At 43.7% G+C, this 144,179-nt stretch overlaps 7 protein-coding genes, 4 long non-coding RNA genes and 1 pseudogene across 11 annotated transcripts; 5 read left to right on the top strand and 7 right to left on the bottom strand.

Annotated features, from left to right (window-relative positions):
- Nucleotides 1-34,431: 34,431 nt before the first annotated feature.
- Nucleotides 34,432-36,675, bottom strand: LOC123410280 (aspartic proteinase Asp1-like). The gene is made up of 8 exons (XM_045103187.1): nucleotides 36,501-36,675; nucleotides 36,263-36,380; nucleotides 35,928-36,178; nucleotides 35,621-35,839; nucleotides 35,318-35,453; nucleotides 35,061-35,234; nucleotides 34,905-34,974; nucleotides 34,432-34,811 (listed from the first exon to the last, which is right to left on the bottom strand). The coding sequence occupies exons 1-8, from the start codon at nucleotides 36,611-36,613 to the stop codon at nucleotides 34,699-34,701; spliced, it is 1,194 nt and encodes a 397-aa protein (XP_044959122.1). The 5' UTR covers nucleotides 36,614-36,675; the 3' UTR covers nucleotides 34,432-34,698.
- Nucleotides 36,676-44,758: 8,083 nt separating this feature from the next.
- LOC123412050 lies at nucleotides 44,759-45,494 on the top strand. Its single transcript, XR_006613390.1, has 2 exons — nucleotides 44,759-45,009; nucleotides 45,209-45,494. It is a non-coding gene; the product is annotated as an uncharacterized LOC123412050 (long non-coding RNA).
- Nucleotides 45,495-53,725: 8,231 nt separating this feature from the next.
- LOC123411598 lies at nucleotides 53,726-54,225 on the top strand. Its single transcript, XR_006613289.1, has 2 exons — nucleotides 53,726-53,869; nucleotides 53,943-54,225. It is a non-coding gene; the product is annotated as an uncharacterized LOC123411598 (long non-coding RNA).
- A 3,529-nt stretch (nucleotides 54,226-57,754) lies between these two features.
- Nucleotides 57,755-58,359, top strand: LOC123411957. Its single transcript, XR_006613371.1, has 2 exons — nucleotides 57,755-57,882; nucleotides 57,996-58,359. It is a non-coding gene; the product is annotated as an uncharacterized LOC123411957 (long non-coding RNA).
- A 9,769-nt stretch (nucleotides 58,360-68,128) lies between these two features.
- Nucleotides 68,129-70,687, bottom strand: LOC123410712. The gene is made up of 2 exons (XM_045103649.1): nucleotides 70,492-70,687; nucleotides 68,129-69,508 (listed from the first exon to the last, which is right to left on the bottom strand). Exon 2 carries the CDS (start codon nucleotides 69,493-69,495, stop codon nucleotides 68,329-68,331), a length of 1,167 nt encoding a protein of 388 aa, XP_044959584.1. The 5' UTR covers nucleotides 69,496-69,508; nucleotides 70,492-70,687; the 3' UTR covers nucleotides 68,129-68,328.
- Nucleotides 70,688-71,875: 1,188 nt separating this feature from the next.
- On the top strand, nucleotides 71,876-74,767 carry LOC123407994 (annotated as a pseudogene).
- A 169-nt stretch (nucleotides 74,768-74,936) lies between these two features.
- On the top strand, nucleotides 74,937-77,065 carry LOC123413549. Its single transcript, XR_006613763.1, has 3 exons — nucleotides 74,937-75,340; nucleotides 75,411-75,515; nucleotides 76,341-77,065. It is a non-coding gene; the product is annotated as an uncharacterized LOC123413549 (long non-coding RNA).
- Nucleotides 77,066-77,099: 34 nt separating this feature from the next.
- LOC123407993 (receptor like protein 22-like) lies at nucleotides 77,100-89,988 on the bottom strand. The gene is made up of 3 exons (XM_045101233.1): nucleotides 88,172-89,988; nucleotides 87,805-87,982; nucleotides 77,100-78,420 (listed from the first exon to the last, which is right to left on the bottom strand). The coding sequence occupies exons 1-3, from the start codon at nucleotides 89,547-89,549 to the stop codon at nucleotides 77,100-77,102; spliced, it is 2,877 nt and encodes a 958-aa protein (XP_044957168.1). The 5' UTR covers nucleotides 89,550-89,988.
- Nucleotides 89,989-97,181: 7,193 nt separating this feature from the next.
- Nucleotides 97,182-101,457, bottom strand: LOC123413548 (receptor-like protein 7). Its single transcript, XM_045106481.1, has one exon. It carries the CDS (start codon nucleotides 100,460-100,462, stop codon nucleotides 97,391-97,393), a length of 3,072 nt encoding a protein of 1,023 aa, XP_044962416.1. The 5' UTR covers nucleotides 100,463-101,457; the 3' UTR covers nucleotides 97,182-97,390.
- Nucleotides 101,458-108,092: 6,635 nt separating this feature from the next.
- LOC123411851 (receptor-like protein 7) lies at nucleotides 108,093-111,812 on the bottom strand. Its single transcript, XM_045104810.1, has one exon. It carries the CDS (start codon nucleotides 111,371-111,373, stop codon nucleotides 108,302-108,304), a length of 3,072 nt encoding a protein of 1,023 aa, XP_044960745.1. The 5' UTR covers nucleotides 111,374-111,812; the 3' UTR covers nucleotides 108,093-108,301.
- A 7,192-nt stretch (nucleotides 111,813-119,004) lies between these two features.
- On the bottom strand, nucleotides 119,005-123,280 carry LOC123413569 (receptor-like protein 7). Its single transcript, XM_045106502.1, has one exon. The coding sequence runs from the start codon at nucleotides 122,283-122,285 to the stop codon at nucleotides 119,214-119,216; it is 3,072 nt and encodes a 1,023-aa protein (XP_044962437.1). The 5' UTR covers nucleotides 122,286-123,280; the 3' UTR covers nucleotides 119,005-119,213.
- A 6,635-nt stretch (nucleotides 123,281-129,915) lies between these two features.
- Nucleotides 129,916-134,191, bottom strand: LOC123413568 (receptor-like protein 7). The gene has a single exon (XM_045106501.1). It carries the CDS (start codon nucleotides 133,194-133,196, stop codon nucleotides 130,125-130,127), a length of 3,072 nt encoding a protein of 1,023 aa, XP_044962436.1. The 5' UTR covers nucleotides 133,197-134,191; the 3' UTR covers nucleotides 129,916-130,124.
- Between the last annotated feature and the right edge of the window lie 9,988 nt (nucleotides 134,192-144,179).

The following is a 144,179-nucleotide window of genomic DNA, read 5'->3' as shown; positions in this document are numbered from 1 at the left end:
CCCGACCCGCTCGACGCGTCCAACGAGGAAGGGGAGGACAGGGTGGGATTGGAAATCATAGAAAAGTTTCCTATGCGCTAGCTTGCCTGCAAGTCCACGGGAAACTTTCAACCTCTTGCAGATTTTGCTTTGTCTTAATCAAGAAAATCCATGTGCTTTGTGTGGTGCGACGAAACAAACTATAATATTACATCATTACCTTCTTCGGTGTTTGCAATCTACGACTCCTCATGCCATAGCATCCAACACTTAACATCTATTAACTGTATTACTTACAGGCAAAGCAATGAGGAGGTACAGCCCCCAGTACCGGAGTACGGCGGGAGTTCGCTGCAGCGGAGTGAGCGAGGCAAGGGACGGCGGCGCCGGTACCAGGGGAGGACGGGGGACGTCGGCGCGTCACGACGGTCGTTCATTACGGAGGCGCACATGGAGCGGAGGTTTGCGCAACCAGCCAACTCGGAGGTTGCGGACGCGTCGCCTCTTCTTCCTCCTCCTCCTCCCCCAGCACGCGGCGTCGAGACCCCGGCTCCTCCGCCCAAGCGTCGACCTGCAAGGGTTGCGCGACCATCTTCGCCCCCTTCGCCCCATCGGGATTCGAAGGATGTGAAGGCCATGGCTCCTCCGCCCAAGCCCGAGTACTCCGTTCCCCCTAATTGGCATCGCACCGCGTACAAACTCCGCAACCGCATCGTTAGGGATACCAGCAACCGCAATCCCGCCCCCAGTCGCTACGGCAACGGGTAATCTACATCTTCTCCCTACTGTGTTGCATGCTTTGGATTGATTTCACTGATCGATGTATGTATTGTATATACTGAACTGAATCTCCCTAATGTGTTGCATGCATGCTGTGATTAATTTGGTCGATGGATAGTACTGAACCAAGCCCATTGTCCGTGATGCTACACTGTTTCTGTGAAGTTTGGTCACATTGATTTTGCTATTATGCTGACCACATGAGCCAAGCATCACAGATCGGACCCCCTTCCCTTGCCGTTAGCTTTGTTGAACAGACCAGCAGTAGCATTTAGTGATAATAATTGGTGTAAACGGGAGTTGACATAGGAGTAATTTCAACTATGCAATCAAGTACTGCAAATGTTACCTGTATATATGCTGCCTAGTGATAGGTTCCGTCTTTTATCTATATGTAATTCTGTATTCTTGAACACTTGGTTCATTTGTTTCTGCATACCCTGCTTCCCCTGGTGCAATGTACTGGCACGTGCTTCTCCGTCAAGATCCCCTACTACGAGGTGTACATGGAACAGTGCTATGACTTGCTCGAGCCCAAAGCAAAGGAGATCATGGCGTTGGACGACAACCTTGGCAACCTGCAGCTCAAGGGCTTGGCTTGGGTAATGCGTTGGCGCTTGGTCATCCTCGAATGTCCGTGTTTGCTGATATGTAGCTTCTGCAGCACACTTACTGTTGTCTTTTCTTGGTGAAAGGATCGATATGGTTGGCTAGAGGGGGGGTGAATAGACAACGACCACTTTTTAATAAAACTTAACAAGTTAAGGTAAACACTATACGGGTTCACAAATAATATGACAATGAGGTGAACCCTATAGAAGCTAACAACAAGAGCTATTAAGACAAGTAAGATATAGTCACAAGCATAAGCAAATACAAAGTAAAGGGTAGAGATAACCACAAGTGGAACCGATGGAGACGAGGATGTGTTACCGAAGTTCCTTCCCTTTGACAGGAAGTACGTCTCCGTTGGAGCGGTGTGGAGGCACAATGCTCCCCAAAAAGCCACTAAGGCCACCGTATTCTCCTCACGCCCTCGCACGATACAAGGTACCGTGATTCCACTATAGGTGCCCTTGAAGGCGGCGACCGAACCTTTACAAACAAGGTTGGGGCAACTCCACACAAAGCTTGGAGGCTCCCAACTAAACCACGAAGCTTCAACACAATGGAATATGGCTTCGAGGTGACCTCAACCGTCTAGGATGCTCAAACACCCAAGAGTAACAAGATCCGCAAGGGATTGGTGGGGGAATCAACTTTTCTCTTGGTGGAAGTGTGGATCTAGGCCTTCTCAACCAATCCCTAAAGAATCAACAAGTTTGATTGGCTAGGGAGAGAGATCGGGCACTTTAGAGCTTGTGGAGCAACAATGGAGCTTAGAGAGGTAAGAGATAGGGTTCCTCAGCTAGAAGAACCCTTTATATAGTGGGGGGGGGGGGAAATCAGACCGTTTTCCCACTCTCTGCCCGAGTACCCGCGGTACTACCGCTGTGCCGGAGCGGTACTACCGCTGGCTGCAGCAGTACTACCACTGACACCAGCGGTACTACCGCTGGCCCCTTGGTAGTGCACAAGCACTACTACCACCGGGTAAGTCTTCGCAAAAGGGTCCGTCCACGAACTACCGCTAGGTAGGTGGAACAAAACACCTGGAGCGGTACTACCGCTGACCAGGGGCGGTACTACCGCTGGATGCAGCGGTACTACCGCTGGGGACCATTTTGCAGAGATAATCGAGACGAATAGGCGAGGGCCGCTCCAAAAGATAAGGAAAGGGAGAATGTGAAGTGTGCGTGTGTAAAGATAGATTCCACCCAAACCTTTCCACTATGGATCCCCTCTTAATAGTACGGCTTTCTTATGACTCAAATTAAGAGAATCGTAGAGAGCGCCGTGCTTCCGTTCCAGAAGAGAGGAGACGTGTCGTCTTGTGCCGTTGACGAGTGTTACCTGAAACCTTGACACACACGATTAGTCCTGTACGGTACTGTCATCAATCACCAAAATTACTTAGGCATAAACTATGCCTCAACAATCTCCCCCTTTTTGGTGGATTGATGACAATACCGGATTTGCACAGAGAATAATATGAGAACAAAAAGATAGAGATATATGACAATACGGGACATATGACTCACAACATATGATGGAAATAAATCTCACATAAGATCATGTCTCACAAATGATAGCAAACGAGAATCAAACCAAGTTCGAAGCAAACCATACGAGATAAAGCAAAGCAATGCAAAGTTCGAAATGAAAGCAAATCCTAAACGCTCTCCCCCTTTGGCACAAGACACCAAAAAGGGGCACACCTAATGCCACAGGTAACTACTCCTCGTCTTCAGGATCACCAGACTCGTCTGTCCCCTCCTGGTCGGTCTGCTCCTCCTCTTCTGCCTCATCGCCAGACCATTGGTACCCCTGAGCCTGCATCCAAGTGGCCTCAGGAGTGATGTCGTCCTCTGAACCGCTGCAGATGTCCACATCCAAGGTCCTGAGAACACGCTTATGCCTCTGGCGGCTCTGCTTCTGAGCCACATGTGTCTGGTACTGACCCTTGGCCTGCATACAGAAAAGTGTCTTCATCTTGCCCTGCAGTTTGATAGCCCAAGATGGCATGGCAGACGAGCGGGACTGAGAGGCAGTTCCTCTGTCAGCAGCGGTCTCTGTATCAGTATCCATGTGCTGAGAGGATGTAGATGGGTTGGCCCACTTGTCCTTGTGAGCGACCTTCTTGAAAGACTTCTTCTTGGGAGGCAGACCAGACGTGGCAGACCCCTCGGGCGCCTCTGTGTTGCGAAACTGTTTGGACGCCGTGTCCCGTGGGGGGTTCGAACGGCGAGCAGAGCCACCTGTGACACAGACCACAAAGCGAAAAAGAGGCGACAAGAAAAGCCAAGGCAATGAATCTTGAAAACGCAGAAAAAGTAAACACGCATTGCTAAGCACAAAACACAAAAAATACACCGTGAATGCTCCTGGCGGTAGTACCGCCACCCCTGGCGGTAGTACCGCTGGGGCCTAGCGGTAGTACCGCCAGTCCTGGCGGTAGTACCGCTGGGGGTCATAGCGGTAGTACCGCTACCCCTGGCGGTAGTACCGCTACCCCCTCGCGGTAGTACCGCTGGGGGTTTGACTTTCAGATCTGACATATAAAACTCGTTTTCGAGGGCATTGACTGAATATGAACACTAAGACGTACACCCTAGCCCTACTGTCATGAGGAACACTTAGTAACAAGAGGTACAAACATGCCTAGGCAAGAGAGAGCACGTTTTAGATCTAATCCAAAAGTTCAAGTATTCGATCTAAGACGATGAAATCCTAGAGCATGGCAGCAAACACAACAACAAACCATCGGACCTATACTCCCCTCAAATATTTCCTTCATGCCATCCAATAACTAGCCATAGGATCAACAAGATGAATCCAATTCCCAATGCTCCTAACCCTAGAACACGAAGAACAACCAAATAGAAGAAGGGAGGAGCTTTACCGGGATTCATGACTCTTGGAGTAGGAAGAAGAGATGAAGCAACCCTTTCCACACCAATGGGGAGAAGGAGCTCCACGAAGTGAGATCCAAACAGGGGGTTTTCGGGCTAGGGGAGGGAGGAGCCGCGAGGAAGAAGAAACAGATGTAAAAATCGGGCTCCCCCTCCCTTTATATAGCTCAAGGGGTACTGGCCAGCGGTAGTACCGTTGTGGCCCCGGCGGTAGTATCGCTAGCTGGCGGTAGTACCGCCAGGTGCAGCGGTAGTACCGCTGGGGTCCTGGCGGTAGTACCGCTCCCCCTTGAAACCCTAGAAATTTTCTAGCCGGTCGTGTTAGATTTTGAATCCTGGCGGTAGTACCGCCATACCTGGCGGTAGTACCGCTGGGGTCCTGGCGGTAGTACCGCTACCCCTGGCGGTAGTACCGCTACCCCTGGCGGCTACCCTGACGGTAGTACCGTTGTACATGTTTCAACACGGCTAAGGAAAAAGGGAAACTTGGGCACATGACAAGTGAGTAAAAAGGGATGACATCCAAGAAAATGTACTGACTTGTCATTGTATATCCTCTCCTTTATACGCAAGAGAGGATGGAGGGGCGGTGGCCGAGGCCACCTATGTTTGAGACAATGGTATGACACCGCGAAGAATTATCCTTGGGTTCATGACCAATGCTCGTCTTTGAAGCACAAGTGCCATTTGACAATGGCTAAAGTGAAAGACTAGATTGATTTACGCATAATGGGGGGAGGGAGAGTTCATTGAGAGAACAGCACTCCCCCTATGTCCATGCCTACATCTAGACCAAGATAAAATGTAAAGTGAGGTGCAACATGCCTAGTTTCAATCCACATTACTTGAATCAATGATATTTAGCTCATGCCTTAACTCCCGAAACCTTGCTTCATCTAGTGGCTTGGTGAAAATATCTGCAAGTTGCTCTTCAGTGTGGATGAAGTGAACCTCAATATCACCTAGCTTGATATGTTCACGGATGAAGTGATGACGAATATCAATATGTTTGGTTTTGCTATGTTGCACTGGGTTGAGGGAAATCTTGATGGCGCTTTGATTGTCACATAGAAGAGGCACTTTGTCACAAGTGACACCATAATCCTTTAAAGTTTGCCTCATCCATAGCAATTGTGCACAACAACTTGCAGCTGCCACATACTCAGCTTCGGTGGATGATAAGGAGACACAATTCTTCTTCTTTGTAGACCAACTTACCAAAGAGCGACCAAGGAATTGGCACCCTCCAGATGTTGACTTCCTCTCCACACAATCTCCAGCCCAATCTGAGTCAGAATAGCCAACTAGATTGAAGTTTGCTCCTTTGGGATACCAGAGGCCAAAGTTTGGGGTATGAGCCAAATATCGAAAGATTCGTTTGACAGCCATGTAATGACTTTCCTTTGATGCGGATTGAAACCGTGCACATATCCCTACAGTCAACATAATATCCGGTCTAGATGCACAGAGGTAAAGGAGGGATCCAATCATGGAGCGGTATACCTTTTGATCCACTGCTTTACCATTGGGATCACTGTCAAGCTTGCATCTGGTTGGCATGGGGAACTTGACCGGTTTGACATCTTCGAGCTCGAACCGTTTGAGCATGTCTTGAGTGTACTTGGCTTGTTTGATGAATGTCCCTTCTAGACCTTGTTTAATCTCGAACCCGAGGAAAAACTTCAACTCTCCCATCATGGACATCTCAAACTTCTCAGTCATTAGCGCAGCAAATTCTTCATTGAATGAAATATTAGGAGAGCCAAAGATAATATCATCAACATATAGTTGGCATATGAACAAATCCCCTTTAACCCTCTTAGTAAAAAGAGTGGGATCAATCTTCCCAATTTCAAACCCACGATCTTGTAACAACTCAGTAAGGTACTCATACCACGCGCGTGGGGCTTGTTTAAGGCCATAGAGTGCCTTATTGAGTTTGTACACATGATTGGGGAGCTTGGGATGTTCGAATCCCGGGGGTTGTTTGACATATACCAACTCATTCAAAGGACCATTAAGAAATGCACTTTTCACATCCATTTGCTGTAATTTGAAGTTATGATGAGAAGCAAATGCATGTAACATGCGAATAGATTCTAGACGAGCAACAGGGGCAAAGGTTTCACCGTAGTCGATACCCTCGACTTGGGAGTAGCCTTGAGCCACCAATCTTGCCTTGTTTCGAATCACAATTCCATTTGCATCTTGCTTGTTCTTAAATATCCATTTGGTCCCAATGACATTATGTTCCTTCATTGGTCGAGGCACTAAATCCCAGACTTGGTTGCGCTCGAAGTTGTTAAGTTCTTCGTGCATGGCCATAAGCCAATCCTCATCATCGAGCGCTTCCTGTACCTGTTGAGGTTCACAATACGAGACAAACGTGTGATGCTCACAATAATTCCAAAGCTGTTGACGGGTAGATACTCCCCTTTTTAAACTACCAAGAACATTCTTCATAAGATGTGACTTGGCTCTCAGCTTGTTCGCATTCTTGGCTGCTCGACGCTCCAAGAGTTCTTCATTAGATAACGGAGGAGCATCGACTTGTATCTTTTGTTTGCCCTTGCGTCTTGAGCCGGTTGTTGGAGCTCCAGACGGGAATTGTGAGACAGTCTCCTGATCATCTTGTCCTTCGACTTGAGCAGGTTCACTAGTTTGATCTTGTATTAGTGGTTGCTCTTGATCTTGATCTTGTGCTGGTTCAGGGTCTTGTAGTAGTGCTTGAATATCATGGGGCATATCACCATTGTTAGGCAATTGATCTTGACCGTGAGCTTGATCAACTTGTTGAGAGTCTTCTCTTTGTTCATCGGAAGCGTGTGGGGCTTGTGGGGGTGATGGCTCCACTTGAGTAGAGCATTGTCCTTCTCCTTCGGCCACAAGGGGTTCCTCAATGGGGAGTATTTGACCAATCCCCATTCTTCTTATGGCTTCGGGAGGAATTTCATCACCTATATCACAAAGACCACTTTGCTCCACTTGGGAGCCATTATTTTCGTCAAACTCTACGTTACACGTCTCCTCAATTAGTCCGGTGGACTTGTTGAGGACACGGTAAGCATGAGAGTTTGTAGCATAACCAACAAAGATACCCTCATGTGCTCTAGAATCAAATTTAGCTAACCGAGCTCCCTTTTTAAGAATGAAACACTTACAACCGAATACCCGGAAGTACTTGAGATTGGGTTTGTTTCCAGTTAGAATCTCATACGGAGTCTTGTTCAAGCCTTTGCGGATGTAGAGCCGATTGGACGCATGACATGCTGTGTTGATGGCCTCTGCCCAGAAGTTGTATGGAGATTTGAATTCTGCCATCATTGTTCTTGCAGCGTCTATCAAGGTCCGGTTCTTCCTTTCTGCCACGCCGTTTTGCTGAGGGGTATATGGTGCAGAATATTGGTGCTTTATTCCCTCATCACCTAGAAACTCATCTAGGGTGTAGTTCTTGAACTCAGTGCCGTTGTCACTCCTAATCATCAAGATCTTTGCTTCATGTTGATGTTGCGCTTCATTAGCAAAGTTGATGACCGTTTGTTGAGTTTCACTCTTCCTTTTGAAGAAATATACCCAGGTATATCTTGAGTAGTCGTCAACAATCACTAAGCAATATTTTCTGCCTCCAAGACTATCAAATGTTGGAGGACCAAACAGATCCATATGGAGAAGTTCCAATGGCCTCTTACTGTAGATAAGAGTCATTGGACGATGAGCAGTTTCATGAATCTTTCCTTCAATGCAAGAACTGCAAACACGATCTTTAGCAAAGCTCACATTTGTTAGTCCACGAACATGGTCCCCTGTCAGAAGACTTTGCAAAGATCTCATATTGACATGAGCTAAACGGCGATGCCAAAGCCAGCCCACGTCAACTTTAGTCATTAAACATGTCGCAGTCTTAGTGGGTCGCTTCGAGAAGTTCACCACATAGAGACCATTTTCGACATGTCCAACATAGGCTACTTTAAGAGTCTTGCTCCTTAGGAGGACCACGGTGTCGATATTAAAGAATGTGGAAAAACCCATGATTGCAGGTTGACGAACCGAAAGTAAATTGTAGGCAAGTGACTCAACAAGCATGACCTTCTCAATAGATAAATCTTGAGAGACGACCACCTTACCAAATCCCAATACCTTTGACGAGGATGCATCGACGAATTGGACATGGGTGGGCATAGATGAAGAAGGATGCACATCCACCACTAAGTCCTTGCTTCCGGTCATATGATTTGTTGCTCCACTATCGAGCAACCATGACACCCCACTGGAAGCAAACTCCTGCAATAGATCAAGGCTTGGTTTTAGGTACCCATTTTTTAATGGGTCCTTTCATGTTAGAGACAAGGGTCTTAGGAACCCAGATAGCCCATTCAATATCTTCATCGTAGGAACCAACAAATCTGGCATAAACATGCCCATCACTAGCACAACATAACACATAAGAGGAATTGAGTTTGCCGGCTGTGTTAGTAGGAGCGGTTTTGCCCTTCTTGGGGTTCCCATAGTCCACCTTGTTCCTGTTCACCTTCTGAGTCCCCTCACCCTCTTTGACAAAGATGTCCATGAGGGTGAGAGATCGTTTGTCCTTGTTCTTCCTTTTACCTTTTGACTTGGAGGTAAGTCCAAGTCCTTCCTTCCCTACAACACCCTTTTGAGTGCTCAAAAGATCGTTCAGACTCTTGTCACCTTGTCTGCATGCCACAAGGCCCTTCTCAAGTTTCTCCTTTAACTTGGCATTTTCCTCCACAAGATGAACATGCTCACAACAAGGGTTAGTTGCACAAGTATTATCAATTAACACAAAGGGAGGACAAGTAGAGATCTCCTTGGTAAGCTTTGCTTGGAGTTGATCATGAGACTCTTTCAGAGAAAATGAACACCTTTCAAGGCTTTGTGGGCCTTGTCAAGTATGTCAAACTCTTCCTTGAGTCTGTCACGGCCAACTTCAAGAGCATACTTTTCAGATTTAAGCATGCGAGTAAGAACAACATCATGATCTATTTTCTTTTGCATTTTAGCGCAGTCATCGTTATATGACTCCTCAAGAGCCAAACGAAGAGTGCGCTCTTCTTCTAGAGCACTAGATAATTCGGCAATTTCGTCGGCATAGTCACGGCTATGTCCCTGAAGCTCGGAGATGGTCTCCTCATGAGACTCAATGAGGTCAGTGGCCTCACCCAGTTGTTCCAAGAGAGCAACAAAGTGCTTCTTGGGTTCTCCCTTAATAGTGCATAGAAACTTATCAAGATCATGCTCATTAAGTTCTCCAACATCACTACCTTCTACACAATTTAACAATGAAGGAGCAGAAGTAATGTTGGTCTTAATGATGGGAGTTACCTGATTGGTACCTTTTGCCATGAGGCACTTGGTGATGTGGTTCTCGTTGGGGGCGTTGAAGAGAGACACCTTCTGGGAAGAGGTAGTGGCGATAGCAACAGTTGTCGTTGCCACTGTATCATCATCATCGCCATCATCATCAGAAGGATACTCCTCCAGGGCCACCATCCCTTTTGGGTGAGGTTTCTTCACAAAGTTGTTCTTGATTGGAAATGATTTGGTTTTGTCTTTGTGAATGAGCTTGCCTCCGTTGTCTTCCCTCTTCTCATAGGGACATTCTGCCACGAAGTGACTCACGTTGCCACAGTTATAACATGTCCTCACTCGTTGTTTGGGTTTGAATCCACTCGAGTTGTTCTTGTTGAAGGTGGGTCTTGAGTTCCTTTTATTTCCCCAGAATTGCCTTGATGCAAGAGCCATGTGCTCATGATAAGCATACTTTGTGTCTTCAGGGCAGCTCTCCTCTTCCTCATCTTCTTCTTCTTCTTCAAGCATTGCTCTTGCTTTCAACGCAAGGTTGGGTGAAGTGGTTTTTGATCGGACACGAGCAAGTGCATTGTCGGCTATTTCGTTCATGATTGTCATTGCAATGAACCCATCCAACACTTCACTGGAAGACAAGGAGTGGAAGTCTGGCCGCTGACGAATGACAGATGACATGGCTTTATTGAAAGGCATGATGGCTTTGAGAAACTTGCGCTTGACCCATGTATCATCCACATCCTTACTCCCATGATCTTTTAGTGCCACCGCAATAGCAGTCACCCTCCGATAGAGATCACGAGGGTCCTCGTCTTCCTTCATCACAAAGTCATCGGCCTTATCAAGTATCACTTCATAGTTGGATCGTTGAATACTTGAGCTTCCCTTGTACAGTACCATAATATGCTCCCAACAATCCTTGGACAATGTGAAGGGACGCAAGTGGGGAAGATCTTCAGGTGGCACAACAGACTGGAGAATAAACAACGCAGAGTGATTATATTGATTGTCTACATCTTCTCTTGGAGTGAGGTTGCTTGGGTCATGGGGATAATATCCTTGCTCGATAATTCTCCACAAGTTTGTTGAGCTGTGATTCAAATGAGACTTAATAGAAAATACCCAGTTAGCAAAGTCACCTTTCACAAGTTTAGGAGGAGGACCAACAGGATTAAGACGAGGTGCGAGAACGGGTCCTCCATATGTCATGGGAGGTGGAACCGAAGCATATGTTCCAGTCCCATCCTTTTCGTGAGGTGAAGCAGGTTGCATACCTTTAGCCGCTTCCTTAGAGGAGTTGGCCTCCGAATCGGAAATGGTGGGTTTAACCACTAAAGCCGGTTCGGGTGAACTTTTAAGACCATCAATTAATTCTTTAAGCATGGTTTTGACTTCGCTCGTCAAGGACGTCTTGAGGGCTGCCATAGCCGTATTCAAGTTGTCCCTTGTGACCGAAGTCAAGTCCATGTCCTCGGGTTGCCCACGGTTAGCTTCCTCTCCGCCTTCCATACTCTTCGGGTGGTTAAACCCTTAATAAAGAGACGTGGCTCTGATACCAATTGAAAGGATCGATATGGTTGGCTAGAGGGGGGGTGAATAGACAACGACCACTTTTTAATAAAACTTAACAAGTTAAGGTAAACACTATACGGGTTCACAAATAATATGACAATGAGGTGAACCCTATAGAAGCTAACAACAAGAGCTATTAAGACAAGTAAGATATAGTCACAAGCATAAGAGTAACAAGATCCACAAGGGATTGGTGGGGGAATCAACTTTTCTCTTGGTGGAAGTGTGGATCTAGGCCTTCTCAACCAATACCTAAAGAATCAACAAGTTTGATTGGCTAGGGAGAGAGATCGGGCACTTTAGAGCTTGTGGAGCAACAATGGAGCTTAGAGAGGTAAGAGATAGGGTTCCTCAGCTAGAAGAACACTTTATATAGTGGGGGGGGGGAATCAGACCGTTTTCCCACTCTCTGCCCGAGTACCAGCGGTACTACCGCTGTGCCGGAGCGGTACTACCGCTGCCTGCAGCAGTACTACCGCTGACACCAGCGGTACTACCGCTGGCCCCTTGGTAGTGCACAAGCACTACTACCGCCGGGAAAGTCTTCGCAAAAGGGTCCGTCCACGAACTACCGCTAGGTAGGTGGAACAAAACACCTGGAGCGGTACTACCGCTGACCAGGGGCGGTACTACCGCTGGCTAGCGGTACTACCGCTGGATGCAGCGGTACTACCGCTAGCAGTCCAGCGGTACTACCGCTCGCACCAGCGGTACTACCACTGGGGACCATTTTGCAGAGATAATCGAGACGAATAGGCGAGGGCCGCTCCAAAAGATAAGGAAAGGGAGAATGTGAAGTGTGCGTGTGTAAAGATAGATTCCACCCAAACCTTTCCACTACGGATCCCCTCTTAATAGTACGGGTTTCCTATGACTCAAATAAAGAGAATCGTAGAGAGCGTCGTGCTTCCGTTCCAGAAGAGAGGAGACGTGTCGTCTTGTGCCGTTGACGAGTGTTACCTGAAACCTTGACACACACGATTAGTCCTGTACGGTACTGTCATCAATCACCAAAATTACTTAGGCATAAACTATGCCTCAACACTTGGTTTCAGGCCCCTGTGCGATCAGCGGAGGAAATTCAGGAGGTCTACTCGACAGGTGTGCAGAGTAGAAAAGCCGTCCACACAGGCCTGAATGATGTCTCATGTAGGAGCCATGTTCTGCTCTCTCTCTCTCTCTCTCTCTCTCTCTCTCTCTCTCTCTCTCTCTCTCTCTCTCTCTCTCTCTCTCAAGGTCACTAACGATAATGTCAAAGGGAAGCTTAACTTCATCGACTTGGCTGGTATGACTCCCTATAATAAGGTGCATAGAACGTATGAAAGCTTTACATTTCCAGTTTAAGATCATGCCATGTTCAATATAAAAACATTTGTGGAATGTGCATGCAGAGTCGTCATTGTTGCTGTAAAAAGTGCAATGTCTTTTGAAGATTAATAACATATAATGTATTATATATTAACTAGAGTCTTTATATTTTGTAGAAGCATGTTATATTCAGCAAGTTATTTATAAAACCGAAGTGAGAGAGAAGTGATATGGTAGTTAGGAGAAATTAGCAATAAGAAATCAAGTATTGCAACTTCTTTCAATTATATTATGCTTTGATAACTTGCAAAAAAAATATTATGCTTTGATAAATAAATTTCTAGCAATTTGGTTTCTACTAGAGCAAGTATGGTTTCGGCAAGGAAATTATGGAGCATCCAAGCAAGTTCTGATTTATACTAGATCTGATTAATTAAATGTCGTTAGTTGTTTACACTCTATTCATGGAATGAGAATTTGTTAATACTGATGTGCAAGGATATTGGCCCTCAAGTATCGATGATTTTTCAGTTTTTGTTTATTCCTGTGGCCTTGCAATATTCTTGTGATAAATGCGTGGAGTTGTTGTATGTACATGTCATTTCTTCATCTGATAGTGTAGAGATCATGCTGCCCTAGAACAACTCCTGATGGAAAGTTCTTATTCTTCCTTACCTATATTGACCTAGAACAACTCCTGATAGGCAGGTGAATTTCTTGCCCTGAAAGTTTTGTTCTATTTAGTAGCATCCGGTGTTCAAAACAAATGTGAACTGGACAAGATACAATTTTAATTTCTTCTTTTTGGATGAGTTGCACACAAGTATGTGTATACCTTCTGCATGTTGCATGAAATGTTCCCACTCCATTGTAACCCTCAGTATTATAAGATTATTGATGATCTAAATTAGTTTGCTTAAATCTGCTTGTACGTTTAGGGTCTTTTGATTGCCTAATAATGCACCTGGAACACAACTTAAAAAATAGAATGCATGTGGAATTTCTCTCTATCAGCTAGCCATTTGGTTCTTTAATCCATCCATAGTTATATTTTTAATCCGTTTTTGTGCTTTAGCTATATTATTGATTTTTCTTATTTCCTGAATACAAGTCTTGTAACTTTTAGGACCACTACACATGAGTTTGAGCCATCGAATTGTACTGCTACCAATTTTGTGTCACTATATCATTTTTTATACTCTTGGTGTTCAACATGGCAAAGTTGATTTTTTTTTTAATTTCCCTTCTGGAGGTTTTTGCACTCTGTTCTATATTTTTTCATATAAGAATCACTTTAGCAGTACCATATCTAATACAATATGTAGCAGACGTAGAGTTATGCATTTCATAGAGACTACAATAATAAATTGGTGAAATTAGTTTGTTCTCTCATGTATGCTAGCTTAACTTCATCTGCTTTTTAAATTATATCACATTTTACCCCACTACTTGCGGCGTCAATTAACACACACATGTTTCTCTCAGAGCCAATATCCTCGCATTGTTACTGAGGATTTCTTGCCGCTTCCAAGCAAATGACAGACAGGGAAGGATGGGTGGTTAGTTTCTCTTAACTATTCTTGTCTTATTCTTGGAATACCAATGGATGGTCATTTCATTTTATGCAATTTTAAATACTAGCTTCACCTTTATGCTTTATTGATCCAACTTTGTCGGACTTGACTATTTCATATAACTTTTTCAAATCTAATATTGTTATTTTTGAATGTGAAGGTACCCCCAAGCCACGGTGATGTGTTCCCCTCTTTGAACAACAGTGGAAAACTTGATACCTTACTGTCACAGGTGAGCACAAATGACTTAACCTTCTAAGTAGGTGAACAAATTAATTTGACAGATTGATTGGTCGCATACAACCTTAGTATCCAAATTTTGTTTTTGGACACAGATTAGTTTGCTCTTGTGATCGCATCTTCATAACATGTTTTATTTTTTAAGTTCACAAAAAATCTATGTACTGTATGCTTCTTATGACTTAAATTATAAGGTCGCAAACCAGTTACAACCTGTACTGATGTACATCATCTGTAGGGACTTGTTTAACAACAAAAGATAAATGAAGAGTTCACTTAAATTCTTAAAAAACTTCGATTACAGAATCCAAATGCTTTCGTATTATTGTGCTTACTATTTTGCCAATCTTCTCTCAGGGAAAGGAGTATGTCTTCGTGGTGAACTCAGACAACTGGGGTGCTATAGTTGACATCAGTACCCAAATATGATCAGATTTATTGATTTTCAATCTGGTTCTTTTACCTTTTTAGTGTTACTTTGTGTCATAAATAGGATCCTTAACAACCATCACAGAGATATTAAACCACCTGATCCATAACCAGAATGAGTACTGCATGGAGGTTACTCCAAAAACATTGGCTGATGTTAAAGGTGGTACCCTCATCTCGTGCAAAGGAAGGGTGGAAGTACACTAATAATTTCCTCCTAGTTTGGCTATTAGCTTTTAATTACCTTTGCTGATAAGCAAACATAGAAAGTAATGACTATAGTGTAATTTGCAAGTTGTAATGTTAATTTTGAACCTTCGTGACATGAATCACTCAATGATTTATCTCTATTAATTACATGCAGCTCTTGGAGATTGCCCAAGTCCCTGATGAACAAGGCCAATGGTTGAACATATAAATCTTTTTGAATACATTCTTTTGTAACTCTCAATCAGTACTACATTGTCGATTTATACTTAAGAGGACCAGAGGGCAAAATCCAATGCAAGGCCCTACGCATACCTGCCCATCTAGCGCATGGATGTGATTTGAGCAATTTTAGGCCATTAAGCATCATCTTCGTGCAGTCCCTACCCAAAAGAAGCAACTATATTTTGTTTTCTCGAATGTGATATAGTGATATGTATTCACATATTTACAGGTGCATTGATGTATTTGTATAATTTTAATTCAAAAACCACAAAATTAATCTAGAATAAGTTAATTTTTGTGTTTATAATCGTGCATCCACCTTGGAAAATACTTTTCTGTTCACGATGAATGAGTCTTCCATTGGAAAAGGCAGAGTCTCATTCTCAAGCCTCACGGGAGGGTGTAGGCACATTTTTTTCTCCCGTTGCAACGCACGGGCCTTTTTGCCCATGTGACCATCTTTATAGAAGCTACAAAAAAAATTCTTGAAATTTGATACTATACAATCAAATTAGATATCATCGTAAATTTTAATCTCTCGCGAGACACAGGGATTGGAGGTTTCCTCTCGAGAAGATGGATGAGAGAGGATGACGATGAGATGTATTTATCTACCACTTTAGGACCATGAGATATCATATGTGCATAGTCTATTCCTCATGTCACATTACATTTTTCTTGATACGCACATTTTGTTATCCCGTGGCAACGCATGAGAGGGATCGCATACTTTTAGGGAACCAAGTAAAGAAAGAGCGGAGAGAAAACTGAAGTTATATTTGGTGTCGCCAAATAATAATAGTTGAGATTACCTTCAAGAAGAAATTCCAAAGTATATAAAAAAGCAAGGAGTATCAAGCTTGTAAAGTTATATATTTGGTACTATCCTTTGCAGAATATAAGTCATATTGGTTTTGTCTCAACCCAAACTTGTTTAAGTTTGAGTAAGTTATTAGAAAAATAATATCATCCAGAAATTCAACTCGTCCCTTGAGAGCAGATGCTCCTGCCCATCAAATATGTTTCATTCAAATGTCAACCATTTTTTAAAAATCTGGATGTCCTCGTTGTCACACCCAAATGCTATCTGCAAATTTTTAGGAGAAAAGATTAAGCATGTTGACGTTTGAGGAAAATAAAATCAAACGTATAATGTTACCTCCAAATGGTATGCTTAATTTTGTTTTTTACCGACAAAGCTACGCTATCCTTTTTTGCATGAGAACTGTCAAGCACGCTTGTTAGACTAACATAGACATCCAAAAATAAATATTTATTTTAAATTTAATCAGGTTCCTTCAATAAACATAACCCCACTGCATACGTCTCAGTTAACTAACAATACACTACAGAACAAAGAATACTCATGTATTCTCCAACTAACCTAAAAACCATTCGATCTTCACTAAAACTAATTTCTTAACACAATTAATGCCATAACAAGGCGCATGACGGCGAACGAATCATGTTGTGCTCACAATGGCAAAGAAGATGTCACGATAAGGCAAGCAAAAACTGAGTTAGAAAGAACAGAACCCATCACGTACTGAAAATTCTTTTGAGTGCGAGAGCACACCTGCTACACCCACGGCTCCCTAAAGCCAGAACGACCCTCCTCGTCCCTGTATGCTTCCTAAAGCCAGAACAACCCTCCTCGTCGATGCCAAATAAAACTATACTGTAAGAACTTATTTCTTAATGCATGTGATGATATTGATCTGATATCATTGATGTTGATTTGTGTGAACTTAATTAACAAGTTGGAATTAGGACAAACCTAATATAACATATGATGCGAGAAAATATATTCGAGTGACATGAGGTGGTTGCGCCTATAGGGAAAGTAGATGCAATGCTACACACACGCAGAGTCGCCACGCCCTCTAGAAAAGCTAGGGTTCCTTTGTCTCCTGCCGACACCGTCGGAGGTTTGCCTATTCTCCGATGGCCCTAGGGCCATGGGACGACGGTAGATCCTGGCACTTTCTTGCGGGAGGGCTCCGCTTTAGATGTTTCTTTTTATTTTGTTTGTGAATGTGTCCTGCTTAGGAAGACGAGATGATGGCGGTTCGTTGAAGATAGAATAAGATGCTTCCCGCATAACCCTTGTTCTGATGGCGTGTCTCTTTAGAGAGCATTTGGAGGGGTGTCTCGGTGTTTGCCTTTGGTGGATCTACTCGGATCTGTTCTTTGTTCGTCTATGTTTATGTGTCTTCAGGTTGGATCCTTTCAATCTACGCATCGCTTCATCGGTGGTGGTTGTTGTTCTGGTGCGCTTGTCCTATGAAGCCTTAGAACGATGAGAAATTTAAAAAATGCACCTTATATTATGGATTTTTATAAAAAAACAAAAACACCTTATATAAAGGAACGAAGGAAGTATTAATGAATATACATCATGTTGGATATACACTTTCAAATAAAAACAATTATTTGACTCATTTTTTTTTGTCCCATAACAACGTACGGGCATTCAACTAGTTTATATAGAGTGTGCCGAGGCTTGTCATAACGGGCTAGCTAGTACTCCCTTCGTTCCTAAATATAAGTCTTTCTAGAGGTTCAACTAATGGACTACATACAGATGTATATAGATATATTTTAGAATATAGATTCATTCATTTTGATTTGTATGTAGACATCTAGTAAAATATCTTAAAAGACTTATACTGTATTTAGGTACGGAGGGAGTACCATCGAGTAACCTATGTAATTAAGACAGCATGGGGTCGCAACCGACTGTAGAAGATCCGACTTCAAGATGACAAACTGACGTGTCTTGTCCATTCGGGGTGCAGGGATCAAATGTTAGGACTCGGCCTGAGCACGAGAACTGCTCTATCCTTTGGTGTCTTGGGCTGCAAGTCCAATGGGCCGGAAGTGCTGCCAATTGTCTTCGCGACCGTATCGCAAATGGGCTACGGTCCTTGGCTGGGCCATTTGTATACTTGGGCTTACTGCATTGGTATAAGCCCCCACAATACCCTTTGGAGGTGTTTGGCAACAAAAATGGTAATGTAAATGGTAACGTAATCAGATCGCAGCGTTTTAGAGGGTGGAACGAATTATTTCTCAATTTGTTTGGTTTGCCCAGGTAATGTAATTGGATAACATCGCTCCTTCTCTTCTTCACCAGCGCGTCAGTCTCCCCGACCGAAGACTGCCGCCCTCGCTCGCCTGCTATCCTCCTCCCTTTCAGCCGCTTGATCCTCCCGCGCCACCAGCTGCTGCGGCCTTGCTGCCTGCTCAGTTTAACATGTGCTCCGGCGCGCTGCAGGCAGCCGGATCTCGCGCTCTGCCGGCCGCCGTCTGACCCAAAGCATGCGTGCCGCTAGCTGCTGACGGCTGACGAACGACCGACGCCGGCGACATACTCCTTGGATCTTGCGCAGCGGTGGACGCCGGCGAAGCATGCCGACGGCTGACGAGTTGTGGTTGTCAATGCTCTTTTTCTCTCGCACCCTTTGTGCGGCTGCGGGAAGCAGGGAACAGACCGATACAGACGATTCGGAGCGTAATCAATTTTGTATAGTGATGGGACCTGATTACACTGTATCTGATTACAGCCGTGGTGAAACAAACACGATTTGACGGCAACTGGTCCCGCTGTAATCAGATTACGTTTACAATCTCGGTAACCAAACACCTCCTTTGTTTCATTTCATCTGTTAACCAAAGACTTACCATGGGACTAGTAATGACCTTTTATACCTTATCCATAACCACCGAGACCAAATGCATAGTAGTTTTCCTCCAACAAACCTTTGCACTCTCTAGGCAAATAACTTGGCTACCAACAATAGGAGTAGAACCAAGCATTACTTCACACAGATTGATAACATTAGATCACCTTGTCAACGGAAAGTTCTTTCCTACTTCAAACCCTCACACTTGTGCACCCAACACCTTGCTCTCCAATACAAGAAGTAGCAATCATTCATCAACTTGATCGACTATCCAAATGACGTAAAAATAACAAATCTATGAAAAGCATGTCTACATCACACCAAGGCGAAATAGACATATTAATACGAGAAGATATAAGAAAGGAATCCTCGTATATGCGAGCATTGATTGGACACTAATGATTTAGATATCCATAATCATGGTGTGTGGCATTAAAGAATATATCTAAGTTTTACAAGTATTAATACAAGAAGATTGAAAATGAGTACCAATGTATTTGTGAATATAAAGGGCATTAATACCATGCGATCCAGTACGAGCATGAATGTACTTGTGAATACAAAAGGCATTAGTACCAAGATATCTGAATGTGCAGCAATGTATTTGTGGATATAAATGGCATTAATACCAAGAGATCCAAAATGAGCACAATACATTTGTGAAACCCCACTACACGCATTATAAATAAATCTCAACATCACCTCTATCAATTCATCCATGCAACTCTGCCCCAAATATTCTCCTATATCCATTTATAACCACCTCCCTTGGTTCTTCTACTGTTCAAGACTTGTAGCTAGCCTTGAACAATGGCAATATCGAAGACCTCCATCATTTTCCCCATCATTGTTTCCATGCTTCTTTCTACGACCATCCATACTAAAGCTAGCGGTTCTGGTAGTGGCAGGTCAAATCCAACCGACCTCATGGTGAAAGCATGTAAGAACGCCTCAATTTACGGCGATATAGAGACCGTCCCGGAAGAATTTTGTTTGTCGGCCCTCCGATCGGACAATCGGAGCATCAAGGCTAAGGATCTCCATGATCTAGTGCTGATTGCCATGGACATCACTAAGAAACGTCTCACTGATGCCACCGGCATGGTCAAGAAAATGCTGCAAAATTCCAAGGAGGGTACGATAAGGATGCGTGTCCTACTTTTCTGTGAGGTGGACTATGAAGAAATGGTAAGTATTCTCAACATATGCGAGGGCATGATCAGGAACTACCAAGGATACAAGGGAAGCATGCGGTTCGATGAGCTGGCTAGCTGTGTGACTAGAGCGTACAACCCCGTCAGCGCCTGCGGACACGAGCTTCTCGATATGCCAGAGGAGGTGGCGCTTTCCAAGAAAAACGTTGAGCTGCAAATGCTAGTACAATTGGGCGCTAACTTCCTTGTCCCAATGGCAGTACCAAATGAGATGTTTTTTTGACAAATTTACTCTTATTGGGAATAATAATAATAATAATAATAATAATAATAATAATAATAACAATAATATCAGAAATGCTTGTGCCGTTAATATTCTCTCATTATTACTTTCGGAATGTGCAGAAAGGTACTCCAACTCCTTTTAGATGACATCTTCAACGTCCAACGAAGTACCATTGATTTAAAGATGTCATTATTTTTAGTATGTCAAAACATAATTGTCAATAATATATATTTCCTATAACTGTAATATATATATGTCTCATGCTGTAAATTATCGAATAAAGGTAACCAAATACTGACCCCAATGAAATCTAGTACTTTGCTAAGAGGTACTATGTAATATCATCATCAACTTATTTTCAGTTCTCATGCCACCTACAAAAAACACTATGCAATAGGCGAATTTCCTTGCTACAAAACTACCAAGTTATTCTAAATCATAATTAAGGTTATTTATTTATTTGCTCACCATCTGAAGAAATATATATCAAATATAAGCATAGAAAAGAAGTAGACATTAATCACTGCTAACAGAACTAAAAAACAGCTATGATACACATCATATCTAGTTGTTTATATACAACCCAATGATTGCACTATTCAAGCAATGTTGAAATAAGAACAATTTGATCGATGATCATATATCAACTAAAAGATCCACATAAGGATGTGTAGGGGAACATCGCATGGGAAACAAAAAAAATTCTACGCGCACGAAGACCAATCATGGTGATGTCCATCTACGAGAGGGGATGTTCGATCTATGTACCCTTGTAGACCGCATAGCAGAAGCGTTAGTGAACGCTGTTGATGTAGTGGAACATCCTCACGTCCCTCGATTTACGTACCCTTGTAGACCGCATAGCAGAAGCGTTAGGGGCTGGTTTATCTCTTCTCATAACCCATGAGACCCCTTGGGGCGTGACACCCCTCCTGATGGTCCCCGACACCCCTCCCGGCACTCCCAGTACACTACCGATGAGCCCGAAACTTTCCGGTGATGCACGAAAACCTTCCGGTAACCAAATGAGGTCATCCTATATATCAATCTTCGTTTCCGGACCATTCTGGAAACCCTCGTGACGTCCGTGATCTCATTCGGGACTCCGAACAACATTCGGTAACCAACCATATAACTCAAATACGCATAAAACAACGTCGAACCTTAAGTGTGCAGACCCTGCGGGTTCGAGAACTATGTAGACATGACCCGAGAGACTCCTCGGTCAATACCCAATAGCGGGACCTGGAAGCCCATATTGGATCCTACATATTCTACGAAGATCTTATCGTTTGAACCTCAGTGCCAAGGATTCATATAATCTCGTATGTCATTCCCTTTGTCCTTCGGTATGTTACTTGCCCGAGATTCGATCGTCAGTATCCGCATACCTATTTCAATCTCGTTTACCGGCAAGTCTCTTTACTCGTTCCGTAATACAAGATCCCGCAACTTACACTAAGTCACAATGCTTGCAAGGCTTGTGTGTGATGTTGTATTACCGAGTGGGCCCCGAGATACCTCTCCGTCACACGGAGTGACAAATCCCAGTCTCGATCCATACTAACTCAACGAACACCTTCGGAGATACCTGTAGAGCATCTTTATAGTCACCCAGTTACGTTGCGATGTTTGATACACACAAAGCATTCCTCCGGTGTCAGTGAGTTATATGATCTCATGATCATAGGAACAAATACTTGACACGCAGAAAACAGTAGCAACAAAATGACACGATCAACATGCTACGTCTATTAGTTTGGGTCTAGTCCATCACATGATTCTCCTAATGATGTGATCCCGTTATCAAGTAACAACACTTGCCTATGGCCAGGAAACCTTGACCATCTTTGATCAACGAGCTGGTCAACTAGAGGCTTACTAGGGACAGTGTTTTGTCTATGTATCCACACAAGTATCGTGTTTCCAATCAGTAAAATTATAGCATGGATAATAAACGATTATCATGAACAAAGAAATATAATAATAACTAATTTATTATTGCCTCTAGGGCATATTTCCAACAGTCTCCCACTTGCACTAGAGTCAATAATCTAGTTCACATCACCATGTGATTCCAACGAATCCAACACCCATATAGTTATGGGGTCTGATCACGTCTTGCTCATGAGAGAGGTTTTAGTCAACGGTTCTGAAATTTTCAGATCCGTGTGTTCTTTACAAATCTTTATGTCATCTTATAGATGCTGCTACTATGTGCTATTCGGAAATACTCCAAATATCTACTCTACTATACGAATCCGTTTTACTACTAATAGTTATTCGGATTAGTGTCAAAGCTTACATCGACGTAACCCTTTACGACGAACTCTTTAACCACCTCCATAATCGAGAAAAATTTCTTAGTCCATCACTTACTAAGGATAAATTTTGACCGCTGCTAGTGATTCAATCATGGATCACTCTCTCTACCTCTCAACAGACTTGCTGCAAGGCACACATCAGGTGCGGTACTCAGCATGGCATACTTTAGAGTCTACGGCTAAGGCATAGAAGACGACCTTCGTCTATTCTCTTTATTCTGTCGTGGTAGGGTTTTGAGTCTTACTCAAATTCACACCTTACAACACAGTCAAGAACTCCTTCTTTGCTGATCTATTTCGAATTCCTTCAAAAACTTGTCAAGGCATGCATCTAGTTGAAACTTCAATTAAGCGTTTTGATCCATCTCCATAGATCTTGATGCTCAACGTTCAAGTAGCTCAATCCAGGTATTCCTTTGAAAAACTCCTTTCAAACAACCTTTTATGGTTCACAGAAATTCTACATTACTTCTGATCAACAATATGTCAACCACATATACTTATCAGAAATTCTATAGTGCTCTCACTCACTTCTTTGGAAATACAAGTTTCTCATAAACCTTGTACAAAACCAAAATCCGAGATGCTTGCACCAGTCCATTTAAGGATCGTTGGAGCTTGCATACTTGCTAGTATCTTTAGGATCGACAAAACCTCATGGTTGTATCTCATACAATGTTTGCTCAAGGAAACCGTCGAGGAAACAATGTTTTGACATCCTACATGCAATATTTCATAAATAATGCAGCAACTACTAACATAATTCTAACAGACTTTTAGCATCGCTACGAGTGAGAAAGTCTCATCATAGTCAACTGTTTGATCTTGTCGGAAACATCTTTGCGACAAGTCGAGATTTTCTTAATAGTGACTTATCACTATCATCGTCTGTCTTCCTTTTAAAGATCCATCTTTACTCAATAGTCATATGACCATGAAGTAGTTCTTCCAAAGTCTACACTTTGTTTTCATACATGGATCCTCTCTCGGATTTCATGGCTTCCAGCCATTTGTCGGAATCTGGGCCCACCACTGCTTTCTCCATAACTCGTAGGTTCACTGTTGCTCAACAACATGACCTCCAAGACAGGGTTACCGTACCACTCTGTAGTAGTACGCGACCTTGTCAACCTACGAGGCTTGTAGTAACTTGATCCGATGCTCGATGATCATCATCATCAGCTTTCACTTCAATTGGTGTAGGCGCCACAGGAACAACTTCCTGCGCCCTGCTACACACTGGTCGAAGTGATGGTTCAATAACCTCATCAAGTTCTACCACCCTCCCACTCAATTCTTTCGAGAGAAACCTTTCCTCGAGAAAGGATCCGTTTCTAGAAACAAACACTTTGCTTTCAGATCTGAGATAGGAGATGTACCCAACTGTTCTGGATATCCTATGAAGATGCATTTATCCGCTTTGGGTTCGAGCTTATCAGACTGAAACTTTTTCACATAAGTGTCGAAATCCCAAACTTTCAAGAAACGACAGTTTAGATTTCTCTAAACCTCAGTCTATACTGTGTCATCTCAACGAAAATACGTTGTGCCCTATTTAAAGTGAATGCGGTTGTCTCTAATGATTAACCCATAAACGATAGTGGTAATTCGATAAGAGACATCATAGCATGCACCATACCAAATAGTGTGTGGCTATGACGTTCAGACACATCATCACACTATGATGTTCTAGGTGGCATGAACCGCGAAACAATTTCCACATTGTCTTAACTGCGTACCAAAACTCGTAACTCAGATATTCATTTCTATGATCATATCGTAGACAGTTTATCCTCTTGTTACGACGAACTTCACTCCGAAACAGAATTGAACTTTTCAATATTTCAGAGTTGTGATTCATTAAGCAAATACTCTAGTATCTACTCAAATCGTCATTGAAGTAAGAACATAATGATATCCACTGCGTGCCTCAGCACCCATGGACTGCATACATCAAAATGTATCACTTCCAACAAGTTACTATCTTATTTCATCTAAATAAAAATAAGGCCTTGCTCATGTGGTATGATTTGCATGTCACTACTGATTCAAAATCAAGTGAGTATAAAGATCCATCAGCATGGAGCCTCTTCATGCAATTTATACCAACATGACTCAAGCGGCAGTGCCACAAGTAAGTGGTACTATCATCATTACCTCGTATCTTTTGGCACCAATATCATGAACATGTGTAACACTATGATTGAGATTCAATAAACCATTGAAGGTGATTATTCAAGAAAATAGAGTAACCATTATTCTATTTAAATGAATAATCGTATTGCAATAAACACGATCCAATCATGTTCATGCCTAACGCAAGCACCAAATAACAATTATTTAGGTTTAACACCAACCCCGATGGTAGAGGGAGCGTGCAACGTTTGATCATATCAACCTTGGAAACACTTCCAACACGTATCGCCACCTCGCCTTTAGCTAGTCTCCATTTATGCCGTAGCTTTCATTTCGTGTTACTAATCACTTAGCAACCGAACCGGTATGCAATACCCTCATGCTACTAGGAGTACTAGTAAAGTACACATCAACATCATGTATATCAAATATACTTCTTTCGACTTTTGCCAGCCTTCTTATCTACCAAGTATCTAGAGTTGCTCCGCCTCAGTGACTGTTCCCCTCATTACAGAAGCACTTAGTCTCGGGTTTGGGTTTAATCTTGGGTCTCTTCATTAGTGCAGCGACTGTTTTGCCGTTTCACGAAGTATCCCTTCTAGCCCTTGCCTTTCTTGAAACTTAGTGGTTTTACAAACCATCAACTATTGATGCTCCTTCTTGATTTCTACTTTCGCAGTGTCAAACATCGCGAATCGCTCAAGGATCATTGTATCTATACTTGATATGTTATAGTTCATCACGAAGCTCTCACAGCTTGGTGGCAGTGACTTTGGAGAACCATCACTATCTCATCTGGAAGATTAACTCCCACTTGATTCAAGTGATTGTCATACTCAGACAATCTGAGCACACGCTCAACGATTGAGCTTTTCTCCTTTACTTTGTGGACAAAGAATCTTGTCGGAGGTCTCGTATCTCTCAACAAGGGCACGAGCATGAAATCACAATTTCATCTCTTTAGAACATCACTTATGTTCCGTGACGTTTCAAAACGTCTTCGGTGCCTTGCTTCTAAGCCATTAAGTATTTTGCACTGAACTATCGTGTAGTCATCAGAAACGTGTATGTCGGATGTTCACAACATCCACAGACGACGCTCGAGGTGCAGCACACCGAGTGGTGCATTAAGGACATAAGCCTTCTGCGCAGCAACGAGGACAATCCTCTTCAAAGTTTGCTACTATCAACTTTCAACTAAATTTTCTCTAGGATCATATAAAAACAGTAGAGCTATAGCTCAAGCTACATCGTAATTCGCAAAGACCATTAGACTATGTTCATGACAATTAGTTCAATTAATCATATTACTTAAGAACTCCCACTCAAAAAGTACATCTGTCTAGTCATTTGAGTGGTACATGATCCAAATCCACTATCTCAAGTCCGATCATCACGTGAGTTGAGAATAGTTTTAGTGGTAAGCATCTCTATGCTAATCATATCAACTATACGATTCATGCTCGACCTTTCGGTCTCATGTGTTCCGAGGCCATGTCTGCACATGCTAGGCTCGTCAAGCTTAACCCGAGTGTTCTGCGTGTGCAACTGTTTTGCACCCGTTGTATGTGAACGTTGAGTCTATCACACCCGATCATCACGTGGTGTCTCGAAACGAAGAACTGTTGCAACGGTGCACAGTCGGGGAGAACACAATTTCGTCTTGAAATTTTAGTGAGATATCACCTCATAACGCTACCGTCGTTCTAAGCAAGATAAGGTGCAAAAAGGATTAACATCACATGCAATTCATAAGTGACATGATATGGCCATCATCATGCGCTTCTTGATCTCCATCACCAAAGCACCGGCACGATCTTCTTGTCACCGGCGTCACACCATGATCTCCATCAACGTGTCGCCATCGGGGTTGTCGTGCTACTCATGCTATTACTACTAAAGCTACGTCCTAGCAATATAGTAAACGCATCTGCAAGCACAAACGTTAGTTTAAAGACAACCCTATGGCTCCTGCCGGTTGCCGTACCATCGACGTGCAAGTCGATATTAACTATTACAACATGATCATCTCATACATCCAATATATCACATCACATCGTTGGCCATATCACATCACAAGCATACCCTGCAAAAACAAGTTAGACGTCCTCTAATTTTGTTGTTGCATGTTTTACGTGGTGACCATGGGTATCTAGTAGGATCGCATCTTACTTACGTAAACACCACAACGGAGACATATGAATTGCTATTTAACCTCATACAAGGACCTCCTTGGTCAATTCCGATTCAACTAAAGTTGGAGAAACTGACACCCGCCAGTCATCTTTGAGCAACGGAGTTACTCGTAGCGATGAAACCAGTCTCTCGTAAGCGTACGAGTAATGTCGGTCCGAGCCGCTTCGATCCAACAATACCGCGGAATCAAGAAAAGACTAAGGAGGGGGAGCAAAACGCACATCACCGCCCACAAAAACTTTTGTGTTCTACTCGAGAAGACATCTACGCATGAATCTAGCTCATGATGCCACTATAGGGGAACGTCGCATGGGAAACAAAAATTTCCCTACGCGCACGAAGACCTATCATGGTGATGTCCATCTACGAGAGGGGATGTTCGATCTACGTACCCTTGTAGACTGCACAGCAGAAGCGTTAGTGAATGCGGTTGATGTAGTGGAACGTCCTCATGTCCCTCGATCCGCCCCGCGAACCGTCCCACGAACCGTCCCGCGATCCGTCCCACGATCCGCTCCGATCTAGTGCCGAACGAACGGCACCTCCGCGTTCAGCACACGTACAACTCGACGATGATCTCGGCCTTCTTGATCCAGCAAGAGAGATGGAGAGGTAGATGAGTTCTCCGGCAGTGTGACGACGCTCCGGAGGTTGGTGGTGATCTAATCTCAGCAGGGCTCCGCCCGAGCTCCGCAGAAACGCGATCTAGAGGAAAAACCGTGGAGGTATGTGGTCGGGCTGCCGTGGCAAAAGTTGTCTCAAATCAGCCCTAAAACCCCACTATATATAGGAGGGAGGGAGGGGAGGAGGCAGCCTCAAAACCTAAAGGTTTGGCTGAAATTGGAGGTGGAGGAGTCCTACTCCAATCCTACTTGGAGTAGGATTCCACCTTCCCACTTGGAAACTCTTTCCACCTTGTGTTTTTTCCTTCTCAAACATTATGGGCCTTAGTGGGAACTTATTCCAGCCCACTAGGGCCTGGTTTATCTCTTCTCATAGCCCATGAGACCCCTTGGGGCGTGACACCCCTCCTGATGGTCCCCGGCACCCCTCCCGGCACTCCCAGTACACTACCGATGAGCCCGAAACTTTTCCGGTAATGCACGAAAACCTTCCGGTAACCAAATGAGGTCATCCTATATATCAATCTTCGTTTCCGGACCATTCTGGAAACCCTCATGACGTCCGTGATCTCATTCGGGACTCCGAACAACATTCGGTAACCAACCATATAACTCAAATACGCATAAAACAACGTCGAACCTTAAGTGTGCAGACCCTGCGGGTTCGAGAACTATGTAGACATGACCCGAGAGACTCCTCGGTCAATATCCAATAGCGGGACCTGGAAGCCCATATTGGATCCTACATATTCTACGAAGATCTTATCGTTTGAACCTCAGTGCCAAGGATTCATATAATCTCGTATGTCATTCCCTTTGTCCTTCGGTATGTTACTTGCCCGAGATTCGATCGTCAGTATCCGCATACCTATTTCAATCTCGTTTACCGGCAAGTCTCTTTACTCGTTCCGTAATACAAGATCCCGCAACTTACACTAAGTCACAATGCTTGCAAGGCTTGTGTGTGATGTTGTATTACTGAGTGGGCCCCGAGATACCTCTCCGTCACACGGAGTGACAAATCCCAGTCTCGATCCATACTAACTCAACGAACACCTTCGGAGATACCTGTAGAGCATCTTTATAGTCACCCAGTTACGTTGCGATGTTTGATACACACAAAGCATTCCTCCGGTGTCAGTGAGTTATATGATCTCATGATCATAGGAACAAATACTTGACACGCAGAAAACAGTAGCAACAAAATGACACGATCAACATGCTACGTCTATTAGTTTGGGTCTAGTCCATCACATGATTCTCCTAATGATGTGATCCCGTTATCAAGTAACAACACTTGCCTATGGCCAGGAAACCTTGACCATCTTTGATCAACGAGCTGGTCAACTAGAGGCTTACTAGGGACAGTGTTTTGTCTATGTATCCACACAAGTATCGTGTTTCCAATCAGTAAAATTATAGCATGGATAATAAACGATTATCATGAACAAAGAAATATAATAATAACTAATTTATTATTGCCTCTAGGGCATATTTCCAACAAGATGTTCACAGAAAGACATTGCCTTTGAGAAAAGAACTGAAAGGAAAAATCACTGAAAAGAAAATACTTTAAATAGTACTTCATTCGTCCCTTGATATAAGAGCGTTTTTGACACTGGTATAAAAAAGCTCTAATATCATGAGACGAACGAAGTATCGCATAAACACGATTATGAAGGCGTTGCATTCCAGTAGCCAACCATTTTATTTAGGAACACACACGCGATGTCCCTCGTCAGCGAAAAAAAGGAAATTTTGATTCCCCACAAATGCCACCGCATCCTGCAGGATAAAACCGGATATATCTATTTCCATGATAAGGCACCCACATGACCACACAGATCTGCGTGCTCAGATCAACATGTTTCCTCCTCTCCCCCACCTATTTCTCCGAGATGCCACCACCACTACTGGAATTAGGGAATTTGCCATCAGCCAGTTCTTTGCCGTTTGCTGGCTGATGGCAAAGGCCTCTTTTTCGTCAGCTTTCACAGAACTGACGATAAAGGCATGGTTGTTGGCAAATTCCCTATTTGCCATCAGCCAACACTTTGTCATGTGCCAGCGGAAGGGACAGAAAGGTGCAGGCAGAGGACAAAGGAACAAGGCCCCTACACCCTAACGACCGGCGCCAAACCCACTGCACCCCTCTCTTTGCCATCTACCTCCAACCCTTTGTCGTCCGCTTGTAGACAACAAAGGTGACGGCCCATAACGATCAGCACGCCCACCCCACCCGCCACACTCTCTCTCCCTCTCTCTCTCTCTCTCTCGCCCCATCCCACCCCGAGTACCGCCGCCGCACCACCGTAGTTGTCCCGGCCCCCACCCCGTCCCGGCCACCTACTCGTCCCTGCGCCAGCCCCCACCCCGCAACCGGCCACCCCTCACCGAGCCTTCTCCCCGCGCCACTCCCTCACCCCGCAACCGGCCACCCCTCCTCCCCCGCGTCGGCGCCGCTGCCACGCCCGGCGCCCCTGCCGCCGCCCATCGCCCCCACCCCGCCCGGGCCCCCCACTGCCCCAGGCCGCCCACTGCACTGCGCAAGGTTATTGTTTTCCTTTTTTGTTGTAGTTTAGTTGATTAGTTTAGTTTAGTTTGTTGTAGTTTAGTTGATTAGTTTAATTTAGTTGGTACTTTAGTGTAGTGGTAGTTTACTTTAGTTGGTCCTTTTTGTTCTTTTTTTGCAGTTTTTGTTTTTTAGTTTAGTTTAGTTTAATGGTACGTAGTTTAGTTTAGTGGTACTTAGTTTTGTTAAGTGGTACGTAGTTTAGTTTAGTTGGTAGTTTAGTTTTTTTTGTTGTTTTCCTTCTTTAGTTTAGTTTAGATTAGCTGCACACAGTACACAGAAGAAGAAGAAGAAGAAGAGAAGAGGAAGAGGAGAAGAACGAGAAAAATAAAAAGAAGGTAGACGATGAACAAGAAGAAGAAGAGAAGAAGAAAAGAAGAAGAGGAGAAGAAGAAGGAGAAGGAGAAGAAGGAGCAGGAGGAGGAGGAGGAGGAGGAGGAGGAGCAGGAGGAGGAGGAGAAGAAGAAGAAGAAGAAGAAGAAGAAGAAGAAGAAGAAGAAGAAGAAGAAGACGCCACTGACCCCCAACCCCCGACCCTCGACACCTCTTCGGCCTCCTGTTGACCGAAAAGGTGCTCTCCGGCCTTCCAAAGGCCGCCGGCCACGGACCACACTAGGATAATGCTCGGAGAGGAGAGGAGAGGCAGAGAAGAGAGGTCTTCGGAACCGGAAGAGATGGCATGCTCACCCTTCGACAGTGCGTCTCCGTACCTTTGGGCGCTGGGGACGAGCGAGTTAGGGGGTTCCTCGGCGTTGATGGAACCCTAAATGATATCTATACAGTTTAGGGGTGCCTCAATGTCGATGAACCATGAATGACATATATTTCGGGTAGGGGTGCCTCTGCGTGGACGAAACGAGCAGTGCGAGTTGTTTTTTTACAACTTGGCGGTGGCGTCCTGTTGTAGATATTTAGTTAGGTTGACGGAAAAAACAATAATGCTATCTTACTCATCATTGGATTTAAATGTGCAGTTGTTTTCGTCGCTGCGAGGGTCTGGTGTTCGACGGGCTCCACCCCTGCGTTCGACTAGGCAAGAAGAGTGAACGTTTGTTGATGTACACCGGTCACCCTAGTCATAATGAGATGGCCAAAGAATGATTTCTAAAAACAAAGGAGTTTGTGAAAGCCGCATTTGCAAATAGCCAGAAAACAAACTGGTGCCCCTGTCTTGGGTGTGACAACTATAAAAAGAGGACAGAGGCTGAAATGATTAAACACCTGCAGAGGAGGACTTTTAAGCCTAATTATACTGTATGGACATTTCATGGTGAGTTTATAGAACACACCAGAGCTGAGGTGGCTGCCCACGTTGACGGCCAGCATACGGCAAAGTCACACCAAAAGTAGACGGCAAAGGAGCATCAAAGAAGGCAGACGACAAACACTCTGTTAGCCACCTAATGGAGTAGTTACCTGTCTGCTGTCGTCCGCTTCCGACATGCACATGGCAAAGAAGGGTCTTTATCGACGAAAGTAGTCGTAGAAGTTTTGCCGACAATAGGCTGACGACAAAGGCCTTTACCGTCCATGAACTGCCCCTTTGCCGTCCGTTATGGCAGATAGCAAAGAAGCTCATTGTTGTAGTGCACGTGTCATGGGTTACCATCACACTGACAGCAACCGGGACGTCAGAGCCCAAAACCTCGTCGGGAGGTCACGATGACGGTGGACCCGGGCGTCCCTCCGCACCCGGGTGCTCACATGGTTATGCCATGGTCATCGATGACCCTCCCTTTACCGACTTCGATTGGTATTTCTTCAGTTCACTTAGTTTTTCAGGAAGCAACATGGTTGCCGACCGCTCTCTATCTGATTTTCTAGATCCGGCTCGATTGAAACAAATGTTCCATATTTCCCTTGTAGGACTTGGTATTTTTAGGTCGATGTTGTTCGGCGGCTGGATTTTTAATGATAACTAATATATGGATGTGTGCATCACTTGATGCAAGGTTGGGGGCGAGGGGATCTTGCTTTAAACAATACAAGGCGACTTGGTTTTTCATGGCAAATTTTGACTTCTAATTTGAGACAACAAAATATAGGCTAGCAAAAGGGCCCGTGCGTGAAGAAAAAAACCACCATCTCCAATGGCGATGACCATATTATGTTCATATCTTATCGCATCGCATGATTTCAAAAATTTGTCCACAAATGCACGAAAATATTTCTTCTTTTAATTTTATTCACAATTCACAAGTTGAAACAATGTTCATATTTAAAAAATAATATCATTGTTGTCAAAAAACTTGGTAACTCAAAGAATTATTCTGAATTTCAAGATTTTTTTAAATATACTATAATATTCCGATCCACCCTGACAATTATTTCTTCAAAATTCACTCAGGTATATAATCTGAAAGACTCAGAAGCATTACTGTTGAACTGCATACATTCGATCATTCGTGAACATTTTTACAAATTTGGGATCATTTTCAAAATCAAAAACATTTTTTACTATTTATATAAAAAAATCCAAACAATATTTTATATTATGAACGATTTTCAAGTATTTTTCTTGTGAATTGGTGAATATTTCATTTTTTGAATTATTAAACATTTTTTTAATTGCATTAAAGAAATTGCTCAAAATGATAGACTTTTTTGATTCACGAATGTTTTCTCCAAAATGGTGATTTCTTTAATATGCAAACATGTTTACAAAAATCCCGAACAATTTTTGAATTCGCAAACATTTTATGTTTTATCAAACGTTTATGTAAATATAATTTTTTGAATTTATAAAGTTTTTATTGATTTATTTGAAATAGAAAAAATAAAAAGGAACAGATAAATAATAATTAGAAAACTAAAAAATAGGCCCCCGCCCATGGGCTGGCCCAAATGAGCGTGCTGTTTATTTTCCACCGAGCAGAGCGTAGTATAGCTGGTCCCTATGCTTGGGCCGGCCCATGCGAGGATTTCCTGCGAAACCTTTTTTATACGTTTTTCTTACTTAGGTGTATGCTACAGGTCAACTGGCTGCCTTGATTAGAATTTGATCATACGAAAGGGGGTTTTATATAAAACTGAAAAAAACGGTTCATAGTCACTTAAAAGAGGGACTACGGGTCAGTTCGGATAAAATATAGGGGGTTTTATGCAAAACGTAAAATAACGGTTCAACTTGACTTACAAAAGGACTACGGGTTGAATCCTCAAAAATGAAGGGGTTTTTTCACAAAATTGCAACGACGGACGACAGAAGCACTATATGCTTTATTATTAGGGAGAGATGTCAAAAAATATTTCATTGGAAAGTTATTTGGAATGTATATCCAATGACATACTTTTTAGGCATATAACTCACATTTATTGGTTAAATTAATGATCAAAGTTAGACATAATAAATATGAAGTGGTCGTTTATACAAAAATAGAGGGGGTACTAATTTAATTACTCCAACGTTTTGGTGTCATCGTCGTTCCTTTTTATTTATTTCCCAGTCATGTTGCTTACAAATATTTCTCTCGTTTTGAGAAAAGGAATAGGAGGACAAGAGGAGATCAAATTGACTACCATTAATCGTGACACAACTATCGATGTTTTATATAAAAAATGCACCAAGATATCGTTTCCCATGATTATTGATAGCTTGGAGTTTAGTTAGCATAACATTTATTTTCCATGTGCTCTGTAAATTCTATATCTGATCTAGAACATAAAAAACACATTGGTATCTAATATTATTTAGTAGAGATAATTTGTGTTGTTTGTTATGGCTTTATAAGATATAATTTTGATAAATATATGGAATCCAAGAAAAATTCTAGTACCATTGCCCGACCGACGTCCCACAGCAGGCCTGGCAGCCAGCAATGAACGTGCAAACTGGACTTGCCCATGGCGGAATCGTCTTGCAAGGTTAACCCTAGGTGGTACGATGGATGTGGAATCCGCCAGCATGAAGAACCTGTGGTATGGCCAACGGATCTTCAAAGTCCTCAATTTAGAAGATGCATGGAAGCAGAAGATGAGGGCCGCAGCTGGATTGAAGGGACTGTTCCATGAAGAGGAGAAGCGCGGAAGCGCGGCACCTAGATCGCAGAATATGTATGCGTGTAGACTAAGACACCACGCGAGGACTGGATGGACAGATGCAACAAAATACCAGAGCTCGGTCCTAGTTGTTAACCAACTACTCCCTCCGTTCCTAAATATAAGTCTTTTAAGCGATTTCACTAGGGGACTACATACGGAACAAAATGAGTGAATCTACACTTTAAAATATGTCTATATACATCCGTATGTAGTCATTTAGTGAAATCTCTAAAAAGACATATATTATGAAACGGAGGGAGTAGAATCTAAGTGGAGGCCTCAATGGTGCTTCCAAATTTGTATATATAATAAAACAGATTCTGGTTACAGATTGTTCATATTATGTATTGAAAGTACACACACATGCAAGAATACAACCACGGTGTATTACTCAACATGAAGCTGTTTCAGTATGAGCAGGAGGATCATCTGATATTTTATCAACGTCTATTTATTCTTGTTAACATATAACTCCTCTGCTTCCGAGAACACCATCTTTTACGAAGCCTGATGCTCACATACACTTCGTTCAGAGAGCGCGGATTGATGGTATTTCCAGATTATGTTTACACTGTTTACTGACCCATCCGACGCGCTTGTCCACATTGTCATATATCACAAGCAAATCCTGCATTGTAACATCTGCAAGCCAAAAGATCAAACTGGAAATCATTACTAAAAACGTGCATGGTGTACTAGTTGAAGAAACCGGACAATATTTGTGACTTGACAAACCTCCAATTATCATCATTTGGCCACCAGCCTTTGGTGTCTGAAGGATGCCCAAGCATACATTCTTTTTTTGCTGCCACAAACATGCAAAGAATATTACCTTCTATATCATTTGACGTTCCACACAGTATGTATTAAATTGACTGGTTTAAGGTTTACCGTGAGTGTGAGGTAGTTTTCAGGCGGGATATGCATGACTTGGTTGGTAAATTCAAGCGCCAGTGGCTTGAATTTCCCTTTGACCAGTTGGATTGATGCGAATGGGCCCTTCCAACATACAGGAAGCGCCTGATCAGTCACCCTTTCAAGTGAGCGGCTGACACTCTGCTTCACCTGAATGATCCGAATTGCATTAATTAGTTCCCTGCATGTCCCGTTTATATGTTCAAATGTACAAATTGAGGTTTGAGATTTACTTCTGCAAGAAGCTGGGAGTACACCCCGTCAGGTATGTAGGTGTATGTGGTACCACTGTCAAAGACCATCATTGTTTTACTGCCTATCTTCTTTCGGCCAAATAACAGCTGTGCTGGGCCAGGTGAGTAGTAATGGCTGCCAAAAAAAAAAAGGAGTCGTATGTAAAATGTTTGGAACCAATTGAAAAGAAAACAACTATAAACATTAAAGTTATATATGAGGAGATGCAGGAACAAGCAAATACTAAAATTGACACCCAACACTTCATGAACACGTGATCACAAATAAGCACATGAATTTACCTGTATTTTCTCATGGGGGCCCAGGATACGCCGGCGGGGAAGTTATAGTCTCCGATGAAGAGGTAGCCCCCTCCATCGATGCTGAGGCAGTGCCCAATGATGTCCTTGGTGATCACGTTATGCGCCTTCAATTGCGCGACAAAACCTACCTTTCCCATCCCAAGTCCAAGGATGCCATCTACGGGTGAATATTTCTGTGGTTGCTGGTTGCATCCACATCTGCGTAAAATAAATTAAATGTGACCGTCATAAACATCCAAATAGGCAGTGAGAACACGTGAGACCATATCAGTTAGGAGTGGCATACCCGAACCCGAAGAAAATTTGTACTCTCTTGGAGGGAGCAAACACATCGACAAACACCGTGTCGTTGACGATGAAACCGTCCGATGAAGTTCCTTCGACGTACCGAACATGATAGTGGCATTCGTGTTGCTGTCTAGCGTGACACGGAGGATCCTGGTAAGGAGGTAGATCTTTGTGGAGATCAGTACAAAACTGACCTCCACAGTTGACCATCTTGTGAGATCTATTTGGCCTATATGGTGGGTGCGGTCCCTAGTGATTGTAATATGCAACACCAAGTTAAGAGATGCAAGTGTAAGACAATAAATCTGTGATACCATGACAAACTGCTGTTACCTTGCAGATTTTGCACTGGTGGTTCGGGTGCAGGCACTCCAGCCACGTGAGATTGCTGCCAGTGTCGATGTCCAGTGAGTAAGGCTTCCCACCAATGTACATCGTGACAAAAAAGTAACTGCGTAGGTACAGGAAAGAAAATCGTGTCAAATATATTGAAGAGAAAGAAAACTTTAAGTCTGAGAAGGACGATCAAAGCCTCTCAATTGCATGCCATGTAGGGGATGGAGAAACATACCCAACAGGATAGACGTTGCCTTGGAGCGGCAACTGGATGTAGGAGGAAGAGGACGGCGCTAGTTGGAGCAGGAGCAGGAGGAGTCCGATGATCGGAGACCACATGGCCGCCATGGTGGGCGAACAAGGCACAGCGCGCTGGGGTTTCACTTGCTTGCTGAAACTCTATGGTTTGTTCCTTTGGATGGTGCGAACACTCACAGGGTGGTGAGGTATTTATAGCCGCTGGCGCCCCAACTTAGGGCCAGTTTTTTTCGTAGCTTCTCGAATAAGCTGAAATAAACTGTTTCCTACCCAGCTTATTCTACAAGCCCAATCAAATATATTCTTTTAGAAACCTACTAATTAAGTCTTGATTACTAGACTTCTAGAAAAACATTTTTAGTTGAGCTTCTGGAATAAACTGGATAGGGGCAGCTTATTCTACAAACCCAAAAAAGCTATCAAAAGAACAGGCCCTTAATGTTCTTCGCTGCTTTTTTTATTATATGCATGTTTTATGGTGAGCGGGGGCATAATATACTTGATAAGAGCAATTCCAACTGGCCGATCCAAACGGACAGCAATTTCGCCCGCTTTTTGTTCGTTTGGGTCGGCCGCCCGCCCGGCGTCCACTTTGTTTTAGATATGGGTCGGCAGCGTCCAACGCGCCGATCCATATGTGTCGGCGTGGCCAGATGACCGTCTATTTTATATGATTTTCATAGTTTGAATAAAAGTAGCATAGTATAACAACCCGAATAAAAATGTCTCACATAATTCGTACATAGTTTTGCTAACGAATAAAAAAAAATCTATTGGTTTCCAACATGAGCCCACATATGCTCAACCAAACCATTTTGCAGTTGCACGTGAGTTTACCAATCACGCATGTCTTGATGAAATTGGATGAACTGTTCAAACATTGCCGCTCCTCCATGCTCAAGCACAGCATTCTCACTCTGAAACTGAAACCCTTGATCGTACAGACATTCCGGACGCTCGTCTTCTACGATCATATTATGCATGATCACACAAGCAGTCATCACCTCCCACAGTTTCTGCGTGCTCCAGGTATTAGCAGGATACCGAACGATGCTCCATCGAGATTGCAAAACACCAAAGGCACGCTCGACATCCTTCCTAGCACTCTCTTGCTCTTGGGCAAATCTTTTCCTCTTCTCACCTACAGGGTCGGGTATTGTCTTGACAATAGTGGTCCACTGAGGATAGATACCGTCACCCAGGTAGTATCCTTTGTCGTAGTTGTGGCCGTTGACAGTAAAGTTCACCAGTGGGCTGTTGCCTTCGGCAAGCTTAGCAAACACCGGCGAGCGCTGAAGCACGTTGATATCATTGTGTGATCCGGCCATGCCAAAGAAAGAGTGCCAGATCTAGAGATCTTCAGATGCCATGGCCTCTAGTATGACAGTGCAAGCCCTGACATGGCCCTTATACTACCCTTCGCAAGCAAAAGGGCAGTTCTTCCACTCCCAGTGCATGCAGTCTATGCTACCAAGCATCCCTGGGAAGCCCCTGCTGGCATTCATCGCCAACAAACGGGCTGTATCTTCAGCAGTCGGCTCTCTCAAGTACTCAGGGCCAATCACAACAATAACAGTCTTGCAGAACTTATACAGGGACTCTAGGCAAGTAGACTCACTCATACGAACATACTCGTCAATGAGATCACCAGGCACTCCGTATGCAAGCATTTGGATGGCGGCAGTGCATTTCTGATAAGAGGAAAAACCTATCTTACCAACGGCATTCGCTTTGCACTCGGAATAGTCATCATAGCCGACCACTCCCTCTCTAATACGGTTGAAAACATGCCTACTCATACGAAAATGGCGGTGGAATTGTTGATGTTTGAACAATGGGTTTGCTGTATCAAAATAGTCCTTCCAAAGAAGGAAATGCCCGCTCTCTCGGTTGTGATTTAACGCAGGAAGGTGGCCCAGAATGGAGCCACAGAACAACGGCCGCTGATTGTTGAGGTGGTGGTGAACCAACACGGTAGCCAACATCTCCTCCTCGTCATCGGACGACGAGTCGTCGGAGTCGAAAAGGAAATTGTGAAAAAAGAACTCATCGGCGGCGTCCATTTTTTTGTACCTTGACAAACTGTCGAACAACTTGCGGGCGTCGACGAAGAAGACGACCGGCGAAGGGGAGTCGCGGCCCGCACGGACCAGCTAGCTGCCCTGCCGACGTCCGACGAGTGGACCGCGTCGGTGAGGATCTGGCCGGGCGGCGAGGCGGCTTCTTGGTCAGGGGCGCGTGGTGGTGGGAAGCAGTCGGCTCCCCGACGACAAGACGGCGAGACGGCGGCGGATGTGGGGCGGCGAGACGGTGGCGGGTGTGGGGCTGCGTTGCTGAGAGTGGGCAGCACGCAGAGTCGCCGGCAAAAATGGCGGCGGCGTCGGCGACGAAAGAGGCGGGCGAGGATTGTTGTTGGATGGGGAAAGGCCAATGTGCCACTGACCAGCGGGCCCAGGGGGAGGAGAGGGCGAGCGTGCGCGCGTCCGTCGCGTGTCCGTGCCGACGCAAGTCCGGCTAAAAAATGGACCGAGAATGGGTCGGTCGCGGACGAAAAATGAACGCGCGTCCGTTTGGGTCGGCGCGTTGGGCCGCCTTTTGTGTCCGCGCCAACCAAAACGGACGGCGGCGGACGAAATGGATCGTCCCATTAAAGTTGCTCTAATCATGGTTTCTAAACTATTATACCCCTGCTTTTAATAAGGGAAATGTTTCGTTCGAGCCGGCGGACCGCGTCCTTTCATCCGCCACCCAACTTGTCGTTCAATCGGTTTTATCGGACGGCCACGTAAAGAGCAGATTGCATGGAGACGGAAGCCTCTTGAGACCCTTGTCTTCTTTTATCTCGTTTTCACATGTCCACTCATCTATATCCATTAGCTATCTCTTTCCATGTCTCGCGTCCGCCGCTCCTGACACAGCCCCGCTGGCACCATGAACGGTGGAGGCCGCAAGCACCCGTGGCCATATGGCGGGAGGCCGCACGCATCTGATGGGTGAAGCTGGACGACGATGATGGAGGCCAGAAGGTGATGGCGCAATGTCGAGTTTTTGCAACATGGTCTTTGTTTTCAAAAATTGGAACAAATATATTGTTGTAAAAGTTTTCTGCAACATAACATATGTTGTAAAAGTTTTCCGCAACATGACTTTTGTTGTAAAATTTTCTTCCCGCAACAGTACCTATGTTGCACAAAGACGAAGAAAATAATTCTGCAACAAAGCGATTGTTTTCGCAACTCGACCGTTGTTTCAGGAATTAATGGATCCAAAGTTATTTTACAACAAAGCGATTGTTTCTGCAACTCGACCGTTGTTTCAGGTTGTATTTGGCCGGAGGAGGCGACCCAGACGTTAGATCGGACGGCTGCACGCGTATATCGGACGACTATTCGGGTGATAGACATTTGCTATCGATCCATCGGTGGACGCCTAGCAGCCCCCTTTTAATAATTAATAAATGATACTCCCTCCATCACAGTATATTGGGCGTATCTTACAGGGCTCTGGAACCTAGATGTTTTTTTATTAGTAGGAAAAACCAAGCCGACGAGCTGTAGAAGCGCCTAATTAATCGCAAAACTGACGCATTAGTAACCCCCGTCCACTAAAGAAGCGACTTCCTCGCATGCATTGGTGGAGACGGTTTTCAAAACACCTCAATTAATAGGCTAACTAATGCCATGCGCTTTGTTTCCTTCTAATTGTGAAAAATTATTGTTTTGGAGATACGTCTAATATACTGTCACGGAGGGAGTAGTACAAAAGACAAGAGTTGCCTTATCTAGAGTCCTTGTTTTGCGGAGGAAGCCTTTCCGAAATCATTTACTAGTGCTAATGCTAATGACACATTGTGGCCAGTGCTATTCATGTATTCAGTTGTACACATGTATTCCACTTCATATAACATTACTATTTTCTCAGAATTGGGAACCAAGAAGTAACCCATATAAGTAACTTGAAATCTAATACCACCCAATAATTTGGGGGCCACCAATGGTATATATAGTACACATGATAACATTGCTAACTGTTGCACAACGCCGTTCAGAGTTTGTCTTCCTCGCGCAAGAGGGAGGACATATTTCGTGAGGCTGTTCCTTTTTAGCAGCATACCTCTTGATCCGGCAGGCCAGTGCCACCGCGGCCGCGGGCAAAGCTGAAGAGTATAGCTCCACCATCATGATGTATGACGCTACATTTTAGGGCAGGATCTCTTCTAGCTGGTTAACACGTTACGACGGCCTCAGGGCCGCCATAGACGACTGTTAGCAGCGGATCCGTTGGACGCGTGGTTAATTGGTTTTCGAGGCGGCGACCGACAAATCGGGCATGAATTGTTGGACTAGGCCAGTGTGATCCTTTGGCTCTCCCTTGGACTCGATGCAGAACCAGATTCGTGGTTTCTCGGCGTGTGGGGTGTGTCACAGCTGAACCGCTTCAACCCACAGTTTTGGGGCCCGTGGTTTCTCCCTTGGACTCGAAGTGGGCGTATCTTGTTGTTTCACCGATCGGGGGCCCCACAGTTTTGGGGCCCACTTCGCACGCCGTCCTAGACGGGCCTGGACGATGTTGTACATTAGAAGGCCATTATTAATGCCAACAAAAAAGGACCAAATGTGACGTCGTGTCATTTTTATAAAAAAAGCTTTCGACGTTTCACAAAATCAACCCGTAGTTTAGATTTAAGTCAGAAAACGAATCTTTTTTATATTTTGTAAAAAAAACCCTGATATTTCAGGTAATCAACCCGCAGTCCGAATTTAAGTAAGTAAAATAATGTTTTTTGCATTGTTCGGAAACCCCTGATGTTTCAGGTAATCAACCCACCCTCCGTATTTGAACAAAAAAAACTAACTTTTCAGTTAATCAATCCAATTTATCTAAAACAAAATTATCCATATCTTTTAAACCGTAACTTTAATTTTAACATATTATGTATGAAATTTGATTAAAAATATGTAGAATCTAAATAGGATGTTATTTTTAGCTGTTGAATACTTCTTAAATATTATTTTTGGTGCAAACTTAATCTATAGTGTACGGTCTTTTTTTCTCTCTTTCCAGCGACTATGCGAATTGCAATAAACATCCATTAAATTAAAACCAAATTGAGAGGAAATGAAACATCGTTAACCACACATGCACACATTTAAAAAACCTCGTGGGGAGAAACAACATATTTCTCATCTTATTCCGAGTGACTGTACATTCAAACGCGTTTTCGTTGTGTGAGCACTAAAGCTATCGTCGGCAACACAAATGTGATGCCATGTGAAAATATATTACGTTCCAAGCGTGTGTTATTTTCTTTTCCGTTGCAATGCATGGGCTCTTTTGCTAGTAGAACCTATGAGCAATTCTAACCAATCGCCAATACAGGAAGAAAACCTGGTTTTCCTCCTCTAACCGGCACCTAGCCGACCCCCCTAAAAACTTTAGTGGATTAAAAATTACTCTGAGCGACACATAACTCTTTAATATGATCGACCACTTGGGCGTGGAGTAAAAATCCACTTCACCTCTCCATCTCTCCTCCCCACTAATATCAACCAGCGAGCCCCCAATCTCACCGGCACAGACTTCGGCATCGGCCTGCCAACAATAATAGCTGGATTCCAGCATTGCCACTCCCCGCCACCCATTTGTAACGTGGATCTGCGTCTCCATGAGTTGTCCCGAGCCCGTGAATGTGGTGGTGCTTTTTCCTGTCGCGCCACCATTGCGGCTTCCTTGTCCGCACCCTGCTACCAGCAACGCCAACAGGCCAAGTTAATTTCACATTTAATTTACATTTGTAATGCATGATGGACTCATCCAACTTGACCATCACCGAAAGTCAAAACTCCCGTGAGAGAGAGAGAGTCCACCATATTTATAACCACCAGAGAATGAGAGATCTAAGAAATATTCCTAAAGAAAAATCAACTTCTCACAATGACGGTCGTTCTGGGCGAGTTCATCCTACGATGCATTCAGTATGCATGATGAGCTCGCCCAGCTCAGCAATCACTAAAAGTTAAAATACCCGTGAGAGTGTCCACCATATATACAACCACCTCGATAAATTTGCCTAAAAATAATCTTTGATATTTGATTCTTATATTATTTTTAAATTGTGTGATGAAAGGCGTTTGCACCGATTGGTTTTTGGGTTATGGCTTCGTCCTAGTTCACAGCTTATGTTACGGTCGACTCCCGATGCTATTGAATCCAGCAACCACTATGGGGGATGCCCCCATGTGCTCGGACTCCACGATCACTTGTTTTACCGTCTACACCTCGGAATAGTCCACCTAGATAGTTTGACATTCGTTTAGTAATATAGTTATGTAGATGCTACAGTAGACTCGGATTACCACTTGTGATGCTTTTGGGTATACGAGTGATCAATGCTTACGTGGATTATGGTGATGTGTTAACTTGCATTCCTTGTTGGAATAGTTTTCTCTTTCTTTGTAGATAAAGCCGTATGTGGTGTATAGAGGTAGGTGTTCAAGAGTTTACTATTCATGGACCGCATGCAATGAACAAGTGCTTTGATACAAAGGTAGCTCCAGTAATTTGTTCAATGGTAGATAGAAGGCAAAGAATTATTACAAGCAGTGTGTGCTTGGCTAGAAGAGACGCTGAACTAGTCAATGGTGGAGCCCACCTTATCGATCTCAGTGGATTGAAGAACTTAATAATCCTCTTTCAGTTCGTCCTAATCGTGTCGTTGCTTTTATCATGTGCAATATCAAGCTCGTGTGGATCATATATAATACTCCATCCGTCCCGGTGTATAAGTTGTCTTACAAAAAGCAAATAATCTCAAAATACTTAGGCGCGGTGCATTAACTTTAACCTCGTTTTTTATTTTTTGACATGAATAAAGAAATTAAACAATAAGAGATGTCATGCGTGTATATTTTAAATTACCTGAGACTAATTAGCATGACATGAAGTGGTCAATTCATTACATGCAAATGATATTAATTAGCAAATTAGCATTGATTTCTCTTGTTTTCCTCTTCGTTTTGGTCACGGCACACAATCTAAGATGACTTATACATCGGGACGGAGAGAGTACCTCCTTAGTTTGTTGTTAAGCTTCCGTGGATAATATATAAGTATTTTGTGAGTTTGCTGTTAAGTATGTGACTTCATATGAATTCTATTTATTGTATATCTGTTTTTGCTACATGGTTAGATGAAAAAGAGGCAGTAGGAATGCTAAAAATGAACATTTTCTGAGAGTACCTCTAGGAAGAGCAACCTTTTCCGACTACAAAACTCGGTAGCCAGGACATATGGCACGCGTTGACTCTTGGGTCGTGGCGTTGATCAGTGGATGAGAACAACACTCGGTAAAGAAGAGCGGCTGGAGCTGCCCATTTCAGTTAAGCTGAGTACAGCCTCTCGGCGAAGACCAGGCGGAACCAGCGGCTGTGAAGACACTTTATTTTGCGGAGACACACTGTTTGGTTCTCGACGAAATCTTTTCCGGGAGCCCGATAGTTGGCACTCGGCAAAGTTCTGTTTGTCTGAGAGGTGTACGCAGCTTGGCAATTGCCGAGACGTATTCTCAGCAAAGTCTTTGCCGAGATTATTTGGTCATTTTCCGAGTTTTTCTCGCACTCCGTAAACAAGTGAATTCCACTAGTGGCCGGAATCTGTACCTCTCGAAGCCCAATAGTTGGCACTCGGCAAAGTTCTGTTTGTCTGAGAGGTGTACGCAGGTTGGCAATTGCCGAGACGTATTCTCAGCAAAGTCTTTGTGAAGATTATTTGGTCCTTTTTCGAGTGTTTCTCGCACTCCCTAAACAAGTGAATTCCAGTAGTGGCCGGAATATGTACATGTGAGATGGTAAAATTTGATATTAAATACTTTGATTAATAATGCATCTGGATCGATCTGATCGAAAATCATTGATAATTTGAATTCATATATACCCTTCCGTCTGAAATTAGTTGAGGCTCAAACGGGTGCATCTAGATATATTAGTTGAGATGATTTCATAATAAATGACCAAATGATGTCCAGACTTCTGCTTTGGGAGCAAACCTTGGTAAAATTAATCTTCATATTTAATTTATGATTTTTTTAACTTTCGAAAGTATGTACTAATTTTTTTTCTTTGAAATGGAAAGTACAAACTAAATGGTGCATGCATTAATTGAATGTTGGCTGGAGTATATCTCAGTCTTATTTTTGGAGTAGTAATTAATGTTTGGTAAAAATTGGAGGACATTAAGTACATATTAATGAGATGTGTGTTTATTTTTTTTCTTTAATTTTTTGCGGGGGCATGAGATATGTGTTTTTGTCCAACTATAAAAGCATCATCAAGGAGAATATTGGCACCATAGGACGCATAAACAAGAGTGGAAAAAGCAAGAGAAGACTTGCTAACTCGAGATGGTGCTTACCAAGAGGAACGCATGGGTCGTTTGCTTGGTAGTTCTTGTGGTCATGGCCACAACCCTGCCCTTGTCGGCTTCAAAAGGTTACTGTCTATTTGTTTTTTGGCTTGACAATCCATAGATACTAATCTCTTTGTACCTTAATATAATACATTGTTTGACACTATAACAGTGTCAAAATACGTCTTATATGCAGTAATAAAGAGAGAGTATGTTCTGTTTCTACTGTCCATGTACATAGAACCGTATACAGGAATTTGAATGTTTAACCACTTTTTGCAGAGAAGAGGTGCTATGATATGCCAGATTGCTATGATCAGCGTTGCCGTGAAGAATGTGTTGCAGCCGGTATCGGCGACACAGGACACTGCAGATTTTTTGTAGAATGTTGTTGCAATGTTTAGAAGATAGCTCAAAACGCTTATTTTGCCAGAATATGTACTGGTGAGATGGTAAAATTTGATATTAAATAACTTTGATAAATAATTTATCTGGATGGATGTGATAAAAAAGGTCGGTAATTCCTTCTAATAAATACTCCGGCCGGCCCGGAATTAGTTTATGCTCAGACGGATGTTTCTAGTCATATTCCAATGCTACATATATCTGTTTGAGCGTAAACTAATTTTTGGTAGGGCAACAGTTTACTCGTTTACTCAGTGACTCCAGCGTTGCAGAAGAAAAGAAAATAGCACCAACCGTGTGTGTTATTAGATGAACTAGAAAGCTTCCGTTATGTTTATCTGGTTGATAGGTGACCACGGAAGAAAAGTATTGTGAAATTATACTCATCTGCAGTTAATAGATGAATGCTAGAAAACACTGCTTGGACGGCTGACTTTATGTCTGAATATGTCTTAGAGAGCAATATAATTGGTGAGGTATACCATCTAGCTAGACATACAATATGACTTTGATTGGTCGAAAACCAATACGGCTTGGGTGAGCCTGAAAGAACTCAATGAAAAATGACATGGAAGCACGACCGACAAGCTTCACCTGCAGGCGTAGTTTCAGCTGGCCAAGTATTGACCAGGCACCAAGGGAAAATTACGCCGCTTATGACCGACAACTCAATACTAAGGAAACGTTTCAATGTGGTGCGCCGGCCCAAACTTCCACCGGTCTCGTGCACGCCACAGGATTGATGTTCATCGTACGCCTTGCGCGACCCCCCTGCCTCCACCTTATCTTTTTTTCCCACATCCCTTCTTCCTCGCCAGTCCCCACCCTTTTTTACTTCAGCAGCCTCCATACACATGAGTGTCTTTTTGGAAGATCATGGTGTCAGTTAGAATTAAAATTTCCATGCGGTTTATACACTAGGGGGTTGTGTTAACCAAAGATAATTTAATTAGACGAAGATGTATAGGCAATCCTAAGTGTTGCTATTATGACCAAAATGAAACAATTAAATGCCTCTTTCTTGATTGCCCTGTGGCCAAATTATTATGACGCATTGTACATATAGCTTTTAACATTACTCAACCAACCAGCATTAATACGTTATTTGGGATGTGGCTCAACGGAGTAGACGGAACTATAGCAAATCATATCCAGATTGCAATAAGTGTGCTCTTTTGGGATGTATGAAACACTGGAAATGATTTGATTTTTAGTGGGAATGGTATCTACAATTTTTTGCAAGTGATCTAAAGAGCTACAGCTTGGATCCGTATGTGGTCGTTACTTAGCCATGAGGATTCCAGTGAGCTTATGGCTATTGGGTGGAACCGGTCGAAGACGGTCACACAGGCTATCTTTAGTCGGTTTGGATGGCGTGCTACTAATATACTAGGTGTATAGGCATCGTAGTCTATCTGTTTGTTATCGCCGGATGTGGCAGTTCATATCTGCTTTCGAGCGGTTGTTTTTCCAAGTTTGTTCGATAGTTGCGAACTTAAGACCTTGTTTGGTTACTTATTTAATAAAATGGTTACATGCATCAATTGATGTAAAGACGGGGGGCTTGATTCTCCTTTTCCAAAAAAATGCACATGAGTGGCCATGCTCCTTGTCTTCCTCCTACAGATTCCGCGGCCGGCTAGCCCCGACGAGCCGGAGTTGGAAGCCGTCATGAATATGCCATTTGTGAGCTGCTAGGACCGTCCACTAGAGATGCTACAACCACGGTCTAGGGAGGATGCGACCACGAACGGTAGGCGTGATGACCGTTGAATAACGAGGACTAGGCGGCGCTGCTCACTTCAACCGGCATCCCATTTTGCTACAACCGGGGGTCACGTTTTTTACAACATATATAGTCGGGGTTGCGGTTTTTGCTACAACTATCATCGCATTTTTCTACAACCGGCATTTTCTTTTGCTACATCCATCACGACTAGAGTTGCAACCGTGATGGCGGCGACGACTTTTTGCTCCATGCGTTGTAGGTTTTTGCTACTTTCGGGAAACAACTTGTGCTACATCCATTCATTCTAGACGCAAATGCTGCTACCTGCAATGGCGAGGTAGAACCGACGACGACGGTGATGACTTTTTTGATGCAACCTTTGTCTCCGTTTGCTACGACCGAGGAATAAAAAGCTGCAACCAATGAATAACTGTTGTTGCTGCAGCTGCGTTTGCTAGCAGCGACGACTGACGTTTTCAGGCTCCGTTTGCTAGCAGCGACGATTGACGTCGAGCTGCAACCGGCAGCAATAAAAGCTGCAACAAGTGGAGGTGTAACCGATAACTGTTGTTGCTGCAGCTGCGACCACCGCCGACGAGGGAGTTGCAACCTACATCAAAATTTTGCTGCATGCGTGGATCTGACGAGAATCATGAGAGCCGATGAGTGCGGCGTCTGGCGGTGAGTGCAACATCAAGCAGTGCGGGACAGTGGAGGGAGGAGGTCGAGCTGAGGGGGTGGTGGCTGGCGGACGGGAAGATATCCACGCGACAGGGGGGCAGCGCCCATGTTGTGTGTGGAGAGGAAGAAGAACATATGGGAAGTGAGCAAATGGATCAAATGGATGGAGCTCGTTGCATAGGACGGCTACGGCGCGACCGACCTAACTGTCGGGCCCATGCGCCGACGCCAACACTTGCCTCCATTGTTTAGTTCTGGGCTTTGGTAAGGTAGAACCTGAAATGCAAGGTATAGTTGTGGCGCGTCTATATCTCGCTCACAACGAGATAGATGGTCCCTCATCTGTAGCGAGCATGAGACAGAATCGGCCCTGCGCCCCAGGCCTCAAATTGTTCTCGTTTTCCACTGTTAATTTCACATTTTATGTTTTTATTTGTTGGTTCCTTTGTTCTCCTTTTTTATACTTCCTGATATTCAAATATTAAATATATTAAAAATTCATATTTTTTGAATTGATAAATGTGTATAGAGAAATTGTGTTTAACATATATACAACAATGTGCGATATGTATGAAAAAGTAGATATAAAACAAATATTTAGAAAATCATATTGATAAGTATATTTATTATATACCAAAAATGTACAGGGTGTATAAAACAAGTAGACATTAAAATATGTATTTTAAAAACAAAATTAATTCTGCATTTAAATTGTAAAAATTTGTATGTTAAACTATTCCTGATATACGCGAAAACTGAACAATGTGTGTAAAAAAAGTAGACCTCAAAAATATATTTTCTGAAAATAACTAATCATGTATTTCAAAAATATTAACCATGTATAAAAATGTTGTTTCAACTGTTTGCAAAAAATGTATACTGTGTATGAAAAACAGGCATTAAAATATTAATCATGTATTTTATAAACATAAAAATGTGTAAATATATACTTAGTATGTACACAAAAAATGTACAATGTATATAAAAAAGTAGACATGAAAACATAGGTAGAAAAAATAGTTAATCAAGTATTTAAAAATTTAATGTGTATAAAAATGTTCCAGACGTATCAAAAAAATGGTTTACGCTTTTCAATAATATCTTAATGTGTATAAAAAATATTTCTAAAGTATACGAAAAATGTAAGTTGCATGTGAGAAAATTGTCTATTGCCATTAAAAAATGTTTATCTTGTATTTTAAAAAATGTTGCTTATGTATTTATAAAAGTGTTCAAAACATGTATTTAATAAAAAAATGCACATCTTGTATTTAAAAAATTCCAACAAGTATCAAGAAAATGATTCCTATGCACACCTACACCGTGTACTGAAGGAAGGAAGACAAGTGTTGAACTAAAAAGTCATAATGAAACCAACAAAGAAACAAAAAGAAACGAAAAAGCCCAAAAAAGTGGGGCTGCAGGCTATTTCCAGATAACCTATTTCAAGAAAACCAAAAAAGGAACAAAAAAACGAAAACAAATAAAACAATGAAAACCATTGAAAAAGAATGGAAAAGTGAAAACCAAGAAAGAAACAAAGAAAAAAACGCACTATACAAAATAACGCAATATACAAAAAAGCCCCGCCCCACTTTATACTAGTGCGATCGAACAGTTTGGTGAAAAATAAAAGTCAAATGTTACTTGTAAATGTTACATTTCAATTTGTTGTTCACTGTCTATTCCGTTTCGCATGAAAATTGTCATGCATGCTTGTTAGACTAAGATGAACATCAACACAAAAATCAAACACGTGTTTATTTTGAATTTAATATTCATCAGGGAGCAGCCTTAACCGCCCCTTGAACTAACGTCATTATACGGTTGCTCAAGCTGGAAGATTTTTTTCTTGTTTTCCGTTAGCAACCATATGTAAAAACTAGGTGTTGTCATCCCCCTTTACTACTTGTCACACTTTAACTCTAAGTGCCCATTTCAATTCCTTTTTTCTAAGGAATTATTTGAGATTTTGCTCGGCGTCTGTTTTAGATGGCCTATCATTGGCATCTAGCAAGGAGGATTCAACTTTTATGTCTAGCTCGTTTATAAGATTGAGAAGCCTTTCTTTTTTCACCTTATAAATTCCGCTCTCATTCTTAGCCCAGCCCCTTAGAAACTGTAACAAGTGCCTAATCTTATTTTGCCATCTATCCACATTTGGTCTCCCCCCTGTGGCCCCAGCCCATTCACTAGCTATGAGGTCCATGAAGCCCTCTCTCTCAAACCATGCTAATTCGAAAGAGAAAATGTTCTTGTTACTCACGTGTGTTGCTTCCCCGGAATCAACAAGTAATGGGATACGATCGGAAATTGCTCCCTATAATGCTCGAATAGCCACCAGAGGAAATTCCTGCTTCCATTCCACACTAGTGAGAATCCGATCCTACTTCTCAAAAGTTGGATTGGGCAGTGTGTTTGCCCAAGTAATTTCTTTGCTGGAGAGTTCTATCTCCCGCGAGTCTAATCTTTCAGTGATTGTGTAAAACATGAATGACCATCTACCATCTAAGTTATCATTATTTTTTCATCTCTCCTCCTTATAATATTAAAATCACACCCAACTAAAATAGGTAGCCGCTCGTCCCCACATATCCTGACAAGAGGTCAGTCAAGAAGTCCATCTTGAGCTCAGGCTGGGCAGCTCCGTACACTGCCACAAGCGCCCATTGAAACCCATCCTCCTTCGAGCGCACCCTAAATTTGATGACTTCTTCAATCTCAAGATGATGTACGTGTTGGAAATATGTCCTAGAGGCAATAATAAATTGGTTATTATTATATTTCCTTGTTCATGATAATCGTTTATTATCTATGCTAGAATTGTATTGATTCGAAACTCAAATACATGTGTGGATACATAGACAACACACTGTCCCTAGTGAGCATCTAGTTGACTAGCTCGTTGATCAAAGATGGTCAAGGTTTCCTGGCCATAGGAAAGTGTTGTCGTTTGATAACAGGATCACATCATTAGGAGAATGATGTGATCGACAAGACCCAAACTATAAACGTAGCATATGACCATGTCAGTTTATTGCTACTGTTTTTCTGCATGTCAATGTATCTGTTCCTATGACCATGAGATCATGCAACTCCCGGACACCAGAGGAATACCTTGTGTGTATCAAACGTCGCAATGTTACTGGGTGACTATAAAGGTGCTCTACAGGTATCTCCAAAGGTGTCTGTTGGGTTGGCATGGATCAAGACTGGGATTTATCACTTCGTGTGACGGAGAGGTATCTTGGGGCCCATTCGGTAATACAACATCACAACAAGCCTTGCAAGCAATGTGACTAAGGAGTTAGTTACGGGATCTTGTATTACGGAACGAGTAAAGAGACTTGCCGGTAATGAGATTGAACTAGGTATGGTGATACCGACGGCCGAATCTCGGGCAAGTAACATACCGAAGGACAAAGGGAACATCATACGAGATTAACAGAATCCTTGACATAGAGGTTCAACCGATAGAGATCTTCGTAGAATATGTAGGAACCAATATGGACATCCAGGTCCCGCTATTGGTTATTGACCGGAGAATGTATCAGGTCATGTCTACATAGTTCTCGAACCCACAGGGTCTGCACACTTAAGGTTCGGTGATGTTTCGGTATAGTTGAGTTATAGGTGTTGGTAACCGAAAGTTGGTCAGAGTCCCGGATGAGATCCCGGAAGTCACGAGGAGCTCCGGAATGGTCCGGAGGTAAAGATTGATATATAGGAAGTCCTGTTTTGGTCACCGGAAAAGTTTCGGGTTCATCGGTAGTGTACCGGGAGTGTCGGGAGGGTATCGGGGACCATCGGAAGGGGTGTCATGCCCCGAGGGGCCTTATGGGCTGTGGGAGGATACAAACCAGCCCCTAGTGGGCTGATATAAGCTCCCACTAAGGCCCATGAGGTTTGAGAGGTAAAAGCCCAAAGGTGGAGAAGGTGAAAAGGTTTTCCAAGTGGAAAGGAGGAAACCTACACCTAGAAGGATTGGCGTAGGACTCCTCCACCTCCAATTTCGGCCAAACCTTGAGGGTTTGAGGCTGCCTCCTCCCCTCCCTACCTCCTATATATACTAGAGGTATTTAGGGTTTTTCAAACATACAATTTCAGCCACGTGCTACCCTCTCCTCTAGTTTGTAGTTCTTCCTCTAGATCGGATTTCTGCGGTGCTTAGGCGAAGCCCTGCAGGTATATATCACCACCATCACCGATGTGCCGTCACCCTGCAAGAGAACTCATCTACTTCCCCGTCTCTCTTGCTGGATCGAGAAGGCGGAGGTCGTCATCGAGCTGTACGTGTGCTGAACACGAAGGTGTCGTTCGTTCGTCACTAGATCGGGATGGATCGGGATGGGATTGCGGGACAGATCGTGATGAGATCGCGGGACGGGCTGCGATTTGAATCGCGAAGATGTTCCACTACATCAACTGCGTTATATACGCTTCCGCTTAACGATCTACAAGGATATGTAGATTCACTCTCCCCTCTCGTAGATGATCATCATCATGGATAGGTATTGCGTGTGCGTAGGAAAATTTTGTTTCCCATGCTACGTTCCCCAACAGTACGGGCTCAGTTTTTCAAAAGTACTCATAGGGTAGGGTGTGCATGCGTGTGTTTATATGGTTGAGCGTATGTGCATATGTATGATCATATACGTACGTCTATACTATGTTAATAAAAAAGGGTCCTGATATTGCCCGCACGCGTGTGGGTTAAGGGTCTTGCCACACAATTCATGTGGTATCTAAGAGAACCAGCCCACACGTCCACGTGTGGGCAAAAGATGTAATGCCCACATGTCCGGCCTCCTGCCTCTCGGTCCTGCCCACACGCCTACGTGTGGGCAAAACAGGTAACGCCCACACGTCCACACGTCCGGCCTCCTACCTCACGGTCCCGCACGCCGTGTGACAATCACCACACACTCTCATCCCCAAACCTGTGCGGACCCTCTTCCATGTTTGTTTAACTGCAGTTGACATGGTTGCTGAACTACAGTTGCCATGTCTAGACAACTACAGTCGCCATGGTTGCTCAACTAAAGTAGCCATGTCTGAAAAACTACAATTGCCATCTCCGATCAAGTGCGGATGTCATTTATGAACAACTACATATGTTGCCATGTATGGCCTGGTCTATACCACAGTTGCCATGATTTGAAAACTTTAGGAGTTGCCACCTACTAGCACTAGGTAGTTGCTATGTAACACTAGAAAGACATGGCAAAATAATATCTTGGAGTTGGCATATGCTTCTAAGCACACTAGGCAGTTGTCACAGAAATACTAAAAAAAAGACATGGCAAAATAACATATTCGGGTAAGAGAGAGAGTTGACATCTGCTTACAAGCATACTAGGCAGTTGCCATGTACATGTGAAAAAAATATGACAACTGATAGTTTGGGGTGTGGGAGAGGAGACAGGTGGTGATCGTGCGGGCGTGTGGGCGAACTGATAAACGCACACATACCAGTCCCTCTGAATGCGTGAAACAGGCGTGTGGACGAACTGATAAACGCCCACACACCAGCCCCTCTGCGTGCGTGAAACAGACGTGTGGGCGAACTGATAAAAACGCACACACCAGCCCCTTCCTACTCGCATAGAAAACTGGCGATAACTTGTTAAGATTCGTGCAAACATGATAGGATGCCGATCATTGCGTGTGGGTGAGTTACAAAACGCCCACACCTGCTGGCACTATCTTTACCGATAAAAAAACAGTTCCAAGATATTTTGTTTAGAAAAAATGGTACTACAAGATATGATCATGGAAAAGGAGGATGGTAAATCAATGTCAATTAATTCTTGATATGTACACTAGTATATCTCGCTCTTATTTTGGAATGTCAATTAACCGTCGCCGTAGAGAAATTATATGGTATGTATTAACGAGACATTATTGTGATAGATACCAACCTGTGCACCAGTCACACGTATATACTATATAAACACTAACAAAGAGAATATGGGCATCAAGCCACAAAACACAAGAGTCTAAAAGGAAGAAAAAGGCTTGCTAACCGGCCATGGAAATCTTCAAGAGGAACACGAGGGCTGCATCGTTGGCGGTTCTGGTGGTCATGGCCGCAACCTTATTATTGTCCTCTTCAACTGCACATGCAGGTTGGTGTCCTATTTCTCATTCCTCAGTGCAGTGCATATGTATCTATACAGAAAAACTGACACTTTTTTGCAGATGAGTGCATGGTGGCGCCGGAATGCTCGGGTCCCTACCCGGAGGTGATATGCCCTGAGCTATGCGCTCGTTATGGTTACAACAAAGATGGATACTGCAAGGAATCACGCTACTGCTGTTGTCGCGGTGCCAAATTAGCCGACCCGGCGGTCCTCGTGAATCCTAGTGTCCTAAATCCATAGGATAGTAGGGAAACCCTAGATGCTGCTGCATGCGCCACAATATGTACCTTTCTGGCTGGAAGATGAAATTTGATATGAAATAAGTTTTTTATCGGTTATTTCATCTAGATTGATATGGTCGAAATTAATGGTCATTAATTTAGTAGGTCCCCAATGGATGGAATGAAATTGACATGCAGTAGATCGATTTGGGAAAGCATAATTTTATTCGACCAAACTAAATTATAAATATGGCGCTCTGTTGCAGATGAACTACTAGAAATTATCCGGTATTCTTGGCCCTGTTTGGATACTCTAACTTGGTTAGAGGTTAGAGTTAGATTTTTTTTTTGTGAATGGTTAGAGTTATATTCTAACCCTGAACTAACTCTAACCAAGGAGGTGTTTGGATGACAAGGTTAGATTGTCAATAAATGCACTTTTTCCAATTATTTGGCTGTGAAGGTAGAGGGAAAAGCTGCCCCCACCTAACTCTAACCCAAATAAGCACCTCTTGGGTGGGTTAGTTTTTTGAATTGGTTAGATGCATCTAACCAATTCTAACCCTTTTGTTTGGATGTTTTGAGGTTAGTTCAGTCCAATCTAACCTACTCTAACTCTAACCCATGGATTCAAGCATGACCCTTGAAGAACTTGCTCCCTTAATCCCGTTTGAACCTGCTGGCTCCTTTCAAGCGACCGAACTAAAACGATTCAAAATAAAAACAACCTACCTCGGCTGCCTCCCGATTATCTCGCTAGATATGTTTGATGCCCTTTCGGTGTCTTTTCTCAGAAAATGAAAAGTCTGCCTTGCAAATGTGTTGCTCCTAAACAAATTGTATTTCGTCTTCTGGCTGATCGATTTTGCGCGAATCTGTTCTCCGTCGTTCGCGCCCTTGAGTGAAGTGTTGGAAATAAAGCAATGCATGAATACAATTACCTAAATCTTAATGTACACAATGATGCCAAGAAACTCGGCTGAATAGTGTGGATTTACATGCGTACCTATCCCTTATTCCCTACATACATATCGATTAGTACTGTTTTTTTTTTTGGCAAAATGGCCACAAGACTATATACTTACAAACACACCAATGCAGAAAGATAAAGTTAATTTCAAATTTTGGGGGTGGGCCTATTTCTCACCTCGACCAGCCACCAAACATTGTTGCCGCTCCGTAGTCCACAGGAATCGAGCAAAATGCATAAAGCTAGGAAGGGATGTCGCCACTCTGCACTTGCCCCTCGATTGGGCTCCATGGAGGTGCCAGTAAGGAGGTCGCGTGGAAGCAAGGTGGGTGAAGAAGGGTACTGCGATGGAAGCAACAGATATAAGAGAGGGGGGAGGGGGCGAGAGAGCTCATAGAGGCGGGGAAAAGAAAGATAGGGTTATCCAGACACTTCCTCACTCCACACCAATCAAAGAGGTACACCGATTTCACGCCACAGACCTCATTTAGAAGTAAACTAAAAATGTACCGTTTGCAGTTACTTTTCTCGTTTTAAGAAATCTCATAAACATAATTTTCAATGGTGAATCATTTTAAACTGGTATAAATAATATTTTAATGGTATGAAAAAAAAAATTAAATTGCGAAAAGAAAATATTATATTTTTCATGAATATATTTTTCATCTGGGGTAGAAATATATTAGAAATAATTATGTTAAGTAATATGTTAGTAATATATATTTTAGAAATAATTATGTTAAGTAATATGTTAGAACTATATTCGATATATTTTAGTAATAAATATGTTAAGTAATATAATAGTAATAATTATGTTAAGCAATATTTTAGAAATACATTAGTAATAATTATGTTAAGTATTATTTAGAAATAATTATGTTAAGTAATATATTAGTAATTATGATGTTACGTAATATTTTAGAAATATTTCTAGCAATATATTAGTAATAATTATGTTTACAAAACTGAACATGTGGTTGCACGGTCATGAGGATAGTGGTCTCCCCGGCTCACTAAAGTTTAAGCCCTAGACTTTACATTTATACTCGCATTTTTCTGAATTTATTTCAGGCCTTTTAGCGATGTGCATTCAATGAAATGAGATGTTCTCGTCTGGTATAAAGACGTCTGTGGTGACTTTAGCAATCTCAGGATGATGTGCCGACTCAGTCTTTAGAGATTACCAATAAAGATGAATGTGCGTGCGTGTGTTTATAGTGGTGAATGTGTGTAAACGACTTTCATTGTACTGTGTAAGAAAAAGTTGCTTGGCCTTTGGTTTGGCAAGGCGTACACGGGCCTTGCAACAAATGCATGTATCTTTGTTGTTGGGCCCATTGTACTCCCCCCCCACCCCCCCCCCCCCACTTCCTAAATATATTTTTTTCTATAGATTTCACTATGGACTACATAGGAAGTAAAATGAATGAATCTATATTTTAAAGTATGTTAATATACATTCGTATGTAGTTCCTAATGTAATCTTAAAAAAAACTTATATTTAGGAACGGAAGAAGTATTATTATTTTTGCATCAAACAACCGGTTGACCTTACATTAAATTTCGATATAGTCCCTTCAAACTAGAAGAGAGGGAGTATACATTAAACCGGTAGTATATCTCACTCTTACTCCCTTGTTTTTTATTTATTTTGCATATTACTTTTGAATGAAGTCAATTTTTATAAAGTTTGATCCAATTTATAAAAAATATGGATATTTACAGTACCAAATTTCTATGATGAGATAATATATGCAATATGTTAATATATTTCTCTACGGATACGCATCTCATCTGTCTTTGCTGGCGCAGCCGCCGCCTTACCTAAGAAAATTAGGGCTTCTTAACCTCCCGCTGGCGCCGACACGAGTCCGCCTTATGTTCGGTGGCCTTAGGGTCATGGAGGCGTGGTGGATCCTGGCCCTTTCGGTGGGAGGGCTCCGTTTTTAGATGTATTTTCTAGTTTTGTTAAGATTTCTTACCAGTTCAAGAAGGGAAGACGGTGGCGGCTCCTTGAAGTTGGAATAGGGTTCTCCCCGCCCAGCCCCCGTTTCGGTGGTGCATATTGCATCGTCTGTGGGCGTCTGGAGGTGTGTCTCCGACGGATCTTTCTTTGGTGGATTTGCTCGGATCTGTTCGTCGTTCGTCTACCTTCGTGTTTTTTCACATTGGATCCTTTCGATCCACGTTACTCTTCATCGGCGGTGGTAGTTGTTGTGGTGCACTAGTTCTATGGGGCCTTAGCACGATGACTTTTCGACTGTCTACTACAACAAGTTTTGCCCGACTCTGGTGAGGGAGGGGCGATGACAACGGCGGGCCTTCGGCTCGCTTCAGTGCTTGTAGTAGTCGCTAGGTGGTCTATGAATCTGGATGTACTTTTTGTTATTTCTAGTGTTTGTTGTACTATCATGTTTGAAGATGAATAGATCGGATGTTTTTCTGCAAAAAAAATATATATTTCTCTATAAGCTTCTTGAAAAAATATATAAAGTTTCACTTTAGACAAGCCAAATATGTGGAGTTAATAAAAACAGAAGAAGCATTTTGAAATGCCAATTAATTGTGGGTGGAAATTGGCATGTATTAATTAGGCATTTATTGTAGGTGATGCTTATCTACGTTCCTGACACACTATATAACACTCGCGAATTACATAAGCCACAAAACACACAAGAAGATTGGAAAAGAAGAAGAAAAGACTTGCTAACCCGCCATGGCAATTGTCAAGAGAAACACAAGTGTTGTATGCTTGGCCTTGATTTTGGTCATAGCCACAACCTTGTTGTCCTTTTCAACTACACAAGGTTGCCGTCCTTTTATTTCATTGTCTGTCATATATATTGTCCATTTCGTTTCTCAAGTCCATATATATCTAGAATCATGACAGAAAACTGACACTTTTAAGCATTTTTTGCAGGGGCGTGCTTAGTGGCTCCGGAATGCTCAGGTCCCTACCGAAATGTAATTTGCGGTGAGTTATGCGCTCGTTACGGTTACAGTAAAAATGGATACTGCAAAGATTCAAGAAACTGCTGCTGTAGTGGCAAAAAATTAGCAAAGTCAGTCCTCGTGGATCCTACTGCAAATCCCTAGGAGAGATACTCTAGAAGCTGGTGTGCCACAATATGTAATGGCGAGATGATTAAATTTGCTGTGAAATAAGTTTTTTATCAGTGCATCAGGAATTCGGCATGAATGTGAACGGAATGGTCAACAATTCAATATGTTTGGCGGATGGATGTAACATACAGTTAGTTCGATTTGGTAAACATTTTAATCAATGATCTTCCACTGCGAATAAATCGAGCAATGGTGTGTGTGTTTGTATAGTACATGAACTACTTTATTTTAGCTCATCAAAAGTTATCACGAGACAATGCAGATGTGGATTAAGCATTATCAAAAATTTCTTTTCCCTCACAAGTAGGCGGCTAGAGCGAAGTTCTTCCCTCCATGATCCATCGGCCTGGCCCTTTGCCTGACGCTCTGGTGGCTGATGGCGGCAAGGAACATCCGGGTGCCTTGGTTACGGCTAATAGTTTAAGTTAGGATTATTTAGTCCTCGCATGGGCTGCACTCGGATGGATCAAATACTTCATATTGTTTCGAGGGTTCAATAAGGACAATTGTGTCTTCATGGCGCTGGTCCTTAGGAGCATGCATGTGTATATTTTCCAACGGTCATCGGCAGCCGTAAGGTCAAGTTTGATACCAGAATGACTATATTGAGGTGTCGGTTAAACGGTAGTGGCCATTTAATGGTCTAGGGGTCCTCGCTGTAATTTTTATTATGTTTGGATGCTTTGTACTTTCAATGAACTTTTAACTAACCACATTTGGACTACTATTTAAATGGGAATATATTTGCCCCACTTTACATGGAGTTTGATGATTTGTTCCAGGGTTGTTTCAATGGCAAGAGGCCCCGGCCCTACCCGTCAAAGTAACACATGTTTGACAAGATGCCATTAAGGACTTAATTTCAAACACTAATGAAGATTATAGATTGATCTATCCTTGTCCCTAGGTCGAAACATCTTCAGTACCTCCATTCTTTTTCTATGAAAAGGGTGATTATCCTGGGCTTTTGCATCAAATTGATGCATGCAACTATCTTTACTAAGTTATTTAATAAATTCTGACAAAATAAATAGAATGATTAATCCAAAGCCACCGTCAAGACAAACAAAGCCGTTACACCTACAAATATAAGACGTGACATGGCCGCATTAAGGGTTACACCTACAAATCTTTATTTAATAATCACTAGCAAAAGGACCCGTGCGTTGCAACGGGAGAAAAAAATACCACACGCTTTTAATATTTTTATAATCATTTTGATTTATTAAAATAAGAAGCTAACTAACTAATGTAGTCAGTTCTATCCTATTTTGTTGAGATATCAACTCATCCATTGTTAATTCCATCATGATGAGAAATTAAATGGGACAAACAAAGCAAAACAAAGAGGCTAAGTGAATTGATCAATGGACTGTTATCTTATTTCACTCATGGGGTAGAGAATATGAGATCAGATGACAAACTGAAGGTGGTGTTCCATTCTCTGTCTCTACAACAATACAATCTTACATTCAATACATTCATTCATCAGCAAACAAATCCCCACAAAACAAAATTTCTTGTCGGTGCTTGGCACACGGTCGGAGGCATGGGGAGGGGATCTCACCAGATGATGAGTTCCTGCCGGAGGAGGGGATACGATGAAGGGAGCAAGGGTTAGGCGCCTCTATCTGGCCATAAGGAGTCGCCGTTGCCGCGCCATAACCTCGGAGTTCCCCGTGTGAGCCATGGAGGCCCGCCTCCACCTGCAAGTACTTCGCTCCGCGCGCCTTATTCGCGCGCCGCCGTCGTTCTGCATCGAGCAGACGCATCATCCCCAGTCACCGTAGCTGTCGCGTTGATTTGATCCAGAAGCTGTGCTCGAGCGCCGAAACGGGGACAGCAAGCGAGCAGAGGTACGACCGCGGAGGCGGGTGGGTTGAGATCGACAACAGTGGTGGTTTATAGTTACGACACAAATAAAGATGGTCTTATCCTACAAAAATGCAGTTCAAAATTTCACAGGTCTTCTATTTTAACACGGCTTGCATGTAGATTTAATACGTACAAATAATCAGTCAAGTGACCTTCAGTTTCATCTCTAATCCTGATTTTGTTGATGTGTTCATCCCCAACCCGGATGAGTACCGGTATGAAAGAAAGACGAATAACGACTTATTTATTAAGATTGCATCCTAGATAGTATTTTTATTAAACGTTTAACAGATAAAATAATATCATATTTAAATTCTACATATTTCTCTAATCAAATTCCATATATAATATGTTAAATTTGGAGTTACGGTTTAAAAGATATGAGTATTTTAAAAAACATTTAATATATACTACGAGTTTAATGTCATAAACAGTAAGGATTTTTTTGTAAAATCACGTCGGTGGGTTTTCCGATGGAAGCGATAGCCTCTTTATTATTATTAGGTAAAGATAGTATTGCTAGCAAACCTAGCCCGGATCCGATTCCTACAGTGGTCGTTTGGTTTGAACGGAAACAGATCTCAATACTGATTCGGTACGTGAACATCTTCTATAAGCTCCTAGTCGTACGCGTCTGTCTGCGGCAGCGTCTGTGTAGGACATACTCGGAGCAATGGCGGGCACGTATGTCGTGGTCTTCGGCCACTTGCAGCGCGTCCGGCCGCTGAGCAAGACGAAAGCAATCGTGGTGCTGCGCAACCAGTCTAGAACGGTGCGATGTATCATCAAGGCCAGCCCCGAGGAGCGGATCACCACGCGGATGGTGCGCTTCGCCGTCACCATGCGCCGAGGCACCGTCGTCGCTCCCTCCCATAGTTATGCCTATCCAAGCAGCCAACAGGTGGAGATTCAGGTGACGAGGCTCCATATATAGTTATATACCATGGGACGGTTGGGAGTCGTCACGGAGATCATCCCCGGAACAAAGAGGGGGAAACAAGCTGAAAGATGTTAGATGTCACTCGCCGTTCTGGATTATTAGTTATTGTGATCACTCCATTCGGCCCCGGCATCTGGAGTGCTAAGGCCTGGCTGGACTTTCCATCCGAACCACGTCCACACTTGCAGACTTTCACGTTCATACTCATGGCAGACCCTAAAAAGTGGTGTTGGTCGAACCTCTCCTCGTTCGTTCAGGCATGTCCCACACTATCCGGTTTTTTTTGTGTGTGTGTTGTTGACCTGGTAGAAAAAACCAGACACTTTTTTAATGCTTATGAAGAAAATGTGGAATAAAAAACGATTACAAATCTCATTGAAAAAAAACATCAATTTTTACAAAATTTCAATCGATTATGGAAAAAGGTTCATCGATTTTTAAATAAATTCACAAATACCAAACACAATAATAAATTTTGAAAATGTACAATTTTTTTAAAAAAGTTCCACAATTATAAGAAAGTTTATCATTTTTGAAAATGTTCATAGATTCTAAAAACAATTAATTAATTCTGAAAAAAATTAAAAAATAGGAAAACAGGTTAAACAAAGTGACAAAAGTTAATAGATTTACAAAAAATCACAAATACGAAAAAAGTTGATAATGTTTGAAATAATAAGTTCATCGATTTCGAAAAAACAGTGCAGCAAACTTGAAAAACAGTTCACATATTAGGAAAACGTTCATAAAATGGAAAACATGATCAACAATTATAAATTAGTTTGCGAATTTTGAAAAAGTTCATAATTATTTTTTAAACGTAAAAGTTTAGGAGAAGCTTCTTGAATTTAATAAAGAGAACAGGTAAAAATACGAAAAAAACCTTTCAAAGATGAAAACAGAGGAAAAGCTCTATGTAAACACATGGGGTCAGGTGTTTAGTTCAGCGCGTATTAAGTTGCTTCAGGCGCCGTTTTGCAAAAACACTATACACCGCCGGCTGAAGCGCGAAATAGTATTCCCCTGATAATCCCCACACGATGCGCGGTTTTGACAGTGAGGTCGCCGGCTCGAACCACGCTATCATGATCTTTTTATGATTTTAAAATAACAAAGAGAAAATGAAGATGGGTCGAGCTCAAATGGCCGCCCGTGGGTAGCTGCTTCAGGCGCCGGTTTATAAAAGTACTATAAACCGGCGCCTGAACCGTACGTCAAATAGGATTTCCCTGATTGCCCCCCAGACGTTACCCATATTGAGCCCAAGTCCCCGGTTTGAGTTTGCTTTCGTTCGAATTTTTGTATTTCACATTTATTTAGGAAATGATTATTAGTTGAATATTTTGCAAATGATAATTCGTTTGCTCCCAGCCCCCTCAGCTCCTCAACATCGACTGCAATCAATCGCCAACCTTGTTAGCTAGAACATCGATTAGCAGATGTCGACCGAGCAGCAGCTGCGGCGGCAGCCACGAAGAAGCACACCAAAAGCAGGGGGGAGCCAGATCCAAGAGAGAAGAAGATGAGGACCCGTACGCGTCTGTGTACGGCAGCATCCCCTGGTTGATGTTCCGCTCGCGGTCGTGGACATATGCTGGAACGCTCGATCGAGCAATGGCGGGCACATACGTCCTGTTCTTCGGCCACCTGCAACGCGTCCGACCGCTGAGCAAGACGAAAGCAGTTGTGGTGCTGCGCAGCCAAGCTAGAACGATGCGCTGTGTCGTCGAGGCGAGCCCCGAGGAGGGGATCACCACACGGATGATGTTGGGGATATACCCCACGGTGTGATCCGGCTTGAAGTATGACCCGCCAAGACTTGGCAACTCACCGGCGACTCAGCAGTAACCTGGCGGGCGGGTCATACATGACCCGGCAGGCGACTCACACAAACGACAAAGACCTAAGGCCCAGCGTGCACCCCGGCATAAGGCGACTCATAAAGAGGTCAGGAGGGCCGACTCACACAGAAGGCCCAAGAAGAGGAAATACTCCCATAAGAAGGAAACAAGACCTGGATTAGGATTCAAGAGAGACTAGTCATATTCCTACTTCTAGTAGGACTCTACATGCAAACCTACCCCTTCCACCTATATAAGGAGGGGTAAGGCGCCCAAGAGGGACAAGATTCACAACGTAGGTCTAGACAAGACAAATCATGAGATAGACAGATTAGACACCCACGAGATTAGAGGTGGCGAGTCTGCACCCTTGTAATCAAGATCATCATCTTCATCAATGAAACACAAGCAGGACGTAGGCTTTTACCTCCATCGGAGGGGCCGAACCTGGGTAAACTCGCGTCTCTCAATTCCTACCAGCCCCTCTCAAGCCGCCACATGGTTTCGATGGCCTCACACCACAAGGACATCTGCCGTGACAAAACCACGACAGATGGTGTGCTTCGCCGTCACCATGCGCCGAGGCACCGTCATCGATGTCGAGGGCGTCGTCTCCCTCCCTGGGATTCATAGTTACGTCTATCCAACCAGCCAACAGGTGGAGATTCAGGTGAGGAGGGTCCATACCATGGGAAGGTTGAAGGGTGGCAGTGAGCCTGGTTGGGAGTCATGGAGATTCTTCATGGAACAAGAGGGGGAAACGAGCTGAAAGATGTTAGATGTCACTCACTGTTCTCGATTATTAGTTATTGTGATCACTCCGTTCGGCCCCGGCATTTGAAATACTAAGGCGTGGCTGGACTTTCCACACGAACCACGCCCACACTTGCGCACTTTATACCCAAATCACGTTCATACTCATGCCACATCCTAAAAAGTAACCCAGATTTAGGCAGAAATGCTTCATACTCCCTCCGTTCCTAAATATAAATCTTTTTAGAGTTTTCACTAATGGACTACGTACAAAGTAAAATGAATGAATCTCCACTCTAAAGTATGTCCATATACATTCGTATATAGTTTTCTAATGCAATCTCTAAAGAGACTTATATTTAAGAACGGATGAAGTACTTGTCATTCGTGCGAATTTTCCATTTTCGTTTGTTTTTCTCATGCCTGGCCTCACGCCCGGCGCGAGTTAGGCTGCTATAACAGCCGGTTTGCTTCATTTTGTGTCAGTTCCGGACAGTTTTCCTTTCCTTCCCCTAATTGCTTTTGGGGCCGTCTCGCTTTCCCGGCATCTCCGTCCACAACAGTATGCACACCGGCTTCAGTTGCGGTCATACGTCCGTATGTGTCTTCTTGGGCAATTCATAGGTGGTGTTCCGACCACGGACGGCTGTTGGAATAGATTAATTAATTTTCATGTTTCCTGTTGTATATATAATCTTCATTGTAAAACACCAATATCGTATCACCCCATCAGGCCGCAGCGCCACACTGTCCCGTGGTTTTCCCACGCTTGCACCAACGACCCGTGTGTTGTCCGTGCGTCGCCCCTTTCGGACCGTACCACACCGGCCCGCGGTCACCGCTGCCCCGAGATTGTTCGTTTTAGGCCATTTCCGTGGCTGCGTCGACTCGCGTGCCGCCGTTGTGTTGCGCCATCAGGCCGCAGCAAGCATGTCATGTGACCCCTGCTGCCGCCGTGAGGTCTTCTCGGCCATTGCTCCGACCAACACCCTGCCGCTACATCTTGCCTTCGGGTTGTAGCCTCGTCAATTTCTGTGTGGTTTGCATCGCCCCGCCTTCCTACTTTGAGACGGTCTTTGTCACGTTGTCGGATTCTTTCTCACCTAATTCGAGCACCGCCGCCACGCTTCTAACCTAGCGGCCGCCGCTCGTCTTATCGGTCCACCACGACTACCTTGACACCGGCCACCCAACTCAACGTCGAGCACGATGTCCCTCGCACAACGACCGTGAACACATCTACGCCACTCTACGCTCTCGGTTACATAGACATCGGTACAAAGGGCCGTCACCTTATTCGAGCAACTCGTCGGCTTCCTCTACAATAAACACATCCGCAATGCGACACAGTCCACGACGCTCCTGCTACTACTTCGTGGGGATGTTAGCATGTCGGTTGCTATTCTTTTCAGTCCGACCGTCCACGATACTCTTATTGTTCACAATGCTACCACTACGACTGTGGAGGATGTTAGAAATATATTTGGTAGTTAGAGATTGTTCAGAATTAGATAAGAATTATTTTCATCTTATCTTTAGGATGCATCTTGTCCTTAAAGTCTTGTACACAATACATAACTCGCCTTCGAGGCTCAATAATAAATCCAACGCATTACGCCAATCCTCTCCCTCATCATTTGGATGTCTGATGGATTTCCGCACCATACTACGCACTGCATGCTTCTTCTCTGGCCAGGTTACTACATTATGTTAGAGCATCTATAGCCGTAACTTGCAAATTCAGCCTCTCAAACACGCACGAACGAGTCCGTGGAAACTAACCAGTCAAGCCTCAGATCTGCTCATCCATATCCAACACTCTCATATTTTATCCCCTAGATCCATACAATTGTTTTTTAAATTTCAACAATTAATTAAAAGCTTATCGTTTTTGGAAAAACTTAAGAGATTTCGAGAAACAATTCATCAATTATGGAGAAAGTTCAAAAAAAAAGGAAAAAAGGTTAAACAAAGTGCCAAAAGTTAATAGATTAAAAGAATAACAAATATGGAAAACATTCATAAATTTTCAAATAACAAGTTCATCGATTTTGAAAAAGGTTCATCAAATTTGAAAAACAGTTCACATATTAGGAAAACATTCATAAAATGTTAAACACGATCAGCAATTAAAAAATAGTTCACGAATTTAGAAAACGTTCATGGATTTTTTTTAAAATGTTCAAAATTTTGGAGAAGCTTCACGCATTCAACAAGAAGAAAAGTTACAAAAGAAAGAAAAGGAATAGAAAAAACGAAGAAAACCTTTCCAAGAAAAAATAAAACAAATTCCTCAAAAAGTGTTCCGAGAAAAAGTAAAGAAAAATAAAGAAGAAAAAGGAGGATAAGCCTATTTAAACACAACAGTTTAGGGGGTTAGTTCAGCACGTATATAGCTTCTTCAGACACCGGTTTCCAAAACCACTATAAACCGGCTCCTGAAGCGTCAAATAGGATTCCCCTGATTACCCCCACACGTTACCCATATTGAGCCCAAGTCCCCGGTTTGAGTTTGGTTTTTTTCGAATTTTTGTATTTCACATTTTTTACGAAATGATAATTCAGATAAATATTTTGCAAAACGTTATTAAAAATAAAAAATGGTCACTGCATATTTGAAGAAAATTCTTCCACGAAATTAAAAATAATGACCTATTTGTAAAATGTTCATCATGTATTTTTAAAATGTTTATTTATGCAAAAATAAAAAAGCATAGAACAAAGTTAGTATGGAAAATAAATAAAATTGATTAAAAAATAAAAGAGAAAAAAATGCTGAAAAACATTCTTGAGGTCTAACAAAAAGCTTTATGTTCCAACAAAAAGCTTCGCTGGTCTTATAGGGCCTTAGCACGACGACTTGCCGACTGTCTACTACAACAAGTTGTGGCCGACTCCGGCGATGACAGCGGTGCGCCTTCGGCTCGCTTCAGTGTTTGTAGTCGCTGCTAGGTAGTCTACGGATCTAGATGTAATTTTTGTTATTTATAATGTTCGTTGTTCTACCATGATCGAACATGAATAGATCGGAAGTTTTGTCGCAAAAAAAAGCCTTGTTCTCAATAAATCACAGATCACTACTAAGTTCTTCCTCCGCGTTATTAGATGAAATTAGACCATCTTATTTTCAAACACGTAGCAAACTCAAATCAACTCAAACATACACTAGGAGCTCATGCAAACATGAAACGTGACAGTTTGAATTCGAGCCCTCCGTTCTGTGAGGATTTGTTATCTCGAGATTGTAACCCGGCTTGTTTGGAATAAAACTCTCTTTAACCTCGCAAAAAAAAAAAAATCAAGCCGTGGACTGTGCATGGACACACCAGAAACAACACGAGCAATACTCAACAACATCAAGCTTGAAGCTAAACTTTGGGTATCCGCGGGCGCAAGAAAGTTAGTGTCCATCATTCCGGGCGAGTAACAATTTGTATAGTTCCGGGCTTGTAACCAAACACTCTTTTTCGCCTTAGTTAATATAAGCGGCAAATCTTTTGCCTGTTACAACAGGAATTTTTTTTTGGGACACATGCTCCTGTGAGTGAATAACTGAACATTTCAACAACGCCAAGCAGGCGGGTAGCATTGCCAGATCGATCTAGTAACCATGCACTCTAGAAGTACTTGGAGATGATTAAAAAAAAATGGTACAGTTTCGTCAGTATTGTTGCAGTAAATAGTGTGCAAATAGAGGGCCTAAATAGATATGATCTTTAAAAAAAATACTCTCTCCGTCCAAAAACAAGTGTCTTAACTTTAGTACAAGGAGTGTACTGTAACATTCTGAATTTAGACTGATGGTCAAATGGGATATTCTGATCTGACAAGAAAACCTCTAGCCATGGTCTTCTCGCAGCATGTCCAAAACCATACACACATAACTGCACATTGTAGTATTTCAAACACACAGCTCAGACCATGTTGCTGTTGAGCAGTTGCTTTCCTTTCATTTGCCTAAACCAAAGCAGGACTCGTATACTTTGCTTGCATCTGGAGGTAAAAGTTGGGAATGCTTGTCATCTTTACCGATTTCTAGGGCAATGGTTGATTTGATTGTTGAAGAAAAAGTGGAGAATGGAAGGACACAAGTCAAGACTAGAAGATGTATCTTCTGGGAATATATATAACAAATCTACCTCCCTGGCGTACTCTTACCAGCATGCTTTATCACACCCGGAAGAAGCTCAATCTTGAATTCTTGACTTACTGTACAGAATAAGCTTCATCTTCGGATCTTCGAACATGCAACAAAAGTTCAGAGGTAAAAAGCTGTAGTTCTGATATCTCAGCGCGAATTTCTTCAGTAAAAAAAATTGTAACATGATTTCGCCATCCCAGGACCAATCCATTCCTAAAGCAATTTTATCTATGACCTCTGCCTATGCTTCATACACAGAAGAGTTATGGACCCAACCGTGATCCAGCAACACTGCAATATGTCAAAGAAGAATTACCACAGCAGCAGACATATCCAGGTGAATTGAATCTGATGCTCTCTGGCAACAAAGTAAAATGGTGTGCAATCAAAGCTGATTATTATTAAGTACATCTTTTTGTGCCTTACATTTCTCTTACAACAAGGAAAATTTGGCAAGTGCTACAGCTACATGGCACCTCCTGTGTCTTATCCAAGTTGCAAAAATCCATGCTCTGTGTTGCAAGAGGAAATTTTCATCAGAGCTTGTAGTCTTGTAGAGCAGCATATTTGCACGCGATGATCACTGGGAATCTGAGTAGAACATGCTCGGATATACCCAGAGGGGCAGAAGATTGGGACACCAGCTTCTATTGTATTCAATCATAGGACCAGCAGATGGATCTTGCTCATCACCTACCCCATGCACAATAAAAGAGTCAAGGCCCGCATAGTACAGCGACTTGTCCCTTCCTCCCCAGCGTTCTGGGTTCAAGCAAGAAAATGGTCGGCTCCTCACATCACCCCCAACAAAGAGTGCGCAATTGTCCAGCTGCTTTACCGCCACCCATTTTTTAGGGTTGGTTGCCATGTCAAGGTGGTGTGCTACAAATACTGACCAGCCTGAAATATATGTGCTAAAACGGGAAACCATCAGAAGCATGTCGCCACAGACCACCAGCCATGGTTTCTCATACGAGCTTGGGGTGAGGTCGCTGACAAACTCAGTTGTTATCTTCTGCAGACCAAGCTGGGGCGACAGCTGCAAAGTGTATATCTCACAGCAATCATCCATCGCGATGAACTGCCCATTGAATTCCACGATCTGTTCTATCCATGCATGAGAAAGCTCGAGTTCAGACCAAGAGTCACTTCCAACTGGCCAATCAAACAGGGAGGTTGTAGTGCTCACAAGGAGGTGTGAGTCCGATGATGGAAGGGGAGCTGTCAAGGTACCACTGAAGTAGATCTCCCTCGCAAAATCGCCGTTGAATGGGAGACGTGGAGGTGAAACCTTCGCACCGCTGAACACATCAACAATAAGACAATGTCCACCACGGCAAAAAATTAGTTGACCATAGGAAGTGCCAGCGAAATGCATCTCCTGATAAATTTCTCTAGGAATCTGGCAGCGAAGGGGGACGTTCTTGTTGGTCGGATCAATGACCTTGCATGTGCGTAGGTCGTGATGACCACTGTTAGAAGACAGGTCGGCAGCTTGAACACTAGCATTCAATTGAACGAGGAGAGGCGGGAATTTGGAGCAGAAGGTATATTTGGATGGGTATGAGGAGAATGCAGCACGCCAAGAGCGGCATGTTGCAGCAAAGGCAAGAATGTCACGGAAGGATCCTGACAAAGCAAGAATGGTGTGAAGCGGGTCATCTGGGAGGTCTGCCCAACAATGGAGCCCGGACGGAGGAGGTTGTGTGGACACAGAGGTGGCACGCAGTTTGCTAGGGCTTTGCATTATGACAAACTCTCTGCAAAACATAACAAGTTAAAGGGCAAAAAGTTAGAAAGACAAGAGTACAAGACAATGAAGAAATGATAACTGAAAACATAGATAGCCTTTTAGAAGTTAGAACCATGGATAAGCATATGCTGTTCTATGGGTCTATTGTGCGCCCTGTACCAAGACTTGTTATGCACTTGTACAAATTGAGGTAATTTAGGTAATTCACAATTACAGGATTCATTAGGAAAGCCCCAATTTTCATCAAGGGAAACTGTTGAAACTACAAATGCGATGCAAAAATAAAAAATCCAAACAAACAGTGTAAAATAATACCAAGGGACCATGACTGGCGACGGGGCAACAGTCCTTGCTCGGAGAGAAAACATGTCAGTATATCCAACTCATCGATGGATTTTCATGCTCAAGAATTAATACGATAAAAAGAAGAAAGCATAAAGTTATTCCAACCATCATCTGAAAGGCAAAAGCTTTGTTGCAAGGCACCAATGCATCTTCAGACCATGAGATCTTAAACAGCAATGCAACTGCCCTAATCAAAGTCTAGCCTTGTATATTTTGTTCTGAAGATTGTTTCATGGTACAAATTTCTTCTCAAAACCGCCGGCCCTAATCAAAGTCTAGCCTTGTATATTAATCAGAGCTTTGATAGTGCATACACCTTGTGACCCTGGCAACGCTAATTGATCGCCAAACTTAAGCCGTAGCCCTGAATTTAGGGGCAAGGTGGTAAAAGGGACAAGGGGAGGCCAGGATGAACCCAGAATTCAGGCTGCTCAGTAATTAATCAGAGTCTTGGCAGTGCGTACACTTGCTGTATATTTTGCAACAAAATCGTTTGCTAATCAATCGCAGGGCTTACACGAGTAGGCCTGAATTTAGAGGCAAAAGTGGACAGGCGCATAGAACAAGATGAGCCCAGAATTCAGGAGAAATGGAACTAGGGCTTACACGAGAGAGGGGGGAGGGGGGTAGGGAGGGAGCGCAGACCTTGCACAGAGGGGAGGGAAGGCGGTAGTGGTGAGCGGAGACGGTGCGGTGGCTGGCTCACGGACGCCGGTCTCTTCTCCGGCGGCGGGTAGGTGGTGGCTCCACTTTCCCTTCCGCTTCCGGCGTCTCTGCTGCTGCTGCTTCGGTTTTTTCTTTTTTCTTATTGATGACAAGATTCTGTCGTTTCACTTGCAAGGAGGCTGTTGGCCTAGCAACCGTGCTTGGGTTAGGCCCATGCTGCCAACGAGTTGGATGAAGGCCGACGACACGTTGGCCCACACTCAAGGTAAACTTAAGGTCCTCCAAAGGCCCTTGTTGTAGTGGAGAGTCTAAGAGTTGCCGTCCTAAGAGTATCTCGAACAGGCGCTCAACGCGCGGCGCATAATATTTTTGTTTACATCAGGCACATTATAAAATTTAACGTGTCGTTGAGCATTGGTTCCATCGAAAGTTTAAAAATTAGGCGCACGCGACACTTCAGCAGACGTGCAAAATTTAATGCATGCAACATGATTTTTTAGCACATGTTAGGATAAAAACGATACTCCCTCCGTTCCTAAGTATATATCTTTTAAGAGATTTCATTAAAGGTCTATATACATAACAAAATGAATAAATCTACATTCTAAAGTATGTCTATATACATCCGTATGTAGTCCACTAGTGAAACATCTAGAAAGACTTATATTTAAGAATGGAGGGAGTACATAACATAGTTGCATATATAGTCTAGATAGTTAAAAAAAAACTACATAGCATAGCATAGATAAAAAACTACTCCTCATCGTCGTCATTGGCCTCCGACGCGCCGGTGTCCGGTTCCTCCATCGTGATGAAGGCGTCAACCCAGCGTTCATCGTCGGAGGGCCAAGTCGGCGCTTCCTTCAGCTCCATCTGGAAGAGTGCAACTTGCTTCCGTGTGCGCCTATCTTCACGATAGGCAGCTTGCTCCGTCCTCCTCTCCGCCCTCCTTTGCGTGAAGAATTGACGCTCGTCGAGGACGTCCTGCGGGAACTGTCGGCGTCACTCTGCCATGGCATGCTCGTCCATCTTAGTAATGCTGAGGCGATGTTGCTGCCTCCGGTTCCGGTGACGGTCCTCGTCCATGACTACCCGTGGACGAGGCAAAGGAACACAACCGCATGGTCTTCATTCAACACAGGGCACTCGCAAGTCAAGGAGAGCCACCGCGTTTGCTGTTTACGTCATGTCATCATGAGATTAGACAGTAGGCACATAATTTCTCTCTCTCTGACAGTTCCATTTTGAATTTTTGACTAGTGGCCAGCCTAAAGGTTCTACCAGCTTTCTTCGAATAAGTATTGACTAGCTGGCTTGGAAAGCCACAAAGTAGCAATGCATTTTGCAACCACAGTATCCCTCCATGAGTGCTGCTGCAGCCTGTTGTTGCCTCCTGCTAATTCTAGCCACCACGACTGCCTCCTCTCTCCATGGGCAACAAACTGATGGTGGGTGTTTCACAACTGAGAGGGATGCACTGCTCTCGTTCAAAGCTGGTATCGCAGAAGATCCGCAGAGCATCCTTGCCTCGTGGAATGGCCAGGACTGCTGCCTTTGGAGTGGTGTCAGGTGCAGCAATAGAACGGGTCAAGTCATCGGGCTTGACCTACGCAACGATTTCCCCTTTGCTGATTTCTTCGACTTTTCCTGGAACTATGGAAAGCGCCACGGAATACATGGGAAGATAAGTCCTTCTATGCTTGCTCTGCATCATCTGGAGTATCTAGATCTCAATGGAAACTATCTCGGGGGAATTGGTGTATCCATACCAAGATTCTTGGGCTCCCTCGAGAGCTTGGTATATCTGAACCTCTCTTGGATGAATTTTGTTGGTAAAGTGCCTCCTCAACTCGGTAACCTCTCCAGGTTGCTATATCTGGACCTCTACAACAAATGGAATCCTGGTGGTGAATTATTTGCTGGGGACATATCGTGGTTAGCCCGTCTCCCATCGCTGAAGTTTCTTGACATGAGCGGTGTGAATCTCAGAACTACTGGCAATTGGGTTCAAGTGCTTAACATGCTTTCTAACCTAAGGGCCCTTCGCCTTGAGGACTGCAGACTTGTTTTTCCACAAATATCTGTAGTGCATTCTAACCTCACATCCCTTCAGATGCTTGATCTATCAAACAATTGGCTTCACACTTTAAATCCAACCTACTGGTTCTGGGATGTTGGCACCATCAGGCATCTTGACCTTAGTGGTAATGAAATTGATGAACCATTCCCAGATGCAATGGGAAACATGACTTGCCTTGAGGCACTTCATCTTGGATACAATCACCTCACAATTGTCAAATCCAAAGCGTTGAAGAACCTTTGCAATTTGAGAATGCTAACATTGGAGGAGAACTGGATCAATCAATACCTGTCAGAATTTTTGGAGGGGTTGCCTCACTGTGTCTGGAGTAAGATGGAGTTGTTAGATCTGTCTATGACCAATCTCAGTGGGGAAATTCCAAAGTGGATAAACAAGTGGACTGATTTGAGAATTGTTAAACTCTCTTCTAATAGGCTTGTAGGATCAGTACCTCTTGAAATTGGTCCGCTCAGCAAACTTAAAATATTGTATCTAGATAGCAACCAGTTTAATGGTTCCATATTGGAGGACCATTAATTAGCCAGTTTAGTGACTCTAGAGGAATTGGATTTTTCTTACAACTCTCTGCAGATGATAATCAGCTCAAATTGGATTCCTCCCTTTAAATTGAAGTTGGCCTATTTCCCTTCTAGCAAACTTGGACCTCAGTTTCCTTTGTGGCTTAAAGGGCAGGGAAATATCAGTTATCTTGACATTTCTAATGCAGACATAGTTGACCAACTCCCAGATTGGTTTTGGGATGTGTTTTCAAATATTCAGTATCTGAACATCTCTTGTAATCAAATCAGTGGCTGGTTACCGAGTACGTTGGAATTCATGTCTTCAGATGCGGGTATCATATTTGACCTCAGCTTCAACAACGTCACTGGTGTTTTACCTCAGTTACCAAGGCATTTGGTCGAACTTGACATTTCCAGAAACTCATTATCAGGGCCACTACCACAAAATTTTGGAGCTCCATTCCTTGGTGATTTGTTGCTTTCAGAGAACAGTATCAATGGCACTATTCCCATACATATCTGTGAGCTGCAGTTTTTGAACACCTTGGATCTAGCAAAGAACGCCCTGGTAGGACAATTCCCACTTTGTTCAGAAGTATCAGAAGGAACTCAAAACCTGAATGCAACCATTTCGGCTCTAATCTTGTACGAAAATAACCTGTCCGGCGACCTTTCATTTTTGCAGTGCTGCCCAGAGTTGACTCTACTTGACCTTGCCCATAACAAGTTTAGCGGAGAGTTACCAACATGGATAGCCAAAAGATCAGTGCCAAGTCTGTCTTATCTCCGGCTGCGGCACAATATGTTCTCCGGCTCTGTTCCAGTTCAACTCACACAGCTCACGTACCTGCAATACTTGGACCTTGCATACAACAAAATATCAGGATCCATACCTCATACATTGGCCAACATGAAAGCAATGACTCAGGATCGTGGGCATGCGTTGGAAAACCCCTTCCATTGGAGTTATGTTAGGCCAGGAAACTCTGATGCATACTATCCATCAAAATATGCTGATAGCTTACAAGTGGTGGCAAAAGGTCAATACCTTGATTACACTAGTAACATAATTTATATGGTTGGTCTTGACTTGTCCTGCAACAATTTAGTTGGAGAGATCCCAGTTGAAATAGCATCTCTTGTTAATCTGAATAACATAAACATATCTCACAACCGATTGTCTGGCAAGATTCCAGATAAAATCGGCTTGCTTGGATCTTTGGAGTCTCTCGACCTTTCATACAATCAACTCTGCGGAGGAATTCCTTCCAGTTTGGCAAACATGACAATGTTAAGCAAGCTGAACCTGTCATACAACAATCTATCAGGAAGAGTTCCTACCGGGAATCAGCTCCAGTCGCTCATTGATCCAGCATCGTCATACATGGGCAACGACTACCTCTGTGGGCCTCCTCTTTCTAGGAATTGCTCGGGGCCTGAGGTTCTGACTGGAGGGGATCTTGATAAGCATCAAGATGAGACGAGGTATTTTTATCTTGGGTTGGCTGCAGGATTTGTCCTGGGTCTTTGGCTGGTCTTCATTGTTTTCTTATTTGGTAAGGCATGGAGAATTGCATTTTCCAACTTTTTGACAAGCTACTGCACGCCATACAAGCATTCATGGGCTGATTCTTCGAGCTGCCATGAAAAATAGTTGATGGGAAGAGACATAACCCTTATCAGTGTTGTAGCAGGATATATTTTTCCTTATAACTTTGCTCTCTATAGTCGGGTTTAATTAATGTGGCCAATGTTTTACCAGTATTGTATCATGCCATATTTTCTGTTTTTCTTTTGCAGCCTTGTTCTTTAGTGTCGTACTATCCAAAATTTTAAATAGCGCGCTATAGCGTCGTTATACACGTCCAAGCACACGCCGCGCTACGCGAAGCCTGATTTTAGCTACAACGGATTAGCGTGCTAATAGCGCGCTAGAGGCCATTTAGCGCTGAGATTGGGCCTCTAGCGTAGCGTCCCGCGTCTTTGGCCTGAAAATTTTGGCCCAAAATTGAATTCCTACGCGGGCCAAAGCCCATGCCTACCAACTAGAATACCCCAAATCCTCCTCTCCAGCCAAACCCTATCCTCACTCCCGTCATATTCTCTCACCCAGGAACAGCGGCGGCGGCCGACCAACGGCAACCATGGCGACGGCCTCGAGCTGTGACTCCGGCGACTGACCTTCCTCGCCACTCCCTCCTACCGACGAGCTATTCCACCAGCCAAGGTAGCTCCTAGCCACTTCCTCTTGGCTGCTCCCTCCTCGCCACTCCCTGTGCTGACGACCGCATCCACAGGCCACCGGAGCTCCCTGCGCTGACGACCGCATCCACAGGCCACCGGAGCTCCCCGCGCGACGGTGCTCCCCGCGGCGACCGTGAGCGAGCAAATCCCGTTAGCAGGTAACAAGTACTACTATTGTTGATTCTGCTCCGTCAGTCTCTGAATGCCCACATTCAGCTTCAGGTCTTTTGATGTTGATTCTGCTACTTCAGCTTCATGTGTGTGTGTGTAACAAGTACTACCTCCTGGTTGGACGATGCTCCAATTCTAGTTATAGTTGATGCACTCAGATGCATGTGTTAGCTCAATAAAAAGAGAATATGTTGCCCACGGCCAACATAAATTCGTTTCTGCAGTTATTTATACAATTAGTGTGTACAGCAAGAACAAGGAAAATGGGCATTGCCATTAGTGTAGTGTATCAAGCCGCACAAGAAAGAAATATGAAAAATGAATAAATGTGCAGCGCCTTATGATCCAGGAAAATTCATTCAATTATTTTACTTCCACGCATTGCATACAAAAATAATCTGTTGCCTTCACGTTTTCCTTATATGAAGTTTACTGTCTATGAAGTTGACCGTCAAAATTACAGTTAACAATTTTCTTATATGAAGTTTACTGCCCAGGAAAATGCCTTCACGTTTCTTATATGGACATTGCCTTCACGTTTTCCTTATATGAAGATTACTCCCCAGGAAAATGGGAGTTAGCATTTCTGAATCTGTTTACCTTATATGAAGTAGCAGTCTATTCTACAAAATACAGTAGCAGTCGATTCTACAAAATAAAATAGATTGAATTGAATACCTGAGACCACCACAGTAGCAGTCTATGTCTACAAAATACAGTTCCCTCTCTATCTACTTATTTTGAAACCAATTCTCAACCAGTGGCTTCCCCTTAATTATCTAATTTTACTTTTATTGCTTCTTTTTGCATAGGTGTTGGTGGCTCAAGCACAGCCTCAGTAACAGCACCTCCACTCTCTCAAGTTGTTGACTCGAATGATCCTGCGTGGAAGTATTGCACTCTTCCAGATGTCAACAAAAAGCATTGGCAGAAATGCAACTATTGTGGCAAGATATGCACAGCTGGCATTACAAGGGTAAAGTTTCACCTTTCACAAATAACAAATTGTGGTGTCACACCATGCGAGAAGGTTCCTAGTGATGTCAGGCTGGAGATGATAGGTTTGCTCCTAAAGAGTGCTGAGCTGAAGGAAAAAAAAGATTGAGGGATTAGAGGCGGTCAGATCTAGTGTAGACATAGATCACTCCGATGGAGAAAATGAAAGTGATGAAGACAATGACAATCAGGTTGTGGTGTTGAGGCCAAAATCAGGAACAAGCAGCTCAATGGGTGGCCCTATGGACAAATTTTGCAAGCCTAGTGTAGAAGAAATTGTCAAGAGGAAGCAAAAAAGAAATTGTGCACCTGAAAAGGTTCAATCAAAGGTGTCAACTCAGGAAAGACAAAAGAGGAGGGATAGGGCTTGTGGATATATATGTCAATTTTTCTATGAAGCTAGCATCCCACATAACACCATACTTGTACAGGAAAGACAAAAGAACAATATAGCACCATACGACAACATTTGTGCTCAAGCTGTACGAGTACAGCAGATCATGGTGTACAGAGCAATAGTAAAGCTTGAACTATTACAGAAGATATACACGCATTTTCATATTATACATGGCCATTTATGATTTATTTCTAAGGGGAAGCACCCATATAACTACAATTACAACTGCAAACCTAACACCAAGTCCCAGTCCAATAAAAAAGAACAACATAGTATCTGCAGATTTCTCTGCCGAATTATGAAGCGCGGAATTTGGTGTTGTCTCACTGCTGCACTGCTTTAACAGTGGAGGGCCACATAACCCAGTGTTACCCATAAATGAGCTATCATCGAATGTCGAGAAATGAGGTGATTCTGGTATCCTTCCCTCCAGCATGTTGTTAGACAAGTTTAGTGTTGTGAGGAAGTCAAGAGATGTTATCTCCTGGGGAATCTTTCCTGAAATACCATTTGATGAAAGGTCCAAAGACTCGAGCTGGTTCAAGCGGCCAAACTGAGATGGTATCGTCCCCGTGAAGGAGTTGCGCGACATGTTGAGTGTTTGCAGCAAAAGAAGTTCTCCAATAACTCCAGGGATCCTTCCGTGGATTTTGTTGTTTGAGACATCGATGAATACAAGGGTTCTTAGTATTTTCGTAAAGGAGACGTCCATCCCTTTGTATGTGAGCACGGTGTAAACTTGGTATACTTGGCCTTGATAGGTGTTATACTTCATGACCGGCGTCTCATTCACAGATTTAACCATCATGGAGCTCAAACTAATAAACCATTCTTCTGTCAGTGTCCCTGATAAGTTATTGGATGCTAGATCCAAGATCGGCAGCCTTGGAAACTCACATGTGTTTTTCTCATCAGGAATAGCAGGTGATACTTGTCCAAAAAACTTGTTAGATTTTAGGACAAAAACCTGAAGTCTCGAAAGTTCAGCCATCCAACATGGAAAAGAGTCACTAATTTGATTGTTTCCGATATCAAGGACCTCCAAGTATTTGCAAGAAGCTAGAGATCTGGGCAACTGCCCTTCAATCTGGTTGCTGCTGAAATCTAGTGCTTCAAGCATGCAACTTTCATGAATATTATGGGGCAACTCCCCATAAAGTTGGTTTCCTTTCAGATTAAGAACTCTCAGTTCATTAGCATCCTCCATTAGACATGGAGGAATTGAACCATTGAGGTTATTGTAAGACAGGTCAAGAATTTCTAGCACTGTGGTACAAAAAGATGGTGGAATATTCCCCGAGAGGTGGTTTCTTGATGCCTTGAAACAGGAAGTTTTCACAAGTTGGGAGGAAATATTAAGCGCGATGGATGAGAAATTGTTGTTTGAATAATCAAGCACGTCCCCAGAGTGTTGGGGTAACGGTATTGGCCCCTCGAACATGTTAAAACTGAGATCCAAACACACTATATAGAAAGGAAGGAAGGAGTCATGCCCAACACTATGTTGGTTTCTGATTCGTAGATCAAAACACCGATCTACCCGTATGTAGGTACGTGCAAGCTAGCTACCTTTGTAAGCTAACAAACAGGCATGTGGATGGATTTCCACTGTACGCGCAGCCTCCCCGTATGTATTCGGCGACGGTCGACGGAACTCGCGAACTAAACCGATGGATAGACTTTTCGTTGATTGCCGCAGGGGCGTGTTGCTCCTGAGCTTTTTTATTGCTTTGCTCGTTTCTGATCTGATACAAAGTTTACACGGGGGTGCAAGTATATATATACTACTCAGCTGGACATAACCCAAACCGAGTAGGAATAGATATCCTAGATGGATACCCACACACACACGGACACGGGATTAACTCACATTCACCCCCTAATCACGATGTCCTTAATTCTGACCTGGGTCCCAAACGCGACTGCTGCTTCTCATAACTGTCATCATCGGCATTGCCTTTGCCGTCCCTCGCAGCATTTTATGGACCGTCTTTACTGTCGTCGGCTCGTCCGTAGCTTGATGACAACACTCATTTTTGGTCGTGTCTTCAATCTTCACCTCTTCTTTGGTGCTTTGCAGACTGTCCTTCGGATCATCAAGGGCACATCTTTTGAACCTGAGCGTGACCATACTTTGGTCTAACTTTGAATTTCAAGCTCTTGGCGCTTGCATCAGACCGTAAAGTGCCTTCTTGAGCTTGTCAACTTTCGCTTGTTCGTCTTTCTTCTCGTAGCCGAGGGATTGTTCCACGTACACTTCCTTTGTGAGATCACCGTTGAGGAAAGCGGATTTAACATCCATATGATGAACCTTCCAATCCTCTTGTGCTGCCAAAGCTAGGAGCACTCTCACTGTCTCGAGTCGAGCGACTGGTGCAAACACCGCATCATAGTCAACTCCTTGACGTTGTACGTAGCCCTTTGCAACGAGTCTTGCTTTGTACTTCACAATGACACCCTGTGTGTCCTTTTTTAACTTGTAAACCCACATCAAACCTATCGCCTTTTGGTTTGGAGGATGGGTTACCAAAGTCCACGTGCCATTGCTCTCAATCGCCTTCATCTCCTCATCCGGCGTGCGTCCAGCTAGCACTTTTGCTCGCCTCTACGAAGTTTGCCGGCTCCTCAACTCCGAACAGACATAGTCCAGAGTACTCGAGCGTAACTGGCTTTGTGTACTTATAGACTTTCTTGAGGGTCTTGTAGCGACGAGGCCCTGAGGAGTCCGTTGTGGCTTGCGAAGGAGGCGACACAAATTGTGTCGGTGTTGATGCACTTGAGGAAGACGGCTGAGACCCTGGTGTGTCATCGACATCCGTGTCGTCGGCGTAGTCGTCGTGACCGTGACCATCATCTTGATTGTCGTCGTCACTATGCGCCTCGTTGTCGATGTTGTCGTCGAGATCTCCGCCTGTGTCGTGCGCGGCGTTGTCGCTATCTCCTTGCGACCTATGCGCGTCGTCGTCGGTGTCGGCACCATGATGATCACTACCATTGTGGTCACCTTGGTTGGGCGTCTTGCCAACCACCTGGACATCCTCCCCCGCATCATCGTCAGTTGGAAATTCAACTGCAAATATGTTACTGTTTGGAGCATCGTCGGCTGCGGCGCTCCAATTCCACGCTTGGTTTTCTTCAAACACGACGTCGCGTGAAATCCGTAGACGCTTGGTTTGTGGATCATAGAAGCGGTATGCCTTGGTGCCGGAACTCCTTTCGTATCCGATGAACACCATCTTGGTGCTACGATCGGCAAGCTTTGAGAGATGTGGCTTCGTCGTCTTCACATGTGCCACGCACCCGAACGTCCATAGATGAGACACATTCGGCTTACATCCGTAAATTGCTTCATACGGAGTGTTGCCGATCACTGCCTTTGTTGGAGCCCGATTGAGAAGATAGACCGCCGTCGAGACAGCTTCTCCCCAAAAATTCCCGGCAGGTTCTTGCTCTTGAGTAAACTCCTTGCCATGTCAACGACGGTTCGATTGCGCCTTTCAACGACCCCGTTCTGCTGCGGCGTGTAAGGTGCCGTGAGGAACCTCTTTATGCCAATCTTCTCGCAGTAGTCGTTGAACTCATTCGACGTAAACTCTCCGTCGCGATCTGTTCGTAGAGCGCGAACCTTCAGCTTGTGTTCCATCTCCGTTGCAGCCTTCAGCTTCTTGAACGCTTCAAATGCCTCATCTTTAGACCGTAGGAGAACGACCCACATATATCTCGAGTAGTCATCTACCACAAGGAAGAAGTACTTCTTTCCTCCGTGAGTTGCCGGGGTGATAGGGCCACATAGATCACCATGGAGCAGCTCGAGTGCATCACTTGCACGATAGGTAGACTGAGCAGTGAACGGCCTGCGGTGCTGTTTTCCAACCAAGCACCCGTCACATACTCGATCAACATGGTCGATAACTGGCATCCCGGATACCATCTCCATCTTTGACATCGTCTTCAAGGCGTAGAAGTTAACATGTCCAAATCTAGCATGCCATAACCACGAATCATCATCACTCTTGGCGAGCCAACACTCCGGTTGAGATTGATCAAGGTTGAGGATATAGAGCCCGTTCCGTGTGCGACTAACACGAGTTAGCACGTTCCGGAGGTTGTCGAAGATCGTCATCACTCCGTTCTCGATATCCACCTTGCATCCATTCTCGTGAAGCTCCCGATAGAGATGATGTTGTTGCGAAGCCGAGGGATGTAGTACACTCCGGTGAGTATGCGATGTTCGCCTGTGAGACCCTCGAAGAGGACAAATCCTTGCCCACAAATCTCCACATTTGAACCATCACCAAACTTGACCGAGCCTTCAACATCATATTCCAGCTCGAGAAATTTCTCCTTGCATCCCGTCATGTGGTTACTCGCACCCGTGTCGAGATACCACAACATGTTGTGATCCCCGGATAACTCAGGTGTCACATTCTTCTCATGAAGTAGCACCTTCCGGCTTGGTTTCACAACCACTGTTTCAGCGAGATCACAAACTTCGGCCATCAGAAGACCTGGACCTTCGTCTTCCTCCTTTGCCAAATTTGCCTTGATCTCCCGCTTGTCAGGCTCTGGACAATTCTTTGCAAAGTGACCCATCTCGTTGCAGTTATAGCACTTGACCTCGGACATATCCAAGTTCCGTTGCTTCCGCCCTTTAGATCGGTCTGCCTTACCACGACCTTGTGGTTTGCCTTTTCCTTTGCCTTCTCCAGTTTGTCCGCCGCGCGTTGCGTTGCTTGAGCCTTCGTTGCCATCACGCCTTCCTTTGCTACTTGGGGACTCCCAATCTGCACGCGAGTACATGAGTTGGTCACTACCTCCTCCGTTGCCTTTTTGACAGCCACAAGCATTCTCTTCCCACGTCCGCAGGCGTCCGATCGCCTCCGTTATGGTCATGTCGTCGATGTCGTAAAGCTGCTCGAGCGTGCCGATGATGTACGTGAATTTGTCAGTCACTGAACTGAAAAACTTCTCCACGATCTCGGTCACATCGAGCTTTGCACCAAGCGCGCGGATCTCTCCCACCAAAGTAGTAAGACGCATGGCATAGTCATTCACCGATTCAGTTTCCTCCATCTGCAACTTGTGAAATTGGCGCTTCAGCACTTGTGCCCGTGCCTTGGTGACGCGATCTTCTCCGATCCTCATCTCCTTGAGTGCGTTCCACGCCTCTCTTGCCATCTCGAACTCCGTCAATGTCATCAGCACGGAATCCGGCATAGACTGGGCTATGGCGGCCATGGCACCTTCGTCGCGCTTCTCGTCAACGTCGTCGTCCGTGATGGCCTCCCACACTCGAAGAGATCGGAGAATAATCTTCATCTTCACCGCCCACACGTCGTAGTTGGCGTCGGTGAGCATCGGGTACTGGATGGGGATGTTGCGATGCGCCTGGACGTTGGCGCCGCTCGTTCCTCCACCACTCGTTGCTGACTTGCCGCCCTTCTTCACCTTGTCGCCGTTTTTTTTCGCCTTCGGACCGCCTTTGCCGGACTTGACCGACTCAGCGTCGTTGTCCGTCATCGTAGATCGTAGATCGTCGAGGCTCTAGATACCAATTGTTGGTTTCTGCTTCGTAGATCAAAACACCGAGCTACCCGTATGTAGGTACCTGCAAGCTAGCTACCTTTGTAAGCTAACAAACAGGCATGTGGATGGATTTATGAGGAAGCGTAGAACCCTTTGTCTCGGGCCGCATTGTATTTATAGGATAGATATCTCGACATACAAGTTGATCCTCTAGGAGGTTACAAGAGATAAGAGAGAGAGAGGTAAAGAGATAAGAGGAAACCTAGTTTAAACTAGTTTCCTATACCTATACAATTTATCTAACACTCCCCCTCAATCTAAACTTCTACTTGCTAAGATTAAGATTGTACTTGAAGTCATCTAACCTTCTCATTGTGAGAGGCTTTGTGAATCCATCAGCAAGTTGATCACCTGTTGGGATGAACCTTATATCAAGTAACTTCCTAGTTACTCTTTCTCTGACAAAGTGAAAATCAACTTCAATATGTTTTGTTCTTGCATGGAAAACAGGATTTGCTGAAAGATAGGTTGCACCAAGATTGTCACACCATAATCTAGCAGCTTGTGGAACCTTTACTCCAAGATCATGTAATAGAGTTTGAATCCACGTTACTTCAGCTGTTGCATTAGCCAAAGCTTTATACTCAGCCTCAGTGCTTGATCTTGAGATTGTTGCCTATTTTCTTGCACTCCATGACACAAGATTTGTTCCCAGAAAAATAGCAAAACCACCAGTTGATCTTCTATCATCTGCACATCCTGCCCAATCTGCATCAGAGTATGCTGACACAAGCATAGATGAAGACTTAACAATCCGAAGACCTAAACCTTCTGTAAACTTGAGATACCTCAAAATTCTCTTTACTTTTGTCCAATGCGAAGTAGTAGGAGCATGCAAATATTGGCATACCTTGTTAACAGAGTATGAAATGTCAGGACGTGTGAGAGTCAAGTATTGTAATGCACCTACAATGCTTCTATATTTGTTGCATCATTCGGCCCAAATGCCTCTCCACTTTCAACAGTAAGTTTTTACGAAGTAGAGATAGGTGTACTGACTGGCTTACACTTTTCCATACCTACCCTGCTGAGAATATCAGTTGTATATTTCCCTTGTGTAAGAATTATACCATCATTTACCTTCTTGACCTCAATTCCAAGAAAATAATGTAGATCCCCTAGATCCTTAAGAGCAAATTCCAGTTTTAGACCCTTCAGCAGGCAAGTTGTGGCATATGGACTTGAACTGGCAACAATTATGTCATCAACATAAACAAGGACAAATATAGTAACATTGTTCTTATTATAAAAGAATAAGGAAGTATCTGCCTTTGATGATGAAAATCCAAGCTTTTGCAACTGTGTGCTTAGCCTTGAGTACCAGGCTCTTGGGGCCTATTTTAATCCATACAAAGCTTTATCCAACTTACAGATATACTGTGGTGTGTTTTTGTTTTCATAACCTGGTGGTTGCCGCATGAACACTTCTTCCTCAAGAACACCATGAAGAAACGCGTTCTGAACGTCTAGCTGTCGTAGGCTCCAACCTCTGGAAATAGCAATGGACAACACAAGTCGAATAGTAGTAGATTTAATAACAGGACTAAAGGTATCCTCATAGTCTATACCAAATCTCTGTTTAAAACCTTTTGCCACTAGTCTGGCCTTGTATCTGTCAATACTACCATCAGCTCTCTTCTTAATTTTATATACCCATTTGCAGTCAATCACATTTGCATCCTTCTTTGGTGGAACTAATCTCGAAGTTTTATTTTGAATGAGTGCATCATATTCAACATCCATAGCCTTTTTCCAATCCTTATGTGCAAGAGCATCATGCAAATCCGTTGGTTCACCAGTATTTGCAAGGAAAGCATGTCTACGTTTATCATACCTGACCGTGCCATCCGTGTATTTCTTTTCTTGAACAATACCGGACTGGGATCGTGTGTGACGAGGCGGAATCGGTGTTGCAGCAGTTCTGGCCACAGAAGATCCCAACCCTGTAGCAGCATCGGTGCTGGCACGCACAGGGGATCCGACCGCGCCGTCACCCGAGGCAGTTGGCGTGGCGGTTAGCGCGTTGTCCCCCTCGCCAGCAGCATCGGAGCATGCAGCGCGGGAGGAGGCGCCGCCACCTGGCGGGCTGTCGGCCTCCGAGGCGGTGGGCGCGGGAGGATCAGCGCGATCCTCCTGGGATCGCGTGTCCGTTAGGTTTTCGTGTGCAGCAGGGGGGGCGGCAGGGAGATCCGCCTGGGATTGCGCGCCGAGGCCAGTGTCAGGGAAATCGTCCTGGGATCGCGCGCCAGATCCGTTTTTGGCTGGTTCTTTGCACATAAAATGATGTCCTGTAGCTGCACAATTAACACCAAGATCAATCTGTTCCATGGAATTTTGCACATGATCATCATTAGTTAATTCGCCCCCGTGACCAGAAGGTGTCAAAGGATCAGAAAGGAGTGATATTTCATCATGCAAAAGTGCTCCCGCATGGGGATGAAGTTTGGAGAAAGGAAATAATGTTTCATCAAAAATGACATTCCTAGAAATATAGATTCTACCAGAGGATATTTCTAGACATTTGTACCCTTTATGAAGATCGCTATAGCCAAGAAAGGCACATTGGGTGGACCTAAACTCAAGTTTATGGCGATTGTAGGGACGCAAATTTGGGTAGCAAGCACACCCATAAAAATTTAGAGAGGTATAGTCAGGTTTTTGATGACACAAGCGTTCTAAAGGAGTGATGTTGCCAATGACACGACTCGGTAACCGATTGATAAGATATGTAGCTGTGATAAAAGCCTCATCCCAATATTTGAGGGGCATTGAAGCATGAGCTAAGAGAGACAACCCTACTTCTACAATGTGACGATGTTTGCGTTCTGGTGAGCCATTTTGTTGATGAGCATGAGGGCAAGAGACATGATGAATGATGCCAATGCTACGAAAGAAAGAGTTGAGTTTCTCATACTCCCCTCTCCACTCACTTTGGACTGCAAGGATTTTTCGATCAAACTGTCTTTCAACAAGTTTTTGGAATTCTTGAAAGACAGAAAAAACTTCAGATTTGAACTTAAGCAAATATATCCATGTAAATTTGTTGTAATCATCAATAAAACTGACATAGTATTTCATTCTACCAAAGGAATCTCTTGCATGACCCCATACATCACTAAAAATGAGCTCTAAAGGAGCATGAGACACACTATTTGACACAGGATAAGGAAGTTGATGGCTTTTTGCACATTGGCAAGCCTCACAAACTGACTCACTTGCGGAACTATTTGACAATGATAAATTGCCTTTATTGACTACTTGCTTGACTATATTTGAAGAGGGATGTCCTAGTCTTTGGTGCCATTTGGCTAAGGAGGGCTTGATGCCAGAATAGACTCGGCGATGACTTTTGCGATCAAAGACTCTAGATGTGATGGGGTATAATCCTCCGACGCATCTACCGCGATGGATGAGCTCCCTCGTTGCCCGATCCTTAATGAAAAAATAGGTAGGGTGAGTTTCAAAGAAAACATTGTTGTCGGAGGTTAAACGAGACATGGAAGCAAGGTTTTTATCGGCTTGTGGAACATGGAGGACATCTTTAAGGACAAGATCACGTTTAAAACTAGGGGAATTAATTGACGATTGACCAATGTGAAGAATGTCCATACCTCCACCGCTCGCGGTGTGAATTTGATCACTATCGTGGTACCTCTCTCTGAGGGCAAGCTTCTCTAGCTCGTTGGTGACATGATCTGTGGCGCCAGAATCAGCATACCAGACCGTGTCACCATCAGGTCCATCCGTGCTCCCGCGTAGCTGCAGCAGCCTGTCGTGCATCAGGCACGTAGTCTTCATCGTACCGGTGCCAACAGTCAATGACTTCGTGGCCCGGTTTCTTGCACAGCTGACAGCGCGGCCGGCGGTTGTTGTTGTTGTAGCCACCGCCATTGTAGCCGTTGTTGTTGTAGTTGCCGCGGTCGGTGTTGCCGCGATCACCACCACCAGGGCGTCCCTGGCCCTGGTTGCTGCTGCGTCCTCCATTGCCACGACCGCGCCCCGGTTGGCCACGCCCGCGGCCACGTCCACGAGACGCGGCGTTGACAGAAGATTGGCGTAGGTTACTGCCTTGAAGCATGCTGAGATGGGTGTCAAAGCTGAGAAGCTGGCTGTACAGCTCCTGGACAGTGACCGGTTCGATCCTTGCAGCCAACGCCGAGATCACAGGGTTGTAGTCGATGTCGAGACCCGCGATGACGTGAGAGATGATCTCGGTGTCTCCGAGAGGAGCACCAGCGCATGCAACTTCATTTGTGAGAGTTTTAATCTTGCCAAGATACTCGGCCATGGTTAGATTACCTTTTTGCAGGTTTGTGAGCGCCATCCTCGTGTTGATCTTCTGGGCTTGCGTTTGTGCGGGGAACATCACATGGATGGCGGCCCACACTTCGGCCGGCGTCTGGAGCATGGCAACTTGGGCGAGGACCTCTCGAGAGAGAGATCCCATAAGGTATCCTTGTACCTCTTGTTGTTGCGCATACCAGATTGGTCTGGCATGATTAGCAATCTGCTCGTCCTTCCCATTGCTGGTGATGGTGATGGTGGCAGGAGGCGCCGGCATTGCGGCGTCGAGGAAGTGCTCCATCTGTGCGCCCTTGATCTGGGGTAGCATGACGGCCTTCCAGAGGAGGAAGTTTGTCCTCGTAAGCTTCTCTGTTGGAGGTGGGCCGAGGGAGATCGAGCTGCTGGACATGGAGGATGGAGCAAAGGTGGATGATGATGATGAGGCAGTGGATGGCGTGGTGATTGTCATGGTATAGCTCTCAACTCGATCTTGTTCCCCTCTCTCTCGCGATCAATAAATCGGTTTGTTCTCGGCAGCTAGACGCACGAGGAAGTGGCTCTGATGACCATATGAGGAAGCGTAGAACCCTTTGTCTCGGGCCGCATTGTATTTATAGGATAGATATCTTGACATACAAGTTGATCCTCTAGGAGGTCACAAGAGATAAGAGAGAGAGAGGTAAAGAGATAAGAGGAAACCTAGTTTAAACTAGTTTCCTATACCTATACAATTTATCTAACAGGATTTCCACTGTACGCGCAGCCTCCCCGTACGTATTCGGCGACGGTCGACGGAACTCGCGAACTAAACCGATGGATAGACTTTTCGTTGATTGCCGCAGGGGCGTGTTGCTCCTGAGCTTTTTTATTGCTTTGCTCGTTTCTGATCTGATACAAAGTTTACACGGGGGTGCAAGTATATATATACTACTCAGCTGGACATAACCCAAACCGAGTAGGAATAGATATCCTAGATGGATACCCACACACACACGGACACGGGATTAACTCACACACTAGTGAACTCATTGTGTGATAAGTTTAGAAAGAAAAGGTCAGAGTCTGTCCATTTCTCCCATGCCCACTGGGGTATGGATCCACGGATTTGGTTATTTGAAAGATCAAGTCGATTTATGTTACTTGAATGTCTCAGGATGTTAGGAAATTTTTCTACGTTACATGATGCCAAACTTAGATGCCAAAGGTCGGGGAAGGATACCTTTGAGGAATTATGTTCTCCTTCTATTACATTTAATTTATTGTTTGAGAGATTCAAATCAAATAGTTTTTGTAGCTCCCATAATGAGTTCAGTTGCGTTGTGCCGAAAAGATTATTTGAGTGAAGCTGGAGGGTATCTAATTGAGTTAAGTTCAAGATACCTGAAGGTATTTTCCCTGAAAAATTACACTTATATAGTGCCAGTTTCCTTAATTTGTTCAAATCAGCTATGGAAGAAGGTATTGGTTCATTGAAACCACAATGAGAAACTTCTAGAACCTCTAGGGATGTTAGGTTTGTGATCCATGATGATATCGATCCTACTAGTCCCAACCCAGAGACCTGCAAAGAATTCAAGGATCTGAGCCTACCGATTGATGAGGGTAGCTCTTTAGCAAAACCAAGTGCATTAAGGCCTAGTTTCTTCAAATGTTTGAGATTACTGATTGAACTTGGTATTGTACCAGAGAAATTGGTTTTGCCGACAAACAAGTTCTCCAGGCTACTGTCTGTTGAGAAGTTCGGCAGATTGCCTGATATATTATGATTACGGTGAAGATCTATAGTCACTAGTTTATCATGTTGAAAGATCACGGAAGGGACCCATACTTCAAGAAAATTATAGCTAAGCCGGAGAACACTCAAGGAGGAGAAGTTGGCAAAGAACTCTGGGACTGAACCGGTTAAATGATTGTACTGTAGATCGACCACAGAGAGTGATTGCAAACTAGCGAGGGATCCACAGATGGGACTAGAGAGCGAGCAAAAAGGCAAGCTAAGAACACGGAGATTTGGAGTGTACTTGGCTAGAGCATTGCACCACTTGTCTCCTTGATCAGACATGTCCAGCCAACTAAGACGGAGCTCCTCCAAACTTGTAAGGTTTGCAACTAAGGCTGTGAAGTTAGACAACATGAGCTGCCCATCGTACGTGAAATCACCACTAAATGCAAAACCAGTGTCAAACAGCTCAATAATTTCATATTGGAAGGAAAGATCGAGAGAAACCAAAGACATGAGACGGCCGATGCCATAGGCAGGCACTTGGCCTGAAAAGTTGCAAGTGGAAAGGTTAAGATGGGTGAGCATTGTGAGCTGCTCAAACCCGGTGGATGGGATTTCAGAAAGACTGAAGTCATTTCCACCCAGGTTGAGATACCTGAGGGAGGTCAGCTCGAAGATCACATGATCGAGGTGGTCACTCTGCAAGCCGCAATCACCCAAATCAAGTGAAGTGACACGGCCGCTGGTGGCACCGCATCGGATGCCCTCCCAGCTGCAGCAGTCCGTTCCGGCCTTCCACGACTGGAAGGCTGCGACAGACTCGTCGGTGGTGGTGAAGGAACGTTTCAGCCGGAGCAGCGCCGATGCTTGGTCCGGCAAGCATCGAGCATGTGTTATGGCGGTGTGATTGATGAACGTACCAGCAGCCCAAGGCGGGTGGGAGCTTACTGCCAGGAGCTGGATTTGTAGGAGGAGCAACAGCAGTACTAGTGGCAAGGGATGCATCATCATGCAGGACTTAGTATGTGGTAGCATTGTTTGGTTTGGAATGGCTCAAGAGTGAGCTGTGATCGATGGATTGATTTGTACGCTGCCTTGCACCCCTTTATATACACAGTGTCAATGGCAGACAAGGCATATGCAGTGCCGTGCATCTCTATCATGGGCCATGCGTCTCGTCCAGTAGCAGGATTTCTGTTTACTGGTCGTCGCACGTGATTTCTCAAGAAAAAGAAAAGAATAGCCGCTGGATGTACAAAGCCAATTACCGGATCAGCATTCTCCGGTCAGTCAACCTTCTCCAGGTCCGGCAAAATCAAAAATAAACTTCTCACCTGTACCACACAATACTTCTCATTCTAGCACAACCATACACTATCAATTATGGCTGCATGTATCAATTGATGCAGAGGTTGAGATCATATTCCTCCTTTTTCCAAACCAAAAAAGGACCACACACTACAAAAATCCAAATTAAACATACCAGCCCCATCACGTCAATCAGGAATTTACCGCACCACAAGAAGCTACGTGTGCTCAAGTAGTTGGCCGGCCCACCTATTATTTTGGTTTTCTCTTTAAAATTCGAAAACAAGAAATATATAGTTATTACCATGTTTAATTAAACTCATGTGTAAAAGAATGTACTCCTAACATTATGAAAGAAGACAAACAATTCATTAATTCTTCAAACTCATGCGTTTACTTTCTACAATTTGTTACACCGTCCATGGGAAATGTCCGTCTATCTAAAAAAAAAAAAAAAATCAACACGACACATCAAATTGTCAACATGTCACAAAAATGGATGAATATGTAGGAGCAATTTGCGATATATGTTACAACATCCATTATAAATGTTTGTATATTTCAGAAAACCTGTTCGCCTAAGTCATTTGTCATTTGATATTGCAAAGACAACATGGCGGTCTCCGCACCGACAGTAAGAAACTATTATAGGAACAAACCGTATCAATTGGTCATAGTTACGTACAAATAAAAGAAAGAGCATAAACATAATGTAAAAAACAACAAAAAAGAAATGTTAGAAAAAGAAAAGTGTGTACAAAAAGAAAGAGGAAAATGAAAAGAGAGCGGAATCAGAAATAGAAGACACAAAAAGAAAAGTCATCGGTGGGGTTTGCTCTACAACATGCACCTACTATTACTCCATTACTCCCGATTTTTGTTTCGGAAATTCAAAAGGATGAACACACTTTTAAGTTGTGCTCAATAGAAGGGGTAGAAACATAGAAAAAATATCCCATTTCTTCACGCCTACTCTTGTGGTCAAAACTAATGGTCCTGCCCTCTAAACATCTTTAGTTACTTCTCGGAGATCAAGCAATATCACTCTAATTACATTTGGATGGTGTACAGTTGGGGGATATTAATTTGTTTGTTTTCGGGGAAACAAGGTCGATGTCTTGCCTCTCAGCTTATAAAGGCGGCTGGGCGGAGAGACGTGGGCCGAGCCCACGTCCGAGTCGGTAACAGCCCACAATCCGACGTCTCGGATCATGCCGTGTCCGTTGCGTATTCTCCGTTCCTGACCGACAAAAATAAGCGCGTAGGTATGAGCTCGGCTCATTCCCGCAACCCGCGTCGCGTCGCGTCGTGACGAGGCGGGCGGCGGAGGAGGAGTGCGCGAGGGCACCTTCTCTTCTCACTCTCCAATAGCATGTGGAAGAGAGACACTTATAAAGGGGTCCAACTTCTCCTCCACTAGCGGGATGGGACTAAACTTTCCGCCACCTTGTCATGCCACCACCTACATGGGCCCTTGGAGATTTTTCTGAAATTCTCTTATGGGCCTAAGGCCCATCACTAATTTCAACAATCCCCCACCAGATCTCAAGGGCACATCGTGTTCCATCGTTCCAATCACTGTTTTAATATACCAGCATTTCAGTGAAGACCTGCTAAGGTTGAGCTTCACCTAGAGCAAGCAGCTACACTCCTTTACAACTGAGCAATGGACTATGCCTTGAATTATCAGTTTGGCGTAAAGAAGCTTTACCACAAGTCTTACTAGTACTAGGCTACCGAAGGTGACCCCTCGGGTGGAGCATATTAGTCACACTCCTCGCCTATTCATGAGTTTACTAGAGATCACCCAAATCTCATAGACTGTGACCAGCAGTCAAGCTCATATAGGTGTGTTCCTCCAAAGATCGCTCTGTAGGACAGCATCTTGCTTACACATAAGCTTTAGAACACATTAAGACAGTAGTCATCCTACCATAAAGTATCCGGGAGCATTGCATCTCCAACGGAGTGGGTTAGTAAAGTTACTCTCCTCAGTTCACCGCTGGCTTGTTTTCCCAGGTCCTACTTCACGGGATCTCCGATCATATAGGTTGGGTTACTACCATGGCAACTCATGTGGGTCTCATACACATCTCCCTCGATGCACTATCCATCACAACACATGATAGCCCTTTAGTAAAGGGATCTGCCAGATTCTTAGTCGTTTGGATGTAATCCAACGCTATCACTCCGGAGTTTCTCAAACGTCTGACAGACTTCAATCTCATTCTTATATGTTTGTTGGACTTCATATTGTCCTTTGAACTCTTCACTTTGACAATAACCGTCTGATTATCGCAGTTCATAAGGATAGCCGGAACCGGCTTCTCAACCACAGGTAAGTCCATCAAGAGATCTTGAAGAAATTCTGCTTCGACACCAGATGTGTCTAATGCTGTTAATTCTGCTTCCATTGTCGATCTCGTTAAGATCGTTTGCTTGCAAGACTTCCAGGAAACAGCACCACCCCCAAGAGTAAACATATACCCAGTAGTGGCCTTCATCTCATCAGCATCAGAGATCCAATTCGCATCACTATACCCTTCAAGTACCGATATGTATCCCGTATAGTGAAGTCCGTGGTTGACAGTACCTTTCAGGTAACGCATAATTCTTTCAACAGCACGCCAATGAACATCGCCCGGGTTTGCAACAAACCGGCTAAGTTTGCTCACAGCAAACGCGATATCAGGCCTCGTTGCGCTTGCTAGGTACATAAGTGAACCGATAATTTGAGAGAATCTCAATTGATCTATAGTTGTGCCTTTAAACTTTCGAATAAGCACAGTAGGATCATATGGTGTTTGAGAAATTTTGCAGTCTGAACATCCAAAGCGACTCAAAATCTTCTCAACATAGTGGGATTGCAGAAGTGTAATCCCACCCTCATCATCTCTCAAAAGCTTGATGTTCAAGATAACATCAGCCACCCCAAGGTCCTTCATCTCAAAGTTTTGAGACAGAAAAGACTTAACCTCCTCAATTACTTTGAGGTTGGTTCCAAATATCAATATGTCATCAACATACAAGCACAATATAACTCCTTCGCCCCCACCATGGCGATAGTATACACATTTGTCAGCTTCATTAACAACGAAGCCAACAGATGTCAGAGTTGTATTAAACTTCTCATGTCATTGCTTAGGTGCTTGTCTCAGACCATATAAAGATTTCAGCAACTTACACATCTTTCCTTCCTGACCTTCTATCACAAAGCCATCTGGTTGTTGCATATAGATTTCCTCATTTAGCTCTCCATTCAGGAAGCCGTCTTAACGTCCATTTGATGAACGAGAAGACCATGAGAGGCCGCCAATGAGAGTAGTACTCGAATGATGGTCAGTCTAGCCACAGGTGAGTAAGTATCAAAGAAATCTTCTTCTTCTTTCTAGGCATAGCCCTTGGCCACAAGCCTAGCCTTGTACTTTTCAATCGTACCATCGGGCCTAAGCATCTTTTTGAACACCCACTTGCATCCCAATGGTTTGCAACCATAGGGACGATCAGTGATTTCCCATGTCCCGTTAGCCATGATGGAATCCATCTCGCTACGGACCGCAGCTTTCCAGTAATCAGCATCTGGAGAAGCATACGCTTCTGAAATAGAAGTGGGATTATCATCCATGAGGTATACGAAGAAATCATCACCAAAGGTCTTTGCAGTCCTTTGTCTCTTGCCCCTACCAAGGGTTTCCTCGTCATCCTCCTCGGGATTATCATCATGTGTTTGTTCATAATATTCCATAGGAATAGCAGGCTCGGGAGTTATCTCAGATTTCTGTCTAGAAGTGCTTTGCATATCTCTCATGGGAAATATATCCTCAAAGAATGTAGCATCCCTCGACTCCATTATTGTACCGACCTTCACGTCAGGTACCTCAGATTTCACTACTAGAAATCTATAGCCTATGCTATTCTTAGCGTATCCCAAATTAACACAGTCCACAGTCTTTGGTCCAAGCTTACGCTTCTTGGGGATCGGTACATTGACTTTCGCCAAGCAGCCCCAAGTACGTAAGTACGAGAGCGTCGTCCTTCTCTTCGACCACTCCTCATAAGGAGTGACTTCATTATCTTTTGTAGGAACCTTATTCAGGACATGACACGCAGTCAATATAGCCTCCCCCCACCATGCCTTGGATAAACCCGATGTATCTAACATGGCGTTAACCAAATCAGTTAGAGTACGGTTTTTCCGCTCGGCAACCCCGTTTGACTGGGGTGAATAGGGAGGCGTCCTCTCATGAATAATGTCGTGTTCCGCACAAAAGGAATCAAACTCGTTTGAGAAGTAAAGATCAGAATGTATGAGTTCTAATGGTGCCAAGTGTCTCTCCTCTGCAGCCTTGTGAGGCTTGCGAGGTTGCTTTGCTTGCACATACGAATGGCACTTAGAACCTTTGGCTAAAGTGAAAGTCGGGATTAAATTCAATTTTGCTAGCCGCGACATAACACCGAAACTTATGTGACAAAGACGTGAATGCCAAACTTCAGATTCATTAACACTCGAATGAATATTGTTCACGACTATATTACAAAAATCTGCAAGGGAAAGGCGGAACACACCTCCGCACTCATAACCTTTTCCAACGAAAAGTCCATATTTCGTAACTACTACTTTATTAGACTCGAATACCAACTTAAACCCTTCTCTACACAGAAGGGAACCACTAACGAGGTTCTTCTTGATGGCGGGGACATGCTGCACGTTCTTCAACTGCACGATCCTTCCCGAAGTAAACTTCAGATCGACCGTGCCAACACCAAGAACAGAAGCACTCGCGTCATTCCCCAACAATACGGACCCGCGACCGGTGGCCTGATAAGAAGAAAACAATGATAAGTCAACACACACATGAATATTTGCACCCGTGTCCACCCACCAATCAATGGACCGACAAACTGAAAATACAGTAAGTAAATTACCGTACCCAGATGCACCACTTTCATTGTTGCCCACAATCATATTGGCAGACTTGGAGTCCTGCGCCGGCTTCTTGTACTTGTTTGGGCATTTCTTCGCCCAATGTTCCTCTGAACCACAAGTATAGCAGTCATCTCCCTTCTTATTCTTCTTGAAGGGCTTCTTTCCCTTCTTCTTGAAGTCGGTATTCTGTTGGACATAATTCTTTCCCTTGGGCTTGTGGGAATTGAAGTTCCTCTGATGTACCATATTGGCAGCAGAAGAGCTTTCCATCGCTTTTTCATTGGAGTCCTTTGCTCTCGAGTTCTGCTCAGCACTCAGATGGCCGATGATGTCCTCTACTGAGAACTCACGCCTCTGATGTTTCAGAGCAGTAGCAAAGTTCCTTCAGGAATTAGGGAGCTTAGCAATTATACAGCCCGCAACAAACTTGCCCGGCAAATTGCACTTAAGAACCTCAAGTTCTTTAGCTATGCATATTATCTCATGAGCCTGTTCCAATACAGAACGATTGTCAACCATCTTGTTATCGTGGAACTGCTCCATAACATACATCTCACTCCCAGCGTCGGTGGCCCCGAATTTAGATTCGAGCGCCTCCCACAAGTCTTTGGCAACATGCATATGTAAGTATGCGTCAACCATCTTATCTCCGATCACGCTTATGACTGCTCCAAGGAATAGGATGGTGGCCTCCGCGAACATCTTCTCCTGTTCAGGAGAGATCGTTCCCGTTGGAGTGACACCGGCTACCCAGAACACGTTCATAGCCATGAGCCATAAGGTGGTTCTCGTTTGCCAACGCTTGAAATAAGTACCGGTAAACTTGTCCGGTTTTAGTGCAGCAGCAAAATCATTACTCGAAAAATTCCTACAGACATTAGGTTTTTGGATTGTTGAGTAAATAGGCAATTTTCCGAGTGTATTAATCCATGAGATAATAACTAGCGACTAATGACGTAGTGATCTTGAACTAACCTAGCACATACTACGCATATAGTTGATGCATCTATGCAAGCAAGTAGTAGTGCTAGGATAAATACGAACATGAGGATAAACGAGTCATACCCTCCAATAGGCCAGTTGGCCGTAGCATCATCTGCCCTCTTCTTCTCAGCTTCAAGGGCGAGACGATCGGCCTCGGATGGTGAAGACATGGCGATGACGAGGACGTAGACGAAGCAGACGGACGGAGTCTGGTTCTCGTGGCTAGGGTAGGCGTTAGCCAGCTTATAAAGGCGGTTGGGCGGAGAGACGTGGGCCGAACCCACGTCCGAGTCTCCATTCCTGACCGTAGGTATGAGCTCGGCTCATTCCTGGAACCCGCATCGAGGCGTGACGAGACGGGCGGCGGAGGAGGAGTGCGCGAGGGCACCTTCTCTTCTCACTCTCCAATAGCATGTGGAAGAGAGACCCTTATAAAGGGGTCCAACTTCCCCTCCACTAGCGAGGTGGGACTAAACTTCCCACAACCTTGTCATGCCACCACCTACATGGGCCCTTGGAGATTTTTCTGAAATTCTCTTATGGGCCTAAGTCCCATCACTAATTTCAACACAATCAACACCCCTGGGGTGCCTTTTATACACGTCCACAAGGGACTATGAAAATAGACTAGGACTAGGTATCCTAATACTACTAGGACTCGGTTTGTCTTTCTTTCCTAATCCTATGTGTACAGGGCAACGTGATTAACTCACGCACATGATCAAGGTGGTCACTCTGCAAGCCGCAATCACCCAAATCAAGTAAAGTGACACGGCCGCTCGTGGCACCGCATCGGATGCCCTCCCAGCTGAAGCAGTCCGTTCCGGCCTTCCACGACTAGAGTGGAAGGCCGCAACAGACTCGTCGGTGATGGTGAAGGAACATTTCAGCCGGAGCAGCGCCGATGCTTGGTCCGGCAAGCATCGACCATGTGTTATGGCGGTGTGATTGATGAACGTACCAGCAGCCCAAGGTCGATTTATGCGAAGGTATGCAGATGGCCTCGATAAAGGCCGTCTACATTGAGGTTATTACGGTAGTGAAAGATCTAACAAATAAGGCTTATCAAATGGAAAAATTGGTTGATGGTTTGTACGTGCAAACAAATTTTCTGTCTTTTGTATAGTAGAGACTATAAGGTAGGCAGCTCAACCACCAAAAAACCTGCAATATCTCTAGCTCACTATGTGTATCTGGCTCCATCACCCGGTTTATTGGAGACGGCCATTGAGGATGCTTGCATGCTTCCCTTCTTAAGCCCGAAGAAAATATCCCATGTCTGCAGATAAGTACATCCCTTTAACTCGAGAGCAAACACAAGAACCAATCAATAGGATCATACATTTCAGTGTTAGTTTTTCTTGTAAAGTGACACTATTTCAATGTTATTACATATTTGCGTGCATTCATGTTGGACAAGAGTAAAATGCAAACATGCGTAGTATCTTTGAAGCATTGATTAATATTTTTATGCCACTATGGATGATTGGACCAAAACCATACATACACAATAGTACAAGACAGCTTGCATACCAATGTACTCGAGCGATATAAGTGCAACCGCTCATATATCTACCGATAAGATAATAAACCTATAACTATTACAAATTATGTATACACATCTTGTTGTGCACATATACTTTTCAATCATAAGTGATCATTCATGATTATTCCTATGAGGGAGCACCCATATCACTACAATTGCAACAGCAAACCCTACACCAATTCCCAATCCAACAAAAAGAAATAGCATAACATCCAAATGCTTCTCCTTTGAAATATGCAGGGCCGAATGTGGTGTTTTCTCATTGCTGCATTGTTTTGAAAGTGGAGGCCCACATAACCCAGTGTTGCCCATAAATGAGCTATTATCGAATGTCGAGAAATGAGGCGACTCTGGTATCCTCCCATGCAGCAAGTTGTTAGATAGGTTTAATGTTGTGAGAAAGTCGAGAGATGATACCTCCTGTGGAATCTCTCCTGAAATATGATTTGACGAGAGGTCCAAAGACTCCAGCTGGTTCAAACGACCGACCTGAGGAATCAGCCCCGTGATGGAGTTGTGCGACATGTTGAGTGATTGCAGCAAAACAAGTTTTCCAATAGCTTCTGGAATGCTGCCATGGATTGCATTGTTTGACAGATCAATGAATACCAGGCCTCTTAATAATTTGGTAAAGACTACCTCAAACCCTTTGTATGTGAGCACAATGTTAACTTGATATACTTGGTTGTTTTGGCTATTTGCACCATGATACTCCATCACTGGCGTTTGGTTCACAACTTTTACCATCATGGACTTCAATCCAACAAATATTTTTTCTGTCAATGTCCCTGATAAGTTGTTGGAGGACAAATCAAGGACCCGCAGACTTGGAAATTGGCACGCGTTCCTTTCATCAGCAATAAAAGGTGATATATGTCCAAAAAACTTGTTCGACTTCAGAACTAGGACTTGAAGTCTGGCAAGCATAGCCATCCAACATGGAAAAGAGTCACTAATTTGATTGTTTCCAATATCGAGGACCTCCAAGTATTTGCAAGATACTATAGATCTGGGCAACTGTCCTTCAATTTGGTTGTCGCTGAAGTCAAGTGCCTCAAACATGCAACTTTCGTTGATATTATGGGGCAACTCCCCAGAAAGTTTGTTTTCTTCCAGATTTAGAACTTGGAGTACATTCGCATCCTCCATTAGGCATGGAGGTATTGAACCACTGAGGTTATTCCAAGCAAGATCAATAATTTGTAGCGTTGTGCTACAAAAAGATGGTGAAATATTTCCCGAGAGGTGGTTTCTTGATGCCTTGAAATAGAGGGTATTATCAAGTTGAGTAGAAATGTTGATTGGCATGGATGTGAAATGGTTGCTTGAGTAGTCAAGCACCCTGGAGTATTTGGTTATAGGTATTGGCCCCTCAAACATGTTAAAACTGAGATCGAAATATAAGACAGACAAAGGAAGGAAGGTGTCATACCCAACAGTAGTAAAATAATTGTGTGATAAGTTCAGAAAGAAAAAACCAGCGCCTGTCCATTTCTCCCATGCCCAGTGGGGTATAGCTCCATGAATCTGGTTATTCGAAAGATCAACTCCATTTATGTCATTTAAATGTCTCAGAATGTTAGGGAAATTTGTTATGTTACATGATGCCAAAGATAGATACCAAATGTCAGGGAAGGATGCTAGTGAAGAATTATAATCTCCTTCAATTACATTTAATTTATTGTTTGAGAGATTCAAATCAAATAGTTTTTGCAATTTTGAGAACGAGTTCAGTTGCATGGTGCCAATTAAATTATTTGAATGAAGTTCGAGGGTATCTAATTGAGTTAAGTTGAAGATACCGCAAGGTATTACCCCTGAAAAATTGCAGTTATACAATGCCAGTTTCTTCAATTTGTTCAAATCACCAATGGAAGAAGGTATTTGTCCATGTAAACCACAATAGGAAACTTCTAGAACCTCTATGGAGGTTAAGTTTAGGATCCAGGGTGATATTGAACCTACTAGTCCCAACCCAGAGATCTGCAATGAGTTCAAGGATCTGAGCCTACCGATTGATGAGGGTAGCTCTCCAGCAAAACCGCGAGCATTAAGGCCAAGCTTCTTCAAATGTTTGAGATTACTAATGGAATTTGTTATTGTACCAGAGAAATTGGTGTCGCCGAGAAGTAAGTTCTCCAGATTACTGTCAGTTGAGAAATTTGGCAGATTACCTGTCATATGACGATTGTTTTGAAGGTCAATAGTCACTAGTTTTTTGTGTTGAAAGATCGCAGGAGGGACCCATCCTTGAAGGTCATGATTATAGCTAAGCCGGAGAACACTTAAGGAGGAGAAGTTGGCAAAGAATTCTGGGACTGAACCAGTCAACCAATTGTACTGTAGATCGACCACAGATAATGATTGCAAACTAGCGAGGGATCCACAGATGGGACTAGAGAGCGAGCATAAGGGCAAGCTAAGAACATTGATATTTGGTGTGTAATTGGCTAGAGCATTGCACCACTCTTCTCCTTGCCCGGACATGTCCACCCAGCCAAGATGGAGCTCCTCCAGACATGTAAGGTTTGCAACTAAGGTTGTTAAGTGAGGCAGTGTGAGCTCCCCTTTGTTGGTGAAACCACTGTCAACTATATAACCAATGTCAAACAGCTCAATAATTTCATATTGGAAGGAAAGATCGAGAGAAACCAAAGACATGAGACGGCCGATGCTATAGGCAGGCACTTGGCCTGAAAAGTTGCAAGTGGAAAGGTTAAGATGGGTGAGCATTGTGAGCTGCTCAAACCCGGTGGATGGTATTTCAGAAAGATTGAAGTCATTTCCACCCAGGTTGAGATACCTGAGGGAGGTCAGCTCGAAGATCACATGATCGAGGTGGTCACTCTGCAAGCCGCAATCACCCAAATCAAGTGAAGTGACACGGCCGCTGGTGGCACCGCATCGGATGCCCTCCCAGCTGCAGCAGTCCGTTCCGGCCTTCCACGACTGGAAGGCTGCGACAGACTCGTCGGTGGTGGTGAAGGAACGTTTCAGCCGGAGCAGCGCCGATGCTTGGTCCGGCAAGCATCGAGCATGTGTTATGGCGGTGTGATTGATGAACGTACCAGCAGCCCAAGGCGGGTGGGAGCTTACTGCCAGGAGCTGGATTTGTAGGAGGAGCAACAGCAGTACTAGTGGCAAGGGATGCATCATCATGCAGGACTTAGTATGTGGTAGCATTGTTTGGTTTGGAATGGCTCAAGAGTGAGCTGTGATCGATGGATTGATTTGTACGCTGCCTTGCACCCCTTTATATACACAGTGTCAATGGCAGACAAGGCATATGCAGTGCCGTGCATCTCTATCATGGGCCATGCGTCTCGTCCAGTAGCAGGATTTCTGTTTACTGGTCGTCGCACGTGATTTCTCAAGAAAAAGAAAAGAATAGCCGCTGGATGTACAAAGCCAATTACCGGATCAGCATTCTCCGGTCAGTCAACCTTCTCCAGGTCCGGCAAAATCAAAAATAAACTTCTCACCTGTACCACACAATACTTCTCATTCTAGCACAACCATACACTATCAATTATGGCTGCATGTATCAATTGATGCAGAGGTTGAGATTATATTCCTCCTTTTTCCAAACCAAAAAAGGACCACACACTACAAAAATCCAAATTAAACATACCAGCCCCATCACGTCAATCAGGAATTTACCGCACCACAAGAAGCTACGTGTGCTCAAGTAGTTGGCCGGCCCACCTATTATTTTGGTTTTCTCTTTAAAATTCAAAAACAAGAAATATATAGTTATTACCATGTTTAATTAAACTCATGTGTAAAAGAATGTACTCCTAACATTATGAAAGAAGACAAACAATTCATTAATTCTTCAAACTCATGCGTTTACTTTCTACAATTTGTTACACCGTCCATGGGAAATGTCCGTCTATCTCAAAAAAAAAAAAATCAACACGACACATCAAATTGTCAACATGTCACAAAAATGGATGGATATGTAGGAGCAATTTGCGATATATGTTACAACATCCATTATAAATGTTTGTATATTTCAGAAAACCTGTTCGCCTAAGTCATTTGTCATTTGATATTGCAAAGACAACATGGCGGTCTCCGCACCGACAGTAAGAAACTATTATAGGAACAAACCGTATCAATTGGTCATAGTTACGTACAAATAAAAGAAAGAGCATAAACATAATGTAAAAAACAACAAAAAAGAAATGTTAGAAAAAGAAAAGTGTGTACAAAAAGAAAGAGGAAAATGAAAAGAGAGCGGAATCAGAAATAGAAGACACAAAAAGAAAAGTCATCGGTGGGGTTTGCTCTACAACATGCACCTACTATTACTCCATTACTCCCGATTTTTGTTTCGGAAATTCAAAAGGATGAACACACTTTTAAGTTGTGCTCAATAGAAGGGGTAGAAACATAGAAAAAGTATCCCATTTCTTCACGCCTACTCTTGTGGTCAAAACTAATGGTCCTGCCCTCTAAACATCTTTAGTTACTTCTCGGAGATCAAGCAATATCACTCTAATTACATTTGGATGGTGTACAGTTGGGGGATATTAATTTGTTTGTTTTCGGGGAAACAAGGTCGATGTCTTGCCTCTCAGCTTATAAAGGCGGCTGGGCGGAGAGACGTGGGCCGAGCCCACGTCCGAGTCGGTAACAGCCCATAATCCGACGTCTCGGATCATGCCGTGTCCGTTGCGTATTCTCCGTTCCTGACCGACAAAAATAAGCGCGTAGGTATGAGCTCGGCTCATTCCCGCAACCCGCGTCGCGTCGCGTCGTGACGAGGCGGGCGGCGGAGGAGGAGTGCGCGAGGGCACCTTCTCTTCTCACTCTCCAATAGCATGTGGAAGAGAGACACTTATAAAGGGGTCCAACTTCTCCTCCACTAGCGGGATGGGACTAAACTTTCCGCCACCTTGTCATGCCACCACCTACATGGGCCCTTGGAGATTTTTCTGAAATTCTCTTATGGGCCTAAGGCCCATCACTAATTTCAACAATCCCCCACCAGATCTCAAGGGCACATCGTGTTCCATCGTTCCAATCACTGTTTTAATATACCAGCATTTCAGTGAAGACCTGCTAAGGTTGAGCTTCACCTAGAGCAAGCAGCTACACTCCTTTACAACTGAGCAATGGACTATGCCTTGAATTATCAGTTTGGCGTAAAGAAGCTTTACCACAAGTCTTACTAGTACTAGGCTACCGAAGGTGACCCCTCGGGTGGAGCATATTAGTCACACTCCTCGCCTATTCATGAGTTTACTAGAGATCACCCAAATCTCATAGACTGTGACCAGCAGTCAAGCTCATATAGGTGTGTTCCTCCAAAGATCGCTCTTTAGGACAGCATCTTGCTTACACATAAGCTTTAGAACACATTAAGACAGTAGTCATCCTACCATAAAGTATCCGGGAGCATTGCATCTCCAACGGAGTGGGTTAGTAAAGTTACTCTCCTCAGTTCACCGCTGGCTTGTTTTCCCAGGTCCTACTTCACGGGATCTCCGATCATATAGGTTGGGTTACTACCATGGCAACTCATGTGGGTCTCATACACATCTCCCTCGATGCACTATCCATCACAACACATGATAGCCCTTTAGTAAAGGGATCTGCCAGATTCTTAGTCGTTTGGATGTAATCCAACGCTATCACTCCGGAGTTTCTCAAACGTCTGACAGACTTCAATCTCATTCTTATATGTTTGTTGGACTTCATATTGTCCTTTGAACTCTTCACTTTGACAATAACCGTCTGATTATCGCAGTTCATAAGGATAGCCGGAACCGGCTTCTCAACCACAGGTAAGTCCATCAAGAGATCTTGAAGAAATTCTGCTTCGACACCAGATGTGTCTAATGCTGTTAATTCTGCTTCCATTGTCGATCTCGTTAAGATCGTTTGCTTGCAAGACTTCCAGGAAACAGCACCACCCCCAAGAGTAAACATATACCCAGTAGTGGCCTTCATCTCATCAGCATCAGAGATCCAATTCGCATCACTATACCCTTCAAGTACCGATATGTATCCCGTATAGTGAAGTCCGTGGTTGACAGTACCTTTCAGGTAACGCATAATTCTTTCAACAGCACGCCAATGAACATCGCCCGGGTTTGCAACAAACCGGCTAAGTTTGCTCACAGCAAACGCGATATCAGGCCTCGTTGCGCTTGCTAGGTACATAAGTGAACCGATAATTTGAGAGAATCTCAATTGATCTATAGTTGTGCCTTTAAACTTTCGAATAAGCACAGTAGGATCATATGGTGTTTGAGAAATTTTGCAGTCTGAACATCCAAAGCGACTCAAAATCTTCTCAACATAGTGGGATTGCAGAAGTGTAATCCCACCCTCATCATCTCTCAAAAGCTTGATGTTCAAGATAACATCAGCCACCCCAAGGTCCTTCATCTCAAAGTTTTGAGACAGAAAAGACTTAACCTCCTCAATTACTTTGAGGTTGGTTCCAAATATCAATATGTCATCAACATACAAGCACAATATAACTCCTTCGCCCCCACCATGGCGATAGTATACACATTTGTCAGCTTCATTAACAACGAAGCCAACAGATGTCAGAGTTGTATTAAACTTCTCATGTCATTGCTTAGGTGCTTGTCTCAGACCATATAAAGATTTCAGCAACTTACACATCTTTCCTTCCTGACCTTCTATCACAAAGCCATCTGGTTGTTGCATATAGATTTCCTCATTTAGCTCTCCATTCAGGAAGCCGTCTTAACGTCCATTTGATGAACGAGAAGACCATGAGAGGCCGCCAATGAGAGTAGTACTCGAATGATGGTCAGTCTAGCCACAGGTGAGTAAGTATCAAAGAAATCTTCTTCTTCTTTCTAGGCATAGCCCTTGGCCACAAGCCTAGCCTTGTACTTTTCAATCGTACCATCGGGCCTAAGCATCTTTTTGAACACCCACTTGCATCCCAATGGTTTGCAACCATAGGGACGATCAGTGATTTCCCATGTCCCGTTAGCCATGATGGAATCCATCTCTCTACGGACCGCAGCTTTCCAGTAATCAGCATCTGGAGAAGCATACGCTTCTGAAATAGAAGTGGGATTATCATCCATGAGGTATACGAAGAAATCATCACCAAAGGTCTTTGCAGTCCTTTGTCTCTTGCCCCTACCAAGGGTTTCCTCGTCATCCTCCTCGGGATTATCATCATGTGTTTGTTCATAATATTCCATAGGAATAGCAGGCTCGGGAGTTATCTCAGATTTCTGTCTAGAAGTGCTTTGCATATCTCTCATGGGAAATATATCCTCAAAGAATGTAGCATCCCTCGACTCCATTATTGTACCGACCTTCACGTCAGGTACCTCAGATTTCACTACTAGAAATCTATAGCCTATGCTATTCTTAGCGTATCCCAAATTAACACAGTCCACAGTCTTTGGTCCAAGCTTACGCTTCTTGGGGATCGGTACATTGACTTTCGCCAAGCAGCCCCAAGTACGTAAGTACGAGAGCGTCGTCCTTCTCTTCGACCACTCCTCATAAGGAGTGACTTCATTATCTTTTGTAGGAACCTTATTCAGGACATGACACGCAGTCAATATAGCCTCCCCCCACCATGCCTTGGATAAACCCGATGTATCTAACATGGCGTTAACCAAATCAGTTAGAGTACGGTTTTTCCGCTCGGCAACCCCGTTTGACTGGGGTGAATAGGGAGGCGTCCTCTCATGAATAATGTCGTGTTCCGCACAAAAGGAATCAAACTCGTTTGAGAAGTAAAGATCAGAATGTATGAGTTCTAATGGTGCCAAGTGTCTCTCCTCTGCAGCCTTGTGAGGCTTGCGAGGTTGCTTTGCTTGCACATACGAATGGCACTTAGAACCTTTGGCTAAAGTGAAAGTCGGGATTAAATTCAATTTTGCTAGCCGCGACATAACACCGAAACTTATGTGACAAAGACGTGAATGCCAAACTTCAGATTCATTAACACTCGAATGAATATTGTTCACGACTATATTACAAAAATCTGCAAGGGAAAGGCGGAACACACCTCCGCACTCATAACCTTTTCCAACGAAAAGTCCATATTTCGTAACTACTACTTTATTAGACTCGAATACCAACTTAAACCCTTCTCTACACAGAAGGGAACCACTAACGAGGTTCTTCTTGATGGCGGGGACATGCTGCACGTTCTTCAACTGCACGATCCTTCCCGAAGTAAACTTCAGATCGACCGTGCCAACACCAAGAACAGAAGCACTCGCGTCATTCCCCAACAATACGGACCCGCGACCGGTGGCCTGATAAGAAGAAAACAATGATAAGTCAACACACACATGAATATTTGCACCCGTGTCCACCCACCAATCAATGGACCGACAAACTGAAAATACAGTAAGTAAATTACCGTACCCAGATGCACCACTTTCATTGTTGCCCACAATCATATTGGCAGACTTGGAGTCCTGCGCCGGCTTCTTGTACTTGTTTGGGCATTTCTTCGCCCAATGTTCCTCTGAACCACAAGTATAGCAGTCATCTCCCTTCTTATTCTTCTTGAAGGGCTTCTTTCCCTTCTTCTTGAAGTCGGTATTCTGTTGGACATAATTCTTTCCCTTGGGCTTGTGGGAATTGAAGTTCCTCTGATGTACCATATTGGCAGCAGAAGAGCTTTCCATCGCTTTTTCATTGGAGTCCTTTGCTCTCGAGTTCTGCTCAGCACTCAGATGGCCGATGATGTCCTCTACTGAGAACTCACGCCTCTGATGTTTCAGAGCAGTAGCAAAGTTCCTTCAGGAATTAGGGAGCTTAGCAATTATACAGCCCGCAACAAACTTGCCCGGCAAATTGCACTTAAGAACCTCAAGTTCTTTAGCTATGCATATTATCTCATGAGCCTGTTCCAATACAGAACGATTGTCAACCATCTTGTTATCGTGGAACTGCTCCATAACATACATCTCACTCCCAGCGTCGGTGGCCCCGAATTTAGATTCGAGCGCCTCCCACAAGTCTTTGGCAACATGCATATGTAAGTATGCGTCAACCATCTTATCTCCGATCACGCTTATGACTGCTCCAAGGAATAGGATGGTGGCCTCCGCGAACATCTTCTCCTGTTCAGGAGAGATCGTTCCCGTTGGAGTGACACCGGCTACCCAGAACACGTTCATAGCCATGAGCCATAAGGTGGTTCTCGTTTGCCAACGCTTGAAATAAGTACCGGTAAACTTGTCCGGTTTTAGTGCAGCAGCAAAATCATTACTCGAAAAATTCCTACAGACATTAGGTTTTTGGATTGTTGAGTAAATAGGCAATTTTCCGAGTGTATTAATCCATGAGATAATAACTAGCGACTAATGACGTAGTGATCTTGAACTAACCTAGCACATACTACGCATATAGTTGATGCATCTATGCAAGCAAGTAGTAGTGCTAGGATAAATACGAACATGAGGATAAACGAGTCATACCCTCCAATAGGCCAGTTGGCCGTAGCATCATCTGCCCTCTTCTTCTCAGCTTCAAGGGCGAGACGATCGGCCTCGGATGGTGAAGACATGGCGATGACGAGGACGTAGACGAAGCAGACGGACGGAGTCTGGTTCTCGTGGCTAGGGTAGGCGTTAGCCAGCTTATAAAGGCGGTTGGGCGGAGAGACGTGGGCCGAACCCACGTCCGAGTCTCCATTCCTGACCGTAGGTATGAGCTCGGCTCATTCCTGGAACCCGCATCGAGGCGTGACGAGACGGGCGGCGGAGGAGGAGTGCGCGAGGGCACCTTCTCTTCTCACTCTCCAATAGCATGTGGAAGAGAGACCCTTATAAAGGGGTCCAACTTCCCCTCCACTAGCGAGGTGGGACTAAACTTCCCACAACCTTGTCATGCCACCACCTACATGGGCCCTTGGAGATTTTTCTGAAATTCTCTTATGGGCCTAAGTCCCATCACTAATTTCAACACAATCAACACCCCTGGGGTGCCTTTTATACACGTCCACAAGGGACTATGAAAATAGACTAGGACTAGGTATCCTAATACTACTAGGACTCGGTTTGTCTTTCTTTCCTAATCCTATGTGTACAGGGCAACGTGATTAACTCACGCACATGATCAAGGTGGTCACTCTGCAAGCCGCAATCACCCAAATCAAGTAAAGTGACACGGCCGCTCGTGGCACCGCATCGGATGCCCTCCCAGCTGAAGCAGTCCGTTCCGGCCTTCCACGACTAGAGTGGAAGGCCGCAACAGACTCGTCGGTGATGGTGAAGGAACATTTCAGCCGGAGCAGCGCCGATGCTTGGTCCGGCAAGCATCGACCATGTGTTATGGCGGTGTGATTGATGAACGTACCAGCAGCCCAAGGTCGATTTATGCGAAGGTATGCAGATGGCCTCGATAAAGGCCGTCTACATTGAGGTTATTACGGTAGTGAAAGATCTAACAAATAAGGCTTATCAAATGGAAAAATTGGTTGATGGTTTGTACGTGCAAACAAATTTTCTGTCTTTTGTATAGTAGAGACTATAAGGTAGGCAGCTCAACCACCAAAAAACCTGCAATATCTCTAGCTCACTATGTGTATCTGGCTCCATCACCCGGTTTATTGGAGACGGCCATTGAGGATGCTTGCATGCTTCCCTTCTTAAGCCCGAAGAAAATATCCCATGTCTGCAGATAAGTACATCCCTTTAACTCGAGAGCAAACACAAGAACCAATCAATAGGATCATACATTTCAGTGTTAGTTTTTCTTGTAAAGTGACACTATTTCAATGTTATTACATATTTGCGTGCATTCATGTTGGACAAGAGTAAAATGCAAACATGCGTAGTATCTTTGAAGCATTGATTAATATTTTTATGCCACTATGGATGATTGGACCAAAACCATACATACACAATAGTACAAGACAGCTTGCATACCAATGTACTCGAGCGATATAAGTGCAACCGCTCATATATCTACCGATAAGATAATAAACCTATAACTATTACAAATTATGTATACACATCTTGTTGTGCACATATACTTTTCAATCATAAGTGATCATTCATGATTATTCCTATGAGGGAGCACCCATATCACTACAATTGCAACAGCAAACCCTACACCAATTCCCAATCCAACAAAAAGAAATAGCATAACATCCAAATGCTTCTCCTTTGAAATATGCAGGGCCGAATGTGGTGTTTTCTCATTGCTGCATTGTTTTGAAAGTGGAGGCCCACATAACCCAGTGTTGCCCATAAATGAGCTATTATCGAATGTCGAGAAATGAGGCGACTCTGGTATCCTCCCATGCAGCAAGTTGTTAGATAGGTTTAATGTTGTGAGAAAGTCGAGAGATGATACCTCCTGTGGAATCTCTCCTGAAATATGATTTGACGAGAGGTCCAAAGACTCCAGCTGGTTCAAACGACCGACCTGAGGAATCAGTCCCGTGATGGAGTTGTGCGACATGTTGAGTGATTGCAGCAAAACAAGTTTTCCAATAGCTTCTGGAATGCTGCCATGGATTGCATTGTTTGACAGATCAATGAATACCAGGCCTCTTAATAATTTGGTAAAGACTACCTCAAACCCTTTGTATGTGAGCACAATGTTAACTTGATATACTTGGTTGTTTTGGCTATTTGCACCATGATACTCCATCACTGGCGTTTGGTTCACAACTTTTACCATCATGGACTTCAATCCAACAAATATTTTTTCTGTCAATGTCCCTGATAAGTTGTTGGAGGACAAATCAAGGACCCGCAGACTTGGAAATTGGCACGCGTTCCTTTCATCAGCAATAAAAGGTGATATATGTCCAAAAAACTTGTTCGACTTCAGAACTAGGACTTGAAGTCTGGCAAGCATAGCCATCCAACATGGAAAAGAGTCACTAATTTGATTGTTTCCAATATCGAGGACCTCCAAGTATTTGCAAGATACTATAGATCTGGGCAACTGTCCTTCAATTTGGTTGTCGCTGAAGTCAAGTGCCTCAAACATGCAACTTTCGTTGATATTATGGGGCAACTCCCCAGAAAGTTTGTTTTCTTCCAGATTTAGAACTTGGAGTACATTCGCATCCTCCATTAGGCATGGAGGTATTGAACCACTGAGGTTATTCCAAGCAAGATCAATAATTTGTAGCGTTGTGCTACAAAAAGATGGTGAAATATTTCCCGAGAGGTGGTTTCTTGATGCCTTGAAATAGAGGGTATTATCAAGTTGAGTAGAAATGTTGATTGGCATGGATGTGAAATGGTTGCTTGAGTAGTCAAGCACCCTGGAGTATTTGGTTATAGGTATTGGCCCCTCAAACATGTTAAAACTGAGATCGAAATATAAGACAGACAAAGGAAGGAAGGTGTCATACCCAACAGTAGTAAAATAATTGTGTGATAAGTTCAGAAAGAAAAAACCAGCGCCTGTCCATTTCTCCCATGCCCAGTGGGGTATAGCTCCATGAATCTGGTTATTCGAAAGATCAACTCCATTTATGTCATTTAAATGTCTCAGAATGTTAGGGAAATTTGTTATGTTACATGATGCCAAAGATAGATACCAAATGTCAGGGAAGGATGCTAGTGAAGAATTATAATCTCCTTCAATTACATTTAATTTATTGTTTGAGAGATTCAAATCAAATAGTTTTTGCAATTTTGAGAACGAGTTCAGTTGCATGGTGCCAATTAAATTATTTGAATGAAGTTCGAGGGTATCTAATTGAGTTAAGTTGAAGATACCGCAAGGTATTACCCCTGAAAAATTGCAGTTATACAATGCCAGTTTCTTCAATTTGTTCAAATCACCAATGGAAGAAGGTATTTGTCCATGTAAACCACAATAGGAAACTTCTAGAACCTCTATGGAGGTTAAGTTTAGGATCCAGGGTGATATTGAACCTACTAGTCCCAACCCAGAGATCTGCAATGAGTTCAAGGATCTGAGCCTACCGATTGATGAGGGTAGCTCTCCAGCAAAACCGCGAGCATTAAGGCCAAGCTTCTTCAAATGTTTGAGATTACTAATGGAATTTGTTATTGTACCAGAGAAATTGGTGTCGCCGAGAAGTAAGTTCTCCAGATTACTGTCAGTTGAGAAATTTGGCAGATTACCTGTCATATGACGATTGTTTTGAAGGTCAATAGTCACTAGTTTTTTGTGTTGAAAGATCGCAGGAGGGACCCATCCTTGAAGGTCATGATTATAGCTAAGCCGGAGAACACTTAAGGAGGAGAAGTTGGCAAAGAATTCTGGGACTGAACCAGTCAACCAATTGTACTGTAGATCGACCACAGATAATGATTGCAAACTAGCGAGGGATCCACAGATGGGACTAGAGAGCGAGCATAAGGGCAAGCTAAGAACATTGATATTTGGTGTGTAATTGGCTAGAGCATTGCACCACTCTTCTCCTTGCCCGGACATGTCCACCCAGCCAAGATGGAGCTCCTCCAGACATGTAAGGTTTGCAACTAAGGTTGTTAAGTGAGGCAGTGTGAGCTCCCCTTTGTTGGTGAAACCACTGTCAACTATATAACCAATGTCAAACAGCTCAATAATTTCATATTGGAAGGAAAGATCGAGAGAAACCAAAGACATGAGACGGCCGATGCTATAGGCAGGCACTTGGCCTGAAAAGTTGCAAGTGGAAAGGTTAAGATGGGTGAGCATTGTGAGCTGCTCAAACCCGGTGGATGGTATTTCAGAAAGATTGAAGTCATTTCCACCCAGGTTGAGATACCTGAGGGAGGTCAGCTCGAAGATCACATGATCGAGGTGGTCACTCTGCAAGCCGCAATCACCCAAATCAAGTGAAGTGACACGGCCGCTGGTGGCACCGCATCGGATGCCCTCCCAGCTGCAGCAGTCCGTTCCGGCCTTCCACGACTGGAAGGCTGCGACAGACTCGTCGGTGGTGGTGAAGGAACGTTTCAGCCGGAGCAGCGCCGATGCTTGGTCCGGCAAGCATCGAGCATGTGTTATGGCGGTGTGATTGATGAACGTACCAGCAGCCCAAGGCGGGTGGGAGCTTACTGCCAGGAGCTGGATTTGTAGGAGGAGCAACAGCAGTACTAGTGGCAAGGGATGCATCATCATGCAGGACTTAGTATGTGGTAGCATTGTTTGGTTTGGAATGGCTCAAGAGTGAGCTGTGATCGATGGATTGATTTGTACGCTGCCTTGCACCCCTTTATATACACAGTGTCAATGGCAGACAAGGCATATGCAGTGCCGTGCATCTCTATCATGGGCCATGCGTCTCGTCCAGTAGCAGGATTTCTGTTTACTGGTCGTCGCACGTGATTTCTCAAGAAAAAGAAAAGAATAGCCGCTGGATGTACAAAGCCAATTACCGGATCAGCATTCTCCGGTCAGTCAACCTTCTCCAGGTCCGGCAAAATCAAAAATAAACTTCTCACCTGTACCACACAATACTTCTCATTCTAGCACAACCATACACTATCAATTATGGCTGCATGTATCAATTGATGCAGAGGTTGAGATCATATTCCTCCTTTTTCCAAACCAAAAAAGGACCACACACTACAAAAATCCAAATTAAACATACCAGCCCCATCACGTCAATCAGGAATTTACCGCACCACAAGAAGCTACGTGTGCTCAAGTAGTTGGCCGGCCCACCTATTATTTTGGTTTTCTCTTTAAAATTCGAAAACAAGAAATATATAGTTATTACCATGTTTAATTAAACTCATGTGTAAAAGAATGTACTCCTAACATTATGAAAGAAGACAAACAATTCATTAATTCTTCAAACTCATGCGTTTACTTTCTACAATTTGTTACACCGTCCATGGGAAATGTCCGTCTATCTAAAAAAAAAAAAAAATCAACACGACACATCAAATTGTCAACATGTCACAAAAATGGATGAATATGTAGGAGCAATTTGCGATATATGTTACAACATCCATTATAAATGTTTGTATATTTCAGAAAACCTGTTCGCCTAAGTCATTTGTCATTTGATATTGCAAAGACAACATGGCGGTCTCCGCACCGACAGTAAGAAACTATTATAGGAACAAACCGTATCAATTGGTCATAGTTACGTACAAATAAAAGAAAGAGCATAAACATAATGTAAAAAACAACAAAAAAGAAATGTTAGAAAAAGAAAAGTGTGTACAAAAAGAAAGAGGAAAATGAAAAGAGAGCGGAATCAGAAATAGAAGACACAAAAAGAAAAGTCATCGGTGGGGTTTGCTCTACAACATGCACCTACTATTACTCCATTACTCCCGATTTTTGTTTCGGAAATTCAAAAGGATGAACACACTTTTAAGTTGTGCTCAATAGAAGGGGTAGAAACATAGAAAAAATATCCCATTTCTTCACGCCTACTCTTGTGGTCAAAACTAATGGTCCTGCCCTCTAAACATCTTTAGTTACTTCTCGGAGATCAAGCAATATCACTCTAATTACATTTGGATGGTGTACAGTTGGGGGATATTAATTTGTTTGTTTTCGGGGAAACAAGGTCGATGTCTTGCCTCTCAGCTTATAAAGGCGGCTGGGCGGAGAGACGTGGGCCGAGCCCACGTCCGAGTCGGTAACAGCCCACAATCCGACGTCTCGGATCATGCCGTGTCCGTTGCGTATTCTCCGTTCCTGACCGACAAAAATAAGCGCGTAGGTATGAGCTCGGCTCATTCCCGCAACCCGCGTCGCGTCGCGTCGTGACGAGGCGGGCGGCGGAGGAGGAGTGCGCGAGGGCACCTTCTCTTCTCACTCTCCAATAGCATGTGGAAGAGAGACACTTATAAAGGGGTCCAACTTCTCCTCCACTAGCGGGATGGGACTAAACTTTCCGCCACCTTGTCATGCCACCACCTACATGGGCCCTTGGAGATTTTTCTGAAATTCTCTTATGGGCCTAAGGCCCATCACTAATTTCAACAATCCCCCACCAGATCTCAAGGGCACATCGTGTTCCATCGTTCCAATCACTGTTTTAATATACCAGCATTTCAGTGAAGACCTGCTAAGGTTGAGCTTCACCTAGAGCAAGCAGCTACACTCCTTTACAACTGAGCAATGGACTATGCCTTGAATTATCAGTTTGGCGTAAAGAAGCTTTACCACAAGTCTTACTAGTACTAGGCTACCGAAGGTGACCCCTCGGGTGGAGCATATTAGTCACACTCCTCGCCTATTCATGAGTTTACTAGAGATCACCCAAATCTCATAGACTGTGACCAGCAGTCAAGCTCATATAGGTGTGTTCCTCCAAAGATCGCTCTTTAGGACAGCATCTTGCTTACACATAAGCTTTAGAACACATTAAGACAGTAGTCATCCTACCATAAAGTATCCGGGAGCATTGCATCTCCAACGGAGTGGGTTAGTAAAGTTACTCTCCTCAGTTCACCGCTGGCTTGTTTTCCCAGGTCCTACTTCACGGGATCTCCGATCATATAGGTTGGGTTACTACCATGGCAACTCATGTGGGTCTCATACACATCTCCCTCGATGCACTATCCATCACAACACATGATAGCCCTTTAGTAAAGGGATCTGCCAGATTCTTAGTCGTTTGGATGTAATCCAACGCTATCACTCCGGAGTTTCTCAAACGTCTGACAGACTTCAATCTCATTCTTATATGTTTGTTGGACTTCATATTGTCCTTTGAACTCTTCACTTTGACAATAACCGTCTGATTATCGCAGTTCATAAGGATAGCCGGAACCGGCTTCTCAACCACAGGTAAGTCCATCAAGAGATCTTGAAGAAATTCTGCTTCGACACCAGATGTGTCTAATGCTGTTAATTCTGCTTCCATTGTCGATCTCGTTAAGATCGTTTGCTTGCAAGACTTCCAGGAAACAGCACCACCCCCAAGAGTAAACATATACCCAGTAGTGGCCTTCATCTCATCAGCATCAGAGATCCAATTCGCATCACTATACCCTTCAAGTACCGATATGTATCCCGTATAGTGAAGTCCGTGGTTGACAGTACCTTTCAGGTAACGCATAATTCTTTCAACAGCACGCCAATGAACATCGCCCGGGTTTGCAACAAACCGGCTAAGTTTGCTCACAGCAAACGCGATATCAGGCCTCGTTGCGCTTGCTAGGTACATAAGTGAACCGATAATTTGAGAGAATCTCAATTGATCTATAGTTGTGCCTTTAAACTTTCGAATAAGCACAGTAGGATCATATGGTGTTTGAGAAATTTTGCAGTCTGAACATCCAAAGCGACTCAAAATCTTCTCAACATAGTGGGATTGCAGAAGTGTAATCCCACCCTCATCATCTCTCAAAAGCTTGATGTTCAAGATAACATCAGCCACCCCAAGGTCCTTCATCTCAAAGTTTTGAGACAGAAAAGACTTAACCTCCTCAATTACTTTGAGGTTGGTTCCAAATATCAATATGTCATCAACATACAAGCACAATATAACTCCTTCGCCCCCACCATGGCGATAGTATACACATTTGTCAGCTTCATTAACAACGAAGCCAACAGATGTCAGAGTTGTATTAAACTTCTCATGTCATTGCTTAGGTGCTTGTCTCAGACCATATAAAGATTTCAGCAACTTACACATCTTTCCTTCCTGACCTTCTATCACAAAGCCATCTGGTTGTTGCATATAGATTTCCTCATTTAGCTCTCCATTCAGGAAGCCGTCTTAACGTCCATTTGATGAACGAGAAGACCATGAGAGGCCGCCAATGAGAGTAGTACTCGAATGATGGTCAGTCTAGCCACAGGTGAGTAAGTATCAAAGAAATCTTCTTCTTCTTTCTAGGCATAGCCCTTGGCCACAAGCCTAGCCTTGTACTTTTCAATCGTACCATCGGGCCTAAGCATCTTTTTGAACACCCACTTGCATCCCAATGGTTTGCAACCATAGGGACGATCAGTGATTTCCCATGTCCCGTTAGCCATGATGGAATCCATCTCGCTACGGACCGCAGCTTTCCAGTAATCAGCATCTGGAGAAGCATACGCTTCTGAAATAGAAGTGGGATTATCATCCATGAGGTATACGAAGAAATCATCACCAAAGGTCTTTGCAGTCCTTTGTCTCTTGCCCCTACCAAGGGTTTCCTCGTCATCCTCCTCGGGATTATCATCATGTGTTTGTTCATAATATTCCATAGGAATAGCAGGCTCGGGAGTTATCTCAGATTTCTGTCTAGAAGTGCTTTGCATATCTCTCATGGGAAATATATCCTCAAAGAATGTAGCATCCCTCGACTCCATTATTGTACCGACCTTCACGTCAGGTACCTCAGATTTCACTACTAGAAATCTATAGCCTATGCTATTCTTAGCGTATCCCAAATTAACACAGTCCACAGTCTTTGGTCCAAGCTTACGCTTCTTGGGGATCGGTACATTGACTTTCGCCAAGCAGCCCCAAGTACGTAAGTACGAGAGCGTCGTCCTTCTCTTCGACCACTCCTCATAAGGAGTGACTTCATTATCTTTTGTAGGAACCTTATTCAGGACATGACACGCAGTCAATATAGCCTCCCCCCACCATGCCTTGGATAAACCCGATGTATCTAACATGGCGTTAACCAAATCAGTTAGAGTACGGTTTTTCCGCTCGGCAACCCCGTTTGACTGGGGTGAATAGGGAGGCGTCCTCTCATGAATAATGTCGTGTTCCGCACAAAAGGAATCAAACTCGTTTGAGAAGTAAAGATCAGAATGTATGAGTTCTAATGGTGCCAAGTGTCTCTCCTCTGCAGCCTTGTGAGGCTTGCGAGGTTGCTTTGCTTGCACATACGAATGGCACTTAGAACCTTTGGCTAAAGTGAAAGTCGGGATTAAATTCAATTTTGCTAGCCGCGACATAACACCGAAACTTATGTGACAAAGACGTGAATGCCAAACTTCAGATTCATTAACACTCGAATGAATATTGTTCACGACTATATTACAAAAATCTGCAAGGGAAAGGCGGAACACACCTCCGCACTCATAACCTTTTCCAACGAAAAGTCCATATTTCGTAACTACTACTTTATTAGACTCGAATACCAACTTAAACCCTTCTCTACACAGAAGGGAACCACTAACGAGGTTCTTCTTGATGGCGGGGACATGCTGCACGTTCTTCAACTGCACGATCCTTCCCGAAGTAAACTTCAGATCGACCGTGCCAACACCAAGAACAGAAGCACTCGCGTCATTCCCCAACAATACGGACCCGCGACCGGTGGCCTGATAAGAAGAAAACAATGATAAGTCAACACACACATGAATATTTGCACCCGTGTCCACCCACCAATCAATGGACCGACAAACTGAAAATACAGTAAGTAAATTACCGTACCCAGATGCACCACTTTCATTGTTGCCCACAATCATATTGGCAGACTTGGAGTCCTGCGCCGGCTTCTTGTACTTGTTTGGGCATTTCTTCGCCCAATGTTCCTCTGAACCACAAGTATAGCAGTCATCTCCCTTCTTATTCTTCTTGAAGGGCTTCTTTCCCTTCTTCTTGAAGTCGGTATTCTGTTGGACATAATTCTTTCCCTTGGGCTTGTGGGAATTGAAGTTCCTCTGATGTACCATATTGGCAGCAGAAGAGCTTTCCATCGCTTTTTCATTGGAGTCCTTTGCTCTCGAGTTCTGCTCAGCACTCAGATGGCCGATGATGTCCTCTACTGAGAACTCACGCCTCTGATGTTTCAGAGCAGTAGCAAAGTTCCTTCAGGAATTAGGGAGCTTAGCAATTATACAGCCCGCAACAAACTTGCCCGGCAAATTGCACTTAAGAACCTCAAGTTCTTTAGCTATGCATATTATCTCATGAGCCTGTTCCAATACAGAACGATTGTCAACCATCTTGTTATCGTGGAACTGCTCCATAACATACATCTCACTCCCAGCGTCGGTGGCCCCGAATTTAGATTCGAGCGCCTCCCACAAGTCTTTGGCAACATGCATATGTAAGTATGCGTCAACCATCTTATCTCCGATCACGCTTATGACTGCTCCAAGGAATAGGATGGTGGCCTCCGCGAACATCTTCTCCTGTTCAGGAGAGATCGTTCCCGTTGGAGTGACACCGGCTACCCAGAACACGTTCATAGCCATGAGCCATAAGGTGGTTCTCGTTTGCCAACGCTTGAAATAAGTACCGGTAAACTTGTCCGGTTTTAGTGCAGCAGCAAAATCATTACTCGAAAAATTCCTACAGACATTAGGTTTTTGGATTGTTGAGTAAATAGGCAATTTTCCGAGTGTATTAATCCATGAGATAATAACTAGCGACTAATGACGTAGTGATCTTGAACTAACCTAGCACATACTACGCATATAGTTGATGCATCTATGCAAGCAAGTAGTAGTGCTAGGATAAATACGAACATGAGGATAAACGAGTCATACCCTCCAATAGGCCAGTTGGCCGTAGCATCATCTGCCCTCTTCTTCTCAGCTTCAAGGGCGAGACGATCGGCCTCGGATGGTGAAGACATGGCGATGACGAGGACGTAGACGAAGCAGACGGACGGAGTCTGGTTCTCGTGGCTAGGGTAGGCGTTAGCCAGCTTATAAAGGCGGTTGGGCGGAGAGACGTGGGCCGAACCCACGTCCGAGTCTCCATTCCTGACCGTAGGTATGAGCTCGGCTCATTCCTGGAACCCGCATCGAGGCGTGACGAGACGGGCGGCGGAGGAGGAGTGCGCGAGGGCACCTTCTCTTCTCACTCTCCAATAGCATGTGGAAGAGAGACCCTTATAAAGGGGTCCAACTTCCCCTCCACTAGCGAGGTGGGACTAAACTTCCCACAACCTTGTCATGCCACCACCTACATGGGCCCTTGGAGATTTTTCTGAAATTCTCTTATGGGCCTAAGTCCCATCACTAATTTCAACACAATCAACACCCCTGGGGTGCCTTTTATACACGTCCACAAGGGACTATGAAAATAGACTAGGACTAGGTATCCTAATACTACTAGGACTCGGTTTGTCTTTCTTTCCTAATCCTATGTGTACAGGGCAACGTGATTAACTCACGCACATGATCAAGGTGGTCACTCTGCAAGCCGCAATCACCCAAATCAAGTAAAGTGACACGGCCGCTCGTGGCACCGCATCGGATGCCCTCCCAGCTGAAGCAGTCCGTTCCGGCCTTCCACGACTAGAGTGGAAGGCCGCAACAGACTCGTCGGTGATGGTGAAGGAACATTTCAGCCGGAGCAGCGCCGATGCTTGGTCCGGCAAGCATCGACCATGTGTTATGGCGGTGTGATTGATGAACGTACCAGCAGCCCAAGGTCGATTTATGCGAAGGTATGCAGATGGCCTCGATAAAGGCCGTCTACATTGAGGTTATTACGGTAGTGAAAGATCTAACAAATAAGGCTTATCAAATGGAAAAATTGGTTGATGGTTTGTACGTGCAAACAAATTTTCTGTCTTTTGTATAGTAGAGACTATAAGGTAGGCAGCTCAACCACCAAAAAACCTGCAATATCTCTAGCTCACTATGTGTATCTGGCTCCATCACCCGGTTTATTGGAGACGGCCATTGAGGATGCTTGCATGCTTCCCTTCTTAAGCCCGAAGAAAATATCCCATGTCTGCAGATAAGTACATCCCTTTAACTCGAGAGCAAACACAAGAACCAATCAATAGGATCATACATTTCAGTGTTAGTTTTTCTTGTAAAGTGACACTATTTCAATGTTATTACATATTTGCGTGCATTCATGTTGGACAAGAGTAAAATGCAAACATGCGTAGTATCTTTGAAGCATTGATTAATATTTTTATGCCACTATGGATGATTGGACCAAAACCATACATACACAATAGTACAAGACAGCTTGCATACCAATGTACTCGAGCGATATAAGTGCAACCGCTCATATATCTACCGATAAGATAATAAACCTATAACTATTACAAATTATGTATACACATCTTGTTGTGCACATATACTTTTCAATCATAAGTGATCATTCATGATTATTCCTATGAGGGAGCACCCATATCACTACAATTGCAACAGCAAACCCTACACCAATTCCCAATCCAACAAAAAGAAATAGCATAACATCCAAATGCTTCTCCTTTGAAATATGCAGGGCCGAATGTGGTGTTTTCTCATTGCTGCATTGTTTTGAAAGTGGAGGCCCACATAACCCAGTGTTGCCCATAAATGAGCTATTATCGAATGTCGAGAAATGAGGCGACTCTGGTATCCTCCCATGCAGCAAGTTGTTAGATAGGTTTAATGTTGTGAGAAAGTCGAGAGATGATACCTCCTGTGGAATCTCTCCTGAAATATGATTTGACGAGAGGTCCAAAGACTCCAGCTGGTTCAAACGACCGACCTGAGGAATCAGCCCCGTGATGGAGTTGTGCGACATGTTGAGTGATTGCAGCAAAACAAGTTTTCCAATAGCTTCTGGAATGCTGCCATGGATTGCATTGTTTGACAGATCAATGAATACCAGGCCTCTTAATAATTTGGTAAAGACTACCTCAAACCCTTTGTATGTGAGCACAATGTTAACTTGATATACTTGGTTGTTTTGGCTATTTGCACCATGATACTCCATCACTGGCGTTTGGTTCACAACTTTTACCATCATGGACTTCAATCCAACAAATATTTTTTCTGTCAATGTCCCTGATAAGTTGTTGGAGGACAAATCAAGGACCCGCAGACTTGGAAATTGGCACGCGTTCCTTTCATCAGCAATAAAAGGTGATATATGTCCAAAAAACTTGTTCGACTTCAGAACTAGGACTTGAAGTCTGGCAAGCATAGCCATCCAACATGGAAAAGAGTCACTAATTTGATTGTTTCCAATATCGAGGACCTCCAAGTATTTGCAAGATACTATAGATCTGGGCAACTGTCCTTCAATTTGGTTGTCGCTGAAGTCAAGTGCCTCAAACATGCAACTTTCGTTGATATTATGGGGCAACTCCCCAGAAAGTTTGTTTTCTTCCAGATTTAGAACTTGGAGTACATTCGCATCCTCCATTAGGCATGGAGGTATTGAACCACTGAGGTTATTCCAAGCAAGATCAATAATTTGTAGCGTTGTGCTACAAAAAGATGGTGAAATATTTCCCGAGAGGTGGTTTCTTGATGCCTTGAAATAGAGGGTATTATCAAGTTGAGTAGAAATGTTGATTGGCATGGATGTGAAATGGTTGCTTGAGTAGTCAAGCACCCTGGAGTATTTGGTTATAGGTATTGGCCCCTCAAACATGTTAAAACTGAGATCGAAATATAAGACAGACAAAGGAAGGAAGGTGTCATACCCAACAGTAGTAAAATAATTGTGTGATAAGTTCAGAAAGAAAAAACCAGCGCCTGTCCATTTCTCCCATGCCCAGTGGGGTATAGCTCCATGAATCTGGTTATTCGAAAGATCAACTCCATTTATGTCATTTAAATGTCTCAGAATGTTAGGGAAATTTGTTATGTTACATGATGCCAAAGATAGATACCAAATGTCAGGGAAGGATGCTAGTGAAGAATTATAATCTCCTTCAATTACATTTAATTTATTGTTTGAGAGATTCAAATCAAATAGTTTTTGCAATTTTGAGAACGAGTTCAGTTGCATGGTGCCAATTAAATTATTTGAATGAAGTTCGAGGGTATCTAATTGAGTTAAGTTGAAGATACCGCAAGGTATTACCCCTGAAAAATTGCAGTTATACAATGCCAGTTTCTTCAATTTGTTCAAATCACCAATGGAAGAAGGTATTTGTCCATGTAAACCACAATAGGAAACTTCTAGAACCTCTATGGAGGTTAAGTTTAGGATCCAGGGTGATATTGAACCTACTAGTCCCAACCCAGAGATCTGCAATGAGTTCAAGGATCTGAGCCTACCGATTGATGAGGGTAGCTCTCCAGCAAAACCGCGAGCATTAAGGCCAAGCTTCTTCAAATGTTTGAGATTACTAATGGAATTTGTTATTGTACCAGAGAAATTGGTGTCGCCGAGAAGTAAGTTCTCCAGATTACTGTCAGTTGAGAAATTTGGCAGATTACCTGTCATATGACGATTGTTTTGAAGGTCAATAGTCACTAGTTTTTTGTGTTGAAAGATCGCAGGAGGGACCCATCCTTGAAGGTCATGATTATAGCTAAGCCGGAGAACACTTAAGGAGGAGAAGTTGGCAAAGAATTCTGGGACTGAACCAGTCAACCAATTGTACTGTAGATCGACCACAGATAATGATTGCAAACTAGCGAGGGATCCACAGATGGGACTAGAGAGCGAGCATAAGGGCAAGCTAAGAACATTGATATTTGGTGTGTAATTGGCTAGAGCATTGCACCACTCTTCTCCTTGCCCGGACATGTCCACCCAGCCAAGATGGAGCTCCTCCAGACATGTAAGGTTTGCAACTAAGGTTGTTAAGTGAGGCAGTGTGAGCTCCCCTTTGTTGGTGAAACCACTGTCAACTATATAACCAATGTCAAACAGCTCAATAATTTCATATTGGAAGGAAAGATCGAGAGAAACCAAAGACATGAGACGGCCGATGCTATAGGCAGGCACTTGGCCTGAAAAGTTGCAAGTGGAAAGGTTAAGATGGGTGAGCATTGTGAGCTGCTCAAACCCGGTGGATGGTATTTCAGAAAGATTGAAGTCATTTCCACCCAGGTTGAGATACCTGAGGGAGGTCAGCTCGAAGATCACATGATCGAGGTGGTCACTCTGCAAGCCGCAATCACCCAAATCAAGTGAAGTGACACGGCCGCTGGTGGCACCGCATCGGATGCCCTCCCAGCTGCAGCAGTCCGTTCCGGCCTTCCACGACTGGAAGGCTGCGACAGACTCGTCGGTGGTGGTGAAGGAACGTTTCAGCCGGAGCAGCGCCGATGCTTGGTCCGGCAAGCATCGAGCATGTGTTATGGCGGTGTGATTGATGAACGTACCAGCAGCCCAAGGCGGGTGGGAGCTTACTGCCAGGAGCTGGATTTGTAGGAGGAGCAACAGCAGTACTAGTGGCAAGGGATGCATCATCATGCAGGACTTAGTATGTGGTAGCATTGTTTGGTTTGGAATGGCTCAAGAGTGAGCTGTGATCGATGGATTGATTTGTACGCTGCCTTGCACCCCTTTATATACACAGTGTCAATGGCAGACAAGGCATATGCAGTGCCGTGCATCTCTATCATGGGCCATGCGTCTCGTCCAGTAGCAGGATTTCTGTTTACTGGTCGTCGCACGTGATTTCTCAAGAAAAAGAAAAGAATAGCCGCTGGATGTACAAAGCCAATTACCGGATCAGCATTCTCCGGTCAGTCAACCTTCTCCAGGTCCGGCAAAATCAAAAATAAACTTCTCACCTGTACCACACAATACTTCTCATTCTAGCACAACCATACACTATCAATTATGGCTGCATGTATCAATTGATGCAGAGGTTGAGATTATATTCCTCCTTTTTCCAAACCAAAAAAGGACCACACACTACAAAAATCCAAATTAAACATACCAGCCCCATCACGTCAATCAGGAATTTACCGCACCACAAGAAGCTACGTGTGCTCAAGTAGTTGGCCGGCCCACCTATTATTTTGGTTTTCTCTTTAAAATTCAAAAACAAGAAATATATAGTTATTACCATGTTTAATTAAACTCATGTGTAAAAGAATGTACTCCTAACATTATGAAAGAAGACAAACAATTCATTAATTCTTCAAACTCATGCGTTTACTTTCTACAATTTGTTACACCGTCCATGGGAAATGTCCGTCTATCTCAAAAAAAAAAAAATCAACACGACACATCAAATTGTCAACATGTCACAAAAATGGATGGATATGTAGGAGCAATTTGCGATATATGTTACAACATCCATTATAAATGTTTGTATATTTCAGAAAACCTGTTCGCCTAAGTCATTTGTCATTTGATATTGCAAAGACAACATGGCGGTCTCCGCACCGACAGTAAGAAACTATTATAGGAACAAACCGTATCAATTGGTCATAGTTACGTACAAATAAAAGAAAGAGCATAAACATAATGTAAAAAACAACAAAAAAGAAATGTTAGAAAAAGAAAAGTGTGTACAAAAAGAAAGAGGAAAATGAAAAGAGAGCGGAATCAGAAATAGAAGACACAAAAAGAAAAGTCATCGGTGGGGTTTGCTCTACAACATGCACCTACTATTACTCCATTACTCCCGATTTTTGTTTCGGAAATTCAAAAGGATGAACACACTTTTAAGTTGTGCTCAATAGAAGGGGTAGAAACATAGAAAAAGTATCCCATTTCTTCACGCCTACTCTTGTGGTCAAAACTAATGGTCCTGCCCTCTAAACATCTTTAGTTACTTCTCGGAGATCAAGCAATATCACTCTAATTACATTTGGATGGTGTACAGTTGGGGGATATTAATTTGTTTGTTTTCGGGGAAACAAGGTCGATGTCTTGCCTCTCAGCTTATAAAGGCGGCTGGGCGGAGAGACGTGGGCCGAGCCCACGTCCGAGTCGGTAACAGCCCATAATCCGACGTCTCGGATCATGCCGTGTCCGTTGCGTATTCTCCGTTCCTGACCGACAAAAATAAGCGCGTAGGTATGAGCTCGGCTCATTCCCGCAACCCGCGTCGCGTCGCGTCGTGACGAGGCGGGCGGCGGAGGAGGAGTGCGCGAGGGCACCTTCTCTTCTCACTCTCCAATAGCATGTGGAAGAGAGACACTTATAAAGGGGTCCAACTTCTCCTCCACTAGCGGGATGGGACTAAACTTTCCGCCACCTTGTCATGCCACCACCTACATGGGCCCTTGGAGATTTTTCTGAAATTCTCTTATGGGCCTAAGGCCCATCACTAATTTCAACAATCCCCCACCAGATCTCAAGGGCACATCGTGTTCCATCGTTCCAATCACTGTTTTAATATACCAGCATTTCAGTGAAGACCTGCTAAGGTTGAGCTTCACCTAGAGCAAGCAGCTACACTCCTTTACAACTGAGCAATGGACTATGCCTTGAATTATCAGTTTGGCGTAAAGAAGCTTTACCACAAGTCTTACTAGTACTAGGCTACCGAAGGTGACCCCTCGGGTGGAGCATATTAGTCACACTCCTCGCCTATTCATGAGTTTACTAGAGATCACCCAAATCTCATAGACTGTGACCAGCAGTCAAGCTCATATAGGTGTGTTCCTCCAAAGATCGCTCTTTAGGACAGCATCTTGCTTACACATAAGCTTTAGAACACATTAAGACAGTAGTCATCCTACCATAAAGTATCCGGGAGCATTGCATCTCCAACGGAGTGGGTTAGTAAAGTTACTCTCCTCAGTTCACCGCTGGCTTGTTTTCCCAGGTCCTACTTCACGGGATCTCCGATCATATAGGTTGGGTTACTACCATGGCAACTCATGTGGGTCTCATACACATCTCCCTCGATGCACTATCCATCACAACACATGATAGCCCTTTAGTAAAGGGATCTGCCAGATTCTTAGTCGTTTGGATGTAATCCAACGCTATCACTCCGGAGTTTCTCAAACGTCTGACAGACTTCAATCTCATTCTTATATGTTTGTTGGACTTCATATTGTCCTTTGAACTCTTCACTTTGACAATAACCGTCTGATTATCGCAGTTCATAAGGATAGCCGGAACCGGCTTCTCAACCACAGGTAAGTCCATCAAGAGATCTTGAAGAAATTCTGCTTCGACACCAGATGTGTCTAATGCTGTTAATTCTGCTTCCATTGTCGATCTCGTTAAGATCGTTTGCTTGCAAGACTTCCAGGAAACAGCACCACCCCCAAGAGTAAACATATACCCAGTAGTGGCCTTCATCTCATCAGCATCAGAGATCCAATTCGCATCACTATACCCTTCAAGTACCGATATGTATCCCGTATAGTGAAGTCCGTGGTTGACAGTACCTTTCAGGTAACGCATAATTCTTTCAACAGCACGCCAATGAACATCGCCCGGGTTTGCAACAAACCGGCTAAGTTTGCTCACAGCAAACGCGATATCAGGCCTCGTTGCGCTTGCTAGGTACATAAGTGAACCGATAATTTGAGAGAATCTCAATTGATCTATAGTTGTGCCTTTAAACTTTCGAATAAGCACAGTAGGATCATATGGTGTTTGAGAAATTTTGCAGTCTGAACATCCAAAGCGACTCAAAATCTTCTCAACATAGTGGGATTGCAGAAGTGTAATCCCACCCTCATCATCTCTCAAAAGCTTGATGTTCAAGATAACATCAGCCACCCCAAGGTCCTTCATCTCAAAGTTTTGAGACAGAAAAGACTTAACCTCCTCAATTACTTTGAGGTTGGTTCCAAATATCAATATGTCATCAACATACAAGCACAATATAACTCCTTCGCCCCCACCATGGCGATAGTATACACATTTGTCAGCTTCATTAACAACGAAGCCAACAGATGTCAGAGTTGTATTAAACTTCTCATGTCATTGCTTAGGTGCTTGTCTCAGACCATATAAAGATTTCAGCAACTTACACATCTTTCCTTCCTGACCTTCTATCACAAAGCCATCTGGTTGTTGCATATAGATTTCCTCATTTAGCTCTCCATTCAGGAAGCCGTCTTAACGTCCATTTGATGAACGAGAAGACCATGAGAGGCCGCCAATGAGAGTAGTACTCGAATGATGGTCAGTCTAGCCACAGGTGAGTAAGTATCAAAGAAATCTTCTTCTTCTTTCTAGGCATAGCCCTTGGCCACAAGCCTAGCCTTGTACTTTTCAATCGTACCATCGGGCCTAAGCATCTTTTTGAACACCCACTTGCATCCCAATGGTTTGCAACCATAGGGACGATCAGTGATTTCCCATGTCCCGTTAGCCATGATGGAATCCATCTCTCTACGGACCGCAGCTTTCCAGTAATCAGCATCTGGAGAAGCATACGCTTCTGAAATAGAAGTGGGATTATCATCCATGAGGTATACGAAGAAATCATCACCAAAGGTCTTTGCAGTCCTTTGTCTCTTGCCCCTACCAAGGGTTTCCTCGTCATCCTCCTCGGGATTATCATCATGTGTTTGTTCATAATATTCCATAGGAATAGCAGGCTCGGGAGTTATCTCAGATTTCTGTCTAGAAGTGCTTTGCATATCTCTCATGGGAAATATATCCTCAAAGAATGTAGCATCCCTCGACTCCATTATTGTACCGACCTTCACGTCAGGTACCTCAGATTTCACTACTAGAAATCTATAGCCTATGCTATTCTTAGCGTATCCCAAATTAACACAGTCCACAGTCTTTGGTCCAAGCTTACGCTTCTTGGGGATCGGTACATTGACTTTCGCCAAGCAGCCCCAAGTACGTAAGTACGAGAGCGTCGTCCTTCTCTTCGACCACTCCTCATAAGGAGTGACTTCATTATCTTTTGTAGGAACCTTATTCAGGACATGACACGCAGTCAATATAGCCTCCCCCCACCATGCCTTGGATAAACCCGATGTATCTAACATGGCGTTAACCAAATCAGTTAGAGTACGGTTTTTCCGCTCGGCAACCCCGTTTGACTGGGGTGAATAGGGAGGCGTCCTCTCATGAATAATGTCGTGTTCCGCACAAAAGGAATCAAACTCGTTTGAGAAGTAAAGATCAGAATGTATGAGTTCTAATGGTGCCAAGTGTCTCTCCTCTGCAGCCTTGTGAGGCTTGCGAGGTTGCTTTGCTTGCACATACGAATGGCACTTAGAACCTTTGGCTAAAGTGAAAGTCGGGATTAAATTCAATTTTGCTAGCCGCGACATAACACCGAAACTTATGTGACAAAGACGTGAATGCCAAACTTCAGATTCATTAACACTCGAATGAATATTGTTCACGACTATATTACAAAAATCTGCAAGGGAAAGGCGGAACACACCTCCGCACTCATAACCTTTTCCAACGAAAAGTCCATATTTCGTAACTACTACTTTATTAGACTCGAATACCAACTTAAACCCTTCTCTACACAGAAGGGAACCACTAACGAGGTTCTTCTTGATGGCGGGGACATGCTGCACGTTCTTCAACTGCACGATCCTTCCCGAAGTAAACTTCAGATCGACCGTGCCAACACCAAGAACAGAAGCACTCGCGTCATTCCCCAACAATACGGACCCGCGACCGGTGGCCTGATAAGAAGAAAACAATGATAAGTCAACACACACATGAATATTTGCACCCGTGTCCACCCACCAATCAATGGACCGACAAACTGAAAATACAGTAAGTAAATTACCGTACCCAGATGCACCACTTTCATTGTTGCCCACAATCATATTGGCAGACTTGGAGTCCTGCGCCGGCTTCTTGTACTTGTTTGGGCATTTCTTCGCCCAATGTTCCTCTGAACCACAAGTATAGCAGTCATCTCCCTTCTTATTCTTCTTGAAGGGCTTCTTTCCCTTCTTCTTGAAGTCGGTATTCTGTTGGACATAATTCTTTCCCTTGGGCTTGTGGGAATTGAAGTTCCTCTGATGTACCATATTGGCAGCAGAAGAGCTTTCCATCGCTTTTTCATTGGAGTCCTTTGCTCTCGAGTTCTGCTCAGCACTCAGATGGCCGATGATGTCCTCTACTGAGAACTCACGCCTCTGATGTTTCAGAGCAGTAGCAAAGTTCCTTCAGGAATTAGGGAGCTTAGCAATTATACAGCCCGCAACAAACTTGCCCGGCAAATTGCACTTAAGAACCTCAAGTTCTTTAGCTATGCATATTATCTCATGAGCCTGTTCCAATACAGAACGATTGTCAACCATCTTGTTATCGTGGAACTGCTCCATAACATACATCTCACTCCCAGCGTCGGTGGCCCCGAATTTAGATTCGAGCGCCTCCCACAAGTCTTTGGCAACATGCATATGTAAGTATGCGTCAACCATCTTATCTCCGATCACGCTTATGACTGCTCCAAGGAATAGGATGGTGGCCTCCGCGAACATCTTCTCCTGTTCAGGAGAGATCGTTCCCGTTGGAGTGACACCGGCTACCCAGAACACGTTCATAGCCATGAGCCATAAGGTGGTTCTCGTTTGCCAACGCTTGAAATAAGTACCGGTAAACTTGTCCGGTTTTAGTGCAGCAGCAAAATCATTACTCGAAAAATTCCTACAGACATTAGGTTTTTGGATTGTTGAGTAAATAGGCAATTTTCCGAGTGTATTAATCCATGAGATAATAACTAGCGACTAATGACGTAGTGATCTTGAACTAACCTAGCACATACTACGCATATAGTTGATGCATCTATGCAAGCAAGTAGTAGTGCTAGGATAAATACGAACATGAGGATAAACGAGTCATACCCTCCAATAGGCCAGTTGGCCGTAGCATCATCTGCCCTCTTCTTCTCAGCTTCAAGGGCGAGACGATCGGCCTCGGATGGTGAAGACATGGCGATGACGAGGACGTAGACGAAGCAGACGGACGGAGTCTGGTTCTCGTGGCTAGGGTAGGCGTTAGCCAGCTTATAAAGGCGGTTGGGCGGAGAGACGTGGGCCGAACCCACGTCCGAGTCTCCATTCCTGACCGTAGGTATGAGCTCGGCTCATTCCTGGAACCCGCATCGAGGCGTGACGAGACGGGCGGCGGAGGAGGAGTGCGCGAGGGCACCTTCTCTTCTCACTCTCCAATAGCATGTGGAAGAGAGACCCTTATAAAGGGGTCCAACTTCCCCTCCACTAGCGAGGTGGGACTAAACTTCCCACAACCTTGTCATGCCACCACCTACATGGGCCCTTGGAGATTTTTCTGAAATTCTCTTATGGGCCTAAGTCCCATCACTAATTTCAACACAATCAACACCCCTGGGGTGCCTTTTATACACGTCCACAAGGGACTATGAAAATAGACTAGGACTAGGTATCCTAATACTACTAGGACTCGGTTTGTCTTTCTTTCCTAATCCTATGTGTACAGGGCAACGTGATTAACTCACGCACATGATCAAGGTGGTCACTCTGCAAGCCGCAATCACCCAAATCAAGTAAAGTGACACGGCCGCTCGTGGCACCGCATCGGATGCCCTCCCAGCTGAAGCAGTCCGTTCCGGCCTTCCACGACTAGAGTGGAAGGCCGCAACAGACTCGTCGGTGATGGTGAAGGAACATTTCAGCCGGAGCAGCGCCGATGCTTGGTCCGGCAAGCATCGACCATGTGTTATGGCGGTGTGATTGATGAACGTACCAGCAGCCCAAGGTCGATTTATGCGAAGGTATGCAGATGGCCTCGATAAAGGCCGTCTACATTGAGGTTATTACGGTAGTGAAAGATCTAACAAATAAGGCTTATCAAATGGAAAAATTGGTTGATGGTTTGTACGTGCAAACAAATTTTCTGTCTTTTGTATAGTAGAGACTATAAGGTAGGCAGCTCAACCACCAAAAAACCTGCAATATCTCTAGCTCACTATGTGTATCTGGCTCCATCACCCGGTTTATTGGAGACGGCCATTGAGGATGCTTGCATGCTTCCCTTCTTAAGCCCGAAGAAAATATCCCATGTCTGCAGATAAGTACATCCCTTTAACTCGAGAGCAAACACAAGAACCAATCAATAGGATCATACATTTCAGTGTTAGTTTTTCTTGTAAAGTGACACTATTTCAATGTTATTACATATTTGCGTGCATTCATGTTGGACAAGAGTAAAATGCAAACATGCGTAGTATCTTTGAAGCATTGATTAATATTTTTATGCCACTATGGATGATTGGACCAAAACCATACATACACAATAGTACAAGACAGCTTGCATACCAATGTACTCGAGCGATATAAGTGCAACCGCTCATATATCTACCGATAAGATAATAAACCTATAACTATTACAAATTATGTATACACATCTTGTTGTGCACATATACTTTTCAATCATAAGTGATCATTCATGATTATTCCTATGAGGGAGCACCCATATCACTACAATTGCAACAGCAAACCCTACACCAATTCCCAATCCAACAAAAAGAAATAGCATAACATCCAAATGCTTCTCCTTTGAAATATGCAGGGCCGAATGTGGTGTTTTCTCATTGCTGCATTGTTTTGAAAGTGGAGGCCCACATAACCCAGTGTTGCCCATAAATGAGCTATTATCGAATGTCGAGAAATGAGGCGACTCTGGTATCCTCCCATGCAGCAAGTTGTTAGATAGGTTTAATGTTGTGAGAAAGTCGAGAGATGATACCTCCTGTGGAATCTCTCCTGAAATATGATTTGACGAGAGGTCCAAAGACTCCAGCTGGTTCAAACGACCGACCTGAGGAATCAGCCCCGTGATGGAGTTGTGCGACATGTTGAGTGATTGCAGCAAAACAAGTTTTCCAATAGCTTCTGGAATGCTGCCATGGATTGCATTGTTTGACAGATCAATGAATACCAGGCCTCTTAATAATTTGGTAAAGACTACCTCAAACCCTTTGTATGTGAGCACAATGTTAACTTGATATACTTGGTTGTTTTGGCTATTTGCACCATGATACTCCATCACTGGCGTTTGGTTCACAACTTTTACCATCATGGACTTCAATCCAACAAATATTTTTTCTGTCAATGTCCCTGATAAGTTGTTGGAGGACAAATCAAGGACCCGCAGACTTGGAAATTGGCACGCGTTCCTTTCATCAGCAATAAAAGGTGATATATGTCCAAAAAACTTGTTCGACTTCAGAACTAGGACTTGAAGTCTGGCAAGCATAGCCATCCAACATGGAAAAGAGTCACTAATTTGATTGTTTCCAATATCGAGGACCTCCAAGTATTTGCAAGATACTATAGATCTGGGCAACTGTCCTTCAATTTGGTTGTCGCTGAAGTCAAGTGCCTCAAACATGCAACTTTCGTTGATATTATGGGGCAACTCCCCAGAAAGTTTGTTTTCTTCCAGATTTAGAACTTGGAGTACATTCGCATCCTCCATTAGGCATGGAGGTATTGAACCACTGAGGTTATTCCAAGCAAGATCAATAATTTGTAGCGTTGTGCTACAAAAAGATGGTGAAATATTTCCCGAGAGGTGGTTTCTTGATGCCTTGAAATAGAGGGTATTATCAAGTTGAGTAGAAATGTTGATTGGCATGGATGTGAAATGGTTGCTTGAGTAGTCAAGCACCCTGGAGTATTTGGTTATAGGTATTGGCCCCTCAAACATGTTAAAACTGAGATCGAAATATAAGACAGACAAAGGAAGGAAGGTGTCATACCCAACAGTAGTAAAATAATTGTGTGATAAGTTCAGAAAGAAAAAACCAGCGCCTGTCCATTTCTCCCATGCCCAGTGGGGTATAGCTCCATGAATCTGGTTATTCGAAAGATCAACTCCATTTATGTCATTTAAATGTCTCAGAATGTTAGGGAAATTTGTTATGTTACATGATGCCAAAGATAGATACCAAATGTCAGGGAAGGATGCTAGTGAAGAATTATAATCTCCTTCAATTACATTTAATTTATTGTTTGAGAGATTCAAATCAAATAGTTTTTGCAATTTTGAGAACGAGTTCAGTTGCATGGTGCCAATTAAATTATTTGAATGAAGTTCGAGGGTATCTAATTGAGTTAAGTTGAAGATACCGCAAGGTATTACCCCTGAAAAATTGCAGTTATACAATGCCAGTTTCTTCAATTTGTTCAAATCACCAATGGAAGAAGGTATTTGTCCATGTAAACCACAATAGGAAACTTCTAGAACCTCTATGGAGGTTAAGTTTAGGATCCAGGGTGATATTGAACCTACTAGTCCCAACCCAGAGATCTGCAATGAGTTCAAGGATCTGAGCCTACCGATTGATGAGGGTAGCTCTCCAGCAAAACCGCGAGCATTAAGGCCAAGCTTCTTCAAATGTTTGAGATTACTAATGGAATTTGTTATTGTACCAGAGAAATTGGTGTCGCCGAGAAGTAAGTTCTCCAGATTACTGTCAGTTGAGAAATTTGGCAGATTACCTGTCATATGACGATTGTTTTGAAGGTCAATAGTCACTAGTTTTTTGTGTTGAAAGATCGCAGGAGGGACCCATCCTTGAAGGTCATGATTATAGCTAAGCCGGAGAACACTTAAGGAGGAGAAGTTGGCAAAGAATTCTGGGACTGAACCAGTCAACCAATTGTACTGTAGATCGACCACAGATAATGATTGCAAACTAGCGAGGGATCCACAGATGGGACTAGAGAGCGAGCATAAGGGCAAGCTAAGAACATTGATATTTGGTGTGTAATTGGCTAGAGCATTGCACCACTCTTCTCCTTGCCCGGACATGTCCACCCAGCCAAGATGGAGCTCCTCCAGACATGTAAGGTTTGCAACTAAGGTTGTTAAGTGAGGCAGTGTGAGCTCCCCTTTGTTGGTGAAACCACTGTCAACTATATAACCAATGTCAAACAGCTCAATAATTTCATATTGGAAGGAAAGATCGAGAGAAACCAAAGACATGAGACGGCCGATGCTATAGGCAGGCACTTGGCCTGAAAAGTTGCAAGTGGAAAGGTTAAGATGGGTGAGCATTGTGAGCTGCTCAAACCCGGTGGATGGTATTTCAGAAAGATTGAAGTCATTTCCACCCAGGTTGAGATACCTGAGGGAGGTCAGCTCGAAGATCACATGATCGAGGTGGTCACTCTGCAAGCCGCAATCACCCAAATCAAGTGAAGTGACACGGCCGCTGGTGGCACCGCATCGGATGCCCTCCCAGCTGCAGCAGTCCGTTCCGGCCTTCCACGACTGGAAGGCTGCGACAGACTCGTCGGTGGTGGTGAAGGAACGTTTCAGCCGGAGCAGCGCCGATGCTTGGTCCGGCAAGCATCGAGCATGTGTTATGGCGGTGTGATTGATGAACGTACCAGCAGCCCAAGGCGGGTGGGAGCTTACTGCCAGGAGCTGGATTTGTAGGAGGAGCAACAGCAGTACTAGTGGCAAGGGATGCATCATCATGCAGGACTTAGTATGTGGTAGCATTGTTTGGTTTGGAATGGCTCAAGAGTGAGCTGTGATCGATGGATTGATTTGTACGCTGCCTTGCACCCCTTTATATACACAGTGTCAATGGCAGACAAGGCATATGCAGTGCCGTGCATCTCTATCATGGGCCATGCGTCTCGTCCAGTAGCAGGATTTCTGTTTACTGGTCGTCGCACGTGATTTCTCAAGAAAAAGAAAAGAATAGCCGCTGGATGTACAAAGCCAATTACCGGATCAGCATTCTCCGGTCAGTCAACCTTCTCCAGGTCCGGCAAAATCAAAAATAAACTTCTCACCTGTACCACACAATACTTCTCATTCTAGCACAACCATACACTATCAATTATGGCTGCATGTATCAATTGATGCAGAGGTTGAGATTATATTCCTCCTTTTTCCAAACCAAAAAAGGACCACACACTACAAAAATCCAAATTAAACATACCAGCCCCATCACGTCAATCAGGAATTTACCGCACCACAAGAAGCTACGTGTGCTCAAGTAGTTGGCCGGCCCACCTATTATTTTGGTTTTCTCTTTAAAATTCAAAAACAAGAAATATATAGTTATTACCATGTTTAATTAAACTCATGTGTAAAAGAATGTACTCCTAACATTATGAAAGAAGACAAACAATTCATTAATTCTTCAAACTCATGCGTTTACTTTCTACAATTTGTTACACCGTCCATGGGAAATGTCCGTCTATCTCAAAAAAAAAAAAATCAACACGACACATCAAATTGTCAACATGTCACAAAAATGGATGGATATGTAGGAGCAATTTGCGATATATGTTACAACATCCATTATAAATGTTTGTATATTTCAGAAAACCTGTTCGCCTAAGTCATTTGTCATTTGATATTGCAAAGACAACATGGCGGTCTCCGCACCGACAGTAAGAAACTATTATAGGAACAAACCGTATCAATTGGTCATAGTTACGTACAAATAAAAGAAAGAGCATAAACATAATGTAAAAAACAACAAAAAAGAAATGTTAGAAAAAGAAAAGTGTGTACAAAAAGAAAGAGGAAAATGAAAAGAGAGCGGAATCAGAAATAGAAGACACAAAAAGAAAAGTCATCGGTGGGGTTTGCTCTACAACATGCACCTACTATTACTCCATTACTCCGGATTTTTGTTTCGGAAATTCAAAAGGATGAACACACTTTTAAGTTGTGCTCAATAGAAGGGGTAGAAACATAGAAAAAGTATCCCATTTCTTCACGCCTACTCTTGTGGTCAAAACTAATGGTCCTGCCCTCTAAACATCTTTAGTTACTTCTGGAAGATCAAGCAATATCACTCTAATTACATTTGGATGGTGTACAGTTGGGGGATATTAATTTGTTTGTTTTCCGGGGGAACAAGGTCGATGTCTTGCCTCTTAGGTTAAGAATGGTGTCACATAGCTATGATTTGAGAAATTTCTCAAATTTCCAATCCGAAACATCACTTAAATTCGGTACCACTGGTAGAAAACAGGTCTTTCGTTTCACCCTTTAGTCCCGGTTTGGTTTTGAACCGGGACTAATATGACCATTAGTCCCGGTTCCAATTGCTAGGAGCCATCAATGGGCACGGGCATCACTACTCCCGGTTCAATTTGGACATATAGTCCCGGTTTGTGAAAACAAACCGGGACTAAAGGGGTGGTGGTAGTGTTCTGTTAGGCTAGGGCCCCCACTAGCACCTTTAGTCCCGGTTTGTATCACAAACCGGGGCTATATGTGGACCTTTAGTCCAGGTTCATTATACAAACCGGGACTAAAGAGTTTTCGACATAAACCCCTTCGTCCAGCCCGAGCTCATTGCTCTGTTTTCTCCACTCTCTCCTCTGTTCTTTCCCTTGCTCGAGCTCACCCTTCAATTTTCACCAAGATTTGTGAAGATTTGAGGCACCCCATCTCTTCAACTGTTCACAAAAGTTAGCAACTTTGTCCTTTCATCTCTCATTGCTAGATCGGCTCGTGCAATGCTCTATAAGTATAGTGATTTGTGGGTTTTAGTTTGGAAGTAATTATGTGAGAGTTTATTTGATTTATATGCACTTTGGGCTCAAATTAACTTCTTAGTTTGCATATGTGTAGGTGTGGTTTACTTAGTGATTTCCCGTCTCCGTCCTAACCACCGTCGATCGCCCGCACCGTCCCATCGCCGGCTCCACCTTGGTCCTCTTGTTCTTATCCTTTTTATTCAATTTTTTTTATTTTTGTATGATTTATATAGTTTTCTTACCAGTATGATTTTGTTATACATGATGTCATGGTCTTGATATCCGTCCCACACAAATACTAGCTTCTTCTCTTTCTAGCAGGACCACACACTATCAATTATGGCAGCATGTATCAATTGATGCAGAGGTCGGGACCATGTTCCTCATTTTTCCAAAACAAAAAAGGACAACACACTACAAAAATATCCAATTTAAAACATACCAGCCCCATCACTTCAATGAGGAATTTACCGTACCACAAGAAGCTACGTGTGCTCAAGTAGCTGGCCGGCCCACCTATTATTTTTTGTTTTTTCTTTAAAACTTGAAAACAATAAATAATGTTATTATCATGTTTAATTAAACACATGTGTAAAACAATGTACTCCTAACACTATGAAAGAAGACAAACAATTCATTAATTCTTCAAACTCATTCGTTTACTTTCTACAATTTGTTACACCGTCCATGGAAAATGTCCGTCTATCTCAGAAAAAAATTCACACAACACATTAGATTGTCAACATGTCACAAAAATGGATGAATGTAGGAGCAATTTGTGGCATATGTTGCAACATCCGTTATAAATGTTTCTATATTTCAGAAAAGTTGCTCACCTAAGTCATTTGTCATTCGATATTGCGAAGACGACATGGCGCACTCCGCACCGACCGTATGAAACTATTAATGGAACAAACCGTATCAATTGGTGATAGAGAAACACAGTGTCTATTTTGGGTCCGAGACACTTAACCCCCTTGCCCCCACGTCATCCCCCCGTGGGCGACCCGAGCGGCGAAGCCGGATCCGGCCCCCAGCGACCCCCTCCGCCTTCCCCCGTCGCCGTTGCTGGCCGGCCACCGCGAGGGGCATTGGCCGGAACCGCCGGGGCAATGCCCCTCGCGGTGGCCGGCATAGGGGCACCTTCTCCCCTCTCCCCTCGGTAGTGGTTAGCGCGGGGCAACCGGACGGTGCACATGCGTCGGGCGGACGCTGGACCTGGCGGTGCGGTAGCAGTTGCTGTGCCATTGCGGTGGGATTGTATGCTCAAGGCATGGGGGCTGCGTCCTGGAGCAGCGGCCTGGATCCATCCGGATCTCCGCAGCTTCGGGAGGCTCTGGTGGGTTCCCTTCGTTGTGGTTGGCTTGCTGCTGACCGACCGACGGCGTTGGAGGGGCATGCCTGATCGCGGCGGCTGGATCAGGCCAACGGGCGGTGCGGGCCGAGTTGGCCTTAGCCGGACGCTACTGCTCCGCCCACTGGCGGCAGTTGCTGATGGCTTTGGTGGTGGCCCTAACATTCTTCTTTTCTTAAATATTCTTTTTACCGGATGTTGACCTCTTGGATCTGGCAGCTGGCGAGTTCCAGTTTTTTTCTGTCGGAGATCTATATAGATTGGCATATATCACCCTTGGATATCTACATTGAAAAAGCTCCGGTCGCATGCGCTCTTAATATCAGCCAACACGGTCTTAAGAGGACACTTATTGGTGTCATGGGACATGTCTAAGTTAATATTCTCAAGGCATTGACAAAGGTGGGGAAAGTCATGACGGCTGTGATTGCAGGTCTTCAAGTTTCGATGAAAGGGTATATTGGATGCAAGCAAGATTGTGTGCATGGTGTATGGTGACTTGCTTCAGTGGCCTTGGTTAGGCGGGGTGGCAGCACTCGAGACTGCATTTTTGGTGGCGCTCCTCAGGTACCAAGTCTCTATTCCTAGGGTGAAAACACAAGGTGTAGCCTTTATTGGTTGTACCTGGCAATGGCCTTGTGGAAGTTTGTGAACTCGGACTTTCTCCGGGGTAAAAGCCCAAGATCTTCGATCGGGCAACAACAACGCTTCTGCATTGTTTCCTCGTTGGAGGCGTTGCTTTTAGGGAACCTTTTTTGTATTCCGAGTGTTGTCTTTGATGGTGGTCAGTGTGCCGCCGCTGCTAGTGATTGTTCACCATGGCGGGGTATTTTTTCTTTTTTCTTTTCTTTTCTTCTTTTGATTTTTTTGGCAGTGTGTATCATTGTTGTCTTTGGACATCTTGTTGGTACAGAGACCGGATGTAATTGGTATCTTCACAATATTAATATATTCCCTTGTCGAAAAACTACCCAAGAAAACAGATCGCCATCGTTCGGTCAGTCAACCTTGTCTTCTCACCAAAAGAATGCTTTGGAAATGTTCAAAACACCGTGACATCAGTCCAAATCACTCTTTTTTAGAAGAGATAATGATTTACAACACATCTATATTCATTGTTTCAAATAATATTGGCCCAAATCCTCATGTCAATCAATCAATATAAATTTAGTTTTTAGTTTAAGTCATTACTTATTTATATTGCAGTTGATGGATCTTGCGGCTCGCGCGTCGGCCGAAAGTCGGCGCAGCTCTGCGCCAATCCATAATTACTTCCAAGAAGCAATATGAAAAGATGAAATGACAGGGATTAATCCCTGCAGTTTATACTAGTCCCCTCTATTTTCTTTCCTTTTTTCCATTAAAAAGGATCTAAAAAATATTAAAAAGGCATTTTTGCTCGAAAAAGTTATAAAAAAGTCTCTAGATGAGGAGTGCTAAAAAAAGAAAGCAACTAATGAAGGAGTACTCGTTCCTTAACCATGCGAGTCTCAACTCGGGGTGGGTTGAGAGCGTGCACTCAGTTGCTGTCACGTGCCACGCTCTGTTCGCTCCCCCCTCCTCCCCCTTTGAATTTTGTTTTTTACATTTTTCACACTTGTTTTTGGCTTTGTATATATTATTTTATTTCTTTGGTTTTGCACCGGGTAAACGTTTGTGGCCGGTGCGCCGGTCGAACCGTTCGACCCGCCGCACGGGACCCATGCACACAGCTGATTAGGCATGTAACTTTTTTCTCGTCTAAATTTGTTTCAACCAGTGTTCATATTTGCTATAAGCGTTTTTTATTTGCTACATTTGTTCAGTAAAAAATCTGCATATATATTTGGTTGCAACTCCAGTTCGTCGAATTTTTCATTACAATCGGTGGTTTTTACTTTTGCTACAGCCGTGTTAATTTTTGCTACAACCGACATCATTTTTTGCTGCAACCGTTCAGTAAAAGAGTTCCATCCACGTTCATGGGAGTTGCAACCCGATTTCACCGGATTGTTTTGCTACAACCCTTTTTTTGTTTTGTTACCACGCATCATCAGCGTCGTTTTTTTTCTACGATCACGTTGATATTTTTCTGCTACAACCATATTTTTGTTGCAACCATTATGAAAATTTGCTGCATTGCGGTCAAAATTTGCCACATTGAAGAATATTTGTTGCATGGATAGATCTAACGGTCCGGACGCGCGGCGGCTGGCGGATCGTGCGGCCCGCACTTTCGACCGGCACGCCGGCGCAGAGCACTGCCCTTTGCACTGGTCTCTCCTAGGCTTTGGACAAGGGCTATACTACGCATCATCCGGCTGATAGAATCCTTTTATCAGCCAGGTCTATAGCCGCCCACACGTTATGGCCACATCTAAGAGCAACTCTGGCAGACCCCGCATCCGGCCGGCCCGCAAAACGCGTTTGCAGTTCGCGCAAACCGCTTTTGCGGGCCGGCGTGGTCTGGCACAGATGCAGACCCCGCATAATGGACCCGTAAAAAAGCATATTCACGGAATATATACTTTTTTTACGGATCGGCTTCTGCGGGTTCTGATCTGGCGCAGCTCCTTCCGACCCGTAAAACTTAGATTTGCAACTTAAATTGATCTAGCACAATGCTTTCCGTTGCTTTTGCAACAACATTAGATACAAAAGATATCACCAAATCTTGGCTAGAATAGCAAAACCAAAGAAAACAAGAACCAAAAGTATGCATTTCAGAAGATTTCTAACTTCCATAACTGCTCCCACTAGTTGAAGCAATATATTCTGTTGGAAATATGCCCTAGAGGCAATAATAAATTAGTTATTATTATATTTCTTAGTTCATGATAATTGTTTATTATCCATGCTATAATTGCATTGATTAGAAACACAGTACATGTGTGGATACATAGACAAAACACTGTCCCTAGTAAGCCTCTAGTTGACTAGCTCGTTGATCAAAGATGGTCAAGGTTTCCTGACCATAGGCAAGTGTTGTCACTTGATAACGGGATCACATTATTAGGAGAATCATGTGATGGACTAGACCCAAACTAACAGACGTAGCATGTTGATCGTGTCATTTTGTTGCTATTGTTTTCTGCGTGTCAAGTATTTGTTCCTATGACCATGAGATCATATAACTCACTGACACCGGAGGAATGCTTTGTGTGTATCAAACGTTGCAATGTAACTCGGTGACTATAAAGATGCTCTACAGGTATCTCCCAAGGTGTTCGTTGAGTTAGTATAGATCGAGACTGGGATTTGTCACTCCGTGTGACGGAGAGGTATCTCGGGGCCCACTCGGTAATACAACATCACACACAAGCCTTGCAAGAAATGTGACTTAGTGTAAGTTGCGAGATTTTGTATTATGGAACGAGTAAAGAGACTTGCCGGTAAACGAGATTGAAATAGGTATGCGGATACTGACGATCGAATCTCGGGCAAGTAACATACCGAAGGACAAAGGGAATGACATACGGGATTATATGAATTCTTGGCACTGAGGTTCAAACGATAAGATCTTCGTAGAATATGTGGGATCCAATATGGGCATCTAGGTCCCGCTATTGGATATTGACCGAGGAGTCACTCGGGTCATGTCTGCATAGTTCTCGAACCCGCAGGGTCTGCACACTTAAGGTTCGACGTTGTTTTATGCGTATTTGAGTTATATGGTTGGTTACCGAATGTTGTTCGGAGTCCCAGATGAGATCACGGACGTCACGAGGGTTTCCGGAATGGTCTGGAAACGAAGATTGATATATAGGATGACCTCATTTGATTATCGGAAGGTTTTCGGAGTTATCGGGAATGTACCGGGAATGACAAATGGGTTCCGGGTGTTCACCGGGGGGGGGCAACCCACCCCGGGGAAGCCCATAGGCCTTGGGAGTGGCGCACCAGCCCTTAGTGGGCTGGTGGGACAGTCCAAGAAGGCCCTATGCGCCATAGGAAGAAAATCAAAGAAAAAAAAAGAGGAGGTGGGAAAAAGGGGAAGGACTCCACCTTCCAAACCTAGTTGGATTCGGTTTGGAAGGAGAGGAATCCCCCCTTGGCTCGGCCGACCCCCTTGGGGCTCCTTGAGCCCCAAGGCAAGGCTCCCCCTCTTCCCCCTATATATACGGAGGTTTTAGGGCTGATTTGAGACAACTTTGCCACGGCAGCCCGACCACATATCTCCACGGTTTTACCTATAGATCGCGTTTCTGCGGAGCTCGGGCGAAGCCCTGCTGAGATTAGATCACCACCAACCTCCGGAGTGCCGTCACGCTGCCAGAGAACTCATCTACCTCTCCGTCTCTCTTGCTGGATCAAGAAGGCCGAGATCATCGTCGAGCTGTACGTGTGCTGAACGCGGAGGTGCCGTCCGTTCGGCACTAGATCGTGGGACTAATCGCGGGACGGTTCGCGGGGCGGATCGAGGGACGTGAGGACGTTCCACTACATCAACCGCGTTCACTAACGCTTCTGATGTGCGGTCTACAAGGGTACGTAGATCGAATATCCCCTCTCACAGATGGACATCACCATGATAGGTCTTCGTGCGCGTAGGAAATTTTTTTGTTTCTCATGCGACGTTCCCCACAGTGGCATCATGAGCTAGGTTCATGCGTAGATGTCTTCTCGAGTAGAACACAAAAGTTTTTGTGGGCGGTGATGTGCGTTTTGCTGCCCTCCTTAGTATTTTCTTGATTCTGCGGTATTGTTGGATTGAAGCGGCTTGGACCGACATTACTCGTACGCTTATGAGAGACTGGTTTCATCGCTACGAGTAACCCCGTTGCTCAAAGATGACTGGCAAGTGTCAGTTTCTCCAACTTTAGTTGAATCGGATTTGACCGAGGAGGTCCTTGTATAAGGTTAAATAGCAATTCATATATCTCCGTTGTGGTGTTTGCGTAAGTAAGATGCGATCCTACTAGATACCCATGGTCACCACGTAAAACATGCAACAATAAAATTAGAGGACGTCTAACTTGTTTTTGCAGGGTATGCTTGTGATGTGATATGGCCAACGATGTGATGTGATATATTGGATGTATGAGATGGTCATGTTGTAATAGATAATATCGACTTGCACGTCGATGGTACGGCAACCGGCAAGAGCCATAGGGTTGTCTTAAACTAGCGTTTGTGCTTGCAGATGCGTTTACTATTTTGCTAGGATGTAGCTTTAGTAGTAATAGCATGAGTAGCACGACAACCCCGATGGCGACACGTTGATGGAGATCATGGTGTGGCGCCGGTGACTAGAAGATCGTGCCGGTGCTTTGGTGATGGAGATCAAGGAGCACGTGATGATGGCCATATCATGTCACTTATGAATTGCATGTGATGTTAATCCTTTTATGCACCTTATTTTGCTTAGAACGACGGTAGCATTATGAGGTGATCTCTCACTAAAATTTCAAGACGAAATTGTGTTCTCCCCGACTGCGCACCATTACGACAGTTCTTCGTTTCGAGACACCACGTGATGATCGGGTGTGATAGACTCAACGTTCACATACAACGGGTGCAAAACAGTTGCACACGCGGAACACTCGGGTTAAGCTTGACGAGCCTAGCATGTGCAGACATGGCCTCGGAACACATGAGACCGAAAGGTCGAGCATGAATCGTATAGTTGATATGATTAGCATAGAGATGCTTACCACTGAAACTATTCTCGACTCACGTGATGATCGGATTTGAGATAGTGGATTTGGATCATGTACCACTCAAATGACTAGAGAGATGTACTTTTTGAGTGGGAGTTCTTAAGTAATATGATTAATTGAACTAATTGTCATGAACATAGTCTAATGGTCTTTGCGAATTACGATGTAGCTTGCGCTATAGCTCTACTATTTTTATATGTTCCTAGAGAAAATTTAGTTGAAAGTTGATAGTAGCAAACTTTGCAGACTGAGTTTGTAAAACCAAGGATTGTCCTCGTTGCTGCGTAGAAGGCTTATGTCCTTAATGCACCACTCGGTGTGCTGCACCTCGAGCGTCGTCTGTGGATGTTGTGAACATCCGACATACACGTTTCTGATGACTACACGATAGTTCAGTGCAAAATACTTAATGGCTTAGAAGCAAGGCGTCGAAGACGTTTTGAAACGTCATGGAACGTAAGTGATGTTCTAAAGAGATGAAATTGTGATTTCATGCTTGTGCCCTTGTTAATAGGTATGAGACCTCCGAAAAGATTCTTTGTCCATAAAGTAAAGGAGAAAAGCTCAATCGTTGAGCGTGTGCTCATATTGTCTGAGTACGACAATCGCTTGAATCAAGTGGGAGTTAATCTTCCAGATGAGATAGTGATGGTTCTCCAAAGTCACTGCCACCAAGCTGTGAGAGCTTCGTGATGAACTATAACATATCAAGGATAGATACAATGATCCTTGAGAGATTCGCGATGTTTGACACTGCGAAAGTAGAAATCAAGAAGGTGCATCAATAGTTGATGGTTTGTAAAACCACTGAGTTTCAAGAAAGGCAAGGGCTAGAAGGGATACTTCGTGAAACGGCAAAACAGTTGCTGCACTAATGAAGAGACCCAAGATTAAACCCAAACCTGAGACTAAGTGCTTCTGTAATGAGGGGAACAGTCACTGAGGTGGAGCAACTCTAGATACTTGGTAGATAAGAAGGCTGGCAAAAGTCGAAAGAAGTATATTTGATATACATGATGTGTACTTTACTAGTACTCCTAGTAGAATGAGGGTATTGGATACCGGTTCGGTTGCTAACTGATTAGTAACACGAAATGATAGCTACGGCATAAACGGAGACTAGCTAAAGGGGAGGTGACGATACGTGTTGGAAGTGTTTCCAAGATTGATATGATCAAAATGTCGCACGCTCCCTCTACCATCGGGATTGGTGTTAAACCTAAATAATTGTTATTTGGTGCTTGCGTTAAGCATGAACATGACTGGATCGTGTTTGTTGCAATACGATTATTCATTTAAAGAGAATAATGGTTACGCTATTTTCTTGAATAATCACCTTCAATGGTTTATTGAATCTCGATCGTAGTGTTACACATGTTCATGATATTGGTGCCAAAAGATACGAGGTAATGATGATAGTACCACTTACTTGTGGCACTGCCGCTTGAGTCATGTTAGTATAAATTACATGAAGAGGCTCCATGCTCATGGATCTTTATATTCACTTGATTTTGAATCACTAGTGACATGCTAATCATACCACATGAGCAAGGCCTTGTTTTCATTGAGATGAAACAAGATAGTAACTTGTTGGAAGTGATACATTTTGATGTATGCAGTCCAATGGGTGCTGAGGCACGCAGTGGATATCATTATATTCTTACTTCAATGACGATTTAAGTTGATACAAGAGTATTTACTTAATGAATCACAAGTCTGAAATATTAAAAAGTTCAATTCTGTTTCGGAGTGAAGTTCATCGTAACAAGAGGATAAACTGTCTACGATATGATCATAGAAATGAATATCTAAGTTACGAGTTTTGGTACGCAGTTAAGACAATGTGAAAATTGTTTCGCAGTTCATGCCACGTGGAACATCATAGTGTGATGATGTGTATGAACGTCATAGCCACGCATTATTTGGTATGGTGCATGCTATGATGTCTCTTATCGAATTATCACTACCGTTTATGGGTTATGCA

Source organism: Hordeum vulgare, chromosome 7H (genome assembly GCF_904849725.1).
Source record: "Hordeum vulgare subsp. vulgare chromosome 7H, MorexV3_pseudomolecules_assembly, whole genome shotgun sequence".
Taxonomy (NCBI): domain Eukaryota; kingdom Viridiplantae; phylum Streptophyta; class Magnoliopsida; order Poales; family Poaceae; genus Hordeum; species Hordeum vulgare.
The sequence above is the reverse complement of the archived record's forward strand: the minus strand, read 5'-3'. Positions and strand labels throughout refer to the sequence as shown.

What these genes read in the sequence shown, in the direction of transcription:
- LOC123413569 (XM_045106502.1), bottom strand. Translation starts at nt 122,285, where the DNA reads ATGCTACCACATACTAAGTCCTGCATGATGATGCATCCCTTGCCACTA.
- LOC123413548 (XM_045106481.1), bottom strand. Translation starts at nt 100,462, where the DNA reads ATGCTACCACATACTAAGTCCTGCATGATGATGCATCCCTTGCCACTA.
- LOC123410712 (XM_045103649.1), bottom strand. Translation starts at nt 69,495, where the DNA reads ATGCAAAGCCCTAGCAAACTGCGTGCCACCTCTGTGTCCACACAACCT.
- LOC123407993 (XM_045101233.1), bottom strand. Translation starts at nt 89,549, where the DNA reads ATGCTACCACATACTAAGTCCTGCATGATGATGCATCCCTTGCCACTA. An exon ending in TTCAGGGAAAATACCTTCAG is followed by an intron (nt 87,983 to 88,171) that starts GTATCTTGAACT and finishes TTTGGCATCTAA; the next exon opens with GTTTGGCATCATGTAACGTA. An exon ending in CACAATGAGTTCACTAGTGT is followed by an intron (nt 78,421 to 87,804) that starts GTGAGTTAATCC and finishes AAACCAACATAG; the next exon opens with TGTTGGGCATGACTCCTTCC.
- LOC123410280 (XM_045103187.1), bottom strand. Translation starts at nt 36,613, where the DNA reads ATGGCGGCCATGTGGTCTCCGATCATCGGACTCCTCCTGCTCCTGCTC. An exon ending in ACCAGTGCAAAATCTGCAAG is followed by an intron (nt 36,179 to 36,262) that starts GTAACAGCAGTT and finishes TACAATCACTAG; the next exon opens with GGACCGCACCCACCATATAG. An exon ending in AAAACTACCTCACACTCACG is followed by an intron (nt 34,975 to 35,060) that starts GTAAACCTTAAA and finishes TGTTTGTGGCAG; the next exon opens with CAAAAAAAGAATGTATGCTT.
- LOC123413568 (XM_045106501.1), bottom strand. Translation starts at nt 133,196, where the DNA reads ATGCTACCACATACTAAGTCCTGCATGATGATGCATCCCTTGCCACTA.
- LOC123411851 (XM_045104810.1), bottom strand. Translation starts at nt 111,373, where the DNA reads ATGCTACCACATACTAAGTCCTGCATGATGATGCATCCCTTGCCACTA.